The following is a 144,179-nucleotide window of genomic DNA, read 5'->3' on the forward strand; positions in this document are numbered from 1 at the left end:
TTTTCTTTCAGTTAAAATGATTCATTTTTGACATTTAAGATCCAAATTAAATCTTCTTTTAACTGTAGTAGAGATGGAAATAATACACATTATGTTGTATATTAACAATAAGGGATGTACAGATTAGTTATGCGTTCACTTTCAAAGCCTAAAATATTTAAAGAAATCAAATAAAAAGATCAATAGACAGCCAACTTCTCGCATTAATGGAGCTCTGTGTGTGTGTGTGTGTGTGTGTGTGTGTGTGTGTGTGTGTGTGTGTGTGTGTGTGAAAGAGAAAATACAGAGTTTCTGTCAGCTTGTTTGCATTTTTTGCAAGTCTCCTTTTGACAAAACCTCAGTGCCATCAAGGAGACCAAATGTTGTCTCCTGCCTCTAATTAGCAGCCCTTATGGTTTAGCCATGTTTGGTTTGCTTTCCCCAGTAAATGAACCCTTATGTCTGACTGTTTTGTTTCAAGCAATTCTCTGTTTATGGGTTTTGCTGACTTAATATATTTCCAGGTATGATGGTATTTTCTGTATATTCCTTTTGAAGAAAATGACTTACACTCTGCCACTCTGTTCTCTGTCACTGGTATATACAGTAAGAGGGTAAACATTTAGCTGATTTATGATGTTTTGTTTTTTGTTTTTTTACCAAGGAAATGACCCCTCTATAAAGAGGGAAGTTATGTGTAATGAACTAGTTGGCCTGCAACAACAACGCCAATCCATTTTCTTTCAGAAAAATCCCAACATTCTGCGTGAGACTGTAGATCCTCCATTCATCCCACCAAAACTGTTGAAGTTTGATACGGGACCACCGGGGCTGTGTTGTCGTGTCACTCACACTGGGGCTTTTGAGTCCTGTGGTTTGTGGGATGGTCAACAGTTTTGGTACTCCCTGAGACATCCTTGATCAGGTTTTTGGTGAGTGGGGCACTGTTGTGTACGCCTTCTTGTCACAGTAAATTTGAGTGATTTGCAACGATTTTCAGACAGGGTGAAGCTCAAAGTATCATGTATGAACAACAAGATCCAAGGATTTTTTCTTTTTTTTGGAACAATGAGAAGTTCATTTTTACCTTTTTGTTTTAATATTATGCATGTTTAATGTATGCAACAACACAAACATGAAAAAATGTTCTGAAGTCCCAAAATCTGCAATTAGATTACAATTATTTCATTTATTTATTTTTCATATTTATTAATATTTAAGTGTTTTCCATTGCTAAACCTGAATCATGCAGAACTTAATGCAAATGCTGGTTTTCTGAGTGAGAGCAAAGCAGTGTGTTTGGGAGATATGTATCAAACTGCTCGCTGTCATCTGCAGTGCAGTAATGTAATTAATGTCTTTTTTTATTCATTCGTTCATGCATTCATTCATTTAGGGAAAGAGGAACATTTTTAACATAGTTTGCAACCAAATGCAGCTAACTGGGACAGCGTAATGATTATAAATGAAAGTGACTGCCCACCCACGGTGGCACCAAAAGTAATTATATGTTCTGAAATAAAGGAAAACACACTTTCACTATGAAGTTGACTTGTTACTTTTATAGTGTGCGACACAAAATGGGCCAAAGTAATGTATCTGTAAAACGATTTCTATTTATACTATAATACGGAAAACTAATATTTCATGTCTTGATTAAAATAAGTAAATAAGTAAATAAATAAAAGTACTGGTAAATGTCCAGTTCATTTGAGTATGAAGAAAACATAAATGGTCTAAAACTTGAAAAAGTCTCTTCTTTCCTTTTTTTTTCTCTCTCTTTTTCAATCTGCACCTGATCAAAATTTAAACCTTTTATATTTTACAGGAATAATATGCGATCATCTGCGATGGACTGGCGAGCTGTCCAGGGTGTACCCTGCCTGTCGCCCAAAGCCAGCTGGGATAGGCTCCAGCTTCCCCACAACCCTGAATTGGAATAAGCGGCTTGGAAAATGAATGAATGAATGAATGAATGAATATGCGATCATCAGCTGCTGGAATTTTTTTACTTTTATATTATAAAGACAAACTTTACTGTAGTGCTGCTAGTTTATTTAACAGATTGTTGTTCTGCTTCTTTTTTTTTTTTTCAGGTAAATTTGCAACACTGCTGTTATATTATCCACTGAGTCCATGAAACAAGCCATGTGAAACATTGTTGAGGATCACTGCGTATGATTTTTGTTTTAGCTTTTATCTAAGGGGACAGCCTGTCCTTTCAACAACTGGCAATTATCATATTTTCTATCCTATCTTTTTCCTATTTACATGAAAAAATAATCCCATAACCCCCAGATACTCCCTACAAGCTTTACACTTTGATCCCTGCCAGCTCCTTTCCCACAGAACTAAAACAATATGATGTAGATTTGGAAAGAGAAGTCTTGTGGAAGGAGGCCCGGCTCTGTCTCACCCTGTTATGGCTGCTCAGTCAGTCCTATCACAACCATCTCTCAGTGGGTGAGAGGGAGGACTTGCCTCATGAACCATAACCTAATTAATCATTGGTGCAAACTGTGGGGCACTTGATTTTTTTTTTTTTTTCCTTTTTCTTTCATGTAAACAGTTCCACACACTTAGCCGGACACATTCTTTATAACAGAATTGACGTTCATAAGCTGATGCTTAAACCGACTGGTTCCACCACTTAGCAAAGACACAATACTCGAAAAGTGATGTTTGTATTGCGGCAGTCCAAAGTAATATTATGTTAATTGTACTTTAGTGGGGCCAACTTCCATTCTTTTTCTTCTGAATTCTCATATAGTCCTTCCAGAAAATAATAGGAGGGCAGAATGAGTGAAGAACTGTGGTGCTGGCAAATGTATGAAAGCGTCCGTGGTATGATGTTTGGTGTGGGGGGATAGTGTTACATGCCAGCAGCCCGCTGGCTTCTCCTCCTTCTCTACACTGCGAGTATGGAGGAATGTGCCGCCTGAGAACCGCAGGGAGGAAGAGGGTACTGACAGCGAGCAGTAAACACAGTCAGCCTATGTGTTTGTTTGTTTGTGCGTTACTGTGTAGGAGCGCCAGGTCTTGGCAACTTCAAAGCTGCTGCTAAACAACATCTGTTCCATGAGTTTGGAGCGCTATTCAGCCTTGTCAGAACACACCATGACTTCAAATTGCGGCCGTAAATCAATATTTTCCTCCTTCTCATACTAGATTGTTCCACTGGCAGGAGATCAAGATGGACAAACTCTGACTGTGAAGAGAGGAAAAAAATGTTGGAGTGGATAGAGATGGGAGGGACCCATCGCATTCTTCCAATTCACCACAATCAGAAACAGATTTTCAGCAATTAGTTGGAACTTGCTTACAGGTTTATCAGCTAAAAACACAGTGACAGGGCTTCTCGGACAACTACAAGATAACAATTCAACTTATTATGACTGTCAGTATAAAGCCCTTCGAAATGTCATAATAACTCATAATTCATGTCAAGAATGCTTGTAATCACTTTGAGTTCCTCACACTCTTTCTTTACGTTGTGAATGAATAAATTTAGTTAAGATATTTCCTTTTTTCAGAAAATAAGAGGAGGACAGAATGAAAGCTTGTAAATTTCAAGCCCACAATGGCCATCCACTAAATTGATTGTTCACTGTGGGGCATCTAATATTAATCTTTCTCAGTGTGTAATAAGTGAATTAGTGGGAAGTAGAAGATGATGTATGACGATGGTTGGCATGTCTAAAACCTGCTGTAAATCCACATGCCACACAGTCACTTAATAACGTAGCCAGAGACCTCCTGGCATCATTCTTCTCCGTATCCAACGACGACCGAAGACTCGTGAAAGTCTGACTGTCGGTGCTCTGAGCCAACCATTAGAAAAGATTTACTCTAAGTCTTAATTCACTAGAAAGGATTTTTCTGAACACACAACCCTTCACAAGGTGTACAGAGTAAATTATGACTTCCTAAAAGAAAGAAAATAAATGTTTGTGTTCTTAAAAAAGGAATCAGTGTTAATAGGAATCTACAAAACACCACTTGTTATGTTTACATAATCTTGTACAAATATAACTTAGCTAATACTTCTAAATGGTTTGTTTAATCATTCATCGAACAAGCTGCAGCCTAACATCAGCATCAGCTGCATCGATATTTCAGCTATGATCAACAACAAAAAAAAAAATATTAAAAAGTAGTTATTTGTCATATTTTATACAACACTGATCATTTGAATGCTCCATCTCTTACACTGAATGTATTAATTGATAAGTCATTTACATTCAGGAGCCATGTCCTCCAAGTCCAAGCGGATCTACATTGTTGGACTCAGTGTGCACTGTGTCCTTTAACTTTTCCCATACATCACATGCTTTCCAAAACCGCCAAGCTCCAACCCCCCACCACAACAGCTGGTGTCTCAGCGAGGGCCCTGACGTTACACTGCCACCCCAGCCATTCAGTATACATCCAGCATTGTGGTGTTGGGGGCCCCTAATGGCTTGCTCCGAAAAATGCCCACATTAAACTGAATACAAGCACATCACACGTCTTTCAGCACAACGATAAATAAAACGTTGTCCTTCAATAGGTGATTAGTATAACACGGAAAACAGCATAAACATTTCTTTCTATTCTCAGAAGTCTTTGGTGGATTAATGTAAACGGTTCATCTCGTAAAAAGTTCCACTTTAAACAAAAGGTTGATTGACTTTAGTTTTGTGTGTCGCAAACGGCAAAACATGCACATTCATGTGAAGAAAACTGTTTTGTGTGCATGAATTCATTCCCCCTGTGTGGATTTCACTTTCAACTCATTGCTTCAATGATATTCATTTTCCATGCGGGCTCTGTGAAATAGGATTAACAACATGTTGTTTCAATTTTATCTGTAAAGTTGGAGGGCATAACAGGGTGGTCTGAAGCCAACATTAAAAACGATAAAAAAAAAGAAGAAAAGAAAATAAGATGGAAGCTGTGATTTATAAGCAGCCAATGCTGGATTTTCTTTCAGTTTAAAGCCTCACATCAGTAAATGGGGCAAATAAATGGTACTCTGTTCCTCATGTTTTGAGAAAGACTAGCTTTGAACAAAATGTGGATGAATTATTGAAAGAGTACGACAGGAAATTGTGTTGCCTTTCTATTGATCCAAATGTTTCCCTGCTCTTCATTTCACCAGTTCACAAAGCCATTGACTCAGGCTGTAAATTAGGCTACAGTGAAATCAACAACTGCAACCGTGGTCGAAAAAAGTCCTCGCGTGGTTCAAATGGCAGGTTGACCTGTGATGAACTCGAGCGCGGCTGTCAGACTCTGTAGGACCCAGCGGAAAACTGCTCCAACCGGAGGGAGACGGCGCAAGAGAGAGGGGGGGAGAAAGCTGAGTGGAGAGAAGACGTTCCCAGACCAGTCAGTGGCTTCATGGAGTTATGTACCTCTGATCCGCCGCCATGGATTGCAATCCGCGATCACTCCTTTTTATTTTTCACCTTTTACTGTCCGGCGTCATTCCCGCCTTTCCCGTCATTTACCCCCCTAATGAAGGTAAGCAAACTCTCAGCTGCGGACGTTTGGCTTTTTGTGTGTGCGCTCGCTTTTATGCTTGTGTGTGCATGTGTGTGTGTGTGTGTGTGTGTGTGAGAATGGTGCGCTACGGCACTCGTCGCCGCGCGTCGTGCGCTCGCCGCTGACTTACTGTTCATATGATAACAATAAGAAGATGATCCGACGCGCTCGGAGGTGACAATGTGGCAGCACAGGGACGCGACAGCAGATCGCTGGCACACATAAGTAGATGTTCAACTTGAGGAGAGATTCGTACAGAGCAGACATGGTAGCCTGGTTTCGGACAGTTTTGTTAATAAGGGTTCATAGTTGTTTAAATGGGAGTGATTTAACTGAGCGATTCCAAAGCAGCTTTAAAAGCGCATCTGGGGAGTTTTTTTTTTTTTTAGAAGATGTGCGTGAAGTGTTTGTATGGAAGGTTTTTGTCTAGTTATCTGTTTAACCTTTTTTTTTTTTCTTTTTCTTTTTTTTTTTTTGGAGTAGCCCCAGTTTCCGGGTCACTTCCACCAGCTCAGTTAAAAGACAATCAAAGCAGAGGATGAAGAGTTGTGGAGTGCGCAGAAACGCTCGTAGCTGTTGATGGTTTTTGGTCGGAAAAAAAACACACACACACACACACACACACACACACATCTAATGTGGAGATGTTTGACTGGTTATCTTAAGAAGTTGTCGAGTATCATCGACTTATAATATGTATAAACCATTTTAAATACACCCTTAGGAGTTATGGGAGACGTTTCAGAGAGGTCTTTTGTGTTGCTTTGCGTTCAGACACGGCACCAGGGTCCAGTTTCGGCACAGCGACTTCTTCAAACTGGGCTTCACACTGGATAAAAAAACAAATAAGTGTGATGATTAAAACATATTTTATTGTATAGGACAGGTTATAGTAGGCTTAAATGGTTCTAAAATGTCATGTTTTTGTTAGCACATTTTAAACTTAAAGCTTATTAAGGTGAAAGCGTTTTACAGCGGGGGACAACGAAGCCGTGGTGCGTGCTGAAGATGCACGAGCCTGTAACCCTTAACTCTCCAAAAGACTGAAAACTTCATTCCATTGGAGGATAATGTGAAGTTCATAAAACGATTATACTGCTTTAATATGAAAAACAAAGTTAAATAAAGCTCACATAAAATAATAATAATAATAATAAACAATAGCTCTATGAATTCACAATAGACCACCAAAAAGTTTCAATTTCAGGCAGCTAATGAAACTTTCAATCCAAAAAAGTGATCGATTTCGTTTTACTGGGCCTTTATTATACATAATATTCTATTTCAAAAGAGAAAACGTGCAAACGATTTATGAAACTATAGTCTGGATCATTCTGTCACATATAAAAGAAACGATATGCTGTTACAGGTTTAGAAAGTTTGAGGCAAGACTCACTGAGACTGACTCTGCCTTTGAGCTTAATGTTTGAGACACAACCAAATAAAAAGATTAAATGCCCGAAGCTTGGTGCTTTTTTTTTTTTTTGTTTCTGAAACGTAACTAGATTTGCTCCTGAACTTAAGAGACGAGTTTGTCAGAAACACAAGTTGAAAGCTCACAGTGTTTCTCTTCCCAAATCAAAATGTTTGTGGAATTGATATTTAATTTATAATTTACTAATTGATTCGCAAAAAGAAGAAAAAAAAACACACTTTTAAAGTGTTTTTCTTTTGTGCATAAACTTTGGAGTAAAGCAAATAGCTTGGGTAATTTGGTAATGCGGTGCAAGAGAGCAATAGATTTAATTTATGGTGCTTGAACTGACGGCGAGTCGGAAATATGTTCTGCGTGACAAAACGGTATAAAAACTGACCGAGTGACAGGCCTGCTGCAAATCCGGGACTCCGAGTTCGAATGTGAAACTTTGTTAAACATCTAACAGCCATTATTTCAATACTTTACCGAAGTGTGTGGCAGATGGATAATGAAACGCATGATGTCTGAAACACTGAGAAGGAGAAAAGACCATTAGAACTATGCTCCAAAAATAAGTTGCATAATTAAAGAGAGAGAGAAAAAGTAGTGTTTTAGTGCCTGTATTAGAAAACTTTTTGTGTGAGGGAGTTGGAGAAAAAAGACACACACACACGCACACACAAACTGAGAGAAAGACAAATCCACTGAGTTATTAAGGAATAAGATGGGGGAGCTTTTTTTTCAGATGTCAAAACATAGAATAAAGACTAAACGATTAGACAGCTCATAAATCTACCAGAGAGTGTCAGTATCGAGCTGTTTTGTCTCTATAAGTTATTGTATATAACTGCACGCAGGCTTCTGAACCCAGAGTTCTTGGTGGATCAACAAGAGGACAAAACGCAGTTTGAAGTGAGCAGAGCTTCCGTCGTCGATTCAAGCAGCCTTGATGCAAATGAATAGTTAGGTTTGGCTGCAGTCCAACGACAAGAAACTTATTTATTATATTCTGATTTTAATGTAACTGTTGCGCACAGAAGGCAAAAACAACAAGAAGCCACTTAAGTGTCGCAAATACATGAAGACAGGAGCACAAAAACACTAAAAGAATCTCTTTTGTGTATATGTGTGTGACTTAACTTTAAGACACTTCTTTGATATATATAATAATCATATTTTATGTGGTGCTTTGCAAGAAACCATTCGGAAAAAAAGTTGCGGAACACACGCACACACACACACACACACACATACACAGACGTATACACATGTATGACCTTTCTATCACTTATTTTTCTTATGTTTGCTATTGGTACTCATAGTATCTTTATCTTTTGTGACTGTGCCCAACTATTTATCCTAATACTGTTAATCGATTCATTAATCGACTGATTCTTTCGTTTGTTAGTTCAGGCTGCTGGTAGTGAAGTGTCGCCAAAGCGCCGTACATCTGACCCTGGAAAGCTCTTTGTAAATGTAAAGCGGTGAAGACTTATAAAGATTTTGGATTGCCAGATTTTACCATGATGCTTATCAGAGTTATTGCAATAGGACATATAAATGAACGAGCAGCCAAAGGAGCAGTTTGTATCCCAACTTCAGCTTTAATAGGATAATGACAAACTCATTTTCCTCCTATTTTTTTTTTTACCCCCCACCGTATTTTTAATGTTTTTTTTTTCGGGGTAGAGTTCATGACTCACCTTTTTTTTTTCTTTTTTTTTTTTTTTTTTTTTTTTTTTTTTTTTAATAAACTTTGATTCCCTCACTGGGTCTTTATAAACTTGTTCAAAGTTTAGGGAGATAAAAAAGTTAAAGTGGACATTTCGTAGCACGGATTCATTGTTCCTGGGACACAAAAATATAAGTACTTTTCCTCCCTCTTTGGAGGAGAAGAACATCTTGAGTTGTGCTCTTGTGCCGCTTTTCCTTTTAGGTGGTGGAACGCAGGCCCTCTGCGGGACGCCAGTAGGCCCTGGGTATATTTAGCAGGTTGTCGGCCCGGAGAGCGCCATGCAGCAGTCCCGCTGGGGCGCAGGAGCCTCTGCGCGCTCTGGCACTTCTCAGAAGTGCGCGCACGTTTAAATAATCTCAGTTTCTTGACGCCTATAAGCAAATGTACATGCTGACCAGACACTGTTGAAGACAGGTGTCCCCAGTTAAACAACGTCTTCAACGCTTTATATATATATATATATATATATATATATATATATATATATATATATATATATATATATATATATATATATATATGTGTGTGTGTGTGTGTGTGTGTGTGTACGTGTGTGTGTATCGGACAAATTTAAGGGAAAGAAGGAAGAAAGAAAGAAAGAATAAAAAGGAAGAAATGATGAAATGAAAAAGAAAGAAGAATGGGGGCAGAGGGGCTGGGCAAGCAGCAGCAACATCAGACAGAGCGACTCTGCTCTTGAATAATTCATAATGGGAGGTGAACACTTCACCCTTTAACACAGACACAAGTCGCCTTGCTCTGCCTGCACTGCGGCCTGCCAACCGTCAACATGCACAGTACCAGACTGCCAACACAAAGACCCATCCAGTTTTTCACAGGCTGTTCTATTCTATTCTATTCTATTCTATTCTATTCTATTCTATTCTATTCTATTCTATTCTATTCTCAGTCTTTGATGAAGTCCGGTGTGTTTCTTTCGAGCATCACCACTCATCCAACATCTTGATTCTGTCTGTGACTGTTTTTCCATTCTCATCACTCATGAGTTAGTCTGTGGAAACAAGCTATCAAGTTAACATGCATGCTGGACAGTCACACAGCAGTAAATGCTAATAACACACACATCACGATAAGTAGCCTCCAACCCGTTGCACATGTGACACTAGATATATGATTATGCAGCATGTATAATCATCGTATATCTAGTGTCACTGACAACATCCATCCGTCAGGTTCATTTTACGTGTGTGGGTTTTAAATGGTGGTCTCGGTTTGCTTTTATATTGATTCACCTGTTTCTACCTCTGGTCTTTTGCTCCCTCTCAGACAGGCTGGCTGAGTTTGCTATTAATACTCCCGTTTAGAGGCACTCCCTGATGGGGCAGGGGCTATATGCTTGGCTGACGCTAGCTTGCTAACTGACTCGGTGTGTGTGTGTGTGTTTGCGCATGTATGTGTGTTTGAAAGAGAGAGTGAGAGAATGAGAGAGTGAAGACTATCAAAAAATGTTTGCATATGTTTTCATTTTTATGCTTGCTTGAATGCGCACATGCAGGCATAGGCACAATTTTTGGTAAGCATCGAAAAGGGTATGCATATCGTAGATGTTCCCGTGTGCCAACACATGTGTGTAATGCTTCCCTTTTGAAGCCCTTCCCATATCCGGTGCTACTCTACCTCAGTGTGCTCAGTCCCATTGTTGCTTGGATGCAGATGAGTCTTCTGATGGGATCTTGTGTTTATGTCTGTGTGTAGGTGCTGAGCTTTCCAGCCAAGTGCAGCTGGAGGGGCCTCTTTTCCTTCTGCGATATGAGAGCTGTCTAATTTTCCTCTCTCAAATTCCTTCGCTCAGCTCAATTTGAGTGGTGGGCTCGGCTCGTTGAGAAATGTAAATTGGAGGCAATGGGCCTGGATGCTGAGCTGCTATTATCTGACATGAACAGATAGCTTCATTAGACTCTAATAGTAATGTGTCTACTGTCACTCAGCCTCGGAGTTCTGTAGCCTGCATACAGCTCAGGTGATTCTCAATTTAGTACGACTGCAAACCTAAAATTACACGCTTCCATTCGTGTCTTTGCCAGTTTTAGACTCTTTATGTGTCACATTAGCTACTGTTTCTTAAATATACTTGAGGAAAATGATGACTTTATATGAAGAAGTCACTTCCCTCTGCGGTTAGGATAAGTTAATTCTTTCTTACTGAAATAGGTTTCCATGCCACAGTAGAGATTCATGACCCACTATGGGATGTGTACGTGCTTGCTTATTTAATCTTCGAACTGAAGAATGCAAGTATTCCTCATATTTTCCCAATGAGTGGCGTTACAGCTGAAAGGCCTTACTGAGCTGCTGCTTCGCTTTAATGAGTATAAATGCACTCGCTTGGCCACACAACTATTCAGTGTTCACTTCTGAGTATGCGCGCGTGTGTGTGTGTATCGATGTGGTGTTCTCAGCAGGACAAAGTGAAATGAGATGAATCAGTTCTCTTGGAGCAGTGAAACTTTTCTCTGTCCTCTAACTTTTCCATATAGGTCACATAATGTGCATGTGTGCAATCACAACATGTGAATCGCTTTGATCTTTTTTTAAGGTCTTTTTGCTTTGAGACAAAATTATTTAGAAGTATTGAACATATGCCCACTTAGCGCCATCACCACACAGCAGAAAGCTCCCTGCTGTCTAAAAGCATGCACGTTAGGTTAATTGGTGGTGCTAAATGGACCATATGAGTGTAAACATGTCTGGCTGTTTGTCTTATTTGTCTCTTGATCAGCTTGTGATGAATATGAGTTGTACCTTGATTCTTGCCCTTTATCAGCTGGGAAAGGCTCCAGTCCTCTTCCAGCAGGGTGGAGCGTGCGTAGAAAATGAACAAATGCTTACCCATGATCATAAACTGCCAAAAAAAATAACAGTTCTATTACAAAACATCATACCTGTTTATTGAATATAAGGAGATATTAGGTCTCCTTTTTTAAAGTGACATTGCAAAATGTCTGCAGTACACAGCAGTCAGTGCACTCTCGAATGCGGGAATTAGGGATGATTTGTCACGTGCATGCTAAACAAAACGTTGCGTGTAACAGGAATGTCTGACCAATGAATTTTCACCTTCTAATTTAACTCAAACCGTGGACGTTCAGTAAACATCGTAACATTTGCTTTTCTCAATGTTGCAAAATAGAGATTATTCATCTGAGATGGACTGGCGAGCTGTCCAGGGTGTACCCTGCCTGTCGCCCAAAGCCAGCTGGGATAGGCTCCAGCTTCCCCGCGACCCTGAATTGGATTAAGCGGTTCAGAAAATGAATGAATGAATGAATCTGAGAACAAATTGTGCTTCTCCTAGTTGAGCTTGTTGAATGCTGCCTAATGCAGACAGTGCAACCACTCATAACATCACCTAAGCTCCCCTAAAGATAAAGATTATGAATAATTCCTTACTGCACTAAAGAGATTTAACTGTTTTTAGCTTCATGTTTAACCCACACTTACAAATGCATGTTTTCCTCACTTTCCTGTTCAAGATACAAAAACAGCTTTAGATATAGAAAAACACAAGACAAAAACATCCTACTAAATTATTTGGATGCATTTGTCTTTTGTAGCTTAAAAATAAACATAATACAAAAGCTACACAAACATCCAATGTTTGTTACTCCACATAATCTAGTGTCAATCTGCTTGTGACATTTTATCAGCTAATGTGGGGCATCCATGGATCACATGGTTGCCTTCACATTCCTCATTCTGCGTGTCATGACCCATACTGACAGTTGCATTCAGTGGCAATCATTCATTTTGCACCCATGTGTATACACTCAAAAAAATAACAATCATAAAAAGACTGCAGTTCATTTTCAGAGTTTCTAGAAGAGGCTGTATGGAATGTCAGAGTCAGGACAAATCCATTAGTGTACAAGTCACCCTGTTTTTTTGTGCTATTTACTGTGACAGAAATCCTGTCACCAGTTCTTCAATACCCTAGAAGTGTGTAGAGCAGTCCTATAAACACGGCTTGGGCTTTGGCTTCATGGAGTCCACAGTACAAAAGCTATTTTTACAAAGTCTCAGCTGAGCACCTTGTCTTATTTATCCTCTATTAGACATGGAGTTCTCCTTTCTTTTGCTTGAAGTCTGTTTGAAAAATAAAAAGAAAAAAATCCTGGCCACACACACACACACACACACACACACACACGAACACACACACAAAGAACTGTATTTCCATTCATTATAAATGGATTTATATTTTGGTTTGAGTGTGGCCAATTGAATTTCTGACCACTTTTGAAACTGGTGATTGCATTTTAATTTAGATTTGAAGCAGTTTTGCCTTACCTTGATACAACCCAATCACTATGGATGAGTCAGGTAGAGCAGGCGCAATTGGGTCAAACACACGTGCTTTTGGAATAAACATATTTTTGTGCTTTTTCAAACACTGGCTTTACTTCGGCTGCCCTTTTCTGCAAGGAAAGACATCTTATTTTCCTGTGTGAGCATGCGTTATATGCAGTGTGTGTGTGTGTGTGTGTGTGTGTGTGTGTTCAGTTTTCCTTTCACACAAGACATTAAACTCGCTAACACCTACTAACATTTGGCTTTCATCTTCAATGGGATGGGGACCATGAGTTAAGTCAAAAGACAAAGTAGTCACGGGCATTTATTGGCTTCAGCTGTGTCCTGATTGAAACAAGACACCTGGGTGGACATTCGAATATTTGCTTCGTGGTGCCCTTGAAGCTCCAAGAATGAGCGCTTTCTTAAAACCATATACCAACCAAAGCTTCTAACGGTGAGACTTCGAAACTGTCCAGAACATCAGCCTGAAGACAAAAAGACATCAACCAATCAGTTTAACCAGTCTGTGGAGCTGCCCCTGCTGTCTGGTCAAAGACAGCAACCAATTTTTCTGTTAAAATCAGCTTAGCAGAGATTGTGGGCCACCACAATCTGTAGAACAGTTGAATGCCATCCATTTATGCACTGGTAATCTGTCGCAATTTAGTCTATTTATTTAGATATAGAAGCACTTCACTCAAGTAAACGACCCTGTTTTTGGCTTTGGGACATGAGTCTTCTTTTGAAGGTGCGTCTGTGTTTCAAAAACCTGTACATACATGCTACTATGGTATGAAAGCAGATTGTGAAAATCTTGGAAAAGTGACGACATTCTGACTCAAAAGGTGATTTAAGGCAAAGACTGAGACTTCGGATTAGTGCTGGGATTAGATTTAGGTTTATGTTGGGTTAGGAGGAAGGTGTGGTTGGGCACTTAGTAGGTAGCTAACATTAATGTAAGGGAAAGGGAAGACATTGCCATTCTCACAAATATGGCCATATAAACACGAGTGTGAGAGTGTGTGTGTGGCAGCTGTGCAAACAAAGTCATGATCAGCGCAAGAGGTTGGAGGCTGTTCCTGTGGGATTTAATAAAGGCTAATTGGGGCTAACTAGAACTAGACACTCAAATGTTGTCTTTGTTTTGTCCTCTTTCCTCTTCACCACAGTGAACCTGTTAGACTCTAAAGCAAGCCAAGGGGAGTTAGGATGGATTTCCCACCCATTGCATGGGGTGAGTATCTCATATCTCTAAACTTTCATCATGTTTGAATATGTTTGCTTTTATGAGACATGTAGACTAACATCAAATGGATGTGGGTTTCAGCCATGAAATCAGGATTTTGAGATTCATGTGGTTCTTATTCTATCATGTTGAACTACTGAGTCAAGTGCAGATTAACCCACTTTTTTTGTGTTTAGATGTTTTAGTCCATTTTTCGTCTTACAGGTTAAGTATTCAGAGCGTGCCATATGGTCAAGATGCTTAAGAGAAACTGCACTGTATTTATTTGTTTGTGCATTTGAGTCTGTGTGTTTAAAGACAGATTAATGCATTAAAGGATTTTTGGTTGTAGGCTCACAATCATCAACATAAGACTGTAGAAAAACTCACATCCTTTGCAGACAGTATCACATCATCAGTACTCATACAGTAGCATTTTGCTGCTGCTGCATGTGAACAGTATGGTCCTTTTGTTAACATTCCACTTAATCCATGAACAGTATGCACTAACTCATTCTGTCTGTCTGACATTTTAAGATGAGACACTGTAGGCCTGAACGCTTTCTGACTGAGATCTGGACCTAATTTGCACTCATTACACATCTTCTAAAAGGTAATCTACACACAGTGAGTGTGTATTTTACTGCGGTTTGTTTAGAGAACATCCACAACACAACTTGCAATATAAAAACCTCCTAAAGACTGTGAGAGAAAATGATTTTGAGAGACAGTGATCGGAATAATTATATAAATCTTTGTACTTATTTTATGATAATTTATGGTTGTGATTTATTTTTTCAATATACATATAAGTAAACGTAATTTTAGTATAGAGATTTTTCATATTCTGATCCTAATTTTACCATATTACAGTTAGTAGTATGCTGTTTTTTGTAAATCTAGAACAATAGAAATAGAAATAGGATAGAACAGAACAGAAAAGAATAGAACCTTTATGGATTTTTTTTTTAGAAATGTTTGTTTATGGACATGTTAAACTGAGTTTACATGTGCATATGCATTCTTAAAAGTTAAGAAAAAGGTATTACATAAAGTAGTAATACATAAAATATTGTCTTAATCTAAGCTGCTATCAAGTGGGACACATTTTTATCCAGCTTTATCTTTACAGTTTGACAAAAATATATAACTGGTGTGAACTGCTCATTTAAAAAAAAAAAAAGAAACAAAAAATGGCGCTTTATCTGTAACTTTTTCCGTTTTTTCTTTTTCTTTTTTTTTTTTTTTAATTGATATTAGACCTGTGCAAATGTAAAACAAGCCACAAATTTTGCAGCAACATTTCACATTTTGATTACGAAATTAACAACAAAAGAAAAAAAATAATAGCAGCCTCATCTATCAGTCTCCTTTTGCCACCAAAAGCTCTGGTGGGTTCTTGTTCAGTGTTTATTTGTCTAACTAGTTAGACTTCTGTGCCTCAGGGCTGGCCCACACTCTCTTTCTTTCTCTCTCAGACACACACACACACACACACATTCTCACATACACACTATGCTGTTTTTCCTTTATTAAGTGTTAGAATTACTCCTTGGCAGTGGCTTAAGGTAATCCAGTCATTTGTTCCATGGAGCTGCCAAACCTCGTTTCCCTCGGCCGTATATAGCACCGGCCCCGTCAGAACACTCTGACTTTCTTCATGAGGCTGAACCACGATGAAGAAAGAAAGACCTAAAAGGGAAAAAAAAAAAAAAAAAAACTGCAGGCATTTTAAAACGCATTTATCCCAAAGACGATTGGGCTAACCAACAATCGCGTGACAAATTGAAAGACGAGATTGATGTGCCGAGTGAAGTTCTTCACGTGTGAGCGACTGAGAACTGATATTGCGTACTTGATCCAGCACCGGACATTGGAATGTGCGGCAGAGGTTACGCAGTTTGTGTATTGATGTCTGTTTTACTTCAAGTTTTTTTTTTTTTTCTTTTACTTTGAACTGTAATTTGGATGAAAAGTATGTGATTATCCAGTTCATAAAAATGCTGCAGGGATGGGATCCAATGTCATTCCTGAGAGCAAGAGAAGTGAATGGAAGAAGGATCAAAAAGATGAATTGAAAGGCCAGAGCGAGGAAGAGTGGAAGAAAGCGAAGGAAGATGAGAGAAGGGAGGACAGGAACAAGTGAGGGAAACATACACAGAGAGATATTGCTGATGATCAAGTCCTCAAGGTGAATCATCTGTAATTACTCACGTCATCCACTGACTGCGCTCCGATAAGCAGCGTGCCCTGGGAGACCGCTGCTCACAAATGATTTCTCATAATGTGGCAGTGGCACTGAGCCCTTTCTGTCTCTTCCAAACACACACATACAGACAAACACTCCTTCACATTGATGGAGAGGCCGCGGCTATCGGCCTACCGAGACACAACGTGCTCCGGTCAGAACAAATTAAGAGCTTAGCCTCCCCAGGATGTTCACTCCGGAGCCGCCGAATGGACCGATGGGCGTGCGTCTGTGTGTTTGAGTGCGTGTGATCCAGATATACTGTTATCTGTCTGGGAGGCAGGCTGATTGCTTTGCAGTGTCCAGGGGGCTTAGCCCATCACTAAAGACTGTTAAAGATTACATTCTCGCATGCTTTGAAAGCATTCTTCAGCAACAAACCAACACCCCAGACACCGGCTGTGCATGCAGAATAGAATTAATGGGTACATACAAAGTGAAGTCAGTTCTTTATAGTGACAAGGGATGAAATGTTGCTGTCCCTGCCAGGAACTTTTCATGTTACCAAAATCTTTGGTGTAGTGATTTTTGCTTCTAGTGGAAACCTAACCATAAATATTGGAAGAGTTTCCTAAAATTTTCGAATAAGAATTAGTATTTTGCAGTTTGATACAAAATACATCATTTGTTATCATTCGGTGGTTACACATGTACTGTGCCTTTACATACTTTGGACAAAACTTCACTTTCTACAGTGCACTTTGTGCATCATGTCCTGCTTCCCGAGAGCTCTAACCAGGTGCATTTCTAGTGTTATTTCGTGACTGGAAAGTACATCTCTGAACTTCTGCATCATGTTGAAAAAGCTTCATGTTTGTAGAAAAAAGCCATCACTAACGCCATGTAGACTTCCCCATTTCTGACAAGAATATTAAAATATATTTAACCAACAATAATTATTCATAATTTGGATGAAGGGTGGGGAGGTGGTCAACTAATAATATGTTCAAGTGGTCCAAAAGCTTTAATGTCCAAAGGGTTTAATGACAGTGATGCGTAGGCTGTTTTTCTGTGTGTGGATGTGTCTATGTGACATCACTAGTGGCACATTCTCACCTGCCCTGCCAATTTCAATTTTAGCTCGTTAGCTCAAAAAGTCGACTTTGTTTGGGGAATTGTGAATGTGCAAACAAACTCTGACGGGGTTCAAAGTAGCAAAATCTGGTCAGCCTTTAAAACTAGATTTTAGTGTACTTTTGTCACGTGTGTAGCGTGGTTCAGGACCCAAATGCAGGCTAAAATGAGCCGGAGGCAGAATAAAGGAAATTGTGTTTAATCCAATGATGACAACACAGGTGGAGTCATTGAACTAAATGAAACCAGGTGAACTAATAACAAGGGAATAGGAAGCTTAGCAGAATACACAAGGGAGGAAAACTACTAAATACAACGGGAAACCAGAACTAAAGACAAGAACTACAAATGAATGAATGAATGATCATTCATTGTGTCTGGAAAAACATGTATTTTTATTGTACCACTTGTAAACAACCTACCTGGCAACTCTACACACACACACACCCTCCCTCTCTATTCCCTCCTGCCATTTTTCATATGGCGCAGGCAACGCCCCTTTGGAAAAATAATTGCATGAAGGGATCTCATATTTCTTATCCAGTGTTTTGATGCAGCTGTATTTTCCCTTCTCGACATGAGTCGCTCTCATCAGTCTAAAGCTTGTTACATCCTCCACGAGAAGCTTCGTCTGCAGTGGGAAGGGGTCACCTGCTTTTTGTGCAATGCATCTGGTTATTTCATATTTAACCAGCAATTTCGTCGTTCGGCTGTGTACGCGGCAGGATTTGTGTATTTTAATGCTGCATGTGCTTTTTTACCACCTCAATCAGCTGTTTAATCAAAACAATCCATTTTACTCACAACAGGAAAACTGCGGAAGCGGCAGCTGTCCGCTTCATGCTTTTCCGTGTTAACCACACCCACCTCAAATTTCCAACCAGTCCAACAATGCTTAACTGTGCTGCTGATAAAAGGTATGTGCTCCTGGTATTTAGGCAGCTTAATGAAACCTTAACCACGCGTTCGCACCCTGGTGGTTGGCAGACTACTGGTTGAGAACCTGTGTGATCAGAGACGCATGCAGCAGAGCTTGCGTTTTGAATGTAAATATTGTTGATGACAAGGTTTATTTTGTTGTGGCCACCAAAATTGTGATCACGATCAAAATCTGATTAATTGTGCGGCCCTAGGTAACATACGTCGTTCTATGGTGCTTTCACACCTACTAGTCCACTCGACTCAATAAGATAAGGGAGTCTGTTCATTTTGGGGTTGCAACATTCAGCTTGCATTTTCTCAAACAAATCAAACCCTTGTATTCACATATTCCCACCCTCTCTGCATGGAGAATTATTAAAGGATAGCGCAAGAAGAAAAAAATGAATAGGAAAATCCTTTAGCTATTAGTTAATTCAGGGTAGCTTTTGTTTCAACAACATAATAACAAAACATGGAGCTGCATAAAATCCTTGTAGTGTTGGGTTAATCATATCTCTAGCAGATTGTTTAACACGTTCTGACCACTAGCCATTTCCCCCAGCCATTGCTGCGTGTGCTGTGTTAAGCACAATACCCTGCATCGAACCCACAATCTTCTTTGCTTTGTAGCCCACTTGACTCACTGTCCAATGAAGGGTCGCCGGAAGCTGGAGCCTATCCCAGCAGTCTTTGGGCGAAAGGCAGGGTACACCCTGGACTACTCGCCAGTCCATCATAGAGCAATGAATGATCATGATTAATAATTTAATAATCATGATTACAATATTGATCAAAATAACTGTGATTATTATTTTGGTCATAATTGTGCAGCCCTAGTGTTAACTACTACCACATATAGTATTCTAACTTTAACTTTTTATTGATGTACCATATAAGATTTAAATCAATGCACATGCACTGATTGTAACAACTCGAACCTGCTTAGAGGAAAGTAGAAATGAGATTGTTATGCTGAATTGCTCTTGGTCCTCTTTACTCTTGGATGATAGTCAGTTCTCAGTTCTAACAATGTCTGTATTCCATGTAAGTAACCAGATCAGCTATGTGTAACGTTGCAGGTGAACAAGATCATGCAGAAACATGTTGTAACATGTTATCAACATTTAATGTAAACAGCATACCTTAAAGAGAGATGGAAATCTGTGTGTTGGCACCATGTTGGGGCTCAATATGCAGCGTTCAGACCAGTTTGAATATCTTTCTTTCTTTTCCTCATTATTCCTGTCTTTTTTTTTCATTGGCTTCAGAGCAAAGACTGCTGTTTCTCCTTCTAGAGCTTCCATGGGGCTTTTAAAGCCTGTCTTCCATTGCGTCCACACCACAAGTGAAATCGGCGTGGCCAACATAAACTGCTCCCCCTCTCCCCACAGAGAGAGTTGAGGGAAAAGCCCATCCATAAATGAGGATTAGCAGGGAAACACCAGGGAGCAGAAATGAAGAGGAAGAGAAGAATGTGTAAACTGTCATAATTGCTTTCTTCTTGGTCAGATAATAGAATTACGCTACCAGGTTCGACATCATTTCTAAAATACTCCTCTTCATGTAGGACAAGTACCCAAATTGTATTTTTAAGCCCTAATAAACTTAAGAAGTCAGGATCCTGTTTACAGCAACCTCCAGTAACTGAGTTTGGTGTTTATTAGTGTAAAACATAAAAGATGGATTCGCCATAAAAACTTCAGAACACTCTACAGACTGGAGGAAATTGAAGGGGCATGCATTAGATTTTCCTTTGGTAAGCCCAGCTCTTGAGATGTCTTCTAACTAACATGCTTCAGTGGATGTGCTGGTTACACTACTGACAGTCTTGGATGCTAAAATGTAAAATGTTTCTGCATTTTGCTATGACTGACAGTTTTTAAATCCATGCTCTACGCAGGTTATTTTCTCTGTTGTTTCATATAATTTAAATGAACTTTTGGTCAATTAACATTAGATAAATAAATAAATAGATAAATAAATAAAACACATGATTAGCTAAATATTGTCATGACTGTGAAATGATTGATTTTGACAATAATCATTAGTAATGAATAGGGGTGTGATGGGACAAGCGTTAGTTTTCAGACTTTTCTTTATGGAGCATTAGGTATGGAATGGAGGCATATGGGTTTCCTACATGGAAGAGTAACATGCCCTGCACTTGCTTCCTTCATAAACAACAACACTGAGTGCAACCCAGTCTCTGGTTAAAGGACATTACACCTAGCAACAGATGCAATGTGAAACCAGAGCTTGAAGACCCTCTTCCATTGTTAAAATCTCCTATTTGGGAGCATTTCGGCTTCCTGGTGAAGTATGTAAATGCAGAAAGACAGGTGGATATGACACAAAAGCAGTCTGTCGGCCTTGTGCTGAGCTGAGTTTTAGATTTATTCCCCCGCAGCCCCTCCCCTCTTCTCATGTGAACGGAAGCCCGCTCTCGCTGAAAATTCCTTCTGGATGAAAACTGCTCTGGAACCACAGAATCATTACAGAAAACAAGAAGGTTTTTCTTTCTTCATTTATTTTACTCCCACAGCTTTTAAATGGTCTCTATTTTAAAGTGCTATAAAAACGTTCTTCTTTTTATATTTTTTGACAACTTCCGTCTTTAATAATAAAAAGCACTACAAAGTAAATAAAACGCCTAAACGATTTAAGGGTTTTTAATTTCAAATCAGACTTTATCTAAACATTTTTGCTCACTCAAACAGTTGTTTTACTAACCAAACATGCCATTACCTTGCAAGTAATCATAAGTTACCTTATCTTTTATAGCTACATGCAATAAAGATTTACTTTTAAAAGAAAACATTCATTCAATTTCCGAACTGCTCAGTCCGATTAAGGGTTGTGGGGGTGCTGAAGCCGATCCCATCAGTCCCTGGGCGAGAGGCAAGGCACACCCCGGACAGGTCGCCAGTCCATCGCAGGGCAAGAAAACCTTTAACTGTGAATTAAATGAATATTTGCACAAGTTTGCATAAATGATCTTTGTTTTATTTGGAAATATTCCTCCCTCACAGTATTTTTGCCGTACTATTTATTTAATTATTTCTTTTATTGGAGAATTTATTGGAATAAATTTCTCCTTTTGTTTTTGGTTTCATTTAAATGTTATTTAACATGTTTCTCTTTACACCAAAGTTAAGAAGTATTACAGTTTGCTTCTCTTTTCCTTCCTCTACCAAAAAGAACCGAGCAATGAACTTAAAACCAAGGTATCTAACAATCCGTGATTTTGGCATACTGTTACAAAGATATGTATATTTTATGGGATACTTCATTTTAACCATGTCTGTCATTTTTTACATTACCTTGCAAAGCAGCTGCATTCTTGTGAGGATACATGAGAACACATTGCTAGCCAGATCAAGTTCAAGTTATCCATCTGTGGTGAATAAATATTTAATGAACAAGTAAATAAGTAAATAAATAAACAAATAAACAGAAGTTCAGACTAATCAGCCTCCACAGTTTGACAGAAGTGAGTTTTAGATGGGAGAGCAATCAGCAACAATAACTCATTTACACTTTTTTTTTCTTCTGAGTTGTTGAAGGTACTGTCTGCCTATTTGCTTCCCATAATCAAACTGTCTGGCACATCCCAATACTTTATGTGAAGTAATGACATCATATGCGACATCATAAATCAGTCAGTTGAGCTTTGGTTGTGCCTTTGATGAGGCGGTATGGATGACTCATGGTTCTCTCCAACCCTATCCCACAATAAGACCATCCTTCATTATAAAAAAAATCCCCAAACTACAGAAAAGATCAAATAAATGTCCTAAGAGGTACATATGCCAAAAACATGGTTGTCAATATCGGAGTTAATTCAGAATTTATCTGTAATAGGTTGTATCTTTTTTTTTAAGAAGTTGAACAATAGTACAGGAAAATAATTTTTGGTAAACTCTGGAAAGAGGATGATCGATCTTCCTTCCTAAAACTCAACCAGTCTCAGTTACATCTAAGTGCATTGTCACCCTATACCAGTCTGGATACTGGCCCATTGACTATCATTGACCTGAACGTCTTTGAAGTCAGTAAAGTAGTGTGCTGACTCGATGACTCTGAGACGTGCCTGTTGCCATAGTTATGTCTTGAGAGGCTCAAGTTACCACACTTCATTTTACTGTCCTTTTAGTGGCTTCACCTACAGCACAGATCAGAGAAACCAGGGGCAGTATCACACCAACCTGTGCCCCAGCTGTGACCATCAAGGGTCAGGGTCAGAGGTCACATGGACTGGTATAGGGTCCCAGTGTTGTTGTATATCAATTAGAGCACAAGGGAGGGAGGTTACACCCCTCTGGAGACAAACAAGGGGGTTAATGCTCATTTTAGACCTTTATTTATCTTGGTTGACACACAGTTCCACACATTCCCTCTCCACAGCGCCTTCGGAAATGGCCCAATTTCCATGGCATATTGGGAATGCTGGTTGAGCACAACTAAATAACAAGAAAAAACAGCAGACAAAAACAATGTAATTTTAGTATAATCATCCACTATTCAAAGTCATTTTCTTGTGACAGTTGTTAGCAGCTTGTTTTGTATAGGTTAATGACAGTGATAAGTATTATGGTATATCAGCATGGATTCTGTCTCGGTAATACACATCTGGATATGGAAAGTGACATTAAAACCGTCTCTGTTTATGTTCCCCTCCTCCTTTTGTCTGATGAACAAAACCATGTTTTTCAAGGAGATATGATAATAGGAGACAGAGGAAAAGGACTTATCTCTTTTATTTACTTTGGGAGAAACTAACTCAAGTTGAGTGATCCTTTCTGGAAAATGACATGACACTCTTAACACTAAACCAGCCACGCAAAGTTTGATTTTAAACCCTTCTCACATTTGGCCTTTGACAGAGTTGAAACTTGTGCAAAGATAACTCACAGTTAAAGCTGACAGCCATCACGGTTGCCATAGTTTAAGCCCAGTTTGCATCATACTGATGGATGTGGAAGTGCACAATGTTGCAAGACAATAAGCCTGCAGCTTAAACACAAATCTGCATGTAGAGAATAAATACTCAACATGCTCATGTAATATTTTTTTATACTAAACACATATCTTTGTACCCAACATGTGTAGCTGAGGATATCTGAGCCTGCACCTGTAAAAAAAAAGAAAAACAACTGGAAGCATATTAAACTTGGAAACTATCCCCATTTGAAGTAGTCACCGTATGCAGCAATACGTTTCTGCCATTGCTGGGAGCCTGCTGAACTCCTGACCAACTGCAGGTGCATATCAATCACTTGCCCTGGATCTTCCACACTGGATCAAAACAGGAACCCTTCATCTTGAATTTCATCATCAGGAAGAGGGAGAGGGTACAGGAAGCCACATGAGTGACGCGGCGGAGCACTCCGAGCAGGTTTTATGTCCACAATAAAGTTGCAAAAATGCTGCAACAGTGGTCATAATAAAATATACAGGGAGCATTTCAAGCATGGAAGGAGAAGCACGGGAGGCAGCAGAGCAGGGGACTACAAATTTAAATTATGTACAGACTTTTTTATTTTATGAGGGAAATCTTAACTGTTCCAATTATGAAAAAAGAAAAAGAAAAATCATCTGTTCTCATTATCCCCGACTAAGCAGACTGCCTCATCTAACACACTGTCAACAGCCACTAATCAATGCAGCAGATCTTGTCCTCCCTTTGCTTTCTGTTGTGTTAAACTCTGTCAGCAAGCTTTTTTTTTTTTTGGATGTGTCATCACATCATTTTATACTCCGTTTCAAGAAGAGAAGCATTAAAACTTGTAAGTGCAGTCAGGTGGAATGTTAACTTTAACTTCACCTCTCTGCATTCAGCCTCACTCAAGTTCCGTCATGTTCCTGTTATTGTTAGGACTGTGGGGAGCGGTGACTGCTCTCTGATGAATGAAGTGATGCTAAAAAAAGCATGACGGTGGAGACTAAACACTGATGGGATCTCTCCTTCTAAGTTTTCTTTTCACTTTATCTTTCCGTGCTCTTCCTGTTACTTCTTTTTTCTTTTTTTTTTTTTTTAGCTCTGTTTCTTTTATTTTCTGTATTTATTGCACTCTCCAGAGTGTTTCATTAACTGTGCCATGAGATGAAAAGAAAGTGGCCATCCTTCAATCTGAGAGCGCTTTCAACACCCCACACTCATGTTCTACACTCATAAACACACACACACACGCTAACAGGCACACATTTCTCTCTTAGCTTGACTTAATGTCTGTTTGAGATAAAGCCACCTGCTGTGTGTTTCTGAATTTAAATACTTACACATGAGCATTATGTGAATTTTATATTTAATTTTGCTTGTGAAAGACGTGATATTTTAGATTCTACTTCCAAAAACAAAAAACAAAAAAAAAAAAAAACTTTCCTATCTCTCTGCCCTTGAAAGAAAAACACTTCTCATTCAGTGCACATTCATTCAAACAGAAAAGATAGACAAATCATCCATTTACACCATAACTCCCATCATGTCATTTTAACCACTATGAGCCCACTGTTTCAGGTGTTTATCCATTCATCACCGCTGTGATTCAGTGTTGATTTGCCTGGACAACAAAGCCGAAGCGCATGATCAATGAGTCTTCCCACTGTGCTGAAATCAAAAGGAATGACCCCGCTCTCTTTTTCTCCTCTCCCCTCTCTTTGCTTTCTCCCAGTGGAGGGAAAATGTAAGATAGACACGAACGTTCCTGGTATACACTCACATCTGTCTATACGTCGTAGCTTTTTCTGTTCCATAGTGGATTCAGCACGTTTCCTTTTTAGTAGAAGTAGTACTGTGATGCAAATAACCAAGACTGCAGCTTGAAAGTCCTCACTTTTAGAGAAAAAATGTTAGTATAAGGGTGGAAAGGAACACTATGAGATTTTGTTAATATTTAACATTAATTAAGCAGCTTCGAGCGGATTTAGTGCGGTTAAAATGGGAGATCAAACTTCATGGGTTTCTTTTTCTCTGAGATATTTTCACAGCATCCTAATCGAAAAAAATTGGCTATGGCAGCAAGTTTGCTTTTAATTAATATGAGTCATTTACACGAGATCTGGTAGTGGGATTTTTCACCCTTAAGTGTTTATTAGATGCTTAGTATTCAACAAGGCTGAATCTTGATCTTAATAATTTATTTCTAAGTGCTTACAGGATGGAGATAACTTTATCTTTTTCTCTGCTACCCCCCCCCCCCCCCCCCCCCCCCTCCTTTCCTCTTATTCCTCCTTTTCCAATTCATCTCTATGAATCTTTGTTCATTTTCTCCTCTCTTTACACCCTTTTTACTTCTGTCCTCATTAAATTTTTCTTCTTTACTTGATTATTCTCCACTTTCTTCACTCCATATTTGCTTATAACTATTCTTCTTCCAACTCTTCTATACTCTGTTATATCTGCTTGTGTTCTTCCCACTGGTTCTATTCCCCTCTGGTCTGTTGTTCCTTCTCGTCTCCTCCGTTTCTCCTTTCGACCTCTCCTTGTCTTCATCTCTTCCAGTGGGAGGAGATCAGTGGGGTGGATGAGCACTACACTCCCATCAGGACCTTCCAGGTCTGCAATGTGATGGAGTACAGCCAGAACAACTGGCTTCGTACCAACTGGATCCCTCGCCGATCGGCCCAGAAGATCTACGTGGAGCTGAAGTTCACCTTGAGAGACTGCAACTCCATCCCGTTGGTTCTCGGGACCTGCAAAGAGACCTTCAACCTCCTCTACCTGGAGACAGAAGACGATGAGGGGAGTCACTTCCGAGAGCATCAGTTCCTCAAGATTGACACCATCGCTGCTGATGAGAGTTTTACTCAAACAGACCTTGGCGACCGCATCCTCAAACTGAATACTGAGGTGCGTGAGGTGGGCCCCATGTCTAAGAAGGGCTTCTACCTCGCATTCCAGGATGTGGGTGCCTGTGTAGCTTTGGTTTCAGTGAGGGTTTACTTCAAAAAGTGCCCGTACACTGTGAGGAACCTGGCCACCTTCCCTGATACAGTGCCCATGGACTCTCAGTCACTGGTGGAGGTTAAAGGCTCATGTGTCAATCACTCCAAAGAAGAGGAACCTCCACGAATGTACTGTAGCACTGAGGGGGAGTGGCTCGTGCCTATTGGGAAGTGTCTATGTAACCCAGGATACGAGGAGAGAAGCAGCACCTGCCAAAGTAAGAAACTATTTTTTTTTCCTACTTTAGGTTTGTCACCCATTATTTCAGCTTGTTTTCTCAGTTTCTATGTTTCATGTCTCATCTCCTTCTACCTGCTTTTGGAACCTGTGGCCTAAACAAATCAAAAGTTTCACAAGCTGTAAAAGTAAGACGTTTGATGTGAAGACTCCCTCACGTCATATCTGTCTGCTCTGGAGATTTAACGTCAAACACAAAGTCTTTGTACGCATCTGTGTGTGTGTGTGTGTGTGTGTGTGTGTGTGTGTGTGTGTGGGTGCGTTTTGTATGTGAGACCTTCAAACAAACCTAAAAAATCCCACGGTATCTGTGGACTTGAGCTTTCCAGGTCCTTCAGCGATAGGGTGTAGCATACAGTGATCAGAAGTATTCTTCGCTTTGACACATCATTAGCTTTGGGATGATCTTAACCAGAGCTGCAAAGACGGGTCTGATAACGCAGAAGAAAGGAGTGGGCCGACGTGGTTGGTGAATAATGAGATAGTTGTGGTGATGGATGTGGGTGCTGGTGAAAGAGTAGGTCGTTATTTGAGACGGTTACAAAAAGCCTTTGCCTTTCATTTTCTAATCAGCATAACTGCTCTTTTTATTTGTTACATAATCATCATATATTTGTTGAACAGATCTATTTTGATGTTTTGAGTTAGTTTTTGGATAAATTTCCTGAGAAACTGAACCGCACCTGTTTTTTTTGGGGGGGGTTATTTTTGTCAGAAATGTTTTTTTTTTTTTTTTTTTTTAGTAGGAAAATTTGTTATTATCTTTTGATTGTCCATTTTTGACTCTCATCATTTGAACCAAACAAACATTAAGTAAACGAGACCCAGTGGGAAGTTTTATTATACCGTTTGGGATCAAATGACGAGTGGGGTCAAAGGGTTAAAGATGAGTGTTAGAGGGGCCTTTCATCTGAAATTTTGCAGCAACATCAACTGTAAGTCTGGATAAAAGTCACGGCTTATTTTTAATTTTCTCAAAATATTTAACTTTCCCTTTTTATATGTGTTTTACAAATGTGTTTTTTTTTTAAGACCAGTTTCTGAAATTTGCCTTTATGTTCAAATTGTCCTTCATTTATAAAACAATTATCTGGCTCAAGAGTTCACTTTTCATTTTATTATTTTTTTCTGGGATTAAACTTACACAAATACTAAACTATAATTATCAAACAATGTTTTTACCCTTCTCCAAAAATATGATTTACTATTCATGGGATGCATATTTTTATGTGGGCCAAAACACTGAAACAAATAGTTTATGCCTCCTTCTTGGCACACTCTAACAAGAAAAATATCCCTAAAAGAAGGCAGTTATGTAAAGCCAGACTTCATGATGTTGTTTAAGATGAAGGAAACAAGGAGAAAAAAGCTTAATGGTTACCAATAAGTTGGCTGTTTGGTCTTTGGTTGGTTTTTCCATGTTGCTAATCTTTGAAGTTAGTTGGAGGTTTACAAAATCTCCTCCAGATGCATTTAAAAAAAAAAAATCTTTTCAATATACAGACCAGGAGAAGGAAAACATGTTTCTGACACTGAGCTTTAGTGTGTCCCTTTTGGGAATGTTTGCCTTTAAAGGACACAACCTTGTGTCGCAACTCCACCACAGTATTTTCTCTCCAATCTGGATTTATTATAAAGTGTTGATTAGCATAATATATATTTGCTGACTTTGGACTTTACTTGCTTTTGTTTATGCTATTTTCTTTGTGAAAAATTCAAACAACAGTGACAGATCAGAGTGAAGCTCCAGCTGCGAGTGTTACAAGGCGTCACATTCACTTTGTTGTTGATGGTGGCTGTGGTCCACACAGCTCTCCATGTTTCCCTTTGTTTTTGGTTTCAGCAAACTTCCCCCTCGGTTGAAGAACCATACGCAGCATATTTTTGACAACAGTCACCTCTGCACTGCAGCTTTCCCACTGTGGCTTTAAAGTTAAAACAGTGTTAAAGTTTAAAACAAAGAAATCGGTCTTTGCCAGTTCCCAGTTATTTGCACTTTGTCCCAAATGGTCCCTTGTTCATCAGCTCTTTCCTCTCTTGAGGCGTGCCCAGTGTTAATTAAAGATCAAAGGCATTTTACCAGGTCAAGCCCCTGCTGTCAGGGCCAGGGGAGGCTCTTTTTCTGGAGCTGTAGACTCCAGACGAGTCTGTCTAACTGTCCAGATGCAAGGACAATTTTAGTAAGAGCTGTGAGATGAAGGTCCCATTAACAAAATGCACATTAGAATGAGGGCTACATTTTCTCCTCACATTCAGAGGTATTGTATCGCATGTCTACATTGTAGACTACACCTCAAAAGGAAAAAAAAATGCATTCATTAGATTGTAATTTAATATTCAAGTTCTTAGTTTTTTTTACTTTTTAAATCTAAATTTGACCTAACATGAGATTAAAACAACAGCACAATGTCGTGCAGACAAATGGCAGACCCCCGTCCTCCCCTCCACGACTCTCTGGTCACTTCCTGCCTCTCTGAGAATTGTGTGAATGTTTGGATGTATTTGACAATCTCTTATTAGTTTCAGAGTGGTCTAATGGACTCTAATAAGGTCTTATGTTACCATGGAGTGGGACAGCTGCACCAACAGGCCCCCACAACCCCCGTGTACAGCCGTCAGGGGCCCCATCATGCAGTTTGCTCTCCAGGCCCTCTGTGTTAACAGATAGATGGTTGAATGGGGTTAGGTCACTCATACGTACAAAAAGTGGGGAGAAGATGAAAACATATTTACAGTGTTACTCTCAGCTAAAGCTGATAGAAACAGATGTTTAAGTTACTGCTGCTCAATTATTCACATGTCACAGACTTTAAAGCAAATGCAAACTGAGACCTAAAGCATTTTTTTCTTTGGTTTTTAGATAACCTTTTCTCACATGTTGATGATTTATGGTGAAAAGCGCTGTAGATAAACAGGAAACTTTTTTATTTTTTTATCAGAAAAATTATACAATAAATCATAGTAGAATACAGTCGTGTTAGAAAAATCGTGAGAAACATTTGTTGTTTAACTAAAATGAACTTGGCGTCTTCCACTTAGGACAGCCTCAGTTCCGAGTTTGAGTGTGTGAGTCTGTAAGAGTGTGAGAGCAGTTGGCTTTATTTATACAGAGTCCAGAGTGTGTTCAAGGGCTTTAATAGAGTACACTTTAGCATTAGACTATCATTGTCTTGCTGGGCTGTAAATGTGTCCATGTCTGTGTGTGTGTGTCTGTGTGTGTGTGTGTGTGTGTGTGTGTGCATGTGTGAATGTACTTGTGTGAATAGCTAGAGATACTCAAAGTGAGGATGTTTTTTCAGTGGCGCCTTCAAAAGAACGCATGAATTCTGTCTGGCTGAGGCAATGGGTCGGCTTATGTGAGCTGCACTACTGTGAGTGTGTGCCTTCTTGTTTTCTGTGTGTATGACTGATGGCTGCAGTGTGTCGGAGAATGATACAGAGTACTTTCTTGTGAAGGTATGTTGATCTTTTTCATCCTTATCGGAACGGGGAATGTAATCGTGTTTTTTCATCAGGGACAAACTCTGTGAGCTGACATGGGTTTTTTAGGCCTCCGCAGCTTGTACGCTAGCGTCAGTCATCATCTGGATTACTGTATGTTTTGTGAGCAGCCTTCGGATTTTCCACACTGAATGTGAGGTCAGATCTAATCTCACTAAGTCAGTCTTTCATCTGTCAATACAACAGACTGGAGCAGGTGAACCAGCTCCTATCTACCATCAGTGTAAAATTCCTGCAACTCTAATTTGATCCTAAAACAGCAAATGGATGCCTGTTTGTGTGTGTGTGTGTGTGTGTGTGTGTGTGTGTGTGTGTGTGTGTGTGAGGGAGAAGCTTTTGTGTGTGTGTGTGTGTGTGTGTGTGTGTGTGTGTTGCTAGTGCAAGCAGCTGTTCTGTTATAGGTTGAGGAAAGACCCAGGTTTACATTCTTGCTGGATTTATCAAGACACACAATCCTGAAACTTGCCAGCCCCACAAAGCTAATTACAATTATAGTGCAGAATAAATCTTTTTACACAAGCGTGGTGTCACACATGCCTGAGCCAGAGTGGCTAGGATTGCACGGATCACTTCTCTTTTCTTTTTTATTATTATCATAAGTTAGGGGAAATTGAGAACTTGGCAAAAATTGAGGACAAAATCCTGTTCTTTTAGTTTTCAGATGTTGACTCCAGAGCATGCTCTACTTTAGAGGGTAGTTGGAGAAAAAGACAGTATTTGAATATATTTTCTGTTTTTTTATCTTTTTTTAATGTTCATTATTTATTTATTTAGAAATAAATAATATAAATCTGAGAGATTCTTGTTTCGCCTTTATACGTTTACACTTACATACACACACATATACATATACACGTATAACAAAAACTGACATTGAGATTTTATTTTATTTTTAGTCTTTTATGTAGTTTCATATTATTATTATTATTATTATTATTATTATTATTATTATTATTATTATTATTATAACAAGAATTTCAGAAAAAAATGTCAACATTTCAGCAAACAAAACTGTTTTTTAAATTGTAAATTGATGGTCTAATTTCTGATTTTTTTGGGTAGAAATTTTTACACATATTTATGTATGAAAATAAAATTTCACATTCAAACATTAAATTTCAGACAATAAGTAACACAAAAAAAAAACACTGGCTAGTAAAGTTTAACATGACTTCCAAACTTTTCCTTCACTTTTAGAAAAAAATCCAAAAGTTCTGTCTAGAAATTGAAAATTTTATATATTTCTCCAGATTTATCAAGACAGTATGTACATTTCTGAAATTTTTCTCCTTTGATTGCTGCATCAGTCTTCCAAATATAAGTGCGTTTTCTTCCATTCTTTGCCCTCCTACCTCTTTGTTGCCCTTCTGCTCATCTTCATGGCTGATTGTCTTGGCCGCTGGTTCAAAGCCCTTTCTTCCTCTCATGTCAAATGTTTTATATCACTCTTCACTCTCAAGCTTAAGTGATTTAGCTGCTGCCCTCTTGCACGGAATTGCTCGGCTTTCAAGCAGACAGTCTGAACTCACATTATAGATCTTCTGTTGACGCTGTCACGCAATCCTCTATCAGATTGACCAATGAAATGCTTCGGCTTAGCCTGAACTGACTTTAGCTGTTGACAATAAGACAATATCTGTTCAATATTGCATAAATATATAATGAATTGAATGATTCTCTGTAAAGGTATTGAGGTTGTCTTCATAGAAATTGGTCCGACCACACCAGAGCTATTAAATGCTCTATTTGTGATGAAAATGTCTTGTGAGTTAGTTTTGGAATCTCTTCGGAGTGATTATAAAAACTTTACTGCCTTTTTTTTGGGGGGGGTGGGGGGGGGGGGGGGGGGGGGGGGGGGTAATGGAAGTCAAGCGTTATATTATGGATTGGCTTAAGTCTGAGTAGAATGAAAAATATATGTAATCTGTGAAACGGAAATGAAAGAGGCCTTAAAAAGAATTAATTTTATCCATTATAAACTATGAATGGAATGAAAAATCACTGCAGATTTAACTTGTTTATTGTCACTATTTTGCTGTGGTTTTCATTGTCCATACTGTTGCTTGTTATTTTACCCCCCCCCCTCCTTTAAAAAAAAAAAAATCTTTTCTTTTTTTTCACTAAAATGTAAAGCTTTCGTGCTGTAAACTCATGGAGCTGTTGGCTCTTCTCTTGTCCCTTGGAAGGACTCTTGTTTGTTTTTGTTGGCCATTATATAACCACCCAGCTCTCATAAAAACATGTCATATCTACACACACTCACAAACACTTTGAAATCCTTGTGCACACACAGCAGTGGTGCTGTCTGTCTGTCTGTCCCCGCTGCATTGCAGTGATTGCAGTAACAATTTCTAGTCAGGTCAGCACTGAACTAATGTACTTCATATAGTCTTGTTGTCTCCATATTCAAACATGTGTTTACATACTGTACACACACACCGGTCTTTGTGTTGATGTCCTCATAGATCCAGTTCACCACATCCCCAGGGTCTTTTTCTTCATTTTCCCATCAGAACCCTGCTGCGATAAGACGTTACTGTACACTTACAATAGGAGCAGTATAGCGTGTAACAGAAGAGTGTTACTATTGGGTATTTCTTGTTGAAGGGCACCTTGATTATTCGTGGTGTGAGTATTATAGATTTCCTTTCAACACATTTTCAACCAAATCCAGGCAGTGACATCAGTTTAATCTATCCTGTGTGTGTTTGATTGGCTGAGCCGACTGTATGTGGCTGTGTCATAACTCTGGTGTTCTGTTCCTTAAGACTTCTCTTCTCTTGTCAGTTTCACTTAGTGTGGAGGCTTTTGCTGCTGCAGTATTTTGGCTGCGAGCTCCTTGGCGTTGAGCCTCTTTTGGACCTGAAAAAGTAGAAGAAACTCGATGTATAAGGATGAACCCCGAGTGTTCCAGTGAGAAAAGGTCTTGAATAAAGAATTGTTAATATCATACTATACTTGCCAAATTTAAAACCACACCCATCCCCCCAGGATTTTTAGTCACATATATTTATGTAAATCAAAATAAATGAAACACAAACTCATTCCTAACAAAGGCAACTGAGTGCTCATTTTAAAGAAGATTTCATTGAATGTTTAGGGACTTTTTGAGATGGAGCGTCCATTCTACAGATATCATCTATATTCCTAAAGTTACACCAAACCTCCAGATCATTCAAGACTACTTTCCTGTCTTGACGCAACCTTTGTTTCAGTATATATCCCCAAGACAACAAAATAAATAGGAAAACTTGCCTGATAGGGTTAAGTCTGTGTTGAAGAGTAAAGATAAACGTAACATACGTTGACTTTCAACTTGCCGCGAACTGCTTTTGTGTGGATTTCGCATGTGATACCCTAATCTGTGTTGATTCTTTCAAGGTATTTCAGGTTCCTCCAATGGTCTAATGTCATGTCTTTCAGATTAATAGATGATTTTAAATTTACAGTGAATGCACACAGTTGTTTGTCTCTGTTTCAGCCCACTGGTGACCAGTCCAGTACTCATTAATAGAAAAAAATAGAAAAAGAAAATATTTGACTTTTTGATAGTTGTTTGATGATTCAAACTCATGCCACAAAGGAAATAAAAATAAGAAAAATATTGAGACATTTTTATCATGCAACATTTACAGATAAACAAACCTGCAACCCTTCTTACTTTTGATAAATTTATATCTCATAATACGTCCCCCTTTCCCAGTGACATGATTTATTTTCTTTACCTCTTATACATTGCTGTAGTTCATGTTTTTATAGACTTGCAAGCAGCTGCGATGTGGCTGATTGCAGGGCAAAAAGGAAAGCGATGACAAAAGGCTTGTGGTCCCCTTCCCCCCCTCCCTAAACAACATTTTCATTACTACCACCCAAAGTTGCTTGACTTCTTGATGATCTCTATGAAGTTATGTAGAAAAAAATAATTTAATAAATAAATGAATAGCTAATTAATTCATGCTGATAAGCCTGGAGTAATCATATTTACTCTCACTCCACAATACAGCAGCCAGGAGGGGAATCTGTGTGCCAGGAGGGAAACAGAGCTGCGCGGTGATGACAAAATAGATCATGAACGCAGCCTTAATTAGAGATTATATTTAGCTTTGGTCTAAATGTATAAGGTGCTCACTTCAGGAGTAAACTAAGCAATGATCGCATATGTGCTTATATACAGTGTGGGGTAGACACGTCTGCGAGATGGGGGGGGGAGGGGGGGTGTACATTCTTATGCTTATGCCGTTGCTGCTGCATGACATCTTGAATGAACATATTGTATGTCTGATGTCATTCCTGTGTTAGTCCTTCTTAAATCACTGTCTTTATCTGAGTGTAGGCAGCCTCTATCGATGAATTTTGTGTATGTGTGACTGTGTGAGAGTGTGGCTTTCTGGCATCAAGAGCCAAGGAAGCTGTAGCCAAGGATGCAGAAAAGGTTTGTTCATTCTGGGTATTATTGCCTGTTTGCTTTTCTCTTTATGGGCCTTCCAATTCAGGCTGGGGGTAGTGGGTAAGCTTGTCACCCTGAGGCCCTGGTGCTGTTGGGACTTCAAAGCTGTTGGTAACCACAGGCTCAGGAATTCAACTTAACTCACACACACACGCACACACACACACACACACACACATAAACATACACGAGCACAGAGAACCATACTTACAACAGAAATGGAGGATCTGGATCAATATCAATGGGGTGTTTATTTGTAGGAGAGGCCTCTTTAGCTGACCAAATGTCTCCACAATGGTGTCTTCACAGACGTGTTTGTGTGTTCATCGGTGCACGTGTGCATGTGGTATGAGAATGCATGGAATTTTATCTTTCTTTCTTGTGTATTTGTGTTCTATATGCATTGCCATGCATGCAGATAATGTGGTGCTTAACAGTAAATGCTGATAACTTAAGAATTACTGATGAATGCAATTTATGTTACATGTTGCATGTACTGTGTATGAATGCATGTCAAGAGGCAGACAAGCACAGACGGACGGACGTAACTGGAAAAGTCCTGTCCTACAGACATTGAATGTTTGGATACATGTGTCATATAAGATGTGAGGGAAATGGTGGAGGAGAACACAGGAGTCACTTTGTCATTTCTGATAAATGAGAGGGAGCAAGCTGGAGAGAGCGAAGCCAAAGAGAAGAAGGAAGAGATAAAGAGAATAGACAGGAAAAAAATCTGTCTGTCATTGGGATACAGACTCCTGTTGAAAAGTATTTGGCACAAAACACTTCTTTTTTCTTTGTCCCAGCATTGCTTCTTTATTTTTTTTTCTCTCGTGTGAGCCTTCAAGATGTTTAAATAATTTGCCTCTAGGCTGATGTAATGAAAATAATCCAGTGATTCCTGCAAAACTCGGTGCATGATTTGCTTTGTAAAAACTTCATTTTACAAAACGTTTTAACATATATATATATATATATATATATATATATATATATATATATATATATATATATATATATATATATATATATATATATATATATATATATATATGTATATAGTCTCTTTGGAATCTTTGTAAATCTTTCTGTGAGAGTCTAGCTGCAGCATGATCAACAGCTCATTTGCATTCCTCAACATTTCTATGCTGTCTGCAGCATTTTCTATTACTCTCAGGAATGAACGAGTTGGTCAGAAGACCATTTGGCTGTATTTTGGGAAAAATCTCAGTCAACTATCTGATACCTGACTTTACTCATAAATTTATTCAAACTCACATGATTGCATGATTAGCTCAACACATTTGCCAGAATACACACCCCGGCACTTGAACTCTCGGTTAAGGTCCGGACTCTCAAATTTCCGCATCCTGTTTTGGCTCTGTTTTTGTTCTGAGAGCTGAAGTGCTGATTTGTTTCTCTGTGTTGATGCTTCTAACAGAATGTTGGTCCCCTTGCAGTTTTTCTTCATCTGCCACGCTGTTTCCAACAGTGCAAGACTGTCAGGTCGCCCACCTCTAATTACTTTTGATAGTGTTCTGCTAAAAAGCTTTCTTTTTTTAACATTATCTGCACGTTTGTGATGTCTGCTTTGAAAGAAAATAATTGCACTTAAAAAAAATGTGTAATACTGTCATAACCTGATCCATATCCTAACACTAATACTACTGATGTCATTGCATGTAATGGATATTCAGGTTAAGCCTATATGACATTCTGTCTGAAAGTCAGGAATAAAAGATAGATATATCTCTGCTTTAAACACAGTGTCTTGTAAAATGACTGCTTTCCTTGTCTCTAAAGATGCAACGTTGCCCTTTTTTGCAACCTCAGTCACATCTAAGGGCTGCGGCTGTCAAGTGTCTCACTTATCTGAACAAGCACTGTAGGCATGTGGTGACACTGTGAGTTGTTGTCAGAAGCATCATGGTATTGTGCAGCTGAGATGAGTTCAGCGAAGAGAGACCTCTCAGTGTCATTTCACTTTGAAAAACCCAGGCATCATTGCATAAATATCTGCTTTGCAACAGCTGTCTGATCTGCTGCTCTGCTACATCACAGATGTCAGTGTATGAAAAGCTTTCCATCTGAACACACACTGGATTCTTTAATGATCGTAAGCATAGAAAATGACAGCACAGCATGGAAATCTAGTGATAATGCTGCAGTTTGCACCTAATCTGTTAATGTAGAAACTGTTGCAGTTATCTTTGTAACACCTTGTTGAAACTCGAACATCAGAGAGATCTCACTCACAAAGGGTTTTAATATTTCTCCTTCATTTTTATCCATTTACCCTTTTCTCAAATGCTAAACTATGAGATGAAAAGAGCTATAAAACAATAAAGTCCAGACAGTCTCTCGCTTTCTGAGTTTGTTAACTTGGTTCTGGGATGAGTATAAAATAGCACATACTGTTAAACTGTTCCTAAAGTTTAAAGCATTACTTTTTGTGCTCATCAGTCTTCAGAGTACCGAAACAGTCCTCACTGAAAAACAAGTTTACATCACCTTCACAGATAACAGGGTGGACAAGGTCTTTGTGACATTGCTCATGCCAGTCTGTTAAACCTAAATGTATATGTAATTTTACACTAATTTAAAGACTTGCTAATACCCACAATCTGATTTTTGAGTATGCTTGACAAATGTCATGTCAAATAACTGCAGTACTGGTGACCTGTCCAGGTTGTACCCTGCCTCTCACCCAATGACATGGATGGATGGATGGGTGGATGGGTGGATGGAAGGGGCGGATGGATGGATGGGTGGATGGATGGGTGGATGGATGGATGGATGGATGGATGGATGGATAAGTGGATGGGTGGATGGATGGAACGGACGGATGGATGGATGGATGGATGGGTGGATGGATGGGTGGATGGAAGGGGCGGATGGATGGATGGGTGGATGGATGGGTGGATGGATGGATGGATCGATGGATGGATGGATGGATGGATGGATGGATGGGTGGATGGAAGGGGCGGATGGATGGATGGGTGGATGGATGGATGGATGGATGGATGGGTGGATGGGTGGATGAGTGGATGGATGGAACGGATGGATGGATGGATGGATGGATGGGTGGATGGATGGATGGATGGATGGGTGGATGGATGGATGGGTGGATGGGTGGATGGATAGCTGGATGGATGGATGGATGGATGGATGGATGGATGGATGGAAATAACTGTAGTAGATTGTCTGTGGCTCCAGTCAGCATTGATGGGAACACAACAACTGTGTGTACATGAAAGAATTCATGTTCAGCCATGTGTACAAGAGAGTGCGCAACTCACATTGTCCTTACTGAAACACAGCTACAGACTGAAATGTTTTATATATAGATAAAAGCAAAAACTACAAAAAAAAACATAGATTGATTTTGTCTGAGTATAGTTATGAACTTACTGATTTTCAAAGAGGGGTACCTGAGATCTGCAATCCTTTCAAAAACAATAAACTTGCCTGATTACCTCAAAAACTAAAGTGTGGTGGGTCATACAATATAATGCCATCTCATCAAGCTGTAATTATAGCCTTGTTCTCTGGAAGGTAGTGGTAGTAGCAATGAAGATAAACCCCCTACTGAAAATAAAGGATTTTGTTTCGGGGAATGTTTAAACATGCTGTACAGTTGTTTTAAAATCAGCATGTTACTGTGGGCTTCATGATATTGCAAAATTGTAAATAAACAACGGGGCTTCCATCATCACTCACACTCACAAAGCCTTTCATCTTGCTTTTCTTTTCACATAGAAATAACTGCACTAATCAGTTCCTGAAGCACCTGATCCCTGGGTTACCTGTGCTCGCTTTGTATTTTTGAATCTGTTTATTGGTCTGTACCTGTGTTTGCTTATGTGTTGTTGACCTTGCCGTGTTAACCTTGGTGTTAATATTGTTTGTGTCTTCTGTTTTAATCAGGTCTGGAAGAGCTGAGGCATCAGTGCTCCTCTGGGATCTTTATTCACTTAAGTGTGTAAGGGTGAGACAGAGCGAAATAGAGAATGAGGGCATGACATGAATGTGAGAGGCATGTCTTTCAATATATACAGGTCATTAGTAAACCAGAAGTGAACAGAGGGGAGGAAGACCAAACGCTTACTACAGCAGGAAGCACTTCTCATTGAAACGCACACATATACGTACACACACACACACACACACACACACACACACACACACACACACACACACACACACACACACACACACACACATACACACAGTTTCTGAATACAATTGCAGTGGATTTATTCATTATTTTGCTCCAAACTTTTCACATTTCAATTGTAGCTTTATTCTGTGTACATTTATATGACCATTTTCACACATTATAGCTTCTTATTCTGGCTATTTGCCTTCTGTTTTTTAAGAATAATTCTTTGCTTGGTCCAAAGGAGGAGAATATATATATACATATATATATATATATATATATATATGTATATATAATAATAATAATAATAATAATAATAATAATAATAATAATAAAATATTATTGTGAAAAAGTTGTTTTGAGATTAGGTTGTATTAGGTGTAAAATATGTTGCACTCCATGAAATAATGTGCATTGTAGGAGTTATTTTCATAATGGAGCCAGAGCTTGCTATCAACACTAAACACATTATAAAATTAATGAGTGGAATGACATCAGATGATGTCATAGTTAGGCCTTAAGTTGAACCAAAACCTGATTCTGCTTTCAGTGTACCTCGGAAGTGGTACGGAATCACTTAATCTCTTACACCCTCATGCTCAGTGTAATTAGTGTGAAAAACATGGCTGCCTCCAGGTTTGCTTTGTTGATTTGCTGTTAACAACAAATAGTCATCAGCAATTATATGGTTCACTTAACTGAGAAAACATTAGGTCCCAAAGTGATTTACTCAATGCTTTACTAGGTTGAAAGTAAAAAAAACAAACAAAAAAGAAACCAAACATTTAAATATACTTGATTTAGAAAAAATGGGAGAGTTTTGAGATTAAACCTTACCTTCTTCTTCTTCTAAATGCCACATCGTCAAATAAGTTGACTTTGTTTATGCACTCAAAATTTAACTATAAAAAACTTCATTCAGAGCCTTTAGTTAAGTTTAAGTCTGCCTCAGATGACAGTGATTCATTTACCCAGACTCCATCCATCCTCAGTTCATTTTACTCCAAGAGATGATAGAAATAAAGTTAAAGGTCTTTGCACTCATTTACGACATATTCCAGCCATCCCCATCCAGAAGCCGTGTGGTGACATTTTACTTTCAACAATAGCGATTAACTTAGAAATGCCGTCAGATGGAACGACATGCTGTCCGGTGTGTATGTGTGTGTGTGTGTGAATGTGTGCATCTGCCAGGGAAAAGTGGGTTACTTGCGTGTGAGAAATGCTTTACTGTCAAGTACACGTATGAGTATGTGTCAGTGTGTGCTGATTAAAGGCAGTCAGGCCTCAGTGATCAGGCCTTTAGCTGTCCCTGCACTCTGAATGCTAAACACAAGCGTGCATTCCCAGTGCAACCAAGTGTGAAGATTCCAATGCCAGACCACACTGGACCATCTTAAAGGCCCACAGCTGTGCGCGTGCATGCATCTTTTCCCATCTTGGCGTTTGGCTTTTTTTGTTCTTCCCTGACAATGTTAAGTGGTTTAGATTGGAAACAATTTGCACTTTTTATCTCCCACCACCAATTTCCTGTATCTAAACAAAATGTGTGTGTCCAAGAACCAGACAAGTGCTTTCCCCATCAGTATACATGTTACTGAGTCAGTCTGGGCAACTCCACAGATGCATTTAGTTATTTGACAAAGGACAACTAAAAAAAATGTATTTCTATCTATATCTTTATACTGTATACGACAGTTTTTTTTTTTTTTTTTTTGTATCCTTTGTTTTAATTTCATGAAGGTTAAACATACAGGTTAAGTTTTTTTGTGATTCTAAATGGACCATTAAGGCACTGGTTAGAGCTGCATAGCTGTCTGGGTTTCACACATTCTCTTAAACTCTGACAGCAGGGTTACGGTGAAGTCCCCCATTGTACTTTACAGGTTTAAAAAATGTATGAAAAAAAAAAACTAAACAGATTCAGGTCTGTAATTACCAGCTGTTTTGTGTAAGGCCCATTCCTGACAAAACTGTGGGGGAAAAAAAAAAAAAAACACATTATTACCTATCAGCAAGTTATTAGTTCTGGCCACAAGATCAGTACATTTTACCCACAAGTTAATAAAGGTTAAGACCCCATGTGGCCACATAAACAAAGATCAGGGAAACTCACAGCGTTATTAGTGGAACATTGTGTTTTGTTTTGTTTTTTTCTCAAAATGAAAAACCCCAAAACAATATGCAGACATTGGGTATGAAGAACATTGATGATGAAAAAACAGAAAGATAATAATGAGGCACTCTATTATGCCTTTATATGAAAAACATTCATCTTTTACTTTTATTAAGTTATTTCTGGAGTAAATCACTACTCTAATAGATCTTAGGGCTTGTATTGTACAATAAGCCTAGGACCTGAGGCCTCCATAGTTACACATTACCGTTGTTTCTCCAGTAATCTCAACACAATAAATCTTTTTTCTGCACTTATGAAAGGAAACTAAAGAATATCATGTTGCTTTTCTGTCAACAGATTCTCACAATGTTACATTCTGGAATGTACTGTGATCATGCTTTCTGATGAGGCTTCTCACACATCTTAGCCTTTTAGGTTAGTATTTATCAATACCAGACTGCCAACACGCATTTTCTTTGCCAAAACTGCTTCTTTCCTCAAACTAAAGGCCTCTTTGTGACTGTTTGTCTCAGCCTCTCTTCTGGAGAGGCCGGGATGAGTGTCACTTACACCACGACAAAGGATCCAACCTTTAAAGGTTGAAGGATGCTTTGGAGATGAGCAGTGACCTTTCTTGCAGATTACACACACGCTCACACATTCGTTCACAAATATACATGGAGGGCTGGAAGATTAGTTGAGCAAAATGGCAGACAGCAGTGTCCAACAAGATTACTGTACTCATCATCCACAGATTTCCCACCTCCGCCAATTCATTTCCCTTTACCTTTGTCTGTTCACATGGATGGCAGCAGACATTTGTCAAGGTGAAGGTAGACTGGTCCACGCCCTGCGATACAACCGACCAATTTTCCATTTCTTCCGCTCTGCTAGTCTTTGGATATTAAGAGTTCAATTTCAGCACCTGCAGGCGATGCCAAAGTGCAACACCTCAAGAAATGTTAGAAAAGTCACGCTGATTAATGCAAAGACTTCTGCCTATTTTCTCCTGATTCTTCTGCTGGCTTGTTGTTGTTGATGTAAACAGATGTGTGGATGTTGGATGGAACATTCTGCTGAAATCTGAATATTGTTTTTTGTTTGTTCTGCACATTTAATGTAATATTTTAATTTATGCACTACTTTATACTTTGTGTTCAAATTTAATTTAACATTTTGTTGACATTTTGTTCAAACATGCTGATATTTTAGCCATTGTACCTCAGTGCCATTTCAGAGACTCTCCAAACATTCAAATCTCAGGAGAGCACTGGCAAATGTTGGTGTGAATATAATGAATACTAATTAATGAATGAAAAATAGCATTCCATTTTAGTGAAATTGCATTTTTGGTTATGCTAAATTGGTGTTGTGGCTAGTAAGGAAGAAGGAAAACAACCCAATGAATATTTATTTATGAAATAACAGAACTGCAGAGAATTTCACCAACATAATATGAATAGTGAGATTAAGAGCTCTCATATATTACTTTTTGCATGTGTCTGTGTCGCTGTGGGGGGTGACTTAGGGATGACAGCTCAATAGTAAGGGTAATTTAGGTGTGTTGTATTGATGAGACCTCAACTCTAATGAGGTTTAGCCAATTAATCCATTGATTTACATGTAAATGGCTCCAGAAAGGTTACTGGCTGCAGCTGCCATCTGCATGTACTTACCATGCTAATGTTTCTCTGAGTGACACATCAACACACATACAGACATTTAAGGGTTGAGAGATGGAAAGTGTGTGAGAGAGACATGGCTGCTTGATTGCTGATAGATTGCAGCGCATCGCATTAACGGCAAAATCGGGTGTTAATCACAATGTCAGGCATCAATTACAGGTGTGCACACCTTTTAATTATGAAGCAAATGTCTTTCATCTGCCATTATTATGTGTTCGATATATGTGTACATCATAAGCCTGAGGTTGTTTTGTGAAACATACAGTCAAGAGTTTGGGAGAAAATGTGTTCAACCTGGCTGGTACTATATTTTTGTCGTTCATGCAGATCTTTTATTGTGAAAAATGTATTGCAAGTTCTCAATCATATTCATGGAGGAGGGAAATAGATTAGGATTTTTATCGCTCTATATAGGACTTGAAAAGCATTGAACTTTCTGCTTCACTCATTTATGATTATGTAATGAGTGATCTGCGCTGCACCAGATGGAGAGCAGTGGAACCCTGTGTACTAACCAGGCATTCTGCACTAAAGTTACAATAAGTAAACTTGCACACAGCATAAACTCTTCCCCTGTGTCTTCTCAGCCCTTGCAGGTGTTTTTTTTTTTTTTTTTTCTTTTTTCACAAATCTGGGTACATTACCAGTCAAAAAGACAAAACTTTGGACACACTTTCCCATTAGATTCAGTGGGAACCAACTTTTGACCCTTACTTTTATTGATTGATTGGTGATTGGCTAAAAAGGTTAGCCGTTAAAAGGTACTGGCAGCAACAGATCTTGTGTTGAAGAAGTACCAAAATCAATGATGAACTGCTTTTGTGGATGACTAAAATAAAAGCAAAAAATAGACATTGGCCAATTGTTTCATTAGATAAAAATAGTAGATTAATAACTGAACACCTTTAATATTTTTTTCTGTCATAGAAATATATATATATATATATATATATATATATATATATATATATATATATATATATATATATATATATATATATATATATTACTAAATTAAACGCATTTATGAAGGTTAAGAAGCCTCTTATGAGCATTGTGTAAGTGTGATGTCACCTGCAGAGCACATTTGGCCACATCTATTTCAGGCCACTGTTTAAGTCTGTCAAACTACTCTGCGAGTGAAATCTCAGGGTTAAAGGGTACCCTGTGCATTGCCAAATAGTACCTAAAGGATCCGTACCAAACGTACTGTCAATACCAGGTAAGTTGGGTGCAGATTGGTATACTGAGATTTCTATAATGGTTAAATAGATAAAACCTTCATGGGACTTCTACTGAATATTTGTTAGTTGTAATTTAAAAAACAAACAAATTTAGGATATTTTAAGAAGCCATCTTATGTTCAGGAGCACAAAAATGTAGTTTGGGTCCAACATAAAGCCAAAAACTTATTTAGTTCTGACTTTTAAAAACACAATTTTGTTTCGCAGTAATTAGTTCTTTCCACACCAGTTTTGATTTTCTCCTCCTAGCGTGAGGACGCTTCAGTGAACAAAAGGACATTTTGGTTTGAAGAAATGGGCTTTCAGTTGAAACAATGTGGCATGGCAGAGATCTCCATCAGCCAGCTTACAGAGGTTCACTGTTAATTACCAGAGCTCTCAGCTTAACTGGGATACTGGGATATAAATTGTCCCCAGGTGTGTAAAGAATGGGCTCTATCTTCATTTCTCATAACTGCAATTGAGCTAATTATGATGGTGTGCAACTGAGTCAGGCTTTTTCCAAACTTTTTTATAAATTCTGTTATCTTTGCATGTTTGGCCACTTGACAGTGTTCGCTGCCATCATCATGTGTGTTTAGACTGTGTGTGTACATGTAGATGAGATGCTTCAGAAATCTTTGTTCCTCCATGTGTACATGTGTGTACATGTTTATACATTCTGGCACGGCAAAACGACAATTGGCACAAGCTAAAACATGCTACTTCCAAAGCCAAGCGTTAACATAAAGTGAGATGTGCTGTGTTATAATGATGCCATATATCATTCCTTTCATGTCTTCATTCCTTTATACCCTCACTCCTCCATCACTGTCTCTATGGCCTCATTAATTTAGCCTGGACTATTTATGGGCCTATAAAAACAATAAGGAAGGAGAAGAAGGGTTTTACTGGCTCAAAAGATACTTCCAATCCAGGGGAGGATAGAGGAACTCTGAATTAGACGAAGCGTACCACATCACTTTCAGTTAATTGCACTCGACCCCAGACATCTGGTTATCGTTGGAAAATGGTTTTTGAACACTAGTTTCAACATATAACTAGTTTGCTTAATATATTGCAAACATAAATTAAACTTGAAAGTAACTTTCTAGGCTGCTCTCATCAAAACCTAAGTATGTCTGTACAGACATGCAAAGCAATAATTTGGAATTACACTTGATTCATACAGAGAGAAATGTTGTAGAGAACAACGTGGTACAAGGTAGAGCTTTCAGTTTCTCCCTGTTCTATAAGTTATATCATGTTTTATAAACAACAGTTTAGTTCATTAAGTACGTTTTAGGCTTTAAGATTTTACAAGAATCTTTTTGAAAATGCTTTTTTAAATAATTTTTTGTAATGCTTTCCTGATCTCCAAATCATACCAATACTTTCTACTGCATGTATAATATTAATCTTTCACAATCATTATGCTCAATATATTGTGTATGGTACTTGCTTGTGTTCTCTATTTGAGCTGATATTTGATGTTGATTATTGGTTAAGCATGATGAAGGTATTGTGGTATGTTAATGAATATAAGCAGCATATTTTACGTATGCTTTGCCACCTTAGTATTGAAAAGAGCTTGGTGAAAAGTAAACTCCCACTAACATAAAAACAAAATCATTTTGGCACTGTGCTACTCATCATTATTACATAAAATCATCCAAGTTAACAGGAAAACAGAACAAAAAAAGAAGTTCATTCTTTTTTTTGTTCTTGTTTTGTATGTAAGTTTCATAGCTTCACATTCGATTGTAATGGTAAGTGTAAAAACGGAAAAAAAAATCTTAGCTTTATGGCCATTGGTAAAATCTAAAATAATATTTAAACAAACTTCTAAATGCTAATTTATCCTCAAATGTCAGAAAAGCACAGAATTTCTAGTTTAGCTCGCAATTGAATTCCTATTGTAAAAGACTTGTGGTGCACTGAGATTCAATCATTCTATCAGAGATCGTTGTTGTTCGATTGTTGGTTCTGTGCATCTGAAGCATTGCCAAGAGGACATTACCAAAATTCGGCTCATTGTTCCTCATATGAGGGCAGTTCATAGATTTGCATGGTTCTGAGGGTCATTGGCTATGGCAGTTGTTCCTAGAGGAACATTTAGCATTTTAAAAGATACCTATGAAGCACGTCAGTAGAGAGCAATGACAAATATTGTTGATAGTTGATAATTTGTAAAAATTGTGACCTCTGTGGAGCTTTGTAATGCTTGTTTACGTGTAGCCATGCCACGTCCTGTATCTTCCTGCAATAAGGTCTCTTCACCAGTTTCTTATTTTTTTAAATGATGGAGTACCTCGGCTAGCTGTTACTGGGGAGAGTGAGGGTTATCACCCTGCTGTAGAGTAAAATACCATGTGTTCGCTCAGCAGGAGAACATTCCTGCTGGCCCCATGATTTCCTCAGGTCATTCATGCAGTCCTCATCCCCACTGTAATGGCATTGTGCTGGGGCTCAGCTGCCCCGCCAGGCCCCCCACGCTTCAGCCTTTGGCCTCCCTGACAGCACTGCCCTTCAGCTGCCTGTCAACCACACCAAGCCTGTGGTGGTTTGAGGAAGAATGGGAGGGATGGGGCCAGAAATGGGGTTAACATTGTTTTGGGATCATTTAAAACTCTTTGATTTCTACAGTAAATATTATTGTCATCAGTTTATGAGGTAATTTGGATTTTCTTGTCTTATAATATTTTGCTAAAATATCAAATATGAAGGCCGACAAAGGCACACTCAACCTACTGAGAGGAACAGCTTCCTTGCTTTGTCACAATACATTTAGCTTGAGGATTCACACAAAGCAATGGTATACGGTTTCTGTCTTTGTTGCCATGGCATTTCTATAGTAAATTAGCCATTAGATAACATGACAGAACCTCAAAAATCTGCAAAGCTCAGTGAGGACATCACACAATCCTAGCTAAATGCACCATAAATATGTCATACAGTAAAAATAAATAGAGCCACCAGAGCCAAGCAGGAGAACACGGTGACCAGAAGGAGGAGGGACGACATCTGCCACTACTTATGAATTCAACAAAGAGAAGGCAGCACACATCTCCTCTCAAAGCTTTTCTTTCTCTACTCATTCTGTCTGTGTAAAAGGGGCCGTTCATCATTATTCAAGGACGTAGCTGATTAAAGGTGATTAAGTCCTGCCCATCCATCACTCTCGCCTTTCAGCCTGTCACTGGCCCCCGTGGTAGGGGGGACTCCAACGCATGTATATGTGTGTGTCTCTGTGTGTGGCAGACAAAACAAAACAAAACAAAAAAAGTGAGAGACAGTCCATCCAGCTATGCAACTTTCCAAATATTCACTATTACGCTAATTACAAATAATTTCCCAAGTTAAAAGAAACAATATACTTGGGTCTTAATATTGTTGCTAAATACTGAAATGATACACAAAAGCATTCAAATTGTGGTTCAAGCTTAAATGGGCCGCGACAGCTCATTCTTTTAGACTCTTTGGCAACCGTATGATGAATGTCCACTTTCTCCGTTGATGAATGACGACAGTGAGAGCCTTTCTTGCTCTTGCCATTCCTCATAAAAACAACTCAAAGTAATGCTAACCAGTGTTTCCAAAAAGGAGGGAGAATTTCCTTCAATAAGTCCTAATTGATTGGATGTTCTTGTGTTCTTCCAGACTGTTTGTTGACACTGACAATGTCAACAAACTGCGCGGACTGTGGGAAAAGAGAAGCTTGACTAATTGTTCGGTTTTTGAATTTCAGTGCAGAATGGCTGGGCATACTTTTTTTGGCATGTCGCAAAATATAAATACACTATTTTGACAATTTAATATGCTTGCATTGTGTAGTTTTTTTTTTCTTTCTTTTTTTTTTTTTTTAAAAAAAAGCAGAAAAAAACCAGAAATTCCTTGTTTTGACACACTGTGACTCCTCCTAAGGCTGACCATGGTTCTGAGAATTTAAACCATCGTGGGACACTAAAACTTTTTAGCGTTTTATAATGGGGTGAGGGAGGTTTCATTGCACGTTTTACAGAGTGTTGAGTTAGGTTTCACTAGCTGTGGTCAGGCAGGAAGCTAGGGATGACACACACAACTCAGGATCCGATTTCTATTAAATGGCCAATATCATTTTAATGTATATGCTGTAGCTCTTTTACTCACGTTTTTTTGTCTGGGACATTTTGTTGACAGAATTTGGGTTCACTCCAAATCAATTCAAGTATAGTCTTAATAATCTTATTGTTCAAATGATAAAAGATTTCCATCCTGATAAAGATGGTCTCTTCCAGAATTACAAAGCCCCATCTACCAAGCACAAAGTGTGAAAATAATATGGATGTCATCAATAATTGGGTCTTTTTAAAAACACTGTAAGAGTTTACATGATATTTGCTCATAGTCATGTATTCTTGCTTCCTGGGAAGATGAAAAGGCAAAGCTGCTTATATCAACAAGTGGTTTGCTGGTCCACATATAAAACTTAAGGACAAGATTGACTCATCTCAGTTTTGCTGATTTATTCTAATGATGTTTGTAAAAAGTAAAAGTTTAGATGTTCATTTTTGTTCTCCAGTGGTTTTTTTCCAGAGCATGAAAGGAAATTGAGGTCATGATGTTCAACCTATATTATAACCTTAAACCTATATTCTGTCATTAACATGACAATATGAACTTTATTGAGTTAAAGACACACGACAGAACTTTTTCCATTTCCCAGTCACATGGCCTCTATCAACATCAAATTCAGCATCCATCTTTCATCCTACCTGACCTGTTAGCTCTCTCCAGCCAGCAAAAGACAATGCTATGATGACTCTTGTTTTGTCTTTTTAAAAAAAAAAAAAGTTCAAAAATAATAATAATAATAAAAAAAAAAACATAACAAAACCAAAACACACACGCACACACACACTTGACATTTGACATAGTTAAATAATATGTGACCATTTAAACCAGCCATCTGCTTATTTCTTAATTATAACATGACTTTCATTTTCATCATGCTCTGACAGAGGCCACTAGTTAGAAACATTAGCATCGTTGCTAGAATTAGTTGCTGGGATTAGTCAACCATGCCCTGAAGTTTTATGTGTGTAGAACAGATTCATTCATTCATTTATTCATTTTCTGAACCGCTTAATCCAATTCAGGGTCACGGGGAAGCTGGAGCCTATCCCAGCTGGCTTTGGGCGACAGGCAGGGTACACCCTGGACAGCTCGCCAATCCATCACAGGGCCACACAGAGACAAACAACCACTCACGCTCACACTCACTCCTATGGGCAATTTAGAGTAACCAGTTAACCTAACATGCATGTCTTTGGACAGTGGGAGGAAGCTGGAGTACCTGGAGAGAACCCACACATACACGGGGAGAACATGCAAACTCCACACAGAAAGGCCACTGACTGAAGCCCTCCCCAGCCAAGGATTAAACCAGTGACCTTCTTGCTGTGATGCCACAATGCTAACCACTGTGCCAGCGTGCAACGTGCATTCATTTTGGAATATTCAATGATAGAGCCTAGGCACAAAATATGTTTTTTTTTTTCATAATTTTCTTTTATTTGTCACTTATTAACATGTGTATACAGGCTGGAACTAGTTGATCATCTCAGTCCTTTTGTATTTGTTTGTTTGAGAATTCAGTAAAACAAAAACTCCCAAAGGCAGTAACTCTAACCATTATATTATCACACACTCTTTTTAGAAGATTTGACTATTCCACCACCTGATGCATAAATGTTACGTAAACAACTTGTGGAATGTGTGTTAAGAGGATCAGTTTGTATGGGGGTCTACGAGGGCGTAACACCAAGAGCAGAACATTCCATATTTGTACAAAGCAGGAATTTCCGATGTAACCTGGAAGCGTTGGTATGAAAAAGACAAGGAAAATCTTATTATCCAACTGCTGCTGTGAGCTGGGCCTTCTCAGGCTCCCACTAGCATTAGCTCTGCAGGGTGCCGCACTCGAAATACATTTCCGCTGAATGTGCACTTTTCAAAGTGTCTAAACCACACCAATACCAAAAATCATCTTCCCTGCACACTTGGGGCATAAAGTCACAGGAGCGAGAGGTTTAGAAGGTCACGGCTGAGTTATTGCTGACCCAATATAATATATGAAGGTGATGCTTTTTTCTGTGTTTTTTGATGTTTAATTTTTAGTGGATCTGAATAATTTTTTTTCTGTTTCATAATATTTCAATCTTGCACACCCTCATTTATATCACTCCTTTCTTTCTCTGAAAGCCATCATAGTATAACTAATTGTTTTCCTAATGGCAAGCTGAAATAACACTTCAGCGATATGTAGCTTTCATTACCATGGTGCTGCATGGATTCACATTCCCAGTGGTGTTTTAAACCTTCCAGTTGTTGCAGCAATATTTCACCTGTGACAGAGCAGATTTTCTTTTTCTATATTTACACATTGCTCGATTGGAGCTCATATCCGCAATAGCCTTCACACAATTCACTTTTCCTTTGTTTCAGTCAAGTAGCTGGATTTCATGGTGTTTCTCAAATGTTGTTTAAGAGCTAATGTCACCTGGTGATTTGTGCGCGAGTGTGTTCTAAGATTAGTTTGTGGCATTTGTGTTGAAGGGACCTACGTGAAAACTATCTATTTTCATGTCATCAGTTGTGACTCATTACTCCGCAAATGATATGCACAATATGTGTTGTTTACTCAGGCAGGGTGATTCTGTGCATATACATGCCAAAAGAAGATGAATAATACGGATTTAATTTTATTCAAGCATACATTTACACTTGTGTTACATGTAAGGCACAGCATATACTCAGCGTGATACACTGACACCTGAAAGACCAATTACAACAAAAAGCTAATTAAGGATCTAAATCACTGATTTGCAGCACACCTTACATGTGTGTATTGCAGCTGCTGAGGGTGATGGCGTCCAAGAGGAGGAAGGTAGGGAGGGTTGGGGGGGGGTAAGGCGAGAGTCTTGATGTGTATTTGGATCGTGCCTGCATGTCTGGCCCTGTCTGTGTCTCACCTGCGCTGGTCTGTCATTCACACACAGACACACATACACACTGATACACATGTGCACATACAGTAACTTAAATGTCTATATAGATGTACATATAGAACAGTGCAGCCTAAGCAAAGCATATATTCATACATTCCTTATCTGCATATGTCACCAGAATCACAAGATGCTGATTTACTGAGAAGTATGTATTTATTTCAGTCTCTGGAACACAGGAACTCTGGTTTTCTCTCTGAGCAGCAACACATGGTGGACTCCCGTGGAGAGGTGTGTCATTTGAGGAGTGATTTAGTGCTGTTTTGCCCCAACCACTGCTGAGACACCTGCCCCAGGAATCCTACAGCACTCACACTGACACACACATTAATACACAGAGATGCATACACATGACGGACACTTAGTCATAAAGTAGTTTACCACCACCACGACCACTGAATGCATCAGTCTCCACAGCCTGGCGACACCCTTGTTTTGCTATTTCCGCAGCGCGCCGCATGCCAGGTCCGACTGGATCGTGAACCAAAGCATTCAGTTATGGATTCCTGAATTTTCACGAGCCACATAATACTTTGAAAAAGGAAACACAGTTCACTGAATTGCTAAAAGAAATGGGATGTTTGGCGCTTCTTTTTAAATGGCTACCTTTTTTTAAATAACTACGTTGTTAATATGTGGCAAATAATGAAATTTTCATATCCTAAAATAATTTTACTCGAGTTCCGTCTCACACTGAAATGTTTTGTGGTTTTATATGGTCAAATATTTTCAGAAATGATAAATTACTTCATTTTCAAGGCATAAACAAGGTTACATGCCTACAAGTCAGATACAGAGACAGAATCCTGAAGTTGTTAGTTTTTATTTTGACATTAATGGTCAGGGGGAGGGTTGGGTTGTGTGTGGGGGGGGGTATGTACATGTGTTTTTAAGTGTGAAACTGTTTTTATTTTCATGTTGTTAAGCACTTTGATATGCTTGAAAATTGCTATACAAATAGAGTTTGATTTGATTTGATTTGATTTATTTCAGCTAATTGCAACATTTTTTTCATTCTAAGGAATACCGCAAGTGATTTTGGGTCATTATGACTTATTTAGTGACGTAAGGAAGAAAGTTGGAGGGGGGAGTGCTATTCCACTTTGCTTTCAGACATGATTGTTAACATTTAACAGTAATAATAAAAACAAATTAAAAATAAAATTCAAAGGTAATAAAAAGGTTTTAATCTTAAAAATATGTGGTTGCAGATTTCCTATAAAAAAAAAGTTGCCATACAACTACTCCATCTTTGTGTTGATGAAACAACACTGAACAACTTTCCCAAATGCAAAGTTTGAGCTGGACAGTGGAACGTTTCTTCTAAGAAATACTTTGTGATTTCATTAATTGAGGGAAGACGATCATGTTTTATTAATCTTGATTAGTCAATCCAAATGACTTAACCCAAGTAAAGAGAACCTAAGATGTGCAAACCGCGCTTTTCTTCCTTATAACTGGAACATTATCTTATCCAGAAAAAAACTTGTGTGCTCTCCTTTTTCTGTTTTACTATGCACTAAAAAAACAAAATATCAAACACAGGAGGAACCAACTGGTTTTGTTTTCTGACATTTTCCTGAGAGTGTGTTGTGTCTCCATCTCCAACATGTCAACTGGTAATCTCATATCAGGGCCAAAGCTGTAGGACAAAACGTGCTTGTAATTTTTAACCACATGTTTGTTATGAACTTGATCTCTTGGCCAAACAAAACAAATTCAGGTTATTAAATTCAATCAGGGTGATTTTTTTATAAACACAATGGGCAGGGTATGCTCCTGACAGCAACACCTATCACTTTCTGTTTGTTGCACTTATAAATTAAGAACACATCCAGCGTCTGCACCATTCGCACCAAGCTGTGAACTTTATTATTATTGTTACATGAAACCTTGATCAAATTGCTTCTCATTGTATTCCCTGCAGCATGCAAGCGAATCCTATTAGCCACCTTAGGCATGTGCTGCACAAATACATGTGACCTTCCCACCTTTTGTCAGAGATTCATGTTGTGTTGTTCAGTTTCAAGGTGAGAACTAATGAGATACATCTGAAACATTTGGTCTGTTGTCATCTGGTATGCTGTGTTACCCTGGAGTGTGTTAAATATAAAATGTTGAAGAAAACATGCATTATCTAGTAGTTTTGTTTGTGCAAGCTGTTACATTTCCTTTGTTACCCTAAAAGGTGATGTAAAACACATTAGTCCCTTTAAGACTCTTTTCTCATCTATGCTAAAGCAAATACACTTAGGAGGAGTGTATTACAAAAAGAAAAGCTTTTAGGGTAGTAAAGTAAAGTAATGTACCACGTAAAACAATTGTTTGAATCATATGTTACTTATAATAGTTGATATAGTTATCTCTCATCACAACAAATGCAAGCCAGATGCCAGAATAAATGATTGCTGGTGTTGTTGCTGTTATGAGTGAATGAGACTGATATATATTCAGTCGTAACACCCCGATAAAAATGTTAAGAAAGACTTTAAAGTTAATCGTCAGTATTTATTAGTTTCTTGTCTACAACAGCATCCGTCATGGATCACACGTATCCCAGTGAGAGTACCACTGTAGGTAAAGCTATAATGTTATTTTCTTCTGTGCTGCAAAGCCTGAGGGGGATTTTTAACATATGGCAGAAGATATCTTCTATTTGTTTGAGGTTTTTATCAGTATCTGCACATATATTTAGAAGAAAGCAGAGCAGCCTCTCCCCAACTGGGGTTAAGTGTCAGAAAACATAGGGTTGCACATTGATCTGAATTACAACAGTGAAGGGATTACAAGGTGCAGTTAGAACTTAACTCATGCTTAACTCTAATGTCTTTGTGTAGAATTTCAAAGGGGTTTCCATTGATATATGTGTATGTAGTAGTTTTCTCCACATGTTCAAAGACAGAGGCGTCCAGAGGTTTAGAATAAGAATTGTTTGTTTGTGGGAGTCTTATGGCTGTGTCTATGTATACCAGTTTCTGTCTTAAAGTCTTGCTTACTGAGCATGCTCAGTAAAGTGGGCCAACATTATTGTATCTGAACATGTTTTAGTCTTTAGTCTCTCTCTGTGTGTGTGTGTGTGTGTGTGTGTGTGTCCAGCCGCCTTGTGCATGACCTATTTTCTCTTAAAGTTGAGAGCGCGTCCTCGCTGACACTGGTCAATAAAATTGTCCTGCTGTTGCTTGCTTCTCAAGAAGAGGGGGAACTGGGCCCCAACACACACACACACACACACACACACACATCAATAAAAACACATACACACTTGAGCCTTCAAAACATATATGTAACAGGAATGATGAGCGCTCTTCTGCCCAATCCTCCATTTCCCTTCTTCTCTTTTATTGCCTTTCATCTCAATCTTTTCACTCCAGTCTGTCCACACACACATTCATTATGAAGCTCTTTAGTTGTGTTTTCATTAAAAAATCCCTTATTTGTTCTATATATTTAGGAATATATTTCTACTTAAATAACTAACTAAATAAAAACATTTGAAAAACTTGCATCATCTCTCCTAAAATCTTTGTTTTTACAATGTGACAGCAGAGTGCCTGCGAAAACGTCCTAATGACTGAGTTATATTTTCAGTAACAGTGGTTATGTAAATGTGACACTGCCTATAACAAAGGATGTAAAACTGTCTGGGCTCAACATCAATTTTCCCATATTAACATGGAAATGGTGGCTCGGTTGCCTCTGGCTACTATTGTCACACATGGGATTGTGGGACAATGGTCGAGCCAACTAAATCACCAAGATGACGACAGCTAATGTCTCTGTGTGAAAGGATATCTGGTGTACATGGCCGGTTATCAGTCGCATAGAGAGAAACATAATGGGGCTGTAAAGGATGGGCAAAGCAAATAGATTTAAACTCTGGTCTGGTTGTGTGCTTTGTTTCCAGGGACTCTAACAGGGGAATGTGAATGCGTGTGTAGTGTGTGTGAGTGTTGGTGGAAAGTGAGAGGGCGGTTTAAGGTCAATGTTTCTTTTTTTTTTTTTTTATGTAGTAGCTGCATATGCACAGACATAAACACGACTGTTGGATTTGTAAATGTGGTTTTTGCGCTGTGCAAGTGTGTGCACTTGTGAAAGACACTGTGATCAGCTTTTTTTCTCAGCAAACTTTAAGACATGAAGATTCTTCCGTTTGTTGAAAGTGATCACATACACTCAAATCTTACACCATTTAAATTTAAATCATATCAATATGTGAACTTGTGTGTGTGTGTGTGTGTTCATGGGCATGGTGAGTGTGTTCCAGCTTGTATGCTGCTGGATGTCCTGGATATTCTTACTGACCTGGCTAATCTCTGGAGTGTGGAGTGTGTGGGAAGCAGTAATTGCATCCTTGATGGATACAGCAGGGAGTTGATCCATGCCTCTGCATGTGTGAGGTTTGTACAGTACTTGCCCTGTTTTGTCCCAGTTTATTGTCCTTCACCGGCGCCTTGCACTTACACATAGACGGAAACACACACATTCATACACATGCTTTTAATGAGAGTGCTATTTCCATTCAATCATCTGTTAATTTAGTCTTAAGGACAGGCCCCACAGGTGTCATTCTTCAAAGAGGTCTGTACCTAATTCTTTACATTGTATCAAATATAACTTATTTTTTATATCAAGTGTAAATTATTTCCATTGTGTTTGCTGAAAATCTGCAATAGGATCATAGAAGCAGAGAGAGCAGTGACTCATCCTCAACATAAACATTATAAAGAGAATTACAAATACATTATACATGTGGGACAGACTTCTAAATTCAGTGAACATAGAGCGGGCCTTATTATGCTGCAACATTAAATGGAAGTCATCATTTTCATTTCATGAATGTCAGTTTAGTAAGCGAGATTGCTGACAGATGTAAAGACACACCAATAAAAAACATTGCCTTTCGCATGCTATGTGATGGTTTCGATTACTTTTTTGGTAATATGAATGATAACTGTATCCAGTGCTGGATTTGCATAGTTATGTTGTGTTTCACAGACAACTCAGTAGACATTAGAAGGAATGGAAACAACTTTTATTATCATGTCTGACCAGGGAAAGACAAAAACGGTGTGTTTCACCGGTGCGTGGTTTCCTTTCACTTTTCTTTAATATTCCACCTGATGAGGTACAAGCTTTCCAAACATGACTGCATCTTTGTTATGCAATGCATTTGCACTCTACTAGGCCTCTTTTTTTCCCTGTTGTTTGTTTGTCAAAGCAAGAAGCTCTGCATTGAGGTGAAAATAACTTTAGTAGTCCTGTCTGACCTGGCAAAAATGTAGGTCCTTCACCAGCTGTTTCCTGACTGTGAAAGATAAACCTGAGTTACTAAGCAACATTTTTCCAGAAAGGATTCTCAGATACCCCCAGAGGTTTAAATGATTCCTCAAGGAAAGACCTTTTCATTTTTTCCCATGTGGATCTTCACTGCAGCATTTTTTTTATTTGCTTCCTGGCCATTTGTTTCGAGTTAAGAGAGCAACTTCTTCTGCTGTACCAGTTTCTTGTAAAGGTTATGGGGAGCGTAGCCGCCATTGCCACCCACTGGCAACACTAGGCAGTGAACTTTACTTGCTTTGAACTAGTAATGGAAATGCATCTGATTAAAATATCTATCCTAGCTTTTCGAAAGGTTGCATTAGATTAACTTTATTGGTGAATAGCATCTGTTGTTAGATAGTTAGTGCTAGTGCCCACATACTGCTTCACAAACACCACTTAAAAACAAAAACAAACAAAAAAACCTGCATTATTTAGGCAAAAAAAGTGAGATTTTAAGCCTTTTAGTTTTCTTAATGCTTCTCAACCTTCCCCTTATTCGAAGGGTGCCACAGCACATCTGTAAACAGTGTATTTTAATGAGCATCGGCTGTGTTGACTTTGCTAATATCCTCTTGAATTGAAGAGAGCTATTGTGCGTATGCAAGAAGATGAAGAGAAACAGAGAAATTGTAACACATACATCCCCTGCTCCCACTTTTTTTTTTTTTTTTTTAAATCATACACATTTGTGTGATATATGAAAGCCAATATTTCCTACTATTAAAATCTAATATGATGTTGTTAGCACACTGTGGTCATACTGCTTACATTGTGAATGTATGACATTAATCACCAAAACAGTCTTCATTTCCTGGAAATAATTAGTTTAATTTCTAACAACATTTCAGATGGTTCAGGCGGCTTGTTTTTGGAAAAACAGTGGAGGGTATTTACACAGCTCCAGTGTCGTAGCTGCATGTTTGAAGCATAATACACACGCAGTATGTTTTTTTCTTCTATTCTTTCATGATGTCTATGAAGGATTTCACTTTTTAGGCTTCCATTTTTGCCATATGATTATTAATGGCACCTTTTATTGTCTTTCCTCCTCTTTTCTTTCAACTCATCCATCCTTCTCCTCTTTTGACTATCATTTTCTTTTATGTTCCTTTTACCCTTCTCATCACGCTGCTTTATTATGCAAATAGGTGTTGGATGAGATCACTTCATTAAGCTCTACTGTACCAGTTTGTGCAGTCACACACATGCACATTTGTAGAACAGACTTTCACACACTTAAACGCATAGGCTACTCATGGAAACTTTCTTTCACACAGGCAGAAAGAGACTAATGGTCATGTGGTATGGTTGCTAGCAAACAGGATGTTAAATTGTGTGCATGCGCACCCACAAACAGGCCATTTAGACAGCAGAAGCATCGCTCTGTGTGTAAAGATAAACAGACTTGATAAGCAAGGTCTTTCCAGGTCATTAGCCTGCAGTTAGCATCACATCCTCCTGTGCTCACCTCATGAAGCCAGCTGCTTCGTTTCTACTGCAGCTGAAAACACAGCCTATGAGGTCATTGCGGTGAAAAAAAATGAACAAGGTTAAAAATGATTTAAGCGTTAGGTTGGGAACGCTGGAGGGGCAGAAGCGTTAGATATCCCTACGTAATGCTGGGTTATACGAGGGAAACTGAACAGAATTTGGGGAAAAAAGGCAGAAAAATAATAACTTGAAACATTTTAAACATTAGAGGCAGTTTTACTCAATTTCTCTTTGAGACTTGCCATTATAGATTTGTTTGATGAAAGTTGATAAAAAACAAAACTAAAGTAACTGATATTTTTTGTACAATGGTCAACAAATTCAATACAATTGCAAACGTCCCAACGTCACATCTCTACATGTGTCTGGTCATGGAACATTGAAACCATTTCATTGCATGGATAGAGGTCCTAGAGTCTGGACCCCAATGTTTGATTTGGATTTTGTACAGCATAGTTCCATACTCCTTTCCTGTGTCTGTTATTTTACATTAGATGTCCCTTGCTTGTTACATTATATGTCCCAGTATATGATGTGTGAAATGCACCCTATAAATTGAATGGAAATTAGATGGTTGTTGTTTGAGGAAGTCTTCCTTTTCTACAGTATGTGAAATAATGAAGATAACTTGGTATTTCTCATATAAATGACTCTTTTTAAACATGCACCGTTTTGGTTAAACATGTGCAGTGTGTGTAAGATACAGTTATTGGCAGTTTCATGACTCATAATTCAATGATTTTACAATAATGCATCACAATGTTCATGTTGATTTGATACATTTTCTGAAGATTTGATCTATTTTAGTTCAGATTTGGATGAGAAATTGGAATTTATATAAAATGTCATATCAACTCCTAAATTTAAATTTATTTTTAAAACATGTCTCCAAGTTTTCTTTGTCAAAATTTTGAAATCCAAATCATCAAAACCATTTAAAGACATTAATTCTTTTCAAAATTCATCATGTAGGAAGGCCAGTTTGTTGAAAACTGTGCTCTCTTTTGCAATTAAAAACTTACATTGTTTTAGAATTTCCTGACCAAACATGAGAGTTTACTACTAAGAAGGAGCATATCAATGCTAAAACAAGATTTATCTGCAGGCAGTAGAGGGCACCATGACTAGAAATGAATGCAGATTTTACAGGCCGTGATCCTTGTGAAACTGTTAGTGTTTTCCATTTTAAGCTCATGCTTTGCCAACACAAGACTAAAACAACCACAGTACAATAATCAACAATTATGCCCTTGAAGGTTGGAAGTCCCTTATAATCCTTTGTTATGGTATATTTTCATTAGCTTTAGTGGCTCTTATGATGTTTACCAAAGCTGAGTTTAGTTTAGTTTGGACATTTAATGTGTTCTCCCAGTGATGGATTCAGGCTCCAGAGATTCTTTCCATATACACAGAATAATTTATCTTCTAAGACTGGTCGGCACGAGCATGTTGGTCTGCTTCACTTACTACTGACATAGAGATTTACACTGATACGTCTCCAGTGTGATTATCATGGCATATGACACAATAATTGAATGTAAAAGAGATGGAATGCAAAGCAATTTGCCCCGAGACACAAGCTAACAACTATGATTATTGGTTTCATTTATACTTCTGACAAAAAAAATATATTCATTTTATTGGGTTAGCAACACATTAGCTTCAAATAAATTGAATGTAATTCAGCATAATGGATGTCTGTGTCTCTTTTTGTACAGAGTAACGTCAACAGGAATTAGTCTTTGTCATTTAAGTTTTCTTCAGGGTGTGTGAGCTTGTAACTGTTTTGACTGTTCGACAACATGAATGAGACGGTAATTTATCTGAATCATTGCTGATGTCCAATATTCTTTCGGCAAATAATACTATTTCTTTTATTTATGTGGTTTGAATAAGATCATTATGTCATTTTTACAAGAATGTAATTATGCCTGCTTTTTATGGGTTTTCTCATTATTTTGTACAATAACATTCAAGCACATCATGATAAGACAGAAAAATTCCCACAAAAATGAACCTCAGTTAGAACAAAAAACGACCTTTTTTTTTCAGATTTCTGTAACTTGTTGCTGGTTGGCCCCAAGGAGAATTTCAAGGCAGGGGGCAAGATGTTTACTGTTGCCATGTTTCCAGTAACATTACAAGTAGCTCCGGATAAGACTGAGCCAAAAGCCTGAGCTGTCAAAGTAAATAAGTTTTCCATTTCAAAGAGAGCTGTTCTAATTAAGGAGAGGAGGATGGAGCAACATAAAGAAAGGCAAAACCCTCAGAAAAGAAATGGAAAAGGGAGGGAAGGATGAGGGGGGAGGTGGAGATGGAAGAGGAGGAGAGAGGGAGTGAAAGTCATTGCAATCCTGTCAGGGTAAAAGAGAAAAGAGGCGGAGGAGGTATGGAAACAGGAACTCTGTTGTTGGGCTGGTGTTTTGCTTTGGCTCAGGTTGCAGTGAGACTGAACGTCTGTGTGTGTGTGTGTGTGTGTGAAGGAGACGGAGACCAAGGCCGAAGCTTTGGATCAGGCAGACAGAACGAGGGGGATCAAGGGCAGAGGTACTTTCCCTACATGACATCAGTCAATTTTCTCGTAACTGGAGAGGTCAGGGGTCAATTGGACAAGAATCGCGTGAGAGCTAAAATGCTGACGTTACTCACACTGTACCAATAATTACAGGTTCTCCTAATAAAACCTGTCATGTCTTGTCATGAGATCTTATCAAGAAAGTGAACGGTCATAGCAGAAACACAGTCTCCAAAGCTTTTCAGGTGTATTTTATGGAATATAAGACAGACTTCTAGTAAGCACGGTGCAGACTTATGCACATATGCACATTTGCTGAAGTCAAAGCAATGTTAAAAACACACTGTACTTCAAATAAAGCAACAAACATGAAATGTGAAAGGATTTTGCTTTAGATTGGGCCACTGGTTACAAGACACAAAACGAGAAAGTCCATGTGAGGACTAAAGCATCCAACAGTGTTGTTAATTATTGATGAGGGTGTCCTGTGACCCGGACTATTGATCGAACAAATTGCAGCCCCAATTATTTTACAACTTCCATATCATGTGACTGCAGAAGCTCTACAGTACATGTTTACAGATCTGGACGTATGAGTGAAGCGATTGTATTACAGCTGTCACTGTGTAAAGAGTAACAAGACATTATGTTATACCCCTGTGAGCGTGCGTATTTGCAACAACTGTAACCACAAATAATGTTTTTGTGTGTGAAAATGGACTAGCATGATTTGAAAATCATGAGTTATCAATGGAAGAGCATATCAACATTTCTCTTACCTCATTACAACACAAATACTTCCATACAACCATCTTTTAATTCATTACACATTCTCTGATGCTGAAGACACACACACACACACACACACACACACTACTGGAAATTGTGTGTTACTGTCCGCTCAGGCCCCTGCACACACTGATGTCAGCTCAACACGTCTCAGTTCTCCTCAAGATGAAGAGTTAACCTCCTGCGAGCCAAATCTGATTTTACCATCAGTGCCTGTCAGAGCTGCTTTTTCTCCGTTTGGCAGACACACAGAGAAGAAACAAGACCGTTATTATCCTTTTCCAGCACTTATAAAAATAGTTATAGGGTTGTGGTCACGAAAATACAACATATCACTACACTGTCACTGAAAATCTCATACCGTAAATACAGCTTTGGTTATTAACTTTCACAGTACATTCAGAGTTTATGCTATGTTTTCTGTATGTGGTAAGTTTTTGTGACTGTGTTTCTCATCGAGAAGTCCATTTATATTTTCAACGTCCATGTGGAAATTAGGCTATTTTCCCATTGTGTTGAGCTGTCAGCAGTTTATTCAACAAGGTCTGGTTCCCTTTTGGTTTTTCATTTGAGAAGGAATACTGCTTCTGTAACAAGCCGAGGGATCTCTATCTTTCTGTCGCTTGAATGGGAACTTGCAAATAATCAGACTGATAATGTAAATGTAATTTGTTTCCTGTTTTTCTTTAACCAGCTCTTATCATCTCAAAGATGCTGACACACTCCTCTGTGACATCAAAAGGGTGTCGCTTAGGGAAAGGCCACTGATCTTGCTTCTTAAAGTCGAGGAAAGAAATGTTAGATCATGTAATCCCACCAAAGGTCTCCAAGGATCCTTTGAAGGTCCCGGTGTTTTACTTGGAGAAATTTCAAGGATGCATGTATCGTTTATGTATTCCACAATCCTGCGCTCCTTTGTTTGTTTCAAAGTTAGTGCAGTCGGAGAAGCGAGGGAGGCTGAATGTACCGTTATCGTGGTTTACAGACCTGCAACAGCGCACGCATAATCTCATCATACATGATTGATATTATTTAACTGAAAGGACATCGCAAACCTGTGGTAGTGTCATTAAAATGAGAATAAATGACTAAATGTGGATTTACATGCTTTTATCCTTAGTGACCTACAAGCGAAGTACAACATTCAAGCTTTGGGGCATCCAGAAACCCCAAGCGTAAGCATTAAGTACTAAATCTATTTAAAGGACAGAGTGCAAGAAGGACAAGTAAAGAAGTGCAAAGTAGGTGCTGGTAAGGCGTTGTTAAGGTGCTGGAGATCGTGTGAAAAGAAGTGTTCTCAGAAACGAAGGGTCTTCAAGAAATTCATGGAGACTGAAAAGGGACACCCATGTTTTAATGGTCTAAACTGTTCTACCATTGAGGATCCAAGAGTGGAGTACAAATGCTCTATTATCCAGAAACATTTATATCAGGAAAATAGTTATTTATTTTCAGCTGATAACAGTCCCATAAATATACGACATCTGTGTGTGAGAGCATGTTTGGTCGTCTTGGATGGACATGATCTGAAGTGAAACTTTGAAAACTGGATGGAAACAGAAGCAGATCTTGCTGGATTTGCATCCAGTGCTTCAACGGTTCAGTGAATACAGTGAAAGCATCTTTCTTCTGTGTTATTTAGAGGAAGAATGTTCTGTCAAAGGTTGCAAATGGTTTTAGGGATCGATTGGAAATCCATATCTTTCACTGGCGTTTTAATTTTTGCATGTGTAATCTCTGATACATTCCAGCAGCAGCGACTTTACTGCCTCCGGTACCTGATTGGCTGGGGTTTGCTTGTTGTCAGATCTAATTTCCTGCTGCGTCCTCCAATCAGGGTGGTGCTTTGCGTGTGTCAGCAAGTGTTGCGGTCGCCAGTTCTGTCAGTACGATCATACAGAGCTATTTAAACCTGCTCCACATTCTAATGCTCTCACACACTGAAGCATGCATTCAGCCGCACCTTCACACACACACACACACACACACATGTTGTAGACAGTGGAGTATTTAGTGCAGCGCAGGGACCTCGGTGTGGCCGTGTCAGTGATGGATACGGCAGCAGAATCAGCAGTGTTGGTTTTGCAGAAGTGTGCTGTCTACCACTGGGATCTGTCGGGCCTGTTCTGCTGAGCCCACACATTCTGCTGGCTCGCTGCTACGGCTGCTAGTCATTTCTCTAATCGCATGTGAGGGTGTGTGTGTGCGCGTGCGGAGGAAAGCATGCTTGTTCGTCCGAGTATGTGTGCAACAGTGTTGCGTTACCCTTACAGAGTCATGTTTGCATTTTAATAAAAGTCTTTCAGCTCCAATCAGCGTTGGCTGCATCTCATTTATTAATGCAATATAATTCTAGGAGTTTGACACGACGCGTCTGAATGACTGAAAGATTTTGCATGGTCTTGAATGCACAATAAAAAAAAATTCTTCCTACAAAATTAAGCACATTTCAGTTCGATAGAAATACATCACTCTAACTTGGAAGTTCAGGGTTCTTAATCGGACTCTAAAGGGGCTTGATTATCATAGACAGGGATTTTGTAGGCTTAATTGCCCAACACTGAATCTCAATGATGGGAGTTCAACCTTAAACAGATGGAAAGAGGAGAGAAAAAAAGATCTAAAGTGGAACTAAATAGGTGAGGAAAGGATTTCAACCCAAAAAGAAAAAAAAACTAAACATTTTTTTCTTTTCATCTCCACCTCCTCTTGCCTTGATCTTCCTTCCAACAGACATACTTTTTAATTACATATGCAACATACAGTGGTAGAGTGTCACCCTACTTGCACAGATTGCAACAGATTTGTGTTGAGTAGGAGTTAAAAGAGCTGCTGAGTGCAGATTTAATACCACAGATATTTAAAGAGAGCATCCCTTTTATCTGAGGGGACAATTTGCATTATTCATGTTGTGCCGTGTGAGAGCTGGAGATAGAAGGAAATGGAGACAAAGACATTTCAGAGAATTATTGTTTTACCACCAGTCAATGGATTCCTGTTACATTTACAGCCGATTTACATTCATTCTTTTTTCCAGCGCTTTGTTGAAGCGTGTATGTGTGTGTGTGTGACAGTGAGACTGCATTAAACGCTACCCATCTTTCATTTCTCACTTTCTATTGTTGTAGATGCTGTGAAGCAAAATGCAGCTGTTCTATAGCTGCCCATGCACCAGTGCAGCATCATGCTCACCTGTCTGTGTTCTTTTGTTTCCAGTGTGCAGGGCAGGCTTCTACAAATCTACCCTCGGCAACATGGAGTGTTCCAAGTGTCCGCCTCATAGCTACTCTCACCATGAGGGGTCGCTGCACTGTGGATGTGAGAAAAACTACTTTCGAGCTGAAGGAGATCCCGCCTCCATGGCCTGTACTCGTAAGTGTGTGTTTATTTTTATTTGTTGTGAACCTTTTTGGCTGATAAGAGGAGTGAATTGTCTTCTGATACAGGTTCCACAATCCACCCATGAAGCTTAAAGCATAATCAGATCCTTTGCAATGGAAATTTTGTCAAGTTTATAGAGTAATGTGTCTTTTCAACTTCTCCTACAGTATGACATTATACATAGAACTGCCTCTAATATAAACGCTGTTATCAAGTAATGTCGGCGCTCCATATCGCACAGTTGGAAATTGTGAAATTCCAATTCACCCGTAAAAACAATAAACTAATGCACAAAAATAGTTGACATTCCTCATTTATTTAAAGGTCATGTATGCCAAAGCTGGCCAGGAGCTTTTTACCACCTTTTTCACTCTCTCAATAATTCTCACTTGCCTCCATCTGATGCAAATGGTTTGCAGATGCAGGTGCCTCCCGCAAGCATTCCGAAATGAACTCACTCTAAAACTATAAATCACTGCATTCCCCGATGTCAGATTATGGATACATCCGTTACAAAAGGGGCAGCGGGGAGAACAGTAGAAAAATATAAATCAGGGCCTAAAGCCAGAGACAGAATCCTAATTAGAAAGGCAGTCACGCAAGGTGCTTTCTGCGATTATCTCAACATCATCTTGTCAACCGCGCAAATTTCCCCTCACTGGGACAGATTGAGCAACATAAAAGCTGAAAATGAATAGATAAGTTGTTAGCAGATAATGATCATGAGTATCTCATGAGAGAGATTTTACTGGCATCAAGTCAATAAAGGTTGTTTCAAGTTGACTCAGGAAATTTGGAAATGTTGGCAGGAACGTCAGATAGACACTGGATTTATTTTTACATTTCATGACATATTTCACTAACAGCTGTTTAAACCCAAGTTTGTCCTCTCACAAGACTTCTTTTCAATCACTTACATCACTTTTATCCAACCTACTCTGGATTAATGCAAGTATATGTGAGATTTCCCCACTGTGCCCTCTGATAAAACACTGTTTTGTTTTGGTTTTTTTGCTTGTCTCAAACAAAAGTCATCAAATCAACATCTTTGCAAAAGAGTAGACAATATACACACAACACTGAGGAAAATTTTTAACCATTACAAATAAAGTTTGATAATAAACCAGCATCATTTCCTCTGAGTACCGTTTTCCAGACAGTGGACAATGGTCCATTTTCTTTTGTTGGAGGAAATGAAATGACTGAATTTAGTGTTTTATCATCACTTTAAAAAACAAGTGATTATTAAAACCGAACAAACTTTCTGATAGTAGGGATATGCTTTTGTCTTGATTGGATTCAATTCCAATTTTTTGGGTGCGATTCGATTTAAATTGCGATTCTCACAATTTTTCGATGTTGCTGATTTTTGTAGATTAAAAACAAAAAAAAATGTGTACAAAACTTTTTCTTTTTTTGCTCGTCATTTTTCTCGTCAATTAGGAAAAAACAACCCAGTAGCCAGACCGCCATTCTGCTGCTATAATGCCCAAGAAGACAACTAAAAAGATCAATAAAAACAATAAAAAATGACAAAAATTTTATAATGGATTATTTTTGCTTATCAAATTTTTTAACAAAAAAATTGATTTTAAAATTGTGAAGCAAAAAAAATCCTGATGTTCAATTTCTCAATTCGATTTTCCCACACCTATCTGTGAGTATTGTATAATTTTACAGGTTCTTAAATCACTTAACATACAATAATTAAGATAATTCTTGTGCAACATGCAGTATGTTTTGTCACATCATCATCAGCTTGTCTTCTCATATTTTTTGTGAGTTGGTGTCGGTGTTACAGTGCATTACAAGCACAAAACCTTTATATGTTGTGAGGCATCATCAGTATGTATTTTTGTTTTACATCCTTTTGAGACATGTTGGGTTCAATACAGCATTACAAGTTAAAAAAAAAAGCATTTATAGACTTTCATTTGTGAGACATATTTAGCTACCCAGATGTCTTTATTGGATTGCAAATATAAATTAGTTTTTAGTTTGTTTTTTAAATCTATTATTTTTTAATATTAGTACATGTAATGTTCAGATCAAGCCATCAGACTGTGCCAGTTATTAGTGGTGGTCGTAAGATGGCGCAGAGGTTTTGCGTCATCACGTTAGTGTGGTCACGTGAGGAGGGCATGTGGTTTGGCTATAAAAAAAAGGTAGGATACAAGTTTTTTCGAGAATAAAGAGAACGTACGTAAAGCTCCGTCTCTCGATTCATTTCAAGTTTAGCAGACAATCTAACAAAATGTCACAGTACAGAACAGATTAATGTTATGGGTGTTGACTGTAGTTTGAGTTTAAAGTAATTTTGCCCAAAAGATTTTTGAAAGCCTGGTTAAATTTCCATGTTATTTCTCTGCCTTTTCAGGATCCAGTTTCATGTAATCCTCTGTATTTCTCATATCTTTGAAACAAAAAATCTGAAAAGTACCACAACAAACCTGCCCAAAGAGGCGGTCCATCAAAACTCAGTATGAACTGCATTTATAAGAGAAGTTACCAAAGCCACTCTTTTCCACTCCACTGGTGACGACTAATCTTGTCGGTTTTATTTGCAAATGTCCTTCTGATGCTTTTCCATAACATTTCATAACATCAGTGTCCCTGAGTTACATCCATTACCATGTGCATATCACTTTCAACAAGCCACAAGCCCCAAGACCTGCAGTCACATTAGCAGACAGACACACAACAGCTGTGGGTTAACTTAGCTTCTGATCAGCTGTTCAGAGGCATTTGACAGGTCAAGTTATTAAATAAATATGTTACAGTGCTGTCTAAACTTTTTATATGGAACCAAGTTTTTTTGGTTTTTTTTTTTCTCCTACGTCATATGAGCTAAAAGGAAACCGAGAAACATCACAGAAAAGTCTGTGAACTGAAACCAAAACTGTTTATTTCTGACAATAACGTTTTTAACTTCTACTCAAGTCAGTTAAGTCAAATACAATGCTACATGTTTGTTAGCTTAAAATAGATTTTTCTGAATATATGGCATGTTATGCGGAAGTTGTAACTCCTGAACATAGTGAATGATTTATTTTTATTTATTTAGTTAGTTTTGACAAATAGTGTCAGCGATGGTGTAGCTGTACTGAAATGAAACCCTTAGAAGCGTCACACTGACTGTTCGGTCGGGAAGTTCAACAGTCATGTCCTATAAAACCACCATCTACTTATAATGCTAACATCAATTGTTAACATGATTTAAAATGTTGATTTGATAAAAGTGTGACTTTAAATATTTTTACTGTTCTGTCTCATTCGAATTACAGATATTGTCAACGTTAAGTCTAAGTCACTTTGACAATAATGTCTTTGTGAGCGTGAGGAAAAAAAATATCCAAGCAAAAATCAGTGGTTAGCACTGTGGCCTCACAGCAAGAAGGTCACTGGTTCGATCTTCGGCTGGGGAGGGGTCAGTGGCCTTTCTGTGTGGAGTTTGCATGTTTTCCCCGTGTATGCGTGGGTTCTCTTCGGGTACTCCGGCTTCCTCCCACTGTCCAAAGACATGCATGTTAGGTTAATTGGTCATAGGAGTGAGTGTGAGCGTGAGTGGTTGTTCGTCTCTCTGTGTGGCCCTGCGATGGACTGGCGAGCTGTCCAGGGTGTACCCTGCCTGTCGCCCAAAGCTGGCTGGGATAGGCTCCAGCTTCCCCGCGACCCTGAATTGGATTAAGCGGTTCAGAAAATGAATGAATGAGGATGAATGAATGAATTAAGGGTTTGATGTTTTAATGTTATGCATCCATGTTCTAAATAGCTAAGGAGATTAAGCTAAAGGACTCTGGGAGGTTCCTAAAACATGCAAGAAAAAATTTGGTTTTTTTTTCCGTAAAGTAAAATGTTGTGTGTGACCCAAATCAAATGCCTCTCATTATTTCAACAAGACAATCCCCAAGTGGAGCAAGATCATATCCATGTCATCTTTTGGGATGTTTCTTTTTTTTTTTTTTTTGCAGAAAATGGAAACTTGATTAGAATTGATGAAACGATGAATGATGGTAAATACAGACAGATTCTTGAGGAAACCTGCTTCAGTCTTTTAGGGCATTGAGACCAGGACAGAGGTTCCTCTTCCAGATGGACAATTACCCAAAACTTGCTGTTAAAACAACACTAAAGTTGTTTTAGAGGAAAAATGTACGTGTTTTCAAATGACCTAATTCAACTAGTTGACCAGCAGAACACAAATTGAAGAGCTGTTTCACCTTCAGGATTGAAAACAACATCTCCGTTTTCAGACACTTGCGAAGAGTTTGTAGCTGAGATTATTGTAGAAGGAAACTGGCATCAACATCATGTAAAAGGAATAACGAGACAAATTTACAAATTCACTTAGAGGCAGATGAATGAATAAACACAAATTCTTTGCATCTTGGGAAATTTGGTACCTTTGATTCCTTCTTAGAAAAAAAATATTCAAATTTATTTTATTTACAGATTATAATAATCGCCTGTGCTGCTACAATATTCCATCTCAAACAGAAATGCATGGATGCAACAAACAAACAAAAAAAAAAAAAAAGAAAAACATTTTAAGATCCATTAAAACCATAAGTTTCATATTATATGCTGTACGTACTGTGCCCTCTGCCCTTCTGGGAACTTATTTCTGACTTATTTCTGCTGCACACGTCATTTTCTTCTCTTCTCTGTCCACCAGGACCTCCATCAGCTCCCCGCAACGTGATTTCTTCCATCAACGAGACCTCAGTTATCCTGGACTGGAGTTGGCCAGAGGACACTGGAGGTCGCAAGGATATTACCTTTACTGTCCTGTGCAAGCGATGTCGCGGTGGCGTTGCCACTGGCAACAACAGTGGCGCCCAGCGTTGTGAGCCATGTCGAAGCAATGTTCGCTTTCTGCCAAGAGCCACTGGCCTGCACAACACCACAGTGACAGTGGCTGATTTGTTAGCCCACACCAACTACACCTTTGAGATTGAAGCACAGAACGGCGTGTCTTTGTTGGCTCCCAAAATGAGACAGTATGCTGCAGTCACCATCACCACCAACCAAGCAGGTAAAATGCCACAGAGCATAAGTTACAAAGTTATGTGACAAATGTACCAACTTTCTGACAAATTTAAATGATTTGAATATGATATATACGATGAACCACAGTACTCTTTTTTTAACATCTTTGCAAGGTTAGGTTGTGGTAACAGAGTTTAAATTAGGGAACGACTTCTTTTTTATTTTTATATATAAAAAAAAAAAAAAATCCCCTCTCGTCTTGAATAATTCTTCAGTTCTAACATGTTGGTGAAGTTTGGGTTTATAATTGTCAAAGAAGCGTTAAAGGTTGAGATGGTATCTGCCACTGACTCACCATGCCATTGTGTGGGTCGTTCAGGTCTTTGTCACCTGCGAGTTCACAGCAGTCAAAACTGCTTTGGTCACAAAGTCCAATGGGAAATACAAAGCCACCTTGGAGGGTAGTCAAGACTGCATTGTGGCTGCTTGCAGAGGTGATACTGGTTCCTCTGTTCTAAGATGCCTTTTCCAATTTGACATGACTTATTTGATCCCTCTCTCAAACCACCTGTCCTCTCTGTCCAAAATGTCCACATTACTGTGCTTAAAGGAGTGTCCTTTATCCTTGGGATGCAGGTGAAGTGGTGAATCTTGACCAGCAGAGCCAGCCCTCTGGTGTGCTGCCAATGCATGTATTCGGCTTTCATTATTTTACAAAATCACCCCTATGAATTCACAGATAAGATTTATTAGTTACACTTGTCAGATTTAGTCTTTTTAATTATTACACAAAATAATGTAACATATAAGCTTAAAGAGTGTATCTAAGCAAAACTACAGGAGTGTTTACAGCTGTTTAATCTCTGAAACACACTGATTTCTTGTGAACTTCTTACTTTATTTCTTCATGTGCATAAGTCTTAACCTATACCACTCTTGCCACAAACATGTGCACTCCAACTTTCAGCCCTGGACATTTACAGGCCGATCCCAGGCCTCTGTGCTCTTGTTTAACGACTGAGATCGAATGACCTCCTCCTTTGCAAAAGAAATATCTCCTCCTTTTAACAGACTCTTAACGCAAGGATGGCCTCCTAAAACTCCCATCAATCCTTTTAAACAAATATCTCTCCTCACATCCAGTTTGTAGAAGAATAAGGAGGCAAAGGCAGGTCGTGTTGAAAAACTCCAAGGGTAAAATAAATCTAGCTGCAGCATAAAGTGCCAAACCTCAGAAATCTCTGACTCAAGCAAGGAATGCATAAAGGTCTACCTCCAGTTCATCAACTTAAATTTCCTTTTTCCTACTCCTTCACTCTTCCCCTGCACTGTTTGCTTTTGTATTTGGTGTCAGTCGTTGAACATTTTTCATCTCAGTACTTCTGGTTTTCTCTGGTCTGTCTCTTTGCCTGAACACAAACCCTTTTTTCTGCTAACCTGTCCCCTTTCACTGCTAAACCACATATAGCTATTTTCCTTATATTTAGATGTTTCTTTTTCATATGGCCTCTTTCTTTAATGTCTTGACCTTTGATTTGACACTTGACAGGTTATTTTTGCCCTCAGTGAACAGATGAGATTTTCTACCATAAGTTGCCAAACAGGAAGGTAAGACTCCATCATACAGAAGATGACAGTCACTGGGCAGGCAATGTTCATTTCCACTGACTGATCAGAGTAAGTGTCGTCAAACTTAATGTATTAAGACTTAAGGAGTTTTAAGGGCGCTGCTGAATGTCCCTGCTTTATCTCAGTAAAAGAAAAAGTTGTTTTAGTAAAATTCACAAATTCTCAATCTGTGCTTGCAAACCAACAAGAGCTCTGTGTCAGCGCATGCAGCTCCATGGGTGATGCATTTCAAGTACAAGGTTGTAGGTGTTGTTTGAGCCTTGTGTGTAACCATACACCTCTGTGTACTCAAAAGTTTAAAGGAGAAAAAAGAAGGAAAATAGACTTAAATTCATAGTTTTTTAGTCCTGAATGTTCTGTTGTGCTTGGATTACAAGCAAAAGGATTTACAAAATAAAAACCAATAATGCCTGCAAAGTCAGAGTTCTGATTACGTTTTACATTCCGCTTTTGTTACAAAGAAATTAGTTTTCTGACTTTATTGATACTGAGATAAACCTGTTGATTCCCAGACACATTCTACATTTACAAATGTGATTTTAGGCGTATCTCTGAGAATCTTCATGTTGTGCTTTTTTGATAAGGAAAAGACTTCTTTGACATTTTTTTTTAAGTATGATTTGTATGCAAAAATGATTGTGTCCATGGATACTGTTGCCAACAGAACCACATGATGTGATATTTTGGCTGCAGTGTAACAGGTTAAAGACGTGACCTCTTTTAGGTCTTTTATGAGGATGAAGTGCACATACATTTCCAGTGAAGGGGAGTAAAGGATCAAGAATTTATTGCTATGAGGATAAAGGTCAGCGAAGATTAAAACTAAACAGAAAGCCAATCCAAATGAGAAAGATAAGCCAGTTAGCAAAGCTTCAGAGTCTTCTGTTGGTAAGCTTTATAATCTGTGTTGTTAGTCGGGGGGATTCTCTCTACGATCTGAATATATATTAGATTTAAAGAAGGCTTATCAACACTGAAAGGCCTTTTGTGTGCCCAGAATATTGAAAAGCATCTCAATGTTTTAGCGATCAGAAAGGATGGATCTTGGTCTTAGATTTCAAGAATTAAACACGCAGATCTACACGCAAATATGCACATGGAAAGACACCTTCACACTGTACCCACCAGACACACTCACAGTCCTCCTGTTCGCTAGCAAATATCTCAGCCTGCAGCTGCACTCCCTCCATCAGCCCTCAGAGTTTACAAGGATTAGGTTTGTCAGTGCACCAGCCCCACCCGTCGACACTTTTCCTCAAACACATACACACAGAGATACACACATGTATAGATGCCAAAGCTGTTAAAAGCTGGATTAAGTGTTTCCCTGGGAAGGAGCAGTATGTCCTGGCAGTGCTGTCAAGGTGCTGTCAAATAGTTCTCCTCCTCTCGCCTCCTTTGCCCTCCACTTACAGTTAGAACTATGCCACAACACAGTAACTATTATCAACATTTGAAAAGAGTTGTGTAACACGTAACTGCAACTGAAGTTTGTTAAGTGTGTTTTCGTGGGAAAAGAATGAGAAATATGATGGACAAATACTTAAATGATAAAATAAAATTTCAACAAGCCTTTTTATACAATGATGGAGTTGTTGTGAAGTTCATTTAAGCACCAATAATCAGCCATCACCCATAGCAACCTGCTGCTGTTCAGTGGAATACGTCCATGTTTTTAGATGCTTTCCAACAGCTGCGTCATGTCCCACAAAACTCACAGTGAACATATAGGGTCAGTTTGGTATGCTGTGTCAGTTTTACAGTTATGCCTCAGACAGAAACAGAGATTGACAGCAAATTAAGTGCTCGGCAATAGACATGAAGAGAAAGATAGGAGGGGAAGCGTGGAGAAGAAAACAGGGAGGAGAGGAACTTGAAGCTGCCTCCAAGCGACCCAGACTCAGTAAATCATTACCACCATAAACCACAGAGCCAATAAAAAGCACAGCCTCACCCCACTGTCAGAGCCAGAGGAGGAGGAGGAGGAGGAGAGGAGAAGCAGGGGGTATAGAAACAGATTCTACCCATCTGGATTCATTACAGGAGAAAAAATAACTTCCCGCGGAAATACACACCAGTGTGTGTACACACACTCAGACACATTCTGCAGCCATATAATCATCATCAAGAAAAGCTTGAACATTTCAAAGACAAACATGTTTTTTCCTGTGGTCTAATAAAATTAAAAGTCGATGCCTCAGATGCTGAGTTGGCCCCGGAGCTGCCTGGCAATTAGAGAGCAGTAAAGAAGGGAAATGAGAAAGGGAGTGAAGAGAAGGGGAGAGTCACAGAACGAAGGAGGGGAGCAGGCCTTCATGGAAGGGGAGATGTGCTGAATTACTAGATTGGGACCATGTGAACTCCCTGAGGCAAGGCCATGCATGGGTGAAGGGTTGGTGTGGAAGATTGGCAAGGGAGAAAGCAACAAACCAAAAGGAATGGGGACAGAAGAGGGAGACAAGGGAAGAAAAGGTTCTTAGGGATTCAAATGACATTTTTCTGTCCTGAAAAGGAAAAAACAAAAAGAGATAAATGATTGGATTATTGTGGGAATTTGTGCTGTTTAATTTAATCTTCTGAGTAAAACAGTCAAAATGGCATTCCTTATTCACATCAGGATGTTTTAACAAGGTTACCACCATTTTGTTTTTGCTGTTGTTGTTTAGTTATTTTGGTGAAACTAACCAGTCCATTTCTGCATTATATATGTTTTCCCTTTGTTGTTGGACAGTGCTGATTCATGCATCTGAATAATTACTGTTTCCAATTAATTGTAAGCTAAAGATTTTTTTTTTTTATAACCTTAAATTATATCACCATGACAACTCAAACACTTCTATTTTGTTATTATTTTTTCCATTTTACAATGTTACATCCAATGTATTTAGTGGCATTTATTTAAAAGTAAAACATTAGATATTGTTAAAACTTACTGTTTCATTTTGTTGACATATGGAATCAAAATATTCATTGAAATACATTTACTACCTCTTTCTAATACCCTCATAAATATAAAAATACTATCAGCAGTAAGAGGAAAAATAATCTTTTCTCTACTTTAGAATAGAAAAATTTGCTTTCAAGGCTATGAATGAAACCTAAAAACCCCTCTGTAAGGAATGTGAAAATACAGATAATAAAGTTTAAAGTTAGTTCAGTGAAAGTCTTTCTGAGGTGGAGAATTCTGCCTGAGAGCGTGAGGTAAAATTATGTTTTAAAGCAGCCTTTAAACATATTTTCATTGGGAGCTGACACATGCAGGTAATGAATTCTGCTCACAGAATGAGGCAGGTAGCCTCCTCCACAGTAATGGGCTTGTCATTCATTCATTCATTTTCTGAACCGCTTAATCCAATTCCGGGTCGCGGAGAGCTGGAGCCTATCCCAGCTGGCTTTGGGCGACAGGCAGGGTACACCCTGGACAGCTCGCCAGTCCATCGCAGGGCGTAATGGGCTTGTGCTACAGCAAATATTTTTTTTACTTTACAATATTTTTTTTTATTTTATGTTTGTGCAGATTAGACATCTGTTGATTGAATAAAAAAAAACTCTGAAAGATAGTGAATTAGTCTGATAGAATTTAAGACAGAAAAAGCCTCAAATCTTAAAGTGACAAGTGCATCAAAAGAAAAATCAGGTGTCCATAACTATAGTGTCTTGAAATGCATGAAGCTTGTCTTTGCCTTAGAATATATTATCTTTGAAACATAAACATTTAAGAACCAAAACATTCTTCTCAGTACTGACACAATATAACGGAATTATGAGGATGAAAGAAGATAGAATTGATGAAAAATCATAATAAAAAAGTAATAATATAAAGAAACAGCCCAAAACATTAAAAATTAAAACAAAATTGTATTAGTTGGTTGCAGTAATAAACAAATGAGTAAATAAATAAATAAATAAAGAAATAAACACCTATTCTCTATTCTTGTCTCAAACTTTTATTTTACAAGAACAGAAAAATAATCATAGCAGCTTTATTAAGAAAAATGTCAAATTCATTATTATTTGTGGTGAGAATTTTTCCCATTATTTTTTTTTTTAAATCAATATTTCAGAGGATTTCAAAGGATTATATATGTTATTTCTTCTTTTTGTTTTTTACATGTATGTGTAAGTATGTATTACAAAAATTATGTCTTATTTCCCTTATGATCTCCCTGTAAAACGGCCCCACCAAACAGCCAACTGAATTAAACTAACAGGAACTAGAGTCAATTGCCAGGATTCAGCATGAGGGACTGAACTTCCACTGAACCTTATTTTAACCAAACTGTTTCTCTCTTTCCTCCATTCTGGGTCTGTCTGTGTCTTCTGTTCAGCTCCTTCTCCTGTAACAGTCATCCGAAAGGAGAAGACATCTCGAAACAGTGTTTCCCTATCCTGGCAGGAACCAGAGAGACCCAACGGCATCATCCTTGACTACGAGATCAAGTATTATGAAAAGGTTGGTTCAGTTTATATAAATCTTGAAACTTTACCTGATGAGCCAACAAAAAGGCAGCATCATAAGCAAAACCTTTTAAATAAATAAATTTAAAAATCTTCAAATAAAAAAATTCTTTGAAGATCACATGTCAGTTAAGCTGATATGCTGTACAAAGGCAAATCATATTTAATATAGTGGACTTTAAAGCTGTCATTAGCCTGCCTACACTATTTGGCTTCATAAGCGTTGTTACGCTTTACAACAATGTCATTCAGAGAAGTAAACAGTGGCTTTAAAGGTGACATTGGGGTCTATTCTCCCTGACTGTGGGGGACTCTGGTTGGGGCCACCTCCTGGGGGGTGCATGGCTGGCTCCAGGGTGGGGCGGTTGGGGTCTGTACTTGGGGGTGGCTGCTGGCTGCCCAGATCTTGGGGTTTTCCCTGCCTGCCTCTTGCCTTTGTGTGGGCGGGGTCACTTTGGCATGATCACTCTTCTCTGAACACGTTCCACTCTGTATGTTCTGCATGTGACACAGTCACTGAGTCGTCCTGCAGGTTTATTTACTAACAACAGATTGTTTTCCTTCTATGTTTCGGATTTAGCTTGTGAGTTTTAGGTTCTTCTGACAGCTGATGGCTTGGTCCTCCCACAGGGAGAACATAAATTTAATGTTCTATATGTGTATATGTGTAAATATAGTATGTGTGTATGCGTGCATATGTATATGGATATAGGCTGTTCTCTTTATCATTCTTTCTTTCTGTTTCTCTCTCTCTCTCTCTCTCTTTCTACAAGGTGTTTATCTGTTTTCTCTTCTGTTCGATTTTCTTTCTGTCCCTCTTCTATCCCCTCCGGTCCAGTCCAGCAATACAAACTTTGTAATGCAAACAATTATGTAAAATAAATAGAAACATAAAAATAAGAATCTAGAATATCAAGGGGAACATTATATCTATAATGCTTACATCTATAATGCCCCCCTTGGCAAAGTAAATTTGCTCAACGGAATACAGTATCTAGATATTCATTCTGCTGCCTTAAATGCTGGACAAGACAAAAAAAAGTGACATTGCGGAAGGATGCTGATAAAGCCTCCACATTCTTACTCTTATGGTCAATTATTTATGGATCTAAACCTGGCATATAGTCTTTCCTTATCTTTATTTTTTAATTTTGTTTGTATTCTTCTTTTTAAAGAATTATTGCATCTAATGGATTTAACTCCGATTGTTATTTTTACTGATGTCGATGCTCAAAGAAAAGATTTTGCTGCCTGGCAGACTGTACTTTTTAAATGATTGTGCATGTTGGAAAAAAAAAAAAGAAAAAGGAAAAATAAAATCTGCTGAGTGCAATAGGCTGCCAGAGAATGCAGCATAAAGGGCAAATTTAGTTGCAGCCTAAGCTAAGTGCTACCCAGCTTACTAACAAGATAAATGAAAGTTAGATTAAATCCTTCCATTAGAAAAGAAATAAAGATATCAAAATTCCATGCTCAGCAAAGCATTTCCCAGATTGTTATTATGTACTATGTGTGGCTGCTGTCAGGTAAAATTATTGTATTGCAAAACAATTAATTTAACAACAATGTGTTTTGCATTTAATATGAGATGGAGGCAGAGTGGAGTTAGAGGAGATTTTTGCCAACAGTTTTATGATCTAATGAAGTTATAAAATGTATACAGTCAGAAGCACTAAGTTAAAATTTACTTACAGATGTAAGGGCCGACCACCAGCATTGATTTATTGGGAAATATTAAATTAAAAATAAGTGTAGATGTGAGGCTTATGTCGAAAACTGACCCCTATTTTTCTTTTTTCTTTTTTTTAGAAACATTTTTTTGCCACATTCTACCATAAGTCTTTGCCCTGCCAGCATCACTTTTCAGTACACAGATTATCCTGTTTGTGACACATTTTAATTGCCTAAATGCCAGATTGATTTTAACAGAAATTCCTTTATGTCACACCCTAAAACCAATTTGACTACAGAGTTATGCTATCGTGTGGGGATATCATTACATTTTTTTCTATTATTATTTCCCCCACATTCATTTGCATTGTAATCAGAGGCTCATGTGCTGATGTTGTTGTTTCATGTTGTTACATGCTTTTGATGCCAAACCCTTATGCTCAAAGCTAACAGTAACTGAAAAATGTGTTTTTAACACAAAGGAAACTCGTGGATGAACATGTTTTTTTCCCCCTCTCTTTCTCTACTCTTTTCTAACCTTTTGTAGAATAAAAATGATCTTTTTATGCATTAGCATCCAGGAAAATGTTGTTCATTTCTCTGCTTGTTGAAAGGAGTACCCAGCCTCAATCTGTCACCAGTGGGGAGTGGGAATGTGTTGAATACTGCCACTTTTTTGTGGACCATATGGAAAACTGTGTATGTGTTCATAACGCAGAGTCACAAGGCACAACATGCTTCATTGCATAAAAGTGACATGAAATCAGCTTTTTAATCATCGCTGATATTTATGGGTTGGAAATCCTTCATCACTTTTCAGCACTCTCCATCCCACTTTCTCCTCATGTGTGTGTCTCCTGCACATGGGGTTTCCTTTTGTGAAAAATATACTATACAAATAAACTGCTAAACCATTCTTCTGTCCGAACACCTTACCATTCCTCCAACCTTAATCTTTTCTGTCTCTCACACATGACATCTCTGCATTTAACTCCTCGATGGCGACAAAGTCTATAGAGGAGACAGTAAATGCATCTGTGGGGTCTCTCATTCCTCTGTGAAGACTAATTAGTGCAGAACGAATTACGCTGGCTTTCAGCATCAGTGTGGAGCTACGGCTGACATTTTGATGGTGAAATTAGCCATGGATGCAAGTTTAATCACTTTGGCTGATTCACAAGCCCCATATGCATGCATACGTGTGAATATAAGTGCCCTAGATCAGTGTGCTTGAGCGCCAACATTGGCCTCTAATCTCTTGATTAGTTGGCTGACAGACGTTGTTTCCTCTCTAAACTCAGGACGTCTGCTCAGCCATCCTGAACTAAGATGTTAAAACAAGGCTGGGAAAAACTGAAAGGAAAAGTTAATGAGTGATACCGGGTCAGAGCTCACCGCAGGTCTAATTGTCATCTGTGGTCCCTCTAATGCACACACTTGCTCACTCATTGCAAACTCGTGTTAATTATGAAAAGATGGAAAATATAGGTGTTTAGTTAAAATTAAAAAAAAAAAAAGGCATTTTAATCATGAAAAATGAATGCATGACAGAGGTCTCTTAAAGCAGCAGGCAGAAACACACCAAGGCCCCTTAGCATGCCAAGGCTAAAGACCATACTGTTAAAGCACAAATGTTAGAGTATAAACGCCACGCCAGGACCACCCCATGAGTCACTTATGAAAGAAAGAGGCTTTTAGTGATGCATACAGTTGCCAGCTAAATTCCTCAGCTCTCATTGCATGGGAAATGGCATGCAATGGGGTTGCTGATGACTATGCATAGACACTCATGCATAGTTGTATTTAGACTGCATTCAAACAAGATGGTAAAAAAGTTCACAACGAAAAAAATCATGGATTTGACTCAGAAAGGGACATTTAGACTCTCACAGAGTTGAGACAACCAAGTTATTCAAGCGCAATTTAATGGTTTCATACTTGCTTCTTTCTCAGAAAGTGGAAAATTTGATATTATTTTCATTTCATTTGTCCAAATAAAATAGTGAAAAAATAGATAAAATTTTCAAACTAACAAATTATGAAACAAGGCAGTTTCCAAACTGTTTTAAACTCATGCCATATGATTACAGCTTTTTATCAAGCACAATAAAGAAAAATTTATGAAAAGTGTTTTTATCCAGTTTGCACCTCACATACATCAACCCAGTCAGGAAGCTGAAGCATCATGCTTTAAAACTATAACCCTCTGGCCCCAAGCCAAATATCACCCTGTAACATGTTTTAATTTCTAAAATTGCTCCCATCAGTGCAAACCACTTCCATGTCTACAAGTCGTGAAACAAGAAGCTTGAATGTCTGAAGTGTCAGGGGCCTGGGGCTGTTCATTTCCCATCCTATATATGGGAATAGTTACAAAAGGTTTGGTGATATTCTTGGGAATTCCCAACCAGAAGACTTCCCAGAATGAGAGAGGTGTTTCATCATTTGGAAGCCTGCACGATCTGTATGATCTTTGTGTCGCTTAAACTGGCGAAAAGGGCACTCTGCAGCCGATAAGGCATTTTCAAGTGCACTTTGCAAAAATGGACTTTATGGGAATACACTTTGCTGATTGTTTTTGCATGTTTTATCACTCTCATCTAGAGAGCTGAGAGAAAGCTTCAAAACTCCATTCATTTAAACTGTTTATTTAGTCTTAGACAAAGGAATGCTTGCTGAAACTGTGTTTCCAAGACTTCTGTTAGAGATATTCTGTTGTGCATGCACAAGTACTTACTGTATGCATTACTTATAGAAGCTATAATTTGATGCAGCTTTGTTTAATTTATCAAGGCGCAGTGTAGCGCAGAGGCCCTGTTAAAGTCCAGATTTTCATGCAATATAGATTGTCTGTTTATACATTCCTTACTTGACCTTACTACACATTCTTCATACATATATATATATATATATATATATATATATATATATATATATATATATATATATATATATATATATATACACCTGTGTGTGATTTTCAGGGGATCACATGTCCTGATCACTGAACAGTGACAAGTTGCATAAGATTTATAGATGCGATGAAAAGTTGTTCCAGCACAGGTCTGGTGTATCAGTTTCTTCCACACATACATGCCAGTTTAAAAAGCTTTGTGACCATAAAACTCTTATCCACCCCATTAATGAGCGTGAAGTTTCCTTTGGAGACTGATTGTGTGTGTAAATGTGTGCGTACATGCGTTCATGTGTGTGTGTGTGTCCGTGTCCAGTCTTGATGCCAGTGTCTTTTCAAATGAGCATCTGTTAAAATCTGGGACTGTAAAACAATCATGTGACAAAGGCTGGACACGGTATGGTTTTGAATGATTTTTATGAGTTTGCCTACATTGCAAAACATGCAGCTCATTTTCAGGATTGAAGTCATCACTAATGGGTTTTTGTCAGGATTTAAGATCTTCTTTCTGCCTTTTTTTTCCCTCCCTCTTTATTTGACAGCTGTTGAAAAACTTAGAATTATGTCAGAAAATGGGTGTTTTTGGTCATGAGTGGGGAATTTTCTTGCATAGCAGGTTTTCTAAACAATTCAGACTGTCTATGAAGCCAAGATGGAGATTTTCAACATGTGGAGCAAATTTATTTCTGCTTAAGTGTTTATTTTTTCTTCGTGAAAGTGAATTTAAAAGTGAAGTATGAGGATGTCATTGTTTTTCTTTCTCTTTTTCTTTTCATCCTCTTAGTGTATCATTAGGTCTCATTTTATTCTTCAGAAAACTGTAAATCAGCCTTGTATCTGGCTTCTTTCTGTATCCTTTCTTTTCCATCTTCCCTGTACTTGCTTCCTTTTTTTTTGTGTTCTCCTACCTTCCACATCTGGAAACAATGTGCAGAACTCGGTGTGTAAATCCTCCTGTTGTTCTATCAGCAGAGATCAGTAAGACAGAAGTCATAAAATATAAAGGGAATAATTCATCAGATTGGGAAGAAAGCTGTCAAACTGTCCGCGGTGTCTGTGTATGCTGCTGCATGTGTGTTAAAGTGGACATGTATCACGTATACAGTGTTGTAAATATTTTATATGCATTCTGTTTCTATAGGAGTCCCAAACATGACTTCATTATTGCACTGAATAGTCATACAATTTGTTTATAAATAATGACAAATCCCTCACAAATATTTAATTTCCTCCATGTCTTACAGGAGGAGCAGGAGACCAGCTACACCATCCTCCGTGCTCGGGGTTGTAATGTGACCCTGAATGGGTTGAAGCCCAACACGGCTTACCTGCTCCAGATCAGAGCTCGCACAGCCGCCGGATATGGAGCCAGCAGCCCAAGTTTCCAGTTTGAAACCAGCCCTGACTGTAAGTTCAGCGCAGTCTTTGATGGCAAAAATGCAGTTTGTACAATTTTTTCTTGACCTCATTAGTTCTGGAACAAATTTAAGCCCTTTTAATATTAGTTAGGTAAATAATTAAAGGTAAGATCATTAAGCCATTTCAACTCAAGATCACACAAGCATATGTGATACTCTTTATATCTTTTTTTTAACAATTGTCTTTATGTCCAGCAGTTTACCAGCTGTTACAAAAAATATGGTAAAATGTTTTGCTGGTATTTTTTGGGCCAAGTGACAGTTGTATCCAACCAATAGTATTATTTAATCCCACAATTATTAAAGAAGCGTACCTGTTCCATCATTTCTATTTTATTTTGGTTGTTCCTTAAGTGAGAGAAAAGAGTTGCCACCATAATAGAAACACTTTACATTAATAGTACAAATCATATACTTAAGTAATGTGTAACTCATGATGAACTAATGTATTATTTAATGAAGACTTCATCATAAATTCCTGTTACTCATCATGAACTATGATCTCAATGTTAATTCATGTGATTACTTGATCCCAAATTGATCATCATTTCACAGTTAATTAATCCATATGTTGACATATTTAGTAGTTTAGGTATGTCATATCATTTAATTCCCTGCTAATTGAAAACAAATATGCAAGACACATTCAAAGAAGTTCACATGGGTGAACACAGATATGTAAACGCTCTTTGAGTGACTTTAAATAAAGGTTAATAGTAGTTTTTTTTGTTAGTTTATAAAGCAGTTATGCATTTGATATAAACATGTCCATATATACCAGTGTCATATCTTTGTTAAATAAATTGCATTAAAACAGTTTTAAAACCCTAATACTCACTCCAAGGGCAATTAAGTCATGATGATCAACAGGAATTATTGATATAGTCTTCATTAAATAATGCATTAGTTTATCATGAGTAAAGCATTACGTAAGTATATGATTTGTCCCAATATTGTAAAGTGTTGACCATATGAAGTTTGAATCTTTTTCCTTTACAGTTGCCAGGATTATCAGTTTATTACCAGTGTAACCATCTGCTCAAAGTCTTTCAACCAAAAAGAACAAAAACAATTTTTAAAAAGTAATTTGCATAGTGGATAAAAAGAAAATTCCAGGTTTTTAAGGGCAAACAGTGGAAACAAGAGCGGACATATTTTATAAGTTAAAAGGAGATGAGTAACGTTTTCAACCTCATCATTATTTGAGCACCACGGCACCTGAATCCCCTTTATCAGCTTGAAAAGGAGCTGATGAACATTTTGCATGGATATTGGAGGGTGCTGGGTGGAAAATGATCCTCATGTTGTAATGGTGGCTACCAAAACAAGGTTAACACAGCTGTCACTGTCTGTCCCTCAGCAGCTTTCTCGATCTCCAGTGAGAGCAGCCAGGTTGTTTTGATTGCCATTTCCTCTGCCGTGGCCATCATCCTGCTCACTGTGCTGCTCTACGTCCTGATTGGCAGGTCTGTCCACAATCATTTGAGTTTGCATTTGAGTTTTGTCTCCTTCATTCGCAGTAGTATTTTTTATTCTTTGCCTTCAGCTGGAGCTCATTTTTTTGATGAATGTGTATTTTCCAGCATGTTTTTTTTTTTTTTTTTTTACTAGATGAAGTCACACATTACAAATTTTCATGTGGGAAATGTCTTTTATACTCTGTAATACCTGCACACTGTATTGTTGAAGCTACTAGCTGTTGTTTATGGGTGTGTATCTGGAGTTGACAAGCCTGTGTATGTGTGGCTCAAGTTGGTAGTTAAGGGTGTTCAGAGAGGGAATAATTACACACTACAAGATTTTTCTGATCATCACTTTGCTTATAGGAGCTGGAATTACACACAAACACAAACTCAAACATATGAGCTCTCACTGGTCTCCAGGCTGGACCAGTCAGTGAACACTTAACGTGGGATATGGCACTAGTTCTGCTCTTTTTTCTCTGTCTGAATTTGTAGGTTTTGCTGCCGCAGTAAATCCAAACATCCAGATGAGAAAAGACTGCACTTTGGCAATGGCCACTGTAAGTATGCTGGGTTTTGTTTTCTGTCCTCTTGCACATTTCCATTCTTTGCAGAAGAAAGAAAATTAGGTCGTCACAGAGAAGCTAAATTTGATGGTTTGATTTCCATGTGCTTTCACACACATTGACCAGCAATGATGGTTAAAGAGCACATACCGTGTTTCTGGGCTTGAGGTGGTTTCCCCCTTTACTCTGCTCTGTTTGCTTTTATGAAAAGACAACAATAAAAAAAATGAAACCATGTTGAAAAGGAGGTTTCTCAGCCCATTTAAAAACCAATCCAGCTGGACATTTCATCCAAAAAAGGAACAGGTTCAGACTGTTTTCTTAGTTGGCAAAAGGAAATCCAGCAAATTATTTCTTAGTTTCCTCTTTTATGGTCAGTAGTCTCTTCCAGTTAGCTATTTCTTTTCTTTCTTTTTTGTTTTTTGTTTTTGGCAAGTCAAACCCATTTATATGGATTTAGCATGTTGATGTTTTTCAAGTGAAATGGGGGTTAGGTATCACTTATACTTTTTCTATATCCAGTTTCCTTGTTCTCTTTATTTTTATGCAATATATTATTTATTTTGCATTGTCCTACCTCTAACCTTTACCCAGACATTAGCACGGTACCTCTACAGGCACTGAACAGTCACTGCCCATGAATAATTTGGATAGGTCACATGCTGAGCACAAATTCTGGTGTGACAAGACCAGTAAAATACAGACTACTAAAATACAGCTGAAAGGATGTCTTCACATTTTATGCCAGTCGCTTGTAAACAAACGTGCACATATTTACTGAATCTCCACCAACAGACATTTGCTGTCCATAGTTGCATTTTTTTTTAAGTAGTTTTGGCTCAAATAGGGACTTGACTGAAAGAGCTGATCAAAGTTGAGTGTGCTTCCCTTGAATCAGATGTAAATTAGGACTAAATATGAATTCTTTATTAGCCTTTGCTGCCACCTTGAATGAAAAGAAAACTATTACAATTATTAGTGACATTACCTGAGGTTTTATGTCATACTTGTTATGTTGTCAGTTTTTGGGATTCAAATTAAAAAGGAAAAAGTATTAAGCTAATGAACTGTGGTAAATACTGACAAAACGAAAAAGAAAATGCTCCAAGGGCCGAATGTTTGAGTCATAAATAACAAATAAATAAATGCAAAAATAAACACACACAAACTCGTTATTGGAGTGCATGTTTAGAGTTTTGAAAATCTATAAATTTAAGAATGATTTTGTACAACATTTGTAAAAGCAAATTGTTATCATCAACTTGGTGAAGTGAATTGGCATAAAATGACACTGTACTGTGTCAAAAAAAGCCACTTGGTGTGACACTCATGAGAGGGCAAGAAGATAGATACCCTTGCAGTTTAGACATCAATACGTTTGTAAGTCTGAAATGTTCACAAGTCTTTTTTTGCAAGTTCAAGTCAAAATCTCAAGTTTTCTGGCTCAAGGCACTTTTAGTTGTTATGATTAATCTGGCATGTGAGACATGCTGTCTAGTCTGCTTAGAGGAATACATTATAACATCCGAGGAATTTAAAATCTGTGCTCACCTTTTATCAACCAGCATTTTGTAACAGCACTGATTTTTAGCTTTAACTAATACATGATCCGTCCATCTCCTTTTGACAATTTCTTTACTTTACTGACTTTGGAAAATCCTGGAGATGAACATGAATTTAATCAAATTAGTAAACATGCTTTTGCATCTGAAAAATCTGACTATTTGTTTTTTGTTAATTTCTTTAAAGTGCTTGAAATAACTATCTGAAATGAGAAGCCTACAGAAAAATACTTTTAAACTTTTTGCAAACTGAGTAAAAAAAGTAAATAAATAATTAAAAATCATTATTAATTTAGATCCAACATAATATCCAATATAAACCCAGTAAAACTGCACAGTTTACAGTGGCTCTGATCCAAATTTAGTTGAACATCAAAGTGGGAAACTCTCACAGTTTATGGAGACTGTATTCAGTGAAAGTCTTATTTTTCCTCTGAAAACACATTTCGTGAATGCCATTATGATGGAGTCAACATTATTTTAGTACGACAGTCGTAACAAGCTAATATTTATTGCTGCGGTGGCGCTAAGCTTCTTGCTAACATAGATGCTAACATTTGTTTTCATTTTCCTGTGATTAACATCTCCAGGTGTGTTTTGAGGTAGATGTTTTTTATGTTGTTTCCTATATTTTAATTCCACAGACATAGCAGGTGCTGCTTTTATATTTGTACATTTTATTAAGTTTCTAATATCCAAAAGTTACAGTAAAGCTTTAGCAACAGATGTATTCACTGGTGCTGCCACTCTTTTGATTGATTGCAGGTACAGATGGATCTGTAACTGTGTGATGTTCCTCCAGTGCTACATCTGGGGAAATGACTGCAGAAAAAAACAGACAGGAGAAGGGAGAGACAATATAATGAAAAAATAAAAATAAAAAAATAAAATAAAAGTTTGTTCACAACTTTCGAATTGCAAGCCTGAGTCATATTTCAAATTTTTTGAGTCTGAGTCCAAGTCAAATGTCAAGTCACTGGAGATGCAACTCAAGTGCGACTCGAGTCTGAGTCCCAGACTAAAGTCTCTGATGTAAGAACACTGGATTTTCAGATGTGTTATTTACAGACATAACTTTGCATCCTTTTTACAGTGCGTCTGCCAGGCATCAGGACTTATGTGGATCCCCACACGTATGAAGACCCAAGCCAGGCTGTTCATGAGTTTGCCAAAGAGCTGGATGCTTCCTGCATTGCCATTGACAAAGTGGTGGGAGCAGGTGAGAAAAGACTAAGAAACATTGCATGATCAGACATAACTACCTGACACAAATGCAGTATTGATTTTTTTGGGGGAAAAAACTGAACAATACTTGCAGTATTGCATGATGACAAAAAGGCTTAATGATATAGCAACAGGTTGCAGGACTCTCGCTAATTATGTTTTGTGTGTGTGATTTTTGTAACAAGCTTCTCCCATGATATAGTGTAGTTGGACCCAAGCAATAAGCTTGGTAAAGTGATTAAAGGTCGTGTGAATCAATGCAAAAAACAGACACCAGTCAACCCAGTTTTAAGGGAAATATTACATAACCTATATGTATATAAAATATATTAGGTAGTAAATGAATGTCATTTTCCCCCTCTGATAACATCATTACAACCTTCTACTTGTGTTACTTTTCACACTTTTTAAGTGACAAAGACACACCACATGCTAAACCACACAAAGGAAAAAAAAGGTGGCGTGCGCACAAGGCACCTATACATCGATATTTCCATTGCAGCAGGCTGGTTATCTGTGTTTCATTTACCACACAGCTGGGAATGAGAAGGCATTTAATGCCCCAGCTCAACGTCCCTTCTTTCCATTCCTTACCTTCAATAGAGAGAAAGGGACAGAGGAATGAGAAAACCTTCAGCAGCTTCTTGCCTCTATTTCTTCTTGACTTTCCCTCCTTTTTCTTCTTTTTCCCTTTATTCACTACTTTCTTCACATTTCCTGTATGTAACTTCCCCGTGCTCTGGTTCTGAAATAAACCAAGTTTCTTTTCTTCTCCTCGCCGCTCTTCATATACTTCATGATAACTTGAGCAGGAGTGCAGACTGGAGGGTAATGCATTATGATTCATGTTGAGTTCAGTCAGAATAGATGGAGACCAAAGAGTATAGTATATAACAGCAGACTGGTCTCCAGAGTCCCACCAACCCTTCACACTGTAAAACTGTCAGAATGGCCTGAGAGTCTAATACTGACTACAAACTGGACCACTACACTCCAAAATACATTTTTCATTAAAAAAAAAAAAAAAACAGACACAAAGCCATTTTATATTTGTAGGAATGTAATGGTAAATAGACAAGTATTTTATTTTCAATTAAATCAAATTAAACATGTGCTGTGTTCCCTTTCTATATTTAAAAAGTAGTGTTGAATGAGCTTTTGTTATGCATTTGGTCAATAAAAGTTGCAATAAATAAAATTAATCTTCCAAGCCAGGTACAAGAAGTATAGACAAGTCATAATGCACCAATAACTAAGTCCTGCAGTCAAAATAAAACAAATATGTAAATGGAAATTTTGTATTTATTATTTAATATATCATTCATACCTCCATCTTTATCATTCATGTAAACTAAACTTAGTTGAATCCTAATACTTGCATACATAGTTGGGTACATTCCAAAGAGCCACACTGCAGTAGACTATACATTTTAAAGTACCCCGTACATGTCTGAGACAGAGTGTATTTATTGTACTTTAGCCTTTTTTCAATCTGGTTAGAAGTCCAACTTCACATTGTTTAATAAGTCTGTTTTGTGCAACTGTCAAATCACGATCTGGACATTGTAGTATGCTGATCACTAGAAACACAGATGAGAAAACCATAGATGTGCAGATCCAAGTGCAACAGAAGGAAAATGAAGACGGACTCTGGCTTTTTTCTTTTCATCTATTCTAACTGTAGAAAATGAGAACATTTAAGCCTCAGTTGTTATGTAAACAATATTTCCCATCAACGTCAGTGCTACATACCACCCAACAGTGTGATTTTTATGAAGCCACATGAGCACTCTAAACAATATACAACATACAATATACAACCTCTTTCTCCATCCCTGCCTCAATCCCCATCTGTCCTCATTAAACATACTAACAGGACTTTGATCTTCTTGCCAGTTGGTGATTGTGCGTTAAAAGAAATAAAACACATGCTCCCTTTAGCTTACATGGGTCAGGCCTTAACATCAAAGTAGGATACCTAGCTCTATTCGTAACAGGAAAGAAATGTGTCCCCCTAATCAAGCCTTATTACCGCAAGATCTTCTTTCTCAGAGTGACCACATGAAAAGGTGCCTTGGCCTTGCTCGTCTGTCCACTGTTTAGGGCCGGAAGAACAGAGCAGAGCAGGGACGAACAGGCATGCTTTTGCTATTTACACAGGTTGTAATTATTGTGGCTTAAGTTCTTCCAGATACTGTTGCTCCGTATCCAAGGCTTGACCCATGCTCTCTGATCCAGCACTGCTGTGGGATGTGATTGTACTAGATGGAGAAGGAGAGCTCAACATCTTGGCTCTGACATCATCTTAAATTAACTCATTCAGTATGATTATGCATTACGGTGTAACCCACACTCACACACAAAACAAGAACAGAGATACACAGGCTTTACTCATCTTCTAAAGTTCTGCCAAAAGCCTGTGATAGGAGCTACCGCTCAAGTGGCGAAGGCTGCCCAAAAAGCATGAAGTCCCTAATGAACACACATGTATTCACTCACATTGTCAGGACTAAACGTAAGTGTCCTCATGTCAGCCAAACATTTTCATTGATCTCTCTCTTAGAGTAGAAACTGAGTTATTCTGAGTTTTTATGACATAAAATTAAAGTTGAAAAGTCACTGTGCTGTCTTAGAAGATGTTAGAAGAATGATTAGATGTCTGACAATTATTTTACTGACTGAAGTTACAATCAAGGCAATCAGAACGACTGGCAGCTTCTTCTTTTGAAATCAATCACCAGAGGTGGCAATTCCTGGTCCAGAAAGTAAAAGTCCTGCCGTGTTTTTGGATCTACCTGTCCATTTAGAACAGGTGTTTTCACTAACAGGTTTGTTTACCTGGCAAATAAACTCTTCTCATTAAATTCAGCTCCTTTGGTGACCGGTTGGAACAGCTGCCGGACAGGACTTTTACTTTCTGGACCAGGAATTGCCACCTCTGTCAATCACTGGCTCTAAATGAGTGTAAGAACTATGTAACGCCACTTTCTCGTGGTATGCTTGTTAGAAAGTTCTTAAGCCCTAAACTGAACAAATCATATTTTAAGAGACAATAAATATCCTTTTAATAGATGGCAATTGGAAACAAGCTTTCTTGGTGTTTTTTGTAGCAAGCTCAGTTTCTATAAAAGGCCACTTGTCAGTTATCATTCCTAAGCAGAAGTGTTAGCTACAGCAGCTAATCCTGATAGCTCAACCAGTTTTACTTCTGTAATCTGTAATTCACATATTGGCTCAGGGGGTAGAGCAGGTCATCCATCGAGTGCATGTTGGGGGTTTGAAACCTGCTTCCCCAGTCAATTTGTGGGCAAGGCGCCTTCCTTTGTTTCAGTGTTGGGCTCACTAGTGTATGAACATACAGTGGTGGTTGGAAAGCTAGTTGGTAAAGCTTGACTGCAACTTTTCCACCAGTGTGCCCCAGGATACCTGTTCCTTGAGAAGTGCTGTAGGAAGCTTATCTATTAACAAAGCAGGAAGCTTTTTGTTTGTGCTGAAAATCCTGTTTTGACCAAAGATGTGCTGTTGTGTGAAGGTTTCTGACTCTGTAACACAGCCACAGGCAGTTAGCGTGACCTAACATTCCTGATGGTTGTTTGGCAATATTGGTCAACAAGTCACAAACATTTTATTCAACTAAAAAGTTTTTGTCACTTCTGCAAACCCAAACTTTCCAAATAAACTCATAAGTCATCCACGTCTGGTCGAGGGAGATGCATGTCTTACCTGATCTGGGTTCTTCCTGAGGTTTTGTCTGATGTTTTTTTTTTTTTCCTTTCACTGTCAACTACTAAGTTTTGCATGATCTGGATGGGAGATTGAATCAAAGACAAGAATTTTATTTATTTTGTATTTTGTTTGCAAAGTGCCTTCACATCATTCTGTTTTGAACTGGCACAATGCAAATAAAGTAAGTGAAATGTTGCTAAGGCACAAACACCAATTTACCCTAAAACATATCTCAAAATATTTTTCATTTATTTTTTTCATCTTTGTTTAATTTGCAGGTGAATTTGGAGAGGTTTGCAGTGGTCGTCTGAAACTGCCCAGCAAAAAGGAGATATGTGTGGCCATCAAGACTCTAAAAGGAGGCTATACTGACAAACAGAGGAGAGACTTCCTTGCTGAAGCATCAATCATGGGGCAGTTTGATCATCCCAACATCATCAGACTGGAAGGAGTTGTAACACGCAGTAAGTTCAACCGTTATGCTCGACACACAAGTACATTACAGGAAAAAGTTTCAGTTGTTACTGTTACAAAAATACCATTTAACCAAACATTTCTAAAGTATTCTGTTAATTGCTATTCTGTTCATCGTTCCTAAAATAAAAAAGAATTGGGGATTTTTGGGGACATAATGTTTGACAATACAGTCCAGAACGGAACTTTTGCATTCACATGCTATTGTAGATAAAGTCTCCATGGAGAAGCTTTTTACCAATTCTAGACTTGCGATTGTCTTTGACAAATGGCTCGAAAGTGGCCGACCCTTCTGTAAAGGAACGACAAGTTTTATTGAGTTGCTGTGGTGTAAATCTCTGCAGATCAATGTGCTGTGATCAAAGCCTGTGTCCGAAGCAGGCATAAATCCATAAATCCATATCTCTGACTTGCACCCCTCTGGGCCTCTTTATAAGACTATCATTAGCACACAGAAGGTCTCTTTAAAAGGGAATGGCTGCAGAAAAAGGGAAATAATGAGTCTGAACTTTGTCGCTGAGAAACGGGCCTGGCCTCCATCTCCCTGCGGCACTTGACTTGTTAAGTAGTTCTGCCACCATGCTTATTCTAAAGAGTTGAATATAATACCTGAAGAATTTACCCTCATTGCGTTTTTTTTTTTTTTCCTTTTATGATTTTTTATCCTCCTCTGCTTCTCCTTTGCATAAACTCAGCTCCGTAATTACCCACCTAAATTTATGTTGTTTGAACTCAGCTTCTCACTGAGATCAGTATTCCTATTATAAGAAACCTCACAGTTTGAGGTACATGGCAGAAGTTATGTCTCAGATTTTCCTGAAAAATAGGTCTGGAAGTTCTAAAATTGTCATTAACATCAATTAAACATATTTCCATTCAAAATGAGTATTATTTATACGCCAAACTATTGGAATTAATGTTGTGTTTGGAATGCATGATTAAGGATGCTGGAAATGAAGCTCTGCTAAGGAGAGCACTTTGACTCACATTCACCTTCCAATCATTCAGCCTCAGGCATTCTGAGTGTGAATGAAACTGCGTGTGTGTGTGTGTTATCGCTCAACGCTGAAAGTGATCGCCAAATATGTCTTACACCACTGTTCATGTTGATGTCCAGCCAGTGAGAAATACTGCAATACCACAGGACTGTGGTTTCATTTGCTGCTTGAGACTGATAGGGAATGCCTAGGTCTGTGGATGCATATGTGTGTGTGTGTGTGTGTGTGTGTGTGTGTGTGTGAGAGCATGACATTTGGAGGGATGCCCCTAACACATGTGCATAAGTTAGAGCAGCACAAGTGCAGGGCATAGTTTTAAAGGGTCCATTTGATATGCGCCTACACATAGACACACACCTTCCCATGCAAACACACACAGCTGAAGGGTGATTTATTAAGCTGCTCCTGTTAATTCTTAATAATCCTGAGACTTTCACACCCCATTTACCTTGCTGCTGCTTTTGGCTGATCCGCAGGCTGCATATTTGTAGGAATACACACTCACTTACCCACACATGGTCTCTTCTCGTTCAAACCAATACACACATCTACACTTGCACGCATACACTCGCACTTGAGTTGACAGAACAAAGGGGCTTGGGGGCCTTTATTTTTACTGCCAAAGTTGAGAATGAAGAGAAAGAGGGAAGGGAAGAGGGCAGAGCACAGGCAAGAGGACAGGGTGTGTGTGTTCCTGTCTGCAACTATAAAAGCCATTTTGTGGTAAATGGAAGAATTCATCAGAGAGTTTAGTGGGAATTGGGTGGGAGGGCGTTTAAAAAACAAAAAAAAAAGAAGACTTCTATGTCTTCAGTGGGGTGGGACTTAATTTAAAAACATTCATCTTACTAATTACAAGCTTTGTAAAGAATACATCTAGATTAATGTAATTTTATTGCAATTACAAGTCAAAATCTACTCACGAGATCATCAGCTGTTCACCTCCTCCCACCTGGTTTTAGGCTACCATCCATATCTTGCTGCTTCACTGCAGGATGCAACGTCTGGGCGCATGATAGCAGTGAATGTGCGTCTCGATAGATCATGGTAACCTACCAAAGGGACATCAAAGTTATTATTTTCTTATGTGTTACTTTGGGCCCCGCCAACTTTAAAACCACACACGCGCAAGCAAAAAATACCCCAACAAATTAGTCATGAATGTGAATGTACAAATGCATCTGGACCAATGGAATTATAAGAGGAAGCCCCAGACCCAGGAGATCAGCAGTCACCCCAGAGCATAAATCCCAACAACCCCACCATAAGGGTGACCACGCATCTGCCCAGCACTACCAATGCTGTGTTTTACATTTTCTCATTTAATTGCTTTATGTTGAGACACAGCAAACTTACCAAAAGAAAAACAAAGAAATGTATTATTTAAAGTTTTTTCTCTGGGAAAATTTACATCAATATTAGATTTAAATCCTATATAATATTATTATAATATTATAAATAATATTGGATATTAATCATTACAACTTAAAAAGAAAAACAAAAAACAACAACAATAGCGAATCTAAACCACCTCTGAATGAGCAAACTGCCTATGATGTAACTGGCCAGATTTTAGATGGTTATAGATCATTACAGATTATTATTACATATAGGCCAATTTAAAAAGCTATTTAATCATCACTTCTCTTTCAGAAGAAGATTCAGTTATAGTTATGTTACAAAAAAAACAAACATACATACATATATATATATATATATATATATATATATATATGTGTATATATATATATATATATATATATATATATATATATATATATATATATATATATATATATATGTGTGTGTGTATATATATATATATATATATATATATATATATATATATATATATATATATATATATATATATATATATATATATATATATATGTGTGTGTGTATATATATATATATATATATATATATATATATATATATATATATATATATATATATATATATATATATATATATATATATATATATATATATATATATATAATTATATGTTAATGTATGCAAGAGGACTAGAGGAGCATGAGAGATAAATAGAGCAAAGAAGATCTGGACTAAAAGGGCCACAGAAGGGATGTTTATCAGAATAAAAGTAAAGAGGAAGCGTACAACCCCTACTTGTACATAAACCTGTCCTGATTCACACTATCTTCATTCAACAATAGAAGATTTGAAGTTTGTCCCAAGATTTTTCTTCCTCTTTTTCTTTGTTTCTTGTCTTGCAATAAACCTTGCGTTGGCCGTCCTCTGATCAAGCACAGTTTATAAAAGACCGTGTGGGTTTGCAGTCAGTTATTCCACAGAAATAAAGATGTCACACTTTGACAGCCGACCTGCTGGGACCCTAAAACTATGACAATGATAATTTCATTCTGTGGTATGTGTATGTATGTGTGTGTGTGTGTGTATAACAGACAGCAAAGGGCTAAGCTGAACTGGTCCCGATCATGGCTCTTGTATCTCTGCCTTTATTCAAATCCCAGCCCTCCCTGTTAACTCCACATGACTTTGTGTGCTTTAGAAAATAAATCTGAACTCAAAGTTCTATTAAAATGTTGTCGTTGTTTATGCAACAAACAGATGTTAGTATTTGTGAATAATCTGACCTTGGATGAAACCTCCTCTTTGCAGGTAAACCGGTGATGATTGTCACAGAATACATGGAAAATGGTTCCCTTGACAGCTTCTTAAGAGTAAGTAATTATATAAACACATGCACCTTTGGAGTCCAGGATGATTTATAATACATTACAGAGATACAAATCAAATACAGTTTAAGGAGACATGTGCTAATGATTAAGAGACCAACTTCAAGAACATCTGTCTTCCATGTGTTTTCATACTTTCTATAAATGCTCACTAAGAATGGGTGATAAAACCAACTGTTTCAAGAAACTGGGATGAAACTGATAGCTAAGTAAGAGTGTTCTCTTTTGGTGGATGTCCACCACAGTTCTTGCTTTTTGTTTCCAGATTAGGACAGCTACCTTCTTTTCTGAATTATAACCACTGTCTTCTGTTGACACTGTGCAGCCTTTTGGAAACCTGTCAAACTCTTTTTTTTATTTTTTTGCACATGATTGCTTAACTTTAGAGCAGAACACACATCTGACTACTATCTAAAAACAGCCTAATGCGAGAAGACAAAACACAAATTTCTAAAATCCTGAATGTAATCTGGAATATTTTATTGAACCTAAAACATATTTCTTCTGTCCCACCTTGGATTTAAAACAATACAAAACTTTCAGAACTATTAAAAAAAAAAAGAAACCACCCCTCATGGAACTGGCTAAAACCAGTCCTGCATCTCTTGAATGTGCATGTTAAGAAATACAAATAACAGACTGGCAGACTATCTGTCATTTATTTAAGAGGTGAGATTAGAGAAAGTGAAGGTTTCATTTTTGACTAATACATTTTTTTTTTAATAATTAAATGAGTAAATATTTGGAAAAAAAAAAAGGTTTTTTAAATCCTTTTCAGTACTACCTTAATGAGATTTATCCACACTTATTGTAATAGTTCCAATATGGTTAACAAGACTTAATGTAAAATTTCACTTGTAAATATGAAAACAGTTTTAACTCCATAAAACAGAGTTAATTATAGTTCTAATGCCAGGTGGTGTGTATTATTTTTGTATATACGCAAAAGTAGTTTGGGGAGTTAAATCACTGTAATATCATTCAATTACAAGTGTTACCATAGCAAACCACTAGTCAGCTGATTCAGATCAGCTGGCTTTTGGTGAATGACAAAAATATGCTATAGCTTGACAACAGGTATTTAGCATAAAAAGTTCATCAAGGCCAACATAAAATAGTTTCTATACTTTGGCATATTTAACAAGTTTTGTTAAAAATGGATAACAATTTGTTATAAAATATCAACTGTGGGTAACCATGGTTTAGATCAGGGGTGTCCAAAGTCGGTCCTCGAGGGCCGCTGTCCTGCAGGTTTCCCATGTATTCCTGTTCCAACACATCTAGCTTCCACTAAATGGATCAAACAGCCAATGACGTGCACAACTGATTAAGCTCTACTACTAATTAATTTGAATCAGGTGTGTCTGAGCAGGGATGCATAGAAAACCTGCAGGATTCTGGCCCTCGAGGACCGGAGCTGGACACCTCTGGTTTAGATGAATTAGACAACTCGGATCTGTGTATTACAAGATTTTAATGCACGCTCCTCGCGATTGACTGGTGATCTGTCCAGGGTGTACCTCTTCTCTTGCCCAAAAGACTGCTGGGATAGGTCCAGCTTCCCCGTAACCCTTCATCGGACTAAGCAGTTAGGATAATGAATGAATAAATGACTAATGCACGCTGCGGGTTATGGTGATCTAGACTCTGCATCAAGCATTATACCGTGTAAAGCACAGCTACTTGTTGTTCAATCCTTATATACACAATATTCACAAAAATAGCTGAATCAGCTGCGATGGACTGGCGAGCTGTCCAGGGTGTACCCTGCCTGTCACCCAAAGCCAGCTGGGATAGGCTCCAGCTTCCCCGCAACCCGGAATTGGATTAAGCAGTTCAGAAAATGAATGAATGAATGAGCTGAATCAGCCATTTTGTGTTATTTCATTTGCTGTTTTTACCAAACATCAAACATCCATCCATCTTCTGCCGCTTATCCGGGGTCGGGTCGTGGGGGCAGCAGCCTAAGCAGGGAAGCCCAGACTTCCCTCTCCCCAGCCACATTTGCCAACTCTGCGGGGGGGATCCCGAGGCGTTCCCAGGCCAGCCGAGAGATGTAATCCCTCCAGCGTGTCCTGGGTCTTCCCCGGGGTCTCCTCCCCGAGGGACGTGCCTGGAACACCTCACCAGGGAGGCGTCCAGGAGGCATCCTGACCAGATGCCCGAGCCACCTCAACTGGTTCCTCTCGATGCGAAGGAGCAGCGGCTCTACTCTGAGCCCCTCCCGGATGACTGAGCTCCTCACCCTATCTCTAAGGGACAGCCCGGCCACCCTGCGGAGGAAACTCATTTCAGCCGCCTGTATACGAGATCTCGTTCTTTCGGTCACGACCCACAGCTCATGACCATAGGTGAGGGTAGGAACGTGGATTGGCTGGTAAATCGAGAGCTTCGCCTTCTGGCTCAGCTCCTTCTTCACCACGACAGACCGGCGCAGAGCCCGCATTACTGCAGACGCCGCACCGATCCGTCTGTCGATCTCACGCTCCATCCTTCCCTCACTCGTGAACAAGACCCCGAGATATTTAAACTCCTCCACTTGAGGCAGGACCTGACTCCCGACCCGGAGAGGGCAATCCACCCTATTCCGGCTGAGGACCATGGTCTCAGATTTTGAGGTGCTGATTCCCATCCCAGCCGCTTCACACTCGGCCGCGAATCGCTCAAGCAAGAGCTGGAGATCACGACCAGACGAAGCCAACAGGACCACGTCATCCGCAAAAAGCAGGGACCCAATCCTGAGGCCACCAAGTCGGATCCCCTCAACCCCTCGGCTGCGCCTAGAAATTCTGTCCATATAAGTTATGAACAGAATCGGTGATAAAGGGCAGCCTTGGCGGAGTCCAACCCTCACCGGAAACGAATCCGACTTACTACCGGCAATGCGGACCAAGCTCTGACACCTGTCGTACAGGGACCGAACAGCTCGTACAAGGGGGTCCGGTACCCCATACTCCCGGAATACCCCCCACAGGAGCCCCCGGGGGACACGGTCGAATGCCTTCTCCAGGTCCACAAAGCACATGTAGACTGGTTGGGCAAACTCCCATGCCCCCCCCAGGACCGCAGAGAGGGTATAGAGCTGGTCCACTGTTCCGCGACCAGGACGAAAACCACACTGCTCCTCCTCAATCCGGGATTCGACTATCCGGCGGACCCTCCTCTCCAGGACCCCTGAATAGACGTTACCAGGGAGGCTGAGGAGTGTGATTCCCCTGTAATTGGAACACACCCTCCGGTCCCCCTTCTTAAAAAGGGGGACCACCACCCCAGTCTGCCAATCCAGCGGTACTGCCCCCGATGTCCACGCGATGCTGTAGAGGCGTGTCAGCCAGGACAGCCCCACAGCATCCAGAGCCTTAAGGAACTCCGGGCAGATCTCATCCACCCCCGGGGCCTTGCCGCCAAGGAGCTTTTTGACCACCTCAGTGACTTCAGCCCCAGAGATAGGAGAGTCCACCCCTGAGTCCACCAGCTCTGCTCCCTCATGGGAAGCCGTGTTGGTAGGATTGAGGAGGTCTTCGAAGTATTCCCTCCACCGACCCACAACGTCCCGAGTTGAGGTCAGCAGCTCCCCATCTCCACTGTACACAGTATTGATGGAGCACTGCTTCCCCCCCCTGAGCCGCCGGATGGTGGACCAGAATCTCCTCGAAGCTGTCCGGAAGTCTTTCTCCATGGCCTCGCCGAACTCCTCCCATGCCCGAGTTTTTGCCTCGGCAACGGCCGAAGCCGCATGCCGCTTAGCCCGTCGGTACCCATCAGCTGCCTCCAGAGTCCCACAGGCCAAGAAGGCCCGATAGGACTCCTTCTTCAGCTTGACGGCATCCCTCACTGCTGGTGTCCACCAACGAGTCCTGGGATTACCGCCACGACAGGCACCAACGACCTTGCAGCCACAGCTCCGGCTGGCCGCCTCAGCAATAGAGGCACGGAACACAGCCCATTCGGACTCAATGTCCCCCGCCTCACCCGGGACATGTTCGAAGCTCTGCTGAAGGTGGGAGTTGAAGCTCGCTCTGACAGGGGACTCAGCCAGACGTTCCCAGCAGACCCTCACAACACGTTTGGGCCTGCCAGCTCTGACCGGCTTCCTCCCCCACCATCTGAGCCAACTCACCACCAGGTGGTGATCAGTTGACAGCTCCGCCCCCCTCTTCACCCGAGTGTCCAAGGCATGTGGCCGCAGGTCCGACGATATGACTACAAAGTCGATCATTGAACTGCGGCCCAGGGAATCCTGATGCCAGGTGTACATATGGACACTCTTATGCTGGAACATGGTGTTCGTTATAGACAATCCATGACGAGCACAGAAGTCCAACAACAAAACACCATTTGGGTTCAGAGGGGGGGGACCATGCCTCCCAATCACTCCCCTCCAGGTCTCACTGTCATTGCCCACGTGAGCATTGAAGTCCCCCAGCAGAACAATGGAGTCCCCAGAAGGAGCACCCTCCAGCACTCCCTCCAAGGACCCCAGAAAGGGTGGGTACTCTGAACTGCTGTTCGGCGCATAAGCACAGACAACAGTCAGGACCCGTCCCCCCACCCGGAGGCGGAGGGAAACTACCCTTTCATCCACCGGGGTAAACCCCACCGTGCAGGCACCAAGCTGGGGGCTGATGAGAATGCCCACACCTGCTCGGCGCCTCTCACCATGAGCAACTCCAGAGTGGAAGAAGGTCCAGCCCCTCTCGAGGGTACTGGTTCCAGAGCCCAAGCCATGCGTCGAGGTGAGTCCAACTATATCTAGTCGGAACCGCTCAACCTCGCGCACAAGCTCAGGCTCCTTCCCCACCAGAGAGGTGACGTTCCACGTCCCCAGAGCCAGCTTCTGCAGCCGGGGATCGGACCGCCAGGGTCCCCGCCCCTTGCTGCCGCCCAGCTCACATTGCACCCGACCCCTACGGCTCCTCCCGCAGATGGTGAGCCCACGGGAGGTGGGGCCCATGTAACCCTTTCGGGCTGAGCCCGACCGGGCCCCATGGGCGAAGGCCCGGCCACCAGACGCTCGCTCTCGTACCCCGCCTCCAGGCCTGGCTCCAGAGGGGGGTCCCGGTAACCCGCATCCGGGCAAGGGAACATTTATGCCCAGGTTTGTCATTGTCATAGGGGTCTATGAGCCGTGCTTGGTCTGGTCCCTCCCCTAGACACCTGTTTGCCATGGGTGACCCTACCAGGGGCATAAAGCCCCCGACAACATAGCTGCTAGGATCTTCGGGACGCACAAACCCCTCCACCACGATAAGGTGACGGCTCAGGGAGAGGATGTTTTTACCAAACAACTTTTTAAATAATGGAAGTCTGCCATCTAAATGGCACATAGCTTGTTTGTCCATACCCTTAAATATGATGCATTTTTAAACTAAATTGATTTTCTTTGAAAAACTTGTGTCAGTGCTGTAGAGATAAAATAAGTCCAGAGAGCAACAGCAACAGTAATTAAAAATATAGCATTTTATAGGTTGCCTCAGTTCCACATTGACATGGATCATTAGAAACTGCTCTAATATCTAATATTCCTTTAATATAAATAAATAAATAAATATAAAAAACAGATGAAAAAAAACCTACTGTTGCTACTAAATGATGATGTTTGTACAGTTGTAGATATGCTGCTCTTTAAAATAAAGTTGATTGTTGCCATGCTTGGAGCTTAAAGAGGAATTATCCCGCTCACTGAAGTTAGCGAAAGCACAACAGCCAAGCAACATTACTTGGCATGAAAGCATGTGCACTCATGCCTGTTTTAGCCATTTTTCCACATATCTCTGCACTATATCCAGACATAGTCAGGGTGGTTTAGCTGTTATTTCCTCACGTTCTCCCAGAGGCCTGTTCTTTATCACTGAAAATGTGTCACATGTACAAATATACACGAATTCATGCCTCATGGCTCGCACATTCAAGCCTACATCAGCGTCCTGAATTTGCGAACGCTTTGAAGCCACTAACTCAGGTGATATGGACAGCAAAGTGCTCCAGGTAAAATGGAAAGAGAAGTAGATGGGTTTATTTTTCATCCTACACATATGTCCTAAACTCAGCCTGCAAACAATGTGGTTTTGAAGAAAAAACAAGTAAGTCAGCGCAAGTGAAGACCAAGTTATGACCACAGATAGAAAACAGATCACCACAGACAAAATGTACTCTCTTATGACTGAAAAAGGACCGCAGATACTGTAAGGCAGAAAAAATAAAGCCACGTTTTGCTTAGCATTGTCAGCTTTCTCGCAGTACTTTGACATCTCATACTTTTGCTTCTCTCATGCTTCCTCGGTTTATATTTCTTTCCTTTCCAGAGATTACAGAACATATACTCTAGGCTTACACATAAACACATGTCACTGCATACAGTGTAAACACTCCTGCTTGCCAATACAAGCAGAGAAAAAAATATGTTTTGTGCTTATACAGTATCTCATTCATCTGTTTGAGTGCTACATCTAACCATTTTGGAAACACGCTGCTCTAAAATCCAGTGGATTATCCAGATGAAATCTCTTGGATTCAGTCTATAAACAGATTTCTTAACAATTAGATGTGCAGCCACAGAATATCATGTATGTAGTTCTTTGATGTCTTAGAATATGTCTGTGTATTATGTGCTTTATCCATGCATCTTAGGACGTGAAATGTTTACTTTAAATATACATATTAAAACTTTGTATAAAAGAATAAGTCTTGGAAAAACAATAGACTTAAGTCTTGTATACATTAACAGATGGTGAAGAATCTGACCTGCATATAACAGAAATCAGGTCATGTAACTTCAAAATGAAGCTCTCTCACTCTCTCACACATGCAATTTTTAGAAAAATATTCCAATAAATGGACAATGAATAACATTATAGGCAGCATATAAGAGAGGGATGACAATAACCGTGCAATTTAAATAGGAGTTGTTTTTTTTCTTTATTCTCCTATATACCTAATTTCCACACATTACTTCTCCTCTAGCCTTTGATTTCACAGTCGAGCTGATGATGGGGTACAGAATGTCAATGGTAGTTATTAAAGGTTAATGAAAATGTATGTCTGCTAATAATGAAACATTCCATTATATTCTAATAGCCTGAAAGGTCAGGCTACTCTACTATTTATAAAGTATATTAAAAGTATTAGTGCATTTCTTTCCTTTCATCTGTTCTCTCCTTCAATCTTTTGTTTTGTTTTCATAGAAGCACGATGCCCAGTTTACAGGAATTCAACTGGTCGGCATGCTGCGTGGCATCGCCTCGGGCATGAAGTATCTGTCAGACATGGGTTATGTTCACCGCGACCTGGCAGCCCGAAACATCCTGGTCAACAGCAATCTGGTGTGCAAAGTGTCAGATTTTGGCTTGTCCAGAGTATTGGAAGACGACCCAGAGGCTGCATACACCACCAGGGTAAGCTGGTGTGGCAACATAAGTCAAGAACATAAAATGGCAACCAGAATGAGTGCATTGAGCAAACACCTGGGGCACATTATTCTTCTGTTGTACATCGGTGTACAAAAATTGCACCAAACGCAGCAATATACACAACTATTCTATCCAAAAACAGACCCCTGCTGTATTCTCCTATCTGTCTAACACACATATCGTATAGTAAAGCAATCTTAGAAAACACACACATACTGCATACCTCTCCCAATTGCCTACCTTGTCAAGGGAGAAGAATACATAAATAAAAACTGAGTTATGATAAGACAGATAGAAATCCATACACACCATCTCGCATTTCATGAGCAGGACTTTATTTACTTACATTTTTCTGCACTGTGGGAAACCTCCCAGCATTTTTAGCTTTGATAAGAAATGTTCTCATGTGAAAAGGTTAAGAAAATCCAAGGTTTGAGAGCAGATATGAGCATTTTGGAGGAAACTTGAAGGACCTTTCAGAGGAAATAAAGATTTCATTCCATTAGAGTTTTAGGAGTTTTCTTCTGTTTGTACTTGTACAGTAGATGCTCAAACCATGATGTGAAGCATAGCAGGTGACTTGCCATATTCCAGAAAGTCATCTGTCTTTTTTTTTTTTAATGTGCCCTTGTGTGTGCAGGCAGCAAGCAGCCCCCTCAAACAGAGTATAATTTACTGGCTGAAAATTGCTTGTCAAATAAACAATCTGTGTGGCATTTGCTTTTCTCCCAGAAATACATAAAATGAACTAGTAAAAGAGAATAATAAACTCTGCAATGTACCAGTAACTGACAAGTCCTTACAAATGCTAAGTGAGTCAAATCCAGTCCCCAGTGGGACTTTGCTGTAACTTCTTTTACCCTGCTTTTATGAACTTGCTTCTCTGTGTTCTTTTCTTCCTCTTTTGCACTTTATTCTCTGATTGCAAAAGATCATTACGGTGTAGGGTTTGCTGTATATTATATGCCTCAGTGTTTCTGTGAATACCAGACATCATATTGTTGTGTTTTATCAGATGTCAGTGTATCTGATGGTCCAAAGCAAACCAACCTAGCCAGAAGTCCCCTTAACTTTGACTGCTGTCAGCCTCCTTCTCTCACTTCTATTTTATTCATTTGGCAAACACATCTACACAGTTAGAAGCTACAAAACTTTAGATTATTATTATTTGAATACTATGTTTTTATTTTCAGTTTTTCAAGCTAAATTGATAAGTAACACTGAGACAAACAGGCAGAACTCGTTGAAAAAGTTTTCTTTTACTATTTTTCAGGGAGGCAAGATTCCTATCCGGTGGACTGCCCCAGAGGCTATTGCATACAGGAAGTTTACATCAGCCAGTGATGCCTGGAGTTATGGCATTGTACTGTGGGAGGTGATGTCATATGGGGAACGGCCATACTGGGAGATGTCCAACCAGGATGTAAGTGTTGCCAATTTGCCATGCTTTTAGTAAAGGTGAGCCAATGCATACATTACCCATGTGGTTCTGGCATCTTTGCAAAAGTTATATTGGTTGGATGTGAATTAATAGTTCAGCCACTTTTTAGTTAATATTCAGAAAGGAAAGTGAAAAATATTTTCACATTTTCAGATATACTAACTAAAAATATTCACATTATTCCAGAGAATCTACAAGTTAGTTATAATTTAAAGCAGTTTCCAATAAAACACCAAGTTGTTCACATGCAGCATTTAAACTAATCCAGGATTACATTAAATAGATTAAATATATGAAATAACCGTTATTGTACATAGCATTGTACATAACTATTATTGTACATTCCACACAGCAGAGGCAGATGGCTGCCTGTCCTTGAGCCGGGTTCTGCCGGAGGTTTCCTTCCTGTTAAAAGGGAGTTTTTTCCTTCCCACTGTCGCCAGTGTGCTTGTTCAGGATGGGAGATTGAGTTGGATCCTCCAACTCAATCTGTTGGTTTCCTTATATAGGCTATTATGAATTGGCTTTCATTATGTTTTTTTCTATCTGTAAAGCGTATTGAAATGGCATTGCCGTGATTTGATGCTATATAAATAAAGTTGAATTGAATTGAATTGAATTGTACATCCAAAAAGATCCCAATGCATGTTATACGACAACTACTACAAGCTAGTTAATTCTCATGAATTCTATTATCTGTTTTTCCATCAAAGGTAATAAAAGCTGTAGATGAGGGTTACCGTCTGCCTCCCCCAATGGACTGTCCTGCCACTCTCTACCAGCTGATGTTGGACTGTTGGCAGAAAGAACGGAACAATCGTCCTAAGTTTGAACAGATCGTCAGCATCCTGGATAAACTCATCCGCAACCCCGGCAGTCTCAAAATCACAGCCAACACCACGTCCAGGTAGCAAGATGACAGAAACTCATAAATACTGTTTTTGAGGTTTGATGCGCAGCTGCTTGGATTATTCCAAGTTATAGTAAGTTGTACTCTGTGATCACAGCACAGCAGTTGTCATTTTCTCTTCTATGAATGAAGATCAGAGAAGACGTGATTTGATACAGTTGGTGCAGGGTTGGCGTTATGTTTCTTGCACCATTGGTGTATCTCTATTTCAGTTTGAGACTTCACAAGGAGGGACTTAACAGAAACACTTTCTCCACTTAGGAAATTGTTCCTAATCCAAATAGCATTTATAGTTTTTACTTAAAATGAGTAAATTAAGATTTTCTTTTCCCTTTTCTCATGTTTTCCATTAAGGTAGATTTTAATAGCAAACTACTGCAATCTTTTGTCCCTTATCCTCATGTCTCTCTCCCTCTACTTTCCCTTGTGCTTGTCTCCTTTGTTGTGACCACCATTCTCCCAGGGGGCTGTGGGGAAGCAGGGCAGTCCATGTACACTTGTCAGTTCTGGGTAGGGAGGGAAGCGGGCGTTGAATCTGCAGCAGACGGCAATGGTATTATGGAGATGTCAGAGCTCATAACATTGACTAATGATTTCTTAAGAAAGTGAAAATAGGTCCCTTGGAGTTTGCATGTAATTTTCTTGATTGGCTTTTAACACTGGGTGAGCACAGCCTGGCCGACAGAGGCCTGTGTGGTGATTTATTAGAACTCTGTGTGGGGATGTGTGTGTGTGTGTGAGTGTGTAGTGGCAGCGGCAGTTGCACAGCGGGAGCAGCTGTGCTCGCCTCAACACACCTCGTTTGTCTTAGGGCTATCCTGACTGGCTAATGCACTACCCCCCTCTTTCATAGAGCCCAGACCAAAGCTTGGGACTAGAGCGGAGCATCTGGAGACTTTAGAGGTGGGAGCTGGTCAGAGTTTACTGTCCCTGCATGAGGACAGAGTGAGACTGGGATCAGTGGGTCAAGGTTGGCTGTCAGAGACTAATTATGGGCCAACAGGAGTCCAATCAGGGTTGAGGGTCACTGTCTGAATTGGTTTTCAAGGTGTCTAAAACATGAAACTGCAGACTGTGGCCATGGCCACAAGTGTAGGAAGACAATAAGTGATCCTAAATACAAGCCGATCAGTTAACAGTTAGCATTGTACATTTTAGTGTGCTTACCTAAGACTTATAAAGCAAAAATAAGTAAATATGGATATGGATTTCACAAACTTTTCACAATCTTTAACAAGGCGGTAACATTTTTTTGTTATATTTTAAAGTATATAGTTTAATTTCCAACTTTAAAATACTGTGTTACCAACTCCTTTTAATGGCACACGGATATTCTTTACATTGTCAGAGTCATTATTACCTTGCAGCATCACAGGATTAAAAATAAAAAAAATATATATATCATACAACTTTGTGTTTTTCTGGTCTGGAGCATCACATAAAACATTTGTTTTATGGCACTTTGTAGTACAGCAACTAGATATAAACATGCTAACCGTTGTGGACTCTCATACTGGCTCATTGAGATCCAAAACCCTAAAGGGCCGTTTTAGATAAAGCCAGAAAAAAAGAGATAAAGTTTGAGGCTAAGAGATTCAACATGGGACTGACTTTTACCAGATGGAGAGAGTTCAGAGTTGTGGGTGAATGAAAGAAAGTTGCCAGATCAGCCTTTGTTTTTTTAAAAATCTGGCAAAGTTTAGTTGTGATCGAAGATGTTTTTGCATAAATGAAACTGACATGGCCTGAAGTAAGACTTGTGAGGCTGAAATAAAGTTAAAAGCACATATTTAAGCTAATATATAAAGATATAAATTCTGAGAGATAAGTAGGAATGAGAAATAAACAGACTAAAAATTTTATGCTGGGAACATGGAAATGAATGGAATAGTTAAAGAGGAAACTGAACGCACTTTATACCCATTCTAAAACAATTCTCTGATATATCAATTAAACTTTGGAGCCCCGCTTTGGTAAACGTGGTCCAGCTGATCCATAGTTTGAGTTTAGCTGCTTCTCTCTCACCCCCCTGATAGCACTGCTCAGGTGATGCTTCATTCCAGGCAGCTCCTTTTTCCTTTGATTCTGGGAGTTTATGTAGAAAAGCCTCTTCAGTACGGCTGACCACAGCTCCTACTGCTTCCTGTTGTGCAAAAGACAAGCTGAAGACAGGCGATGCGAGCAAACCCTAAACAGACATGGGTGGTGTTCATAAAAATGAAGATTTTAAAACAAGCTTTTTAGACACTTAATTTCAAAGTCTGCTAAACGCTGATTAGTCCTGTTTTGTTTTTTTTTATAGAAGTTTATTGTCTTTCTGCGACTTAAAACACCAGTTGAGACAATTTTAGACACATAGAAAAGGGATTTTTGCATGCAATATCCCCATTAAAAGTTAATCAGACACAGGTCATAAAAATTGGTCGTAAAAATTAAACACTTTTACTATAAAAATATCCGTGATTACTGAAACGTGTAAATACTTGCTGGTATGAAAATTAAAGTTCTATGATTATTGTCCATGCTGATTATGAAAATGCTTTACCTTTTTTTACTTGAATGTTATCTTTTAAATAGAATTTTTAAAAAATTCCAAAAGTTCAAAGCAAAATAAACAATTCACTGGAAGAATCATGTTATGCATGCTGACTGGATTCATAATAATAGTCAGATTAGCCTCTGGTACTCCTCCTGCACAATGACCAACAGCACATCAAATCCTTCTCCCCCAGTATAAGCAGCAGATTGCAAATAGCCACGTGTTGAAAGTGAAAGGACCAATATTGCTTCTATATACCTGTCTGACATCCATTAGATGCACCTTGGCAACTGTCCCAGTAACACAGAGCCCATTTCTTCCCCTACTGTCCTGCCCACATACGCCTAATCTGTTCCAGTCCCGTCTCCCCCCCCCCCCCTCATCCTCACCTTCTTTCTTCCCCAGTGAGCTCTATAAACAAGAGACTACACAGCACTGGTTATTTGGAGGTCAAACATAGAGCATAAGAGAGAAGAAGAAATGTCACTGGGAAATGGGGTAGATTTTATACTCTGTAGTGTATTTATTCTTCTTTCTGTTCAAGAAGGGCATTTTCTGAATCTCTATATGCTGTTGAATCCACAGGAGGTTTTATAACTATCCTCTGGCATCAGACAGATGTTTTCTTCCTTTCTTTATTTTTCCCTTCATCGCATCACTGTTTCCTGTCTCTTGAGTTGCCCTGAGATGTTGCTCAAAGTGTAACTACAAAAGAAACAAAGAAGATGATAAGGGAGGCGAAACAAGGTCATTGGCAGTTTACATCTCAGCGGAGGCAGCAGAGGGAAAATCAGTAGAAGTAGTTGAATTCTACAGATGAGGCAACAAGAAAAAAAAAAAAAATCCTGAAAAATGCTGTAAATGGTAACCTTGAGAGCCCAGAACTTTATTTAATATTCAGTGCTTGTTTTTTTTTTGTTTTTTTTGTTTTGTTTTTTTTTTTGCTTTCAGTATTAATATCAGCAAAAGTCAGTAGATACTTCAGGAAGACTCATATTTTTCCTTTTTCTCTTCTCATGCAAACCACCCCCTCCATCTAGCCCCAAATTCCCTCCCTCTCAGACAAACCAGTCTTTCCAGGGGGTCCTTGGGGGCGCTCAGCATTTTGACAGGCCTCTGATCTGGCAGGAAAAGACTCAATCATTGTAACAACACCCACTCCACCACCTCAAGTGCATCTTTTTTTTTTCCCTCTTCTCCTCTTACTTTTCTCTCCCGTCTGTTTGAGATCCCACGTCTCTTTTCTTCTCTTATTTTTCCGTCTTTTCTCAGTGTGCTACTGTCGACAGTGTAGCATAACAGCAGCAAGATGAGTTTCTATTGTAACATTTTTTTTTTTAAATGGATATTTTCTTTTTCGAAATCAGTTATTGCATCATTTTTTAATTTTGCAGGAAACATTTTTAGTAAAAAGAAATACATAAAATTAAACAGCAGGATGAGACTTAGTTTGACATTCATCATGATGCCATTTTAGAAACAGAAACATTTTAAAGTATATTTGAGGAAAGGAGATGACCAGTAAATGACCTCAGTATCCTTACAGGGGGAAAGAATGTGATTAATCTAAATGTAGTTATGTTTTACGTACACTATGTATGTATAAAATACAGTGCCGCTGCTAAGCACTCCTTACATCAATTCAATTAAAACATTTTTCACCTGCCTGATTTTACCTTCTTTGTTAGGAGTTACTCTGTCCCTGAGTAACATGTCTCTATGCACACACACACAAACACGCATGGCAGCTTCAAACCTCCCTACGGATGCAAGTCGGCCGAGGAGAGGTGGACTTCCTGGTATTCTAATGAGTTTGTTTACTTTGCCATGAATAGCAATCCTTAGGGAGAGCTGGCTTTTCTTTCTGTTCTGTCCTTTCCTGCCTCATTTTAATCCCTTGTGAGTTTGTCTTGGCACAGGTGCCTTTTCCTGGTGTGCAAGACAGATGCAACATGTCTTTATTCGAAAGAAAACAAAAAGATGAAGGAGGATTGGACTCTTGAAACTTAATTTTAAATGCCACTTTGAAATTTAGTGGGAAACACTCATATGTTTTATAACTGTTAGAGTAATCATTTTTGTCAACAGCCCTAGTTTGACCTAACTTGGTTTGTCCTCATTCCCAAATCGCTGCATTGATGTGATCTGTACAGCATTGGAGGGAAGCACCTTTAAATAAACTAACATCTGTAGCAATATTAAAAATTTGACATATTTAGTAACTATAGGTTCATTCCTGACATCGTTAGTTTCCTTTTCAGCTTTAATATTCCTCTCTTGCTGTCTGCTCAGTGTTCCCTTCGTCCTTCTTCTTTCCCCCTTGGCAAACATCAATCAGAGGTAGCGCCTGCAGCGTTTCCTCTGCTCTCTGCTGTTGACTGAGCAATCGAAAGCCCAACACGGTGCATTTAATTTGATTTGATCCAATCCAAACCATCCAGTGTAATAAAATCTAATGTTATGTTCTTCCAAAATGGCACATGTAATGCAGCAAGAGATAATGAGGTTAGACAGAAACTGGTTCTGCTTTTGTTAGGAATATTGTTCCTTGATATATAGAATGGAATGAAGCAAAAAATAAGTAATAAAGTTTTCTGGAAAGTAAATTAAATAGGTCAGAACATAAAACATTAGGGTTGTATTTTAGTGCCATGAGCAGTGAAAGAAAGCTTTGCTCACTTTACATTAACATATGGTATTATTATTATTATCAGTGCACCAGAAGATTAAAACTCCATCGTGGATTTTAAAATTAAATACTAGTTGCTTAAATACTGAAGGATGGCTGGTGTGGCCGTCCATCTGTCTGGGAAAATGCAAAGCCTGCTAACCATTTTGCTTGAATGCACTGACACATGACATGCTCTTGACTCAGCAACATACATATGAGCACATGGCAGCTCTTTGCAGCCATGGCTTTCTGCCAGAAAACCTTTTTTTGGCAGAAAGCCTTGGCTGTTTACTATGTCAGTAACATTATGCCAGTGTCTATTTGACCCAAACGGGATATTCCCTAAATCTAATCAAGCTATTTTTCTTGCTCCAACCTATCTTAAAGATGTTTTATTATTATTATTTTGCTATCTTGTAACCACAAAACAAAAATTCAACAAGTTTGAAAGGTCTTTCTTTTCTTCTTTTTTTTCTTTTATAAACATGTTAAAGCACGACTACTGCTGGCCAACTGAAATATCTATTAACCCTCAAATTGTCAGCTCAAGGACTTTGTTGCATCATATACTACCTGAACCAGTGGTCAGCCTAGCCTGAAAAAGTAGAACATAAGTGATGTATCATAATCACATCTTACAATGCATTCTTTTTTTTTTTTTCTTTTTTTTTTACATAATTAAATACGAGGTGCTTTGGAGGGATGATGCTCTGCAGTCTGGCAGTACAAATACCATAGTATGAATATGTCAGTTTTTGTTGTACATTAATAATTTGCAAACTTTCTTTTGCTTTCTGTGTTATTTTATTCTGTGTACTGGTCGGTAGCATGACGATACTTAACGCTACCCACTTAGCATGTCATTACTGGCATAAAGTGACACATGAAAAGTTAAAAATATGTGTAACAAATTAAGTGTTTCTAAAGCGGTAAGCTTTGTATGTGACATCTAAGGACATATTGTGCATGAAACTGTCAGAAAGGTTTTGGCAGAAAGACCTGAAAGTAAACATCTCCTAACAGTGCTTGGTTCACGCGTCATCTCACATAGCAGCATGTTATAAGCCCTTCTTCCATACTGTCCATCTCCAGGCTTTGACCCTCCTTCATGGAGTTGTATTTTAATCACTCCCTCTGCTCATGTGTGCTTACATGGTGTGTGCTTCAGGAGACACGCCTGGAGCCTAGACACCATTATAAACTGTCCGCACTCAATATTCGCATACTTGTAGAAATAACTCCCTTCCACAGGTGGTGGCTGACTGCTGGCCAGACAGCACCTGTCAGACAGTATATTAAATTGTCAGCTGATGATTGCGGTGATGCTTACACACCTGTTTTCCAGAAACTATGATATGAATGTCCATGTTATCTAATATAGGTAAATGTTACAGGTCATTCATCCTTTCTTCTACATTTATTTCCCTTTTGACCGGTTGTTTATGTTACTCTTTTCTTTTTTTTTTCTCTCTCTCAGGCCAGCCAACTTATTGTTGGACAGGAGCAGTGCAGAGGTTCCCTCCATGGGGAACATGGGTGACTGGATGGATGCAATGAGGACCTTGCCTTGCAAGGAGGCCTTCTCTGGGGTCAGCTACAGCTCCTGTGACACCCTGGCCAAGACCTCCACAGAGTAAGAAAGCAGCACAATGACAGATATTAGGCCTCTCTGCCTATTCAAGCCAGCAGTGTTTATATGGCCCGAATACAGGAAGTAAGAAACAGGAGTTCACACACTGTTGTTTTCAGTAAGAAAAGAAAGCTATAGACACATCTCTTGAAAGCCCCACTTGACTCACAGCATCTCATATTGACAGCTGTCTTTACAGTGTTGCACCAGAGGACAAAATTAGAGCATTAAAAGAATGAGGGAAAATAAAGCAATATGAAAAACAAGGCACATGAAAAGGAGAGTATAATAGTCAGGTGTAAGAGTTCTTTCTACGTACCAAGTTAGAACCTATTCAAGTTAAAGTTGAAATGTGACAAAAGAGAAAAGACAGATGATTGGAAAGAGGAAAAGTAGTGACATCAAGGCCGTGTGCCAAGGAGTTGCACTTTTTATGCTGTGAAACATTGAAACACAAAACAACCACCCAGGATATATTGCTAGGAGCTTCTGAAGCTTAATGAAGAGAAACCGTTTGTGATGAACCCAGGGGTATGTCAATTCGTTTTTTTCTGCCCTGCATACAAAATGACTAAGTTAGCCTTGAGCCATATGAGTAAATTATGAAGTTTTCTGATGAAGTTGTCTCACCAGGCACTCCACAAAGCTGCTGCAGAGGGTTTAGTGGGTTGGTGTAACAGCCATTAACTTCACATCAACACTAGCAAAACTGTTGAGATCTCAGATCAGCTGGTGACTGGAACTTTGTTACCATATATAATAATACCATTAAACAGTTGACTTCAAACAAATATCTTGCTGTTCACATTAACAGTGATCTGAGCTGGCAGATGCTCAAAGTGAAAACCAGAACCCACCAGCAGCTTACTTTACTTTTTCTTACTTATCTCTTTATTGGTGTTTCTGAAACATTTTTTTTACAGTGCTACAATAGAATCCATCTTACTGGTATCACTGGTTGATCTGAAAATTTAACAATCAAACCAAAGTTTCAGATTCACAGTTTAATACAATCAGATGGGCTTACTAAAACTTCCAGGAGCTTTTCGACCAGGCAGACAGCTCCCATGTTTTACAGAAATACACAGTGTTCAAATCAGGGAGGAGGTACAAGGTCTCCTTGTGCAAAGACAACAGGTATAAACGTTCTGTTTCCCTGTCCTTAAAGCTTATCAGTGGGCAAAGATGTTAATGTTAGTAATAAAATGTGGCCAAATTTGCTTTGTCTTTTTTAAGTTTTAATGTTTTTTTGTTCACACATTTTCTTATTTGTTTTAATTCCTTTCCTTTTAGGTCTTGGTTGTTGTTGGTTCTTGTTTTAGATGCCCTATAGTTTACTGATGTTTACTGATGTACCGATTTAATTGTTTCTCTTGTGCCTTTTAAACCAAGCAAAATTTCAAGCGAGAAAAATAAAAAAGATATCTTGAATCTTAAAACCAATATTTCAGACAATACTGCATGGCCATAAAAGGCCAGATAGAAGATCAGTTCCTAAACGTGACCAAACTTTCTGGATTGAACTGGAAGTTTTAGAGGAATTAGCAATTCCAAGCACAGTGGTACCAGACCTGAAGGTGCCAAAGATGAACAAAACCTCTTTGTGCTTCAGCTCAACTACTTGGACCATCCATTTCACCAGTGTTCTGTGTTTTTATTCTTTTTTTTTTTCTTCATCCAATCCCCCATTCCCCCACCCTTTTTCACCAAACTTTTCTCCATATCACCCCCCCGCCCCCCTTTTTACTCGCTCTGTTGGCCTGTTGCTGCTTTAATTGATGTGGAATGTGACAGAGTAAATAATTGGACATTTCTAATCACTGTGATCAAAGCAGCCATTCACTGTGGTGATGGCAGTGATGGGGGCAATTGGGGAGTGGTGGTCAGAGCTACAAGCAGCTGAAATTCAATAGCTTCACTAAACACGCAGCCATGAACAGAGTTGGGCTTAATTTGTTTTAAAGAAGCACTTTGTTAAGCACAAGCATTTAAATAGAGTTGCATTGTGGAGTTTATATCTGCAGTTGGCCAGCAGTGCTACAACGGAGAGCAGTTATTCGCTGAAAGAAACACCCCACTTAGGCTGCACCAGATTGCAGTGACATGTGACTGATGCATTTCAGCCATTCTTCCCCATGCTTTGTTTACACTCTTTTTTTTCAGTATATTGTCTTATAGGTGCTGGTCAAACTATTTATTCATTACTATGTTATTTGTCTTCCCATTTAATCATTGCAGTCATTTAATCAGTCATGAGTTCTTTTTAGTAAACAATTTACAAAACATAAAGGTTTACACTGCTAGGTCTTTTGTGAAATCCACGTTGGGTATTGACGAAATGCATTACAGACAAACTGCAGCCGAATAACCTCGCATTTGAAAAATTACATCAGTCTACAGTGCCTTTTCTGTGGGTAGATGCTAAATTGGATCAGCCCAGTATTAATCCACTGAACGCTCCTTCTAAGACACCCAAGCTCAGCTACAAGGCTAACAGCCTTGGCTCAGAGTATGTTCTGCTCAGTATAGATTGCTCTATTGATTTGTTCAGTCTTAATCTAGTCCTTGATATTCAGCACAAGGCTTGGCAATGCTCTGACCTCATAGGAACAGTTATCATACTTGACTTGACTGCAACGTGCTGACTCATCTTATGGAGCAATTGATTAATCCTTTTTCGAGGATAAGACGGACTGGCTGGGAAAAAAATGCATCCTTTGACTACATTCTGTATTCTGTACTGAGTGAATGCAAAGTTCATTTCAGGCATTCGATTAAGGAAGTGATGAACTTGACCCTTACTGTTTGACAAATTGAAATAATATGAGTTCCTTAAACAGCAAAGCAAAACAATAAACAGCAGAACCTGCAAACAGGCTTTACAGCTTTCTGCAAATGTTTCAAATTGTTTCAACTTGTTTCAAATTGTCCTGTTTAGGAAACAAGAAACCCTTTATCCCTTAAGGTTTCTTTCAGGACTCCAACGAAGTCTAAACACAAGATAAACGTTAAGTTGTGTATGTGTGCATTATAAAGTCTGAGTTAGTGTAAACTACAGGTAAATGCAGCAACATCTATAATAACCTTTAGCAGGGCTGGGGTGAGAACTAAATTGAAAGTTCAACACATATTTAATATAATTTATATAAATTATACATGAGTAAATCAGGTAATACTGTTAAACGAAAAGAATAAAAAGGTATGAAATGTTATTTCAGAATAGCCACGGTGACAGGGAATCGGTTCACCACAAATTAGAATTTTATTAAAGAAAAGCACACTTTGTATTCTGAGTATCTCCCTCTCTGAAGTATTCCAATAAACATGAGTGAAATGCTATTTAAGATGTAACGCTTATTGGATCTTATGTTAACGGTGCCGGGCCTGGCTGTGTCTCAGTAGAGTGGTTCTGACGGAGGTCCACATCACACCAGCCACATGCCCAGAATGGGAGCCATCCATGGGAATCACCACCCTCTAATGCCAAGCATCTCTCCACCCCACTCAGGCTCTGGATGGTGGGTGGAGGACCAGGCCTGGGTCCTGCCTGAGGCCTAAAGCCTACCTCCAGAACTAATACTCAGCTCTTTCATTTGAAGGGATAGTTCATTTCCATACCGTGACATCTCTGTGTCTATATTTCCATTTCCCTTAAGCAACCGATCGTCACCACAAATAAGAATCCAACATGTATGTTGAGTTTTCCTGCTATCGCAATTAACATCATATGTTACTGAAATGATGATGATATATACAGAGAGAAAGCAAAAGAGAGAGGGTGGCAAAAAAGCATGTATTTGCTTAATCTTTCACATTGGAAAACAAATGTTGGAGTTCATATTTGTCCCAGGGAAGTCTACTATCCCTTTATATTGAGTGAAGCTGACTTAAAGTTTCTATATTGTTAGATTCTTTCCTAATGTCTGCTTTGGCAACCGCACCTTGCTTGCATCTAAACCATAACAATGTTACTCTGGCAATATGTTACAATTAGAAATCTGTTGATGTTTTAAATACTTTATTGTATTATTGCAGAGATTCTGCCTGCACTCCACTGCTTCTACTAATCCAAAATATTCTGCTGGAGAAAAACCAATGAGTCTTATGCAACAACTTTACTTGTATTTCAGTGTTTATTTTATATTGTTCTCTATGTATGTTGAACTTTAAAACTGTTTTCTAGTGTGCTGCAGAAGGGACTCAATAGTTTGAGCTAACTAACGACTTTGTGTCTTTCAGAGTTATACAGCATAAAACACCTCTAAACACGTGCTAGTTTTCCTCGCATGTACAGTAACAGATTTTTTTAGAGCTTGTGGCGATATTAACAAGCTACTTCTGGTTCAGTGTTGTGCCTTATCCATGCTCCGGTGCTGCTCCTCTCCATTTACATGCATTCAATCTTTCAGAGGAAATCCAGTTCAGTGCAGTTCAGGAAACAAGGTATTATCTGTACTGTGCCCCTCGCATACCATTGTTTCCGTCACTGACAGGGTCATAATCCCAACTGTCTGGGTAGCCTTCTGGGAACTGCAGTATTTTGTGAATGACAGCTTCACAGGACAGTGAAGAGAGCAGCACTGGGAGCATGCCATTAAATGTCACATGGGTGTCACATTCACCATCACTAACACATACTTTGCATTTTTGTTACTCCCATCTTTCCCTCTGATTGTATCTCATTTTTGTCACTCTCTTTCCCCCCTCCCCTCCCCTCCTACCTCTCGTCTCTCATGCTTCTTCACAAACCAGGGATCTGAAAAAGGTTGGCGTGACTGTTGTAGGACCGCAGAAGAAGATAGTGAGCAGCCTGAAAGCCCTAGATTCCCACACCAAGAATGGCCCGGTACCTGTTTAACAAAAACGAACCCAACAAGTGAAAACCATCAGAGACTTTCCTGTTGGTCAGTGTTGACTCACTCTAACACAGTGGCTGTATATCTAAACTGGAAAGGGAGGAACAATACGGTACAATTTATATGGTGTCTTTCATTGTGACGATGAGAGACAGAAGAATGACAGAGAAATGGGAAAGAGTTCAGCGCAGATCTGCCAAGTCAGTTAACGGTCTGACTCAACCCTCTCCCTCCATGCCCAAGCTGAGATGCCTTACAGACTAATAGGGGGTGAGAGCAGAGTAAAGACAAGGAGATAAGAGATGTGATCGGTTATTCAAACTCGGACTGGGATACTGGGCAAGGACTGACGCAAAGCTGAAGCTCTCCATGATTGTGGCGTGGCCACAGAATACCGGACCTGCAGACTTTGGAATGAGAATCTGAGACAGCTGAGATGCCTTGTGTAGAAGATGGCAGACTTCAGCAGCTGACCCAGATGTGGAACCTTCCCAGATTGATGAAAACTGAGGCTGAAGATTAAAGTTGCAGCTACATCGGTTTCCTGTCTCTGCCTATGAGAGAGAGCTATATGGTTTGGACACACCTAGACGCTAACCGAGCCATTTTACTCTGTAGCTCTAACCCACAGCATTTGCGTTCAGTAGAAACTCCACATAAAAGCAATAATGATATAATCCATCAAATAGATTCATTGTATGGAAGCCACGGGTCAGTCACCTGTGTACTGTATTGAATGCTGTGCTTTTAAGGTACAGGGGCCATAACACCCTTCACACAGAATTTTATTTACAGTGACTTCTTTATTCTATGTGCTAATCAACAGATTTTGTAAAGAACTGTTCCCTACCATCACCATTTCTGTGAAATCTCAGGATGTGCACACTGTTTTCTCCAACGAGAGGAAAGGAATAGAGAAGACAGCAAGTCTGGCGCTGTCTTTAAAGAATAAAAAGTAGATGAAGGAAACGCAGAAAATGTAGGAGCACACTGACGGCAAAGAGAACTTCAGACGAAGCAGCGTGAATCATCTGTTTCAGACGTGTTTGTGTTGAAGAAGAGTTTTGTTTTTGTTTTTATCACTTTGTGTTTGAGTTTCTTCAGAAGGAAAAACAGGTTTGCACCCTCAGCCCCTCTGCAATGCAAGTGTTCTTTTGTTTCCTGTGTAAGATTGTTTCAGTAGGTTAATTGATCTGAGATGTTTTGCTTAGGTTTGAATCCATAACTTATTAACAGAAGCCATGCGAGATCATTCATTTTCCTCATTGATTGGAAATTTCTTTTTTTTTTTTTTTTTTTTTTTCAAAGAATAGTTTGTTTTGATGTAATATATCTTCTAACCCAAAAATTCTGGTGTATTCAATGCAAAAAGTAGAGTGCCTCCAATAGTTGGGCTGCATCACGGTGGGATCACCAAGCAAAATTTTTTTCATTTCAGTTCGAATGACAGAAAGTCGGCCTTACATCATGTGATCTCTTCAGGGTATAGGACAAATCAGCAATTGTCCCAAACTAGCAAGGTATAAAACATGCCCTAAAGGAGATGCCAGTGTTCTAATAATGGATTGCTCTCCAAAATTATAACCTAGCATACGTGTCCAGCTTGGGATTTCCTAAAGGCACCTTAAAAGATTTTTGTACAAGACAAACATATTTACAGATGCGAGTCTCCTGCTTTGACGACACCCAGCCGATCCCTGAGTGCAACTCTTCCCCAGTATTCTTGATCTGGCACTTTGGTACTTTGTGCTATTGGATGAGTCCGAGGATGCTGTCTTCATGCCTCTTTAAGCACTTAGTACACAGTATTGGAGCACTTTCAATGGAAATGTTATTGCCTTGGCTGTAGACTAAGCTTGAATAATGTGCAGGAGTGATGTTGGTGCTTTTGGGAAACCCAGCTCTGTTCAGTCTGTCAGTTCTGTTTCCTGTTACTTGGTTTACCTGTGGATGCTGCTGTTGCTGCTATGTGTTCTAATTAGCATGTACATAATGTAAACCATCATAATGAAAGCAACTAGCACTACAGACCCCAGTATATGTACATGGCCATCCCTTTTTGTACAAATGTTTGTATGTATAAATGACTGAATAAAATTTGTGCAACATTTTTAATTAAAAAAAAAGAGACAAAAATCATCTGTATTATATTTGATCTTGTTTTGAATGTTATTTGTCAGCTTTTTTTTTCTACAATTAAAATGCAATTATGACTACATTATTTATTTGTTAACATTTTACGGTGCATTATTGAATTCGTTTCACTTTTTTTGAGCATAAGGTAAATTATGTGTCAGTGCTGTCTATGTTTTTATTTTTAACATACTTTATAAACCTGAGACATCTGAGAGAGCAATACTGTTATGAACCCTATTCAGATCCCTAATTTTATGTCTCAAGTCAAGACTGATCCATGTGTCTGTGTGAGAGTTCATGTGTGCAAATGTAGATGGCCTTGTCTACTAATGTAAAATGGTTTGTAGTGGAAACATTTATATTTTTATAATAAATATTCGCAAAATATTTTCCAAAAAATGGATGATGATAGATCTGCTCCTGTGTTTCATTTTTACAACACATTGTTCCGAGGCTGAGGCCAAATCAGGATATCTTCTTTTAGGTTCTACTAAATGCCATTATGTGTAATCTATAATTTAGTCTTCACTATCAATGCAAACAGATATGGAGGAAACGGTGAATACAATTTTGAGTAAATGTTACGTATTATTTTTATTGTGAGTAATAATCTCCAAGTAACTTATGTCACATCCAGTTTTTTAAATCAAATACAATATAATAGTTTTTTTTTTTAATTTATTGCTAAAAATGTCAATTAAAAAAAAAAAAAAAGAAGAAAACTTCAGTTAATGAAAATGAAGAAATTCATGTTTACAGTATACAGTAACTTTAAGTTAATAACATTTAAATAGAGTTAAATTGGTGCATTGCAGCTATTTGGACATCATAAATTACCATAATTTCAAATGAAAGTTTTGACTGATTTCATTAAATTTAATCAGAAAACATTTCAATAAGAAAAACACTAAAAAAAAAAAAAAGTCCCATTTACAATGCTGGGCAGGTGAGTGCCAGAAAACATTTGTGGGGCAAGTGGAGGAAAGGGACTTAGAGGGAGTCCATCCCAGGGCATTATGTATTATTATGTATTATTACTTTATTATTATTATTATTATTATTATTATTATTATTATTATTATTATTATTATTATTATTATTATTATTATTATTGTTATTATTATTATTATTATTATCATTATTATTTCGCCTAAATAATAATACTCAGCTGCAGCCATTCACAACTAAATGCAATTTTAAACATAGAACTAGCAAATATTTTAGTAATAGCTTTAAATCTGAACTGTAACCATAAGTCTGAGGACATCTGGATAAATTGTATCTAAGCTGTTTATTTATAATTTTAAGTCCAGGCATTTGATCATGTTTCAAACAGTTTGTGAAGTTTTCTGTAAATCTGATTTAATTTTTAAATCTTTTGATCCAAAAATGGCCAAAGAAATGGCAAGAGTTGTGAGAAGACACACGCTCTGCTTACAAGGCTAACTCTATACTAGATGCATCTACCTGCATCTGCAAACCACCACCATCTGTTTTATCTTAACCCTCTGTTTCTAATCCCTCCCACCCCTTGCGCGCCTTGTTTCCTCAGCCGAATCTAATAAAGCACTTTGTTTCCATTCATCCATGGTTTAAATTGATTTGTTGTATGACTCTAAAGTACAAGATGTGTGTTTTTTCTCTTTCTTTCTGTCTTGGAGGAGATGAGATGTGTCAGCAAGGGGAAAGAGTGATGATTGCTTTGCTCAAAGTCGAAGAGTTGACACCATCCAGATGTTCCCAGGAAGATGTTCACAGAGTTAAAAAAAATAAAAACAAAAACTGAACATTGTCCTCTGTGTTCACTGACAGAAAAAATAAACATGTACGAAAATACCAACAGTTTGACCTTTATTTATCATTAAAAACTCCATTTTATGGCGTTCACCATGGTGATGAAGAGGAAGCGGAAGCGACAGATGAAGAGAAAGTAAAAACGGAAGCATCATGAGGCATATGAAGCCTGTGCTGAAGGTGTGATGCTAGTTGCCGTTCAAGCTTTCTAAGCAGATTAGAACTTTTTGAATGATGGTGCTATCATTCAATAACGCAGCTGAAGATGAGCCAGCAACATTTATCATCCTGCTTCACAGCACACTGTAGAAATGTACTTCCCTGCTCCAGATACAGAGAAAAAGGTTCCACTTGGAGAGTAATGATAATGAGAAAACAAAGTCATGATGTGTAAAATGAATTTCCCACTTTGAACGGGAGTAACACAAAATCATCAAAAACAGAGCTTTGCAATACGACAAAGGTATCCCCCCCTCTCTCTCTCTCTTGTGCAGCTATCACTATTGCTTTGCAGGAGCAGACATCACTGAACCATTACTGACAGTCTTGTTACTGAGTTTTCCAATTTATATTTTTGTTTGAGTGAATATTTCCTTATCTCTGTGTATCAAACCCTCTCTCTGGGTCCTTCACACTGCACGCACACAGGAGTACCAGGAAGAGGTTGTAGAAATCACAAAAAGCAAACGTAAACCTAAAATAGAAAGAACTTTTCCTCCTTTACTTGGCTAATAAGACTCTTTGCTGTATGTTATATAGTTGGAAAGATACAGAAACTACATAAAGACAGCCTAGAGAAATTAACCTTGCTTTTTCTTTGAGAACAAGCAGGACAGTGACCCACATCATATCCTCCCCATCAAGAGACATCCCCTCCCTTTGAAGCCCGCTCTGTGGCCTCCTCTCTCCATCTCTCCTCGCTTCCCTTTAGGCTTGTAGTAAAAACCGCCTTCAAGCTGTGTGCAGCTGCTGTGCAGGGCCCAGTGCCATGATGCAAACTTCTAATGCTCTGCTCAGCTACCCCTCTGGCCTGCTGAGAGGATGTCAGCCTTGGAAACTCACTTCCTGGGTTCAGAGTTTATGGATAAAGGACCGGGATGTCATGTATTAATTATCTTTGTTGCACACCATGTTTATCTGTGTGCAGCAGCAGATTGTGGAACAATCATGCTTTTTCTCACTTCCAGTGTTGTGCAGAATGTCTAAGAACACACACACAAGCAGTGCCGACACAATGAAGATCTTTTTTCTACACTGCACCGGAGCACTATTCTGTCACAACACTGAAGCACAACGCACACACATTCAAAGCTAGATGGATATTGGTTGCTGAATTGTAAACATCTGAGTTCTCAGTGGAACCTACAGTAAACACATCTTGACTGTTTAATCATCAATGTACCAGAAAGCGTTATCATCTCAGCACACATTCGCGGAGAAGTCCCAGGACCGCAGTACTCAAAGAACAACTGTCACTTTAACAAATGATGCCATCACAAAAGAAACAAAAGGTATCATCACAGCTTCCTCACCAGTGGTCGTATGAGGGGAGGGGGACAAATATGGCAAATACATCTTCTGAAGTGAAAACTACAGGATGACACTTGATCAACAGAGGCCATAAGAGTAAACCAACTGTCACCGAGGCTTTTCAGGTGCGACAAATTTAAAATAACACTGTATTTTTCCCATGTTTCATAAGTAGCTTAAACTCTTCTCTCAGAATTTTTCATGTGAGCAGTTTAACTTATGGATTGACTTATTGATCACTGGGAAACATTGGAGGGCGGCATGATACATATGGATATGCTGATGACGGGAGGGGGGGGGGGGGGGGGGGGGGGGGGTGCTGACAGTGCAAATAACACAAGCAAGATCAGAGATTTTAGCCTTGAGATATTTCTACCTTGAGATCATTATATCCCTTACAGGTAGAGTATGTAAGAGTTTCAATATTTTCAAAATAAATTAACTAAAAAAATAACTACAATCATAATTAGATAGTTTTTTAAACATGTAGGTTCCAGTCTGTCCATATTTGATGTGTTATGAAATTACAATTTTAATTAATGACAAAGAGCCTTCTTGAATGTTTTCTGACCAGTAAAAAAAAAAGTAATTTTTTTCCACCAGTAGGGTGAGTATAAGCCCATTTATTGCAGAGCAGCGAGGGGATGGATTTTGCTCAGTACTGCCAACCTGTGGTTGTTTGTGGAGGTAACAGTTTTGTGGTTTTTCCCACCACCTGGTGTTTGCCAGCTGGTGGTGGAAAGAATCGCCTTGAAATCTTACATACTCTGCCTTTAAGCTGCCATAAATTCAGTATTTACCCAAAACTGATTTGGTCTGAACCATTCAGGGACCTAAGATAGAGAACACCTGGCTTTCTTCATCTCTTTGACCCATACCTAAAACCATCCATCCATTATCCGAACTGCTTCGTCCGATTAAGGGTCGCGGGGAAGCTGGAGCCTATCCCAGCAGTCTTGGGGCGAGAGGCGGGGTACACCCTGGACAGGTCGTCAGTCCATCACAGCCCATACCTAATACCAAAAATACATCACATGCATCACATGCTATACCATGTGATTTTAAATTCTACATTAAAATGCTCAGGGACTCATTCGTAAGCTGTTTGTGTGTTAAAATCTTTTAACATTTACCCCTTACTCTAAAAAAAGGCTTATATCTGAAAATACTTTTATAGCTGTTGTAATAACTACCTTGTAAAATGTGGCATAACCATTACTTTTAATGCGGGCATGCCTGTGCTCATGTCGGAATTCATATCAGGGATACCACAGCCCGTCTGTCCTGTCTTTCTCTGGTTACAGAGATGTACATGACTGGAACAGATTAACAAAATGGAAGTTTGCAGTCCACAGAAGTGCTGGATGCTCTAAAAATGACCATCTATCTCACTGGATTCCTGTTTTAAAAAGTCCTTGATCAGAAATACATTCTAATGTTACACTGTTTATAGTGAATTAAAAACAATAAGCAATTTTGATCATTGAAATTTTACATTCTGATCTTTTCACACAAGATATTAGTGTCCAGAAAGGAAGGATTTGGATCGACAAAGCTGGAGGTATTACAGTATGTTCACTAAAGGCTAAACTCACAATCATAAAGCACAGACTAGAATTCAAAGGAAGGTTGGTGTGAGAGTATAATAATGAACCTGAAAGAACGGTGCTATTACCACTCTGCCTCTCTCTTAATGGCAGCACCAAGGCTATAGAGAGCCTGGTCCTGCTTGCTGTCGCCACTGTTGTCCATTCCAGGGAGGATTGATTTTCCATGAAAGCTGAGTGATGTGGAGGGACTGCTGGCCCTCTGATGTCAGCACTCTGTCATCTCTCCCTCTCGCTCCCTCTCTACATCATCTCTGTCGCCATATTTCCTTAGTTTTTTCCTCTACGTTTCCCCCATTCCCAGTTTGTTTTCACTGAGCCATCTTTTCTGTACTTTTCAGTTCCAGCAGTTTTTATTTCACTTTGCTGTTTTTTTTTCCAGCTCCTCTCATTGTCTTACTCTATCTTGTGTTAATTCTCACCTACTAATGTTGCGTAGCAACACATTTAGTATTCTAACATCAGGTTGTTGACATTAACTGCAAACTATAGTAAATAGATAAATCAGCTGCTCTTTTGCTGTCTTTTTGCTCTTGTATTGCTGCAGGGAGAGTAAAAAATATCACCATGCAACATCCAGCTGATTTCCACTGCTGACACATTGTTTGCATCATTCACATAATTTTACATAGTTTTGGGGAATTGTGCTTATTTAGAACGTATTGGTTTGGATTTAGTTTTTATTCAGCTTTAACACATTTTTGCTAAAGTATAGTGTGAAGGGGACCAGTGAGGCCATCTGCAGACTTCCTTTTATGAGATCTTATCTCTACAAAATTATGGCAACATCATCAGATATAGCTGTAGTTATCAGTTTGATTAGAGCTACAGTGATACTGTAAGTGCTGTGAATACAGCTAAGCGAGGCATTACTGTTCATGATTTGTCCAGCAGAGGGCGCACTTTTATTTTGATAGTGCATTCCAGTAGATCGTTGTTACTTCCTGTTTTACCCTCTTTACGTGTTACACGCGACATTTTTCGGCAGTCGAGAGGATATTAGATAGCGGACATTGTTGTTATGTTTTGATCAGCAAGAAAATGTTTTTTGTTTTATAAAGCCAACCCCCTCCCATTCGGAGCTGCAAGCGGGCAAAGTGGTCAGTAGAAATGAATGTGAACCTTTATTTCCTTTATTTTTACGAACTGCATAAATTCATTGTTTTATTTTGTGCCTGTTTTGTAGTTCTACGGTGGTCTATGATGCAACGTGGTGCTAGCTGTGCTAGTTTTAAGTGCATCAATAAAGAAACCCATCTGTAGTCAAAGAACCGGAGTCCTCGCATGCTTGAATGGGCGGCATAGATACAATGGTTATTAACTGGTTGGTCAGTTTAAGATGGACATTGCAATTTAAAAGTAAAGGCAGTACCACGTATGCCACATGTGGTATAGGACCAAATAAAATGCGATACTAGGCTGATAAAGAAGGAACAAATAGTTATACAATCGTACGATAAGGAGCAACAAGTGAGATTTTTTTCATTGAATGACTCAGATTATGGACCAAGGTGAAAACTACAACAGAGTTGGTTACAATAGGCCTTTTTCTGGACGCAAATCACCAAATGGGCTCAGGAAAACAGTTGGAAATCTCAGAGTAAATGTTGGTCTTTTTTGCATCAAAAAGGAGGGAAAAAAACACAACAGATAACCCCAAAAAAAAGGATTGTTGAGCCAGATGTTTATTTCCATAATAATATTTAGTTGAAGAGACAGAACGGTGGAAGGTGAACACATATTGTGTGTGTGTGTGTGTGCGCATGAGTAAATGTGTGTGATCAGGTGTGTGTTTTGAAAATTGTTAGTAGTGTAATTTTATGTAAAGCACTGTTACCTTTGTATGAAAAGTGCTTCATGAATGTCATCGTTTCTGGGCTAAGGCTCATTTGTGATGGACTGTTGTGATGTTGTGTGTGTTCTGATGGATTTAAGTGGATGTTTATTTAATTGCAGTCTTTCATGTCTTGAAGACTACAGGAAAGCAGTAGCATCTATAAAGAAATGTGCATGATGCCAACAATGTAAAAATCTGGACAAGCTTCATTCAATGGAATGTTTCTACATAAGAAAAAAAAACAAAAATAAGCAAAACTATGTAAAAAAAAAAAAAAAAAGGGGGGCGGGGGGTGAAAATGTTGACGAAAATTAAGAAAAAAAAATTCAAAACAGACATATATTTTGGGTTTTACTTAATCCTTACATAACTTATGAATCATCTTATTTCACCAGATATTGTCATGACAGTTGTGAGAATTTTCCAGATGTACAGACACTTTCACAGGACTTAAAAAGTTATTCTTTCTGCCTTTCATGTTCTCCATTGCCCCATCTTTCCATCAACATATTAAAGCCATATATCTCTTGGATCAAACCCAGTATGTGAGAAGCAGCAATGGGCCAATTTAGTGGTGCACTCCCCCCATGTCTGAGAGTTTTATGACTGGGGTCGAGGGCCATGGATACAGGGATACATTTCTGACAAGACCTCGCTTTGACTACTGGTATTTCTGGCACTTTTCATGCCTTCTCGCTCAGCTTGACCTCAGTGAATTGCAAGGCCACATGTTAATGCCACTACTGACTTAAACAGCTGAGCTCCAGAGGATGTTGCAGCCAATGCTTACCAGCTGCTACTGTGGTTAAATGATGGCCATATTTATTCTAAAGTGGGTTCCCATATTGCTCAAACTTTATTCAAGGGAGGGATGATGATTGCTATGGAAATCAGAAGCAGTCTTACTAACATATGCTGCAAACAAGTTGCAAGCTTTTTTTTTCATCATTAACATAATTTCCCCATGACATCAAATAAATTCTGTCCTCAAAATGAATTGCTTATGAATTTTAAACTTTGTTTCCTTTTGCAACATGTTATCTATTTCCAATCAAAAGGAAAACTAAATAGAGATTAAAAAAGCTATGTTTACTCAAAACTGAGAATTTCTTCTGTGCTTGACATTGAAACAAAGATCTGTTTGGAGCATGAATCACTGGTATGTTTGCCATTGATACATTCTGAAATGAAATATCTTTACTTCCCTCTTTGTCCTGGAGGAAACATGAGATTCAATCATCTGCCATGACAAAATATAATGCCCGGTTTTAGCAAAGCAATTAAAGAATATAAGCTTTAAAATGTTTTATAAAATACCATCTGAATGTGTTTTTAAATAAATAAATTAAAACATAAATAGATTTCTATAAAAGTGGAGAAGATTTCTGTTCAGACATTTCTTCCAGGTAACTATTGGATGACAGAAGTTCCAAAGGTAAGGGATTTCCTTTCAGATCTTATTCATCCCGCCTCTTTATCAATCAGTCAATTAATCTATCAGTTTTCTTTAAAAAAAACATTTGGATAGTATCATAATTAAGTCTCGAAAAATAAATAATTTTATCTGACTATAAATCCTGTAAAATGGACTTGAAGATTTTTCAAAGCAGCAAAAAAGTCTCATCTTAAGCTGGATTTGTGTTGAAAATGATCTTATTCTCCAAAAAAAATTATTTTTTGTTTGTTTGTTTTCCTTTATTGTGTGTGTGTGTGTGTGTGAGAGAGTGTGTGTCTGTGTGTATGTGTTTCAAGGTGTTTCCAACACTATTTTCACCTGAAGAACATTGTAAGCTTGGTCTGACTTAGAAGCCTTGGTCTCGTTGCGAGAAACACAGTTATTGATCTTTGTAGATTCATGAGAATTGGTGGATAGTAAATTTTACAATTTTACATTTTCATTCTATTAAGTAATTGTTTAATGCTAGATAGGCTTATGCTAGCAAGTAAAGATCTTGTGACAATGTCAAGGCACCCTGCACATTTTGTTCCATCACACACTGTTCCCTATGTTGTTTTGCTGTTTTGAAATGACTTCATAATGCATATAAAGCTGTCAGAATGGCATGGGGGTGCAGACAGTTTTTTGATTCTTTAAAATTGTATACAGTTCTATACAGAGGTATGATATAGTCTCCATTGGTTTCACTTATATGATATTTATAGATGGCTTTACATTACTTAAATTGTAAATGGGCTTAAAACAAAACAACACACATTCCAAGTTTTAATCAAAGTTGCAATCATTTCAGGAAAAAAATCCTCTAATTTAAGCCAAAAAAAATGGAGTTAAAGGAATATTCACAGGTCAAAACACTAACTGAATAAATAATCATGACACTAGATCAATGCTTGCACACAGAAATCCAACTGAGCACAGGGCAATGAAGACATAACAGTGAAAACAACAAATGGCACATGGGAATGGGCTGCTGATACCATAAGTCAAGCATGTATGGATGAGTCCGTTGTGAATAAAGCAAGTTTTTAATCTCCATCACATTTGCTGTATGTCACTCTCCCCCTTCCCTCCTCCTTCCATTTCTTTTTTCTCTTGTGTCTCCACGTCAGCGGACAGGACATGACAAGTTCTTTCCGGCCTTTCCCCTGAAGTTAGCCAGTTTACCACAATCCGTCTGTCAGCAAGCCAACCACTCTTTCAGTTGCATGACACTAGTCCAGCAGGAATGTAGAGGAAGAGTCCAACTCTCCATTCGTTGTCATTTCATTTGCAATACAATCACAATGAAGAGCAAGATGTGGAAAACTACATGGAAGTGTAATTGCATGGAAGATTATTTTGTTGAAAAGTCATAAATGTTATATGCTTCATGAAAAGTTTGTTTATATTGCCAGAATGTCTAATTCGAGGTATTTGAGACAATATCATATTCCAGTTAGGATCAAAATGACACAGGCTTGGTGCTATGAATCAAGCTGGTGAATGACATGCTGTGTCTTATGGCTCTGCTATAATGTTTCTCCCTTGTTCTGTCTCACATATAGACCAAAGGAAAGTGAAGGTATTTATTTTTGTGTTAATCCAGCCTGACATTTACAATTACCAGTGTGTTTGGTTGCAGCCAGGTCTGCTTTAATAACGCTGTTGACTGTCAAACTTGGTTTAGCTCTCTTTAGATCTCAGCCCTCCGTTTCATGGGGACCTTATGGCTTGTGTGTATGTGCAAGTGGAGGAGGGAAGTATGTGTGCAGGAAAAAAAAAAAAAAACTTGCTCACACTTGGGCTTTTATTGTACAGTTCTAAGTGAATGTAGTCCAGATTGCGTGCATGGGACATTTTTGTGGGACTTTTTTCTGTTCGTGTCAACACATGCACCTGCGTATATGTAAAAAGACATTTGCAGGCCCAATGAGGGCGTCCATAAGTCCGGATGGAGCTTTTTGCTTCAATGAGAAATGATAAAACCTTTCCACTTCCGATGATTGTCATAGGAGGGAAAAAGACATTAACAAGCCAGGCAGTATGGGTTGGGTTTTCATGCTCTATGATTCTGACTTCCTCTCCAGTTACAGCCGTCCAAACAGTTCAGGGAAGTGACTGCCATAATGCACTAATGACATGAACAGTTAGCAGGGGACAGACAGACTGACTCATGGGGACTGTCAGACATGTCCATATTGATTTGGTAACATGACACTGTGTTCTAATGGAGGCATTATGTTGTTAATACATCATTCAGGCTGGCTACTGGAGGAGCAATCCGAACATTTAGAGACAATAAAAACCTTTTTGCTTTGCTGATCACAACTTATCACATATAGGCAAATGAATAATTTTGTATGTAAATAAATATGAGTATGATAAACACTGTTGCAAACACACACACACACACAGACACATACACACACGCATACATACATATATATATATATATATATATATATATATATATATATATATATATATATATATATATATATATATATATATATATATATATATTATGCATGGATTTTTCATTATGGAACGATCTGTACGAACAGTGACATCGAGTTCCGACATGGACGAGTAACTACTGTGCACAATAGCAACAGTGTCTGACTAATACATAATAGATAAGATTTATATAGTGCTTTTGAAGGCACCCAAAGGGCTTTACATGTGACTGGAAGTGTGATCTCCCTGAAAACTTGTGCTTGATGAATTTTGCTCAACCTTGAAATCACTGTGAAAAACATAAAGGCCACTATGAACTGTAGATAAAATCATTATTAGTACAAGTTTAATTTACTTATGTTTATTTTGTTCTTAAAACATCCATGCAACTATATGTGTATGCAGATACTGTCCATTAATAATCGGTGACATATCTCATTTCCATGATTTTTTTTACAACATTTATTGCAAAATTTACTGCAAGAAGTTTCGTTTCAATATTTCATCTCAAATGCCATTAATGTTTATGCCAAAGTTAATCAGCTGCATCTTTTGCATTTTTTCCCTCACTGTATTAAATGTATGTATATATATATATATATATATATATATATATATATATATATATATATATATATATATATATATATATATTACGCATAACAAGGACAATAAAGGTTTCCTAAACTAAAATAGTCAGTGCAGCTGTTAATAGTCATGGTAACAGTCAGTCACCCACAGGTCTGTAAATGAAGACAAAGATAAATTCTTATTCTTGTAAATGAGAGTGGCAACATCAAGAGTTTTTTTTTTTTTTTTAATTTATTTTTTTTTTTACACTGAGCCTTTATTTAAAATTTTCTCTGACTACTTCAATCACCTCACCTCAGTAGAAGTTGTAAATCTCAACTGAGATCCTGAATCTCTATCTTGCTGAGGTCAGAAGTTAGTCATTACAGTCCAGACCATCTACAAGCCGCGGAGCTCTGAGTCAGGGTTAGTCAACAGCGCCAGACAATGCAGCTGGGTTCCAATGCAAAAAGCAGACCGCTGTGGGGCAGCAGTCAAAGTTCCTCAGAGTTTGAAACAACATAAATGGAGCAGAGTCCTTAAAAATATTAAATATTAAAATGTCTTGGTTTTTCAGAAACTTATCTTACAGTCCTCCTCCACTGAACATCAAACAGCCGTCATAATGAAGTATAGATTTTTTTCAAGGTCATTCGGTTGTTTTTCTTTTGTTCCTCTTCCAAAATCTGAGTCAAAGCGGAAGTATGTTTCCGTTGTTGTTTCTTTGTCTATTGTCTGGTTGTTTGGCAGCAAGATCATAAGTTGTGGATAAAGTGTTGCCTTTATTTTAGACTGACCATACACAAGAGATCTGATAGTGAAGTGTGTAGCAGGGTTGAGATCAAACACCAATCTGGTGCAGTGAAGACTCAGCATCCGGTAGAGAGCATCCTCCGCCGGGTCGTAGAAGCATCCCTTGTATCTGCTCTATTACCTTCACATCGTCAGGCATAATCCTCAGCTTTTATATGATGTTGATAAAACCCATATATGCATCCTACGAGAATAAAAGCTGTTTAAATAGTAAACACCTCATCCATTTAGAGAAAAATGTTTGCGAATCAAGACATTCACAGATACATGATCCTTCCCTGTCTTAGGGAACAAGTTGACCCAAACCATGCCGGCAAACGGTCCTCTTTAAGTACATTTTGGCCAACAGATTCCTTGACTTTGAGCCGATTACATACTCCACGAAAAGCAACTTTGTTCTCGCTCTCAAGGCCACAAGAATAAAACAAATATGTCTTCTTCCTCTGGTCAATTCATACCCCACAAAAAGCTTTATCTGCAGTGGGGTGGACATTACGGGGGATGACGGTCTATGCTTTTATATGCATTCAACCTGTTTTGGGTTTTTTTTGCTTTTTTTTTTCTTTAATGAGAAACTTTATCTGCTTCAGGGCAGGTTGTTCACTTGGCTGAGTCTGTGTGTTTAAATGTCACATATAAAAATGTTCGTACTGTCTTACCACTTTCATCAGCTGAAATGTGGAAATGGCAAACATCTGCTTCATGCTTTTCCATGCTCACCAAGCCCACCTGAAATGTCTGACCAACTACACAACCGTTCTCGCAGCCCCCATGAGAAGAAAGATCTTAATTCTAACGGATCGTGTAGCAGGCTTCGGGCGTTGATTGTTTAGGAAGTGTTTTAACTTGTCATCTGTCTATAAAGCAGATTAATAAAGTTACAGATTGAATAAAAGTTCATGACTTCTGGGTTCTTTCATTTGCATGGAATGTATATTAGTTGGTTGAACAACATGTCAACAAAGCCAAAGCTAAGAAGAAATAAATAATTTTGTCTTAGATTTCGTCATAAAACGTATAAAAAGCAGGAAAAGTCTTCTCTTTATTTTTCCCATCAGACATTACTGGCATCACCAGCTACAGAAACTCAGATGTCAAATTTTATTGTCAGGAAATAAGTTTCATATCTCTTAAAAACATGCAATTATATACAATCTCTTAATTTCATGTACAACTTGACAGGTATGCATGGTGTTATGAATAATAAATGAATTTTGCTTAAATACAGCAAGGAACAACCTGAAATCTTAAAATCATTTCTTAGGATGTCCCAGAGTGTATGTAATGAGTAAAGTTAATTACAATACACAGTCCTACACACTGGGATCTTAGTGGGGTACCATTGTCTTCCAGGAAGAATTGTGGTTGGAAAAACTCTTGAATGATGATGATAGGCAATCTTTGAACATTTGGCGAAAATAAGTCATCATAAAGCTGTAGTAGAACTGTTGAGCAGAGGCAGACAAAGTGATGCAACCATTATGCCCATTGCCTACTGTAGCCTGTGGGGCCAGTCTGTGATCTGGGGTTGTTGCAGTCGGTCAGGTCTGGTTCAGCTTCATAACATGGCCAAAGAATAAGGTCAACTCTCTACATGAATATATTGAAAAAGCAAGTTATTCCACTAATGGATTTTTTTTGTCCCTAATGGCATGGCCATATCCCAAGATGCCAGGATTCATTGTGCTCAATTTGTGAACGAGTGGTTTGGGTTGCATGAGATATCATTTTCATACATGGAACCAGCCACCCCAGAGTCCAGACCTGAACTCCACTGTGAATCGTTGGGATCTGCTGGAGAAGGCTTTGCTCAGTGGTCAGACTCTCCCATCATCAGAACAAGTTCTTGGTGAAAGACTAATGCAGTACTGGATGGAAATAAATCTTGGGACATTGCAGAAGCTTTAAACAATCCCGCAGCAAATGTGGGCTATAATCAAAGCTAACGTCAGTCCAGTGAAATATCAGAGTGTGACCTTTTTTATTAACGGCATTGTATATGAACTTGCTTTCATACACAAACTTAGTCATGCCTTACATCTTGATTCTATCAGTCTGGCACATCCAGTGTTATCTATATTGCCACTGTCCAGACACACTTGACTGCTTTGATTTCACTAAGTGAAAAAAAAGACACAATATTTCCATCTCATAATAACTGCTGCAGACATCAGACAGTCTGATTATAAAACCTTGTGATAAACAGCTTTCCAGTGGGCTAGCCAACAATAACAGACATTACCAAGTGATGGTGTCATTCTCCAGCTACATTATTCCCGCACACTGGTAATTCCCCCTTTGGCGTAATTGCATGTAAAAGCCATTATGATCTGGGTCTATGCTAATCATATTTTGAGACCAGTCCCAGCAGTGATTGTTGAACTTTCTGTCAGTGTGTGTGGATAGAAAGGTAGCCCAAGCAGTGGCAAGAATGCAGCTGCTTCCCCCCCTCTGGTCCAAACCCCTAAACCATGACAGATTGTTTTTTCATTCTTTTATGTTGGACAATAGAGAGGAGCTGAGTTCTTCTTTTAGATGACTTTGAGTTTGCAGCTCTTGTCACTGTACCTTGAGAGATGGCACTTCACTTCTCGGGATAAAAGACTGATTCCAGTACAGCTCAGTCACACCAGAAAGAGATAGGAAAGGGTTATGTCGGTAGAAACAGGATGAAGAGAGAAAGAACAGAGAGAGAGAGGAGAAGGGTGAAGAGTTTCATGTTAACTCTGTGTGTCGGGACAGCTGTCTTAGGGCTGCTGGCTCTTTAGAAACACACAGTCATCAGTCAAAAGAGCCACACCTGCACTAGCCTTTGTGTGTGACAGAGATGTATGTGTGTCACAGTTAAGATGTGTGTGGGCACGTCGGTGTGCGGTATACATTACATTTTTAGAAACCCTGAGTAGTCTGTATTTACATTCTTTATGGACAGTTTATGTCTGTTACATGAGGATACTTTCATGGATCCAGTGACTGATATAGACTGATAAACTTAAGAAGGGAATGTTTGAATTTTATAGCCAAAAGGAGACATTTGTGCAACTATTTTCTAGACAGAAACTGCTCCAAGAATGCCATGTGATTTATAGAAAAGTATCCCTTTTCAGGCTGGAAAGATGATCATAACAACTTCCATCATAAAAAAACATCAAAAAAGCCTCTATGTCTTAAAGATTTCCACTGTAGTGAATAGAGTTAAGGCATTTCTCATTTACTCATTTATCTGTTGGTAGCAGTTGAGGTAAAGCTATTACCAGTGAGGATCCGGCACGTCAAATTTAAATGTTCTCAGACTGCTTGTGTAGAACTTTCCATAATTTTAATATGTACATACAAAATGGGAACAAATATATTCATAACCACTAAGTCTCATGAAACATTCATCACACCGGAAGGCAGTAATGATTCTGGTGACACATTGCTCAGGAAAATATATAGCCTCTAATTACTATGCCATCAAGCATATTTGGCTTCCTAATATATCATACTTCAGATATATATATATATATATATATATATATATATATATATATATATATATATATATATATATATATATATATATATATATGTATGTATACTGTATATATGGGGCAGGTTTGTGTATCTGCTGTTCCCAGATAAACATTCAAACCAGAGCAGGATTAAGCAGAAAAGCCCTTGTGTTCTTTGAGACTGTTGAATGTTGAGGGTCGGCTTTTTTATTCAATAGTTTCTAACAGTTTAATATTGAATTTAATTCTATTTCAAAAGCAATTCCTTTTATTCAGTATTGATATTTTTAATTGCATAAATGTGTCTATTATTTAAGTTATTCACTAAATCAAAATGTATTGTTGTATTCTTTGTTGCTGGGATATGTTTATGCAGAGGCAGATCTACAGGGGTTTCCAAGGGGGCATCCCAATTTTAGAGCCTTGGCTCCCTGCACCCAGATTTTATGTCCTGACATTATACTTTTAAAAAACAAATGTTTAGCATGTCTAAGAGATGAAGCCAGTTTGTCCAGGTAATGTATTAAAACAAAGAGTTAAGTTTAATAAATAAGTAGACCTAATTTAAGGAACTGTGCTAAAAGTGATGGATAGTCATGATTGAAAATGTTCTGCTTGCTCATAGTGACTAACTCACTCTAGTTTGTTAGTTTTTATTACAATAAATGTAGTTTGCGAAGAATTTAGGTCTTAGAGTGGCTGTTTCAAGGGGCTAAAGCTTCAGTGACAGCTTGGTGTGATTAATATCAGCAACGAGGCCAATAAGTTAAAAGCAGGATACATTATTACTGTCAAAAGGTGGAAGATAACCAATAGGCTTCAATAAAAACCACTTGTTCCACTTGCGTGCATGTGATAATGGTTTCATAAAGACATCTTACAACACTATGTAATGGTTTTTAAATGTTGATGATGCCAAGTTGCAAAATCAAGAAGAAAATAAAAATGGAGACATTTCTGCTTTTGGAGAGGAATAAAAAGTAAGGAGAGAGGTTGGGGTGAAAATGGTAGAAAAATAAAGAAGGTCAACGTTAAAAAAGGCCTGAGAAATGTTATGCAATGAAATAACATGTTTTCTCTAAAAACCTACATTGTATGTCAGGTTAGATATGTGAAGCCAATTCATTTTTTCCATAAATATGATTTACAATTAAATATGATGCAAATCCTAGAAAAACTAAATAAATAAAAAACACAGAAACTGTAAAAACAGTTGAAAAGTCACTTTTTTGGAAAATCTTCTTTTGACTACATTTACATACAGCAGATTTCACTGAGAAACTCCACAGCCATGTTGGCTAGACTTCTTACACCCTCTGCAACCACATGGATAACTTAGGTTTGGCACTGATTTCATGTCAGTCTTCTTTACCTTTGCATTGTTCCTTTATGAAAAAGTAAATGAAACTGAGCAAACTGAAATATAATAAATACTGTCTGAACAGAAATGATAGTAAAAGTAAATAGAAGTAGCACCATGCAAGTGCAGTCTGCAGTCCTCTGCTGGAAACAATGCTAGGTCTGTGGTCCTTTTACTATAGGTCTTCATTTATTAACATTTGTATCTGGAAACAGATTTTTATTTTCTATACCACTTAATCAAATTAAGGCTCACATGGACTGCAACTTATCCCAGTAATTTACGGTGATCAATTAACCTAACATGAATGTCTTCTGACAGTGGGAGAAAGCCAAAGTTCCCAGAGAGAATTCATACTATTTCCCTTATGAATCAGAATGGTTAAATGCAAATTGAAATGTTTTCTATAAATTTGGATTTGAATTTGCTATTTCTTCAGTCACAGTTTTTCTTCGACGCTAGCTAGCTATTAGATAGTTAATACTGGTATGTTTCATAAGAAATATAAGTTTTAAGTGCAGGTCTATAATCACAAGTCTGACATGAGTAAAATAAGCACATTTGTCAGAAAACTAGGTCTGCATGGTGGTGTAATGGTTAGCATTGCGACCTCACACCAAGAAACTGGGAGGAGCTACACACAGTGCCCTTCCTGTATGGAGTTTGCATGTTCTCCTTGTGTATGCACGGCTTCTCTTCAGGTACTCCAAAGACATGCTTGTTAGGTTAACTGATCACTCTGCACTCTCCTAGGAGTGGATGTAAGCATGAATGGTTACTTGTCCCTCTATGTTGGCCCTGTGACTGCGGACCAGTCCAGGGTGTACCCTGCCTCTTGCCTGATGATTGTTGGGATGGGCTCCAACTTCCTGTGTCCCTTAATTGATCTAAGCAGTAAAGATAATGCATTAAAGTGATATTTTAACATAAGAGCATTATAGAAGATGATAATTTCCTACACAAAAAAAACCAACGAATTAGAATTGGACAGTTTAAAATCATCATAGTTTAGTTATTATAGACATCAATCCCACACATAATTGATGTTTTTATTTTCTAAATAATGACTTTAAACAGCATACAGTAAAGCAGTGCAATGTGTTTCAAGAACTCACAACTTCAAAATTCAGCATTTTAATTTAAAAATCTGTAAACACCTGAACATTTTCTGTGGCTCTGGAGGAAGTCATAAAAATCAGAACAACATCTTGTACTTCTTTTTATGGAGTCATACAAAGACCACTTTGGATGCATATAAAAGAAAGCTGATGACCACTGCAATCTGCTTCTGATAACATAGTTAATCCAGCTGTCAATTAATGTCAGACTTGAACTGAAAATCACTGAGCCGTGCAGCCTAATTCCTGAATTTAAACAGGACCAGGCCTTGTCAGTGTGCATGCGTGTGTGCGTGTTTGTGTGTGTGTTTTGGGAGAAGGGTTTACTGAATGTTTCTTTTTCTTCCACATTAAAATTCTGTCATAAGGGTGTTTTAGAAACACTACAACTTGCATCTTGACCCTACAGTTGACCTGCTCATCAACACGGTTTTCAGAAATACACACTCTGGCTTGTCATCACTTATCATGAGGAGGCTGCAGTGGCACAGCCGAAAAGATCTCACTGTCCTTTTGAAAACTCACAGTAAGCGTGACTAAAATGGTGACTCACAATCTCAGCAGCGTTTATCAGTGTAAGTTGTGCATTATGCCTCACAAGCCAGTCGTCGCAAACGCATGAAAGGTCCTGGATGGCGTTATTAAGAACTTTTATATAAACAGAATCCAATATCACCACTAGAGGTGAATGTTAAAGGTAATTCATTTTTACCAAAACACTGTGTTTAGGATATAAAATTCATACTTTTCTGTTATAGTAATGTTGACTAGATATTTTACTTACATTTCTGCTTGATATACAAAGTTACATGATTTGGTCCACAAAGAACAAAAATAAATAAAAAATAGCAACCCATGTGCTAAAGGTTTGTAAACAATATACAAATAAGATAAACAAATAGAAATTCCTTATTTGAAAGTGGACATAGCCTGGCTGAAGAACTTTGTTCATAGGAAAGTGTGTTCCCTTACTAGGACGGCTTTTCCCCTGGGCTCACATGAAGGATTGGAGGGCTGGATTACAGGACTTTCCAGATCCAGTGTTAATGTTTATTTCATGCCTTATGGCTGAGTATGCCTATTACAGATTAGTCAAAGCAACTGTTGCATCTAAGACAGTCTGATGCATTGATAGAGATGTTTATAGAGGAGTTCCTGATGTAAACTGTATAACTATTACGAACCATGGTAGCTGATGCAGCTGGCATGATGTCGGTCGCTCTGATGTGTTAAAGTTGGGCCTGCTGGAGTTTCTTCGGGTATGCGATTTATTATTTATGTCATGAGGCTGCAGTTGTGTGTTGGAAGTTGCAGTTGGTGTAAAGACAAGTTCTATGAAGCAAATGTATGAGGTCATTGTTAAGGTTTTGCTTGGTACTAATAGTTGTGTAGCCTTGTGCACACACACAAGCAGTTCTCTCGTAACATTATATTCTGTGATTTTATTGATTTTGATGCAGGAACTGCTAAATAATCCACTTGCCTGCCAGTTTATGCAGAATAAAACTGTATACAGGATGAACTTCAGGCTAATAGTCCCATTGACATACAGTTGCATAATTCCAGTTTCTTCTGAGAAAAGGCCAGGGGGTCTAACTCTCTAAAATTCACCTTGAGGTCCCAGGTTACATTTACCATTTCCAGCTGATTTTCATCCTCCAATATTGTCTAAAATTGTGCAGTGTCTGCAGTCTATCGCTCCATAACAGTGTTGGGATTGTGTATTTAAGAATGACATCCTGTATGTGCCTGTCATGTTGCAAAACAACATGGATGATTTAGGGTCTTTCTTAACTCTAATATACGGAACAGAAACAGACCCCCCGAACCTTATAGCTGCTATAAATTCACATTCTTTGGTGAAGAATGAATGAACAGCTGTTGAGAAACACAGTATGAAAACAAACATACAACTAGACATTCCTCTACCTTCATTTGCAACCTCACAGAGGTGTCCATAATGAGTTTCCCTGACAACTGGCTTCACTTCAGCTTCAAACCCACATAACAGAGAAAATACCTTTCCTTTTACTAAAACGTCCTCTAAGCTTTCACTCAAGTTTACTGTGCTTACTGGGGAACAATCTGCATTGCAAAATGGCAGTTGTTTAGTTAGTAAGTTTCTAATTTGAGGAAACCAGTACAGTTGCTTCCTGCATGCTGTAAGAGTGTTTATCTATGTACAAAGTGGGAAAAGATCAAAGACAAAGTTCTTTTTTCTTTTCTTTTTTTTTTTTCTTTGTCCAGCATTTAAGCAAGCAGACTGATGTTCTGGATGCTGTGTTCCGCTGAGCAAATTTATTTATTTTTGCCAAGGGGAACTTGTTCTGTGTTTTGCCTGTGACTAATAACATCACAAATTCCTCATGACATCATGCATTTGGTTTTACTTGTGTTTTCGCATGCACAGGAAAATCCAGCAACAAACATCACTGACCATTTCTTTTGCATCAACAGCTCCTAAACCAAGACTACTAGATCATCAATCAATCAATCAATCAATCAACTAAAAAACAGATTCCATCTATCTGATGAAATGAACCAATAGATTTTGTTAAAAACAGGCGAATCGAAAAATAGAATACACACCATCATGTGAATATACTTGGAGCTTTTATCCTTCAAAAATCTTAAGAAATCATACTGTCAATTACTGTGATCACACAAACAAGACTGGGAAAGAGAGCAAACGGGGGAATAAGATAAGCTAAGCAGAGTGTACATATGATACCTGATTATTCAACTGAAAAGCCAAGTTTCCAATGGAAAACTCGGATGTGGAACAATGTCCTGCTCTTGCCACTGAACCACACTACAACCAACCCTGGGAAAAAGAAGAACCTCTTTAAAGTGAAACTGCTATGAACGCACTACCTTATATAACAGTAATAACACTCAAAAACCCCCAATAATTCCAAGGTCGTCCTTTAATGATGAGATTAAAAGTTACCAAAATATTTACTTGAAAATAAACCAATAAATCACCTCAGCCAAACTAATTAAACATGTCCCGCTTTTACTAAGGAAAACACAGAAGGTCATGTGATTAACCTCCTACAAACATAACACCAAAAACAAGGAAAATACAGACTTAAAGCAGCAGATGAAATACAGGGGTAAGTGCACTGACTTTCACTGCATCTAAATTAGATCAGACACACAGTTTTCAGGATGAGTAAAGAATCATAAGGCAGAGAGGGAGAATACACACTTCTTGAAAATCTTTGGGAAGCATAACTTTCAATAAAGGTTGTGCTCACGGCGAAGTTTCTCAGTGATTAGATGTTCTTCACCATGTACTCTCAAACAACATGGTAAGTACATACTCAAACACTAAATAAAAATTATTGCTTTCACTAAATTGCTGTTTATACATGTACATCGTTTCTCAAAATGTTGGATAATGTTCAACCTATATTTGTGATACTTTATATAAATAATGTACAAAAAATGTTGAAAACGCCTCATGTGGTGCATGAGTGAGGTTTTCCCTCTCTAAGGAAAAAGCACAGCATAAATGGAATAAAACTGCTGATGTTTGTTTGAGTAAACCGACAACACAAGCAAAACCTGAAACTCGTAGTGAACTTGGCTGCCTGTTCGGCATGAGCTGTCGTTAGGTTGATGTGGTTGTTGCTAAACAAATCATAAATGGCTCATGTTTGTTATGGTGCAAATCTTTGGGATTTTGACCATGACTGATTAATGAATGCCATATGATTAATAGACAGAAATTAAGGACCACCATGATGGTGACACTCAAGACAGGGTCTTAGCTAAATTAAGCACTTTAATGTTGAATACTTCATCCTTTTTGCTGACATGGAAATTACCCAGGAACGTCCTGCATTATGTCAGAGGAAGACGGGATGATTTATTTATTGTACACTGTTTTATTCTAGGCTTTAGCGAGTTGATTTACAACAACTTATTAGTAAATTGTTTAAAGATGCTAACCACATGGAACAAAACCTGACGTGATATTCAGAAAACTGGATGTCATAGCTGTAGATGTTTGGTATGTCGAGCTTATGTAGACATGTCTGCCCGTGTTGCTTTGCAATGGCAACCATTACAAAGAGTTGTAAGTATCCCAAACAACAGGATAAGGGCTAAAAGGTAAGCCTAATAGCAGGTTTAGGTCTGTATTCTTAAAAATCTATGTTATAATAAAGTTAATGTAATAAGACTGATAACCTTAATGTGAAACTTAGGCTTTCTTTATGCTTTTTTTTTACTGTGCAGCTTTAAAAAAAAAACAAAAACATTCCTATTTTATTTGCACAATGCAAATCTTTAAACGGGCTAATTTGACCAGAAGGTGAATTGAAGGGTACCAAATTTCTCAATCATTGCAGTAACATAACAAACGTGTTTGATGTTCTTCCTTTTTTTTTGTTTCTTTTTATTATATATTTTACAGCTGACATTTCTATCAGTAAGTAATATGCAGCTCAGGTAAGTGAGAGAATGAGATGAGAATGAGCTATTTTGCTGTGCATCTAAAAATACAATGGCAGATGGATGATGCTAATAGGCTCTTGGAAAATCTAAGAGGAAAGGAGTGATGGAAGGGACATGCAGTCCTGTTGGAACACAATGTGTTTAATCCCCTCTGCCAGATAAACAAACATGCACAAACGATTAAAACTCAACTCTGATAATGTACAGTAAGAATACAGAATGTCAAGCTAATCCATGAAGATTGGGTTTTATCTAAATCCAAAATTCCCCCTATCTGTTCTCTGGTGTATTAATGTCTACTGGGCTTCTGTGTGTAAAAGTCAAAACTGACATAAAACTCTGTAAATATGCCACAATGATATATTTCCATATCTGCTTTATTTATTTATTTTACTTTTGCATTCCTTACTTTTATCTGCTATATTTCAGCTTGAAATGAAAATTCTGTTTCAAAACAAACTAATACAAAAAAAAATAAAAATCTATCAGCCAAGGTTTTAGTGACTTCCATTCAAAATTAACAGTGAGCTCAATTTAGGAATGGATGATGATGTGCCGATTAGCATCATCCATCTGCCACTGTTATTTTAAATGCAATGCAAAGCATCCTACTATTTTAGCAAAGTATGTAAACTCACCATACAATTCACATTGATCACTTTTGCTGAGGTCAACAACTAGTTACATTTCTGGGCAAGTGCATAAATCAGGTTTTATAGTAAAATATTCATGTGGGCTTCAGTGAAGGAGTACATCGCTACGTAAACTGCATTAACTTAATCGTAAAGCATACACCAAATTTAAGTTGACTTTGTATCTAAGTATTGTCATCTAAGAAAGCCACATTGTCTGACCGTGCATTATCTGTTTTCTCGTTTCAGGTTATTGCCAGACCACATCAGTACCAAAGTATACATGACAGGGCTGGTACTTACAATCCCTAACATATCGGTATTTTGCCTTGCTTGGGGAGGTTATGTTGGGTGGAGTTGGAGAAGTCAAATTGAGTTAAATGAGGTTAGATAGGGATCACATGATGACACCAGTACAACATATCATCAGTTGTAAGCCATGGTGTCTATGGAGGTTTCAGTCTTTATCATAGGACACCCTCGATGAGGCTGGCCTAACAGAGGCTGATCAGACCTGGGTGTGTCACATGTTGGCTCCATGTTGCCAATTGGAAGCCCAGACTGTCTCCCTTTGTTCAAGCCACAGCCAGTGACTTCTCCTCTCAGCGGCACTGGCAAAGTTTTTGATGGCCTTACATTGGACTTGCCCTCTGATTCCCATCTCCTTCAAGTAGCCTTATGGTGGCCATGAAGCCCTTACAACCCACCTCCACGGGGCACACTTTTACATCCCACATGGTTCTCTGCTTCAGCTGCTAGATTTGACTACTGCAACCTTTTCCATTTGAATGTCTCCTCAATGACTTTTCCCACGGAACTGTAAGCTACACGATGAAGACACGCCGGTAGGATTCGGACCAGGTCTGGGTGTAGGTTGGTCGCTACCACTTTTGGAGAGAAGGTGAGCCTCTGGCTTCAGTCCACATACATTTCCCAATCCTGTGTTGCATTCAGTGACCATGAGTCTGGTGGTGATAGGTTGTTCTGCCGTTTCTACCCTTGCACCATCTATTGTGTTGCTGTTTATGAGACTAAATTCAAATTTTCTCTATGAAAACATACACTTTCTAGATTTTTTTTTTCATCCTAGTCAGTCAGCTGCTATTATGATTATAAACCATAGTCTGCATTTTCCGGATAAAAGTGCCTCAGTGGAGTGGTGCTGTGGTGGATTATTTTGTCCTCAAACTTTGTTTCTGCTACGGCTCATTTTACTCTGATATTTGCCTTAAAACTATATAGACTTTAGTCAGCGGAGGTTGTGTTAAATGCTTTATAAAATATATTTTGAATTTAATCGAACTGAAATTGAATAAATTACTTTTATCATTTGTTCTATTATTCTTTCACAACAACCAAGGAACATTTTGTAAAACCCACATGGGCATCAACACCACATTAAACATCACCACTGACTTCAAATTAAAATTGACTATATTCTGCTATTTACAAGATCATTTTTTATATCAGCAGACTGGGAAATCTCCTCCTCATGGCTGTGACGAAGAGTAAATCCAGAGTTTGTGTCCCTCCCATCACTTCCCTTGTCTACAATGATGGAGTTGCAAATAGCCATAACTTTATTGCAACACACTTCTCAGATTTCTGCATGTTTTCCACATGTCCTTTGACATTGCCCTTCAGGTCCACAACCCAGCATCCTTAAATCACCACTAGCTCAGGATGCAGGCCTAGTTCATGGGATAATGAACCAATGCAAAGCCCCAATGACCTCTCTAATGCTCCACTATCCTGCAAATCAGTAAATCAGTCCACCAATACTTTCCCAAGGCTGTTCCCACTCTGAGGGTCAGGGACAGGGAGGATGTGACCTAAGAGGTCACAGGTGGTAGAGAAAGTAGTTCACAACTCAGAATCCCACTGAGGGAGAAAGAGGCAAAGAGGGAACAGGGAAAACAAGTGATGGAGGTCTAATATATGGAAGAAAAATACAAAAGCTAGGGGTGAGTGTAGGACAGATGAATGAACTCATAAAAAGAATGTATAACACAGTCATGTATGAAAAGGGTAAAAAAAGTGGGGGTTTTTTCTACACACTTTCTACACTTTCCATCAGTTTCCAGTAAAAACAAAACAGTTAGATTAAATAATATACATACAGTAAATATGCATTATGTGATGTTTTATTTGGAATTTGACCCATTTTGAATCACTTCCACATAAGGACACTGTACCTTGCAGGCGTCATATAAACTGTAATGTTAAGATCTAGATTTCAATAATCTGGCGCACTATTTGTGTTATTAACATCAAGTTGTTAAAAATTTTTGTATTCTGTGATTAAATCTTGTAAAAAAAAATAAAAAAAATCCTACCATTTTCAGGCAATGAAGTCACAGCCTCCGCAGATCACCAAGAGAAATCATTAAGAGCTTCTAGTAAACAATTAGTTTCTTCCATCCTAATTAAATAATTAAGCACTTTAAAACATATATTGTTTAAACATTGCTTGTTTGTAAACATGTTTCAACAAAATAAGTTTTTAATCTAAAACAAGCCAATGCAAATACAAATAGTTATAATTGGTGCAGTGAGGTTTCAGTATATATCAATGCATCAAGGTAGCTTGTACTGTAAATACACATCTTATTTTAATAGCTGGGATCAAAGATTGAATAATTTAAATCCATTTGAGTAACAGAAATATATTCACTGGTCAGGAAAAATAGGTTATGAGACATTCAGTATTGCATTCTCTCAGGATCTCAGATGCACTGGTATATATAACTGCTGGTTTTTCCCAATGGTCCATTTTGACTGTTTGCTGATGCCGCCACAACTGCTGTAAGCAACTAAGAGCGCCACAACATACTGAGTCATCTCTGTGAACTGAGATCTGTTCAAAGATGTTAATTTAAACTATATAAATAGGTGTATGAAGTCAAAGTTGCAGCCAAAAAGAAAGCTGATCAAAGGTTGCCAAGTGGGTAAATGCAGTCATGCGGTCAACTAAATAATGCTGCAGTTTTATTGAATTAGCAAAAATAAATTATACATCACATGTATATTACTAAAAGGAAAGAAGTCCAGTATGTTTGTATTGCACTCATGTCACGCTTCATCTAACTACAGATTATAGTTTTCTTTCTTTTTTTTTATTTTCTATAGAAAGTGTTGGGCTAGCCTGAAATATATCCTAAACTAAAGGTATATAAGATACGCCTTGCCTCACAGTTTTTAATTGCATAGGTCATGTTAGTTCTAAATGCTAACCAAGTACAAGCTGGATACTTTTATAGCCCACCTTTGGGATGAACAATCTTGACAGATTTTGGACAACTCTGTTCTTAAAGTTTATAACGGTAATGAGTAGGCAAGAAGCAGGGTACACCATA

At 38.6% G+C, this 144,179-nt stretch overlaps 1 protein-coding gene across 5 annotated transcripts; it reads left to right on the forward strand.

The window, feature by feature from the left end:
- Positions 1-5,357: 5,357 nt before the first annotated feature.
- epha3 (eph receptor A3) lies at positions 5,358-118,202 on the forward strand. 5 transcript variants are annotated; one of them, XM_079254030.1, is made up of 18 exons: positions 5,358-5,484; positions 14,138-14,202; positions 25,938-26,598; positions 64,135-64,290; positions 68,975-69,334; positions 75,246-75,370; positions 81,205-81,367; positions 82,739-82,844; positions 83,337-83,401; positions 86,063-86,188; positions 90,198-90,383; positions 94,041-94,102; positions 101,302-101,511; positions 102,800-102,949; positions 103,681-103,874; positions 110,565-110,720; positions 114,117-114,235; positions 115,470-115,586. In XM_079254030.1, exons 1-17 carry the CDS (start codon positions 5,391-5,393, stop codon positions 114,196-114,198), a joined length of 2,961 nt encoding a protein of 986 aa, XP_079110156.1. In that variant the 5' UTR covers positions 5,358-5,390; the 3' UTR covers positions 114,199-114,235; positions 115,470-115,586. The 5 variants fall into 5 exon arrangements, with proteins under 5 accessions (XP_079110156.1, XP_079110157.1, XP_079110158.1 ...); XM_079254031.1 differs by having other exon boundaries at positions 114,120-114,235; XM_079254032.1 differs by having other exon boundaries at positions 82,742-82,844; positions 114,120-114,235.
- The last annotated feature ends 25,977 nt before the right edge of the window (positions 118,203-144,179 follow it).

Source organism: Telmatherina bonti (genome assembly GCF_933228915.1).
Source record: "Telmatherina bonti genome assembly, chromosome: 15".
In the NCBI taxonomy this organism is placed as follows: Eukaryota; Metazoa; Chordata; class Actinopteri; order Atheriniformes; family Telmatherinidae; genus Telmatherina; species Telmatherina bonti.

Bases quoted from the DNA above. Each gene is read 5' to 3' on its own strand.
- epha3 (XM_079254028.1), top strand. From the start codon at position 5,391: ATGGATTGCAATCCGCGATCACTCCTTTTTATTTTTCACCTTTTACTG. The intron at 86,189-90,197 runs GTGAGAAAAGAC...TTTAATTTGCAG, and splicing joins TGACAAAGTGGTGGGAGCAG to GTGAATTTGGAGAGGTTTGC. The intron at 102,950-103,680 runs GTAAGTGTTGCC...TTTCCATCAAAG, and splicing joins GGGAGATGTCCAACCAGGAT to GTAATAAAAGCTGTAGATGA.